Below are 144179 nucleotides of genomic sequence, written 5' to 3' on the forward strand. Positions count from 1 at the left end.
AGGGCTCTTTGACTCACCTCAGGTTCTGAGAAAGGTCTGGATGGACAGGGCCCAAGTCATCTTAATCGCCCCAGATTACCAAGCAACAGGGGGTCATAGTCCTTGGGGATTACATACTGCCCACATTGCGTTGTGAGCCTGGGGAAGGAGAAACCGCGGGAAGCCGGCACACTCTCATGAGGACAATTTAAGGAGAGTTTTGAGTTTTGACTGACCCAGCACTGCCGGTCCTCAGGGCCCTCAATACCCAAACCTCCCTTTTGTCACTGGTCTGGGCTTATTCACAGAAGATGGCACCCCTCCCTCTGAACTAGACTGAAACCAAAAGAATACTAACTTCTTTCAACACACAACCCTGCTAATGTGGTAGCCATCTTTGACTGCCTATAATTGTTAAGATACTAGTGAATGAAGGGGAGATGATTTAAGATAAAGGTAGGGTAGATAGTAATTTGGATGTGATTAGAAGAAAGGGAGAAATCAAGAAGAAAAAGTGATAGTAAGAGAAATAATAACAGATTATTTTTTTTAAAAGGTGTGAAGGCTTATCCTCCACTCCTATCTCGCCCTCCTCTCTTCACTCCCTCTCCTGTGAGCACCTATTTTCTCCCAGCGACACCTTCGCCATCCTCAGAATGGACATAAAACTAGATCCCTGAGGCCCCCAAGCCTCCACTACTACCCTCCTAATCTATCAAAAATGCTGCCAAAAAGCACAAACTTCAGCTACTCAAAACCCGCCCTGAAACACTTATCTCAGGTATATATTTCTGCGCCATTAAGGGTAAACTAAACAATGTCCATGCTTCATGTCACTGGCACCAGGAAAACTCTATATGGCCTCAAATTATCTGCCTCTCCTTTGCCCTTCTACAATGCGAACGCTACCATATCCCTTTACACAAAGGTGTCATCCTAATTCAAGCTTCGAATGACAATTTTAGCTAAAATGGATATATCTTCCCTAAACTCAAGAAAGCAGTGATTAATAAGAGCCCACAGCCCCTTCAACTCACCCTAATCGCCATGAGCTCACTCTCACACCTCAACTAACGTCTTGGGTGACTTTAACTTCTCCTAGCCCTACCATTACCTTAAGCGATCTCCACCCCATCCAGTCCCTTTGACCTAGCAATACCAGAGCCTTCATCCCCAACACAACGGTTGATTCAAATGGTTAGTTGCCCTACTTTATCACATACTCCCCTGGCCTCTATGCTGATACACTTCAGGTCCCTCACCGCTGTAACCTCTCCAGCTCATCTGCTTTATCCCTTTCCTGTGGATCTACCTGGCAAATCCATCCTAGGACGCCAACAGCCCTTACTAATGCCAGGAAATCTCTATCCCTTGAACCTATAACACTCAATTCATCCAACCTCTTATCGCCCACATCCTACCCCCTACCCAGTTGCCCTCCTACACTCCCCCCAATCGCGGCTCCCTTCTCCACACAGATTGGTCCTCCACAAGACCTCCCTGACTCACTCGCTCTTCTTGACTGTAATAATGCCGCCTCTGACTAACCAGATCTCTCACGAGGCCTCTCCCCCCTACCGGAACTCTCACCACAACCCTTAACCAACTCTAAACACACTGACTGGGCTGCCCGCCTTGATAAGATCTCTATCTGCCTGCGCAACCTAACGGATGAAATCCAAAATTTGACAACTATCACGATCGACCATCTATCCTTGCTCAGATAAATGAGTACCCTAGGGACCAGGGCTAACTCCCAACCTGGCGCATATCCAGCCCAAGACCCACACACCTCTCACCTTTTTCACTCACAACCAATTTTTAAATCTGTCCTTAGTCTAGGAAAGTTATTGTGAGACCTTAGCAAAGGCTGAAAAAAATTCAACATTGCACAAGGAGATCTAAGCAGAGAATTAGGAACTCCACAATTTCTGATGCTATATTGCACTTTGGTATAATAATAATTAAGAAGAATTACAGCGCACACTCTGGGATGATTGCGTTTGGCGAAACTGATATAGCAGAGTTCACCTGATACAGACGCTGACACAGCAGGACCTTGAGGGCGATCCAGCCTACTCCTCGCCGCACCCGCTATGCGGGTGCCGCTTCGTGCTGGTGTGAGCACCGTACCACTTACCGGGTCACAGGAGCAGCAAGGCGGAGGTAAGGGGTAGAGGCTCGGCGGGGCTGCGAGCGTGCGGGGACTCCAGCATCCAGGAGTCCCTTCGAGACCACGGAGACAGCATCCGGTCCGCTCTCCCCGCTGGCCCGCCCCCCGTCCGCCTGAGGCCGTTAAAGGCGATTCCCACCTTCACCTGTTGGGGCACTTACTTCATTTTACCGGCAGAGTTCACCTGATACAGACGCTGACACAGCAGGACCTTGAGGGCGATCCAGCCTACTCCTCGCCGCACCCGCTACGCGGGTGCCGCTTCGCGCTGGTGTGAGCACCGTACCACTTACCGGGTCACAGGAGCAGCAAGGCGGAGGTAAGGGGTAGAGGCTCGGCGGGGCTGCGAGCGTGCGGGGACTCCAGCATCCAGGAGTCCCTGCGAGACCACGGAGACAGCATCCGGTCCGCTCTCCCCGCTGGCCCGCCCCCCGTCCGCCTGAGGCCGTTAAAGGCGATTCCCACCTTCACCTGTTGGGGCACTTACTTCATTTTACCGGCAGAGTTCACCTGATACAGACGCTGACACAGCAGGACCTTGAGGGCGATCCAGCCTACTCCTCGCCGCACCCGCTACACGGGTGCCGCTTCGCGCTGGTGTGAGCACCGTACCACTTACCGGGTCACAGGAGCAGCAAGGCGGAGGTAAGGGGTAGAGGCTCGGCGGGGCTGCGAGCGTGCGGGGACTCCAGCATCCAGGAGTCCCTGCGAGACCACGGAGACAGCATCCGGTCCGCTCTCCCCGCTGGCCCGCCCCCCGTCCGCCTGAGGCCGTTAAAGGCGATTCCCACCTTCACCTGTTGGGGCACTTACTTCATTTTACCGGCAGAGTTCACCTGATACAGACGCTGACACAGCAGGACCTTGAGGGCGATCCAGCCTACTCCTCGCCGCACCCGCTATGCGGGTGCCGCTTCGCGCTGGTGTGAGCACCGTACCACTTACCGGGTCACAGGAGCAGCAAGGCGGAGGTAAGGGGTAGAGGCTCGGCGGGGCTGCGAGCGTGCGGGGACTCCAGCATCCAGGAGTCCCTGCGAGACCACGGAGACAGCATCCGGTCCGCTCTCCCCGCTGGCCCGCCCCCCGTCCGCCTGAGGCCGTTAAAGGCGATTCCCACCTTCACCTGTTGGGGCACTTACTTCATTTTACCGGCAGAGTTCACCTGATACAGACGCTGACACAGCAGGACCTTGAGGGCGATCCAGCCTACTCCTCGCCGCACCCGCTACGCGGGTGCCGCTTCGCGCTGGTGTGAGCACCGTACCACTTACCGGGTCACAGGAGCAGCAAGGCGGAGGTAAGGGGTAGAGGCTCGGCGGGGCTGCGAGCGTGCGGGGACTCCAGCATCCAGGAGTCCCTGCGAGACCACGGAGACAGCATCCGGTCCGCTCTCCCCGCTGGCCCGCCCCCCGTCCACCACGCCTCCTATATAACACAATTAGTCTCCCGCAGCGCGGGACGCTGCCCGGGACAAGACCGGGCTGAGAGCGGGCCGTTTGAGGCCGTTCGAGGTCTGAGAGGACTGGACTGGCCCACCCTCTTTCGCCCAGTTTTTATCATTGACTAACTGGGTTTTAATTTGTGATCTTTTGAATTTTTAGGAGGTCTAACCTGGTCCCTGTTCCTATCTAATTATGTGCACCAGGTTAACCCGTAGTAAGGCCGTTAAGGGAGGCCCATCAATCAGTGGTCCAATGGACGATTTCATCACTCGTACTAATCTTGCGATCGACCAAGAAATTTCCAAATTGCAGACTCGTGTCTCACTAGAATTGGCTGCCGCAAGAAGATTATCGGAGGTTATTGCAGTCTCAAAAAAATCCTCACTGGGCCACATAGCTACTGCTGTTACCCCGGAGCGACCCGCCACTTCCAGTTCTCTAGTCTTGCAGGCAGAAGTCCATCAGGTTCCGACTTCACAACCTCCTTCTCCAGCCCCAGGGCCAGTTGTCGACGCAGGTGTTCCGAATTCGCCTGTGTTGTCTTCCATGCAGACTGCCAGTTTTAATTTTTCTACCCCGTTAATTTTAAAATCACACAAGGACAAACAGGATGCCAGCTCTAACTTCCCCGCCCCAGTAATTTTTAACTCATCTAAGATCAATACCAGTAAGGGTAACCTACCCAAAAGGAAAAGGACTTCCCGGCATACTTACTATCGTAAGAAGGCAAGAGTTGCGGCGGTTCAGAAACAGAAATTGCCCAGTGTACTACTACCCAAAGCATCAGAAGGGACTATCCCCAGGGAACAGTCATATCGAGAGGGGGTCATCGTGGGGACAGATCCTGCTTCTACCACTAACACTGCACAGGATGGGGGCACGCATGATGAGGGTCGGGAAGGGAAGGATGGGGAATTCATAGGTATAGTATGGGAAACACTCAAGAAACTTCTTTCCCCCCTTGCTCTTAGACTCTCATGCATCGAAAACAGCTTGCTGGAGATGGAAAAAAGCATCATTGCTCTAGCCACTCTTGGCTTGAGAAGTCTTGAAAACCAGGGCTTCGGGGTAGAGGACCCCATTTCACAAACATCACATCTCCCTCCCCCTGTACCAGTGCCTGAACGCCCGGTTCCCAAGCCGCGAACCCTGGGTGTGAACCAAATAACTGCTGTTCCTAAACCTAAGGTCCCCACTCGTCCCTCCCCCCAACCACCCTTAAAGCCTATTATAGGCCCTCCTCTTAGACCTCTCCTTAGTGAAGCTCGCCACCATCACTTTCGGGGCCCTTCTGTTAAGAATAATTTTACATCGACCTTCCCCCGGAGGCCAACGATTATGTGGTTGTTTTGACGGGCGTTTCACAGATCGAAAACGGTCACTACGAGAACCACTGGTCCCTGAAGAACAAGATAATGCACTGGCTTAATGCGAACCGCCCAATCCCCAATGGTCGGAAGAGCAGAGTCCTGATGGTGCGTCGTGTCCCCTGGGTGGGCCCCACAAAGAAAACTGTGGTGGGGGACTGCATAGTGGTGACCTTCGAGGACCCACATACAGCACACCATATTTGCTCTTGCCCCACTGGCGAAGGTTCTCGTGTTATACCCAGGCTTTTGACTTTCTTCTATCCGCCACCCCCCAAAAACACACGGGAAGATGATTGGTCCCTGGTACAGCGCCACGCATGGAGGAGCCACCCCACTAACTATCAAGATCCTTTTGCGTGTTGGAATGGCCTTTCTACCTCGAATAGGTTTGGTGGCCTTGAGGAGGTAGACTGACTTGCAAGACAATCTACCATTGATGTAGTGGCAAAGGCCTCTTTGCCCCAGGCCCGAGGGCCCATTGATAGTCTCCCGGCATCGACTGAGCATAGTTTTACTACCTACCCAGTTCTGGAAGAAATTTATCACGCTTCATCTATAGAGGAGGGATTGCCCACTTCGACTTCCCCAGAATCCTATGTTGCAGTTCACTTGCTGGTCTCACCACCTATGACTCCCTTGTTACCCACTCAGAATCCTTTCTCAGATGAGAACTTAACTGGTGTTATAAGGGCTCCTAACCAACAGCAGACCAAGCTTCCGCAAAGGTTAAACAAAGCTGTTGTAGGACCGGCTACCCTTGCATGCATCCCGGACGGTGTTGCCAATTCGCCAAGGCTACTCACCCCAGGTGATCCTCTAATAAAAATTTTAAGTTGGAATGTGGCAGGACTTGCCCGTAATTTCGACATCCCTGAGTGGAATGTTTTTTTGGACTCCTATAACATCTGCCTTTTGCAAGAAACCTGGTGCCTTGAACCCAGGCACAGAGTGGGATTTACAACCTACTTTGTTCCAGCTTCCCAACCTTTGGGTTGCAAAGGTCGCCCGTCTGGCGGCCTTCTAATATGGGTTAGCATCGCACTTGGTCTTAGCCAAAAGCCCACTCATTCCCCAGACCTCCAGAGGATATCTATACGCTGCCAAGGGGGTAGGAAGCTAGAGGTTTTTAATCTCTATCTAAGGGGGGCTAGGGGTGGGGCATCATCGTTACCTGCCACAGGATTAAATGGTGAATTAAGTGCCTGTAGCACTGACTCCTACGTGCTCCTTGCAGGTGATTTTAACTGTTGTTTTGAGCCACTCGCGAGGGAGGACATTCTTGACTCATGGGATGAGGATACAAGGAGAGGCATCCCTATTCTGGCCCTTGACCCAATTCGCAAATGGACCCAGAGTGCGATAGATATCAACGCACTCTGCATGGAGCACGATCTGAGACCAACCAATGGTCGATCTAAATCCGACCCTATGGGTGTCCACACTTATAACAGAATGGGATACACCTCCAGAATAGACTACACCATGTTGAACTACAACTTGTGGCCATTTCTGCAAGACATGGAAGTCATAGCATCCTGTGACAGTGACCACAACCCCCTATTCCTAACCCTCACCCCGCCTTGGCATGTCAGGAATCCAGCTAAGTCTGCCCACTTGTGGAAAACATCCCACGAAGTTGTTCCCTCCAACTGTGGCAGGCGCTTGAAATGGGCTAAAGCAGCAATGGATGAGGAAAGGATGGCACAAGCAGGGTCCATAATATCAGCGGTGGGTCAACGCCTTGACGAACCGGGAACTAACATTGCAGCTGTTATAACGATGTTCACAGAAACTACTGCTGCTATAAGTGATTTGTTTTTTATTCCACATACCAGCGTGAGGCCCCCAGTGAAAGGTCTTTCTAAATCAAGAGACAAGTGGTATTCTACTGAATGTAGGGCTGCCAAGGGCGATCTCATTTCTGCTGTGAAGACCAAGGACACAGCCAACATTCGATCTGCGAGGCAATTATACAAGAAATCTGTGGCAAAGGCCAAGGAGGCACACGACTATAACTTTTGGAGGGAGCTATCGGAGGCTAGCTCTATGAAAGACTCCAAGAGGTTTTGGGATTTATTGAGAGCTAGGAACAAGCCCATCGATTTACAACTTACCTGTAACATTCCTGGTGACGTTTGGTTTGTTCATTTTTCTAAGCTTTACTCTGTCCCATCGGGTGAACCCCAATCAAGCAAGGGTCCCTTGATCAGTCCCCCTGCCACAGCCACCATCACAACTAATGACTGTCCCTTTAGTATTAAGGAAGTTGAATGGGCGATTAAGTGCATTGTCACCAATAAGGCGGCAGGCCCAGATGGAATCCCGGGTGATTTGTTGAAGTTATACCCACTACTGTGGAGTAGATTAATCGCTTCACTCCTGAATGCAGCTGTCCTGGGAGCCCCTCTCCCTGACTCCTGGCGGGGCGCAGAGGTCGTCCCTGTTTTTAAGAAAGGCTGTCGGGATGACCCAGCTAATTATCGCCCAATTAGCCTGCTTGATTCAACCCAAAAAGTAGGGGGCAAAGTGGTATTGGGTAGGATCTTGCAGTGAGTGGAGGAAAATCAGGTTCTGTCAGATTTTCAGGCGGGTTTTAGATCAGGGACAGGCACAATTGAGCAGACATTCCGCTTTCTAATGTTATATTGGAAAGTGGTGGTACTGGGAGGAGGCAGCTTGTATTTAGTCTTTATAGACCTGCGAACTGCTTTCGACCTGGTCCCGCGGGCCCAATTGTGGAAAGTTCTAGACGGGTTGGGTATACCCCCTTATTTATTGGCCCTGCTGATTAAGTTCCACAAACGCAACTTTGCCCAGATCAGATGGGGTCTCCAGGGGGAAAAAACATCTCGTATCCCTGTAGATAGGGGCGTCCGCCAGGGTTGTGTGCTGGCCCCCACTCTGTTCTCGCTTTATGTGAACGGAGTGGTGGAGCATCTTCTTCAGGAACCATCTGATGCACCTTCCCTGGCTGGTAGGAAGATACCAACACTCCTATTTGCTGATGACACCCTTCTGATCTCAAAATCTCCATCGGGCATTCAAAAGTTGCTCTCTAGATTTAAGGGCTTCTGCGACAACAGGGGCCTTTCTATAAATATAAGCAAGACCAAATTCCTTGTCATTAACCCCCCAAGGAAATCTGTCTTCCCCCCTGCTCTTGACTCTGTTCCACTCGAAAGAGTCAAAGAGTTTGACTACCTGGGTATACGACTCTGCGACACCATGAGTTGGAAGGCACACCATCAAAAGGTGTTTTTGACCCATAAGAGGGTTGCAGGGGCTCTGCTTAAAGAACAACGTGCCTCATCTCTTAAACCTATTGGGGCTCTTCTGGATATCTACAGGGCAAGGGTGGTGAGTGCAGCTTTGTATGGCGCGGAACTGTGGGGTGTACAGAGAGTTGACTGTCTAACATGCCTCGAAAATAACTTCCATAAGGATCTTATGAAGTTACCCCACAGTACCCCTACACTCACCCTCTTGCTTGATGCAGGCACATACCCTATAGGTGAGCAAGCTAGGCTTCGTCCCCTCTTATTGTGGGCAAGGATATGGAATGTTCCAGAATTGTGCAGTTATGCCGATGCCCTACGAGAACTTCTTTCTTCTCCGAGCTGGCATAAAGTAATTTGGCTCAAGGAGGTTAAGCGGCTCCTTTATGAATTGGGTCTAGGCGATGCTTGGGTTAACAAAACAGCTCCTCCTAAGCAGTCGTTGAAGAAGGTTTATTGGCTGTGGGTGGCAAACCTGAGAAGGCGGAATCTAAACCTTTGTAAATCTGCTACTCAGTTTCTCTTAATTAAGGAGTTCCCACTTAGAGAATCTTACCAGGACCTGATCCACAACCCTGGAGACAGATCATTGTATTTTAAATTCAGGGTGGGAGTCCTCCCTGTGGGGTTGTTTACCTCCACCTGGAAACCACCATTGCAAACCATACCATACTGCCCCTTCTGTGTCTCAAAGGTAGAGTCTATTGTCCATCTGCTGTTCGAGTGTTATGCGTATGCGGCCCCCAGGTCGAGATGGCTCAAGCCACTATGTAGGACCTTGGGTACCAGATCACACTTGGAAGCCCTACGCATTCTATGTTCTGATGCCCGACCCTTTTTTGCCTGTTGTATGGCAACATTTTTGGGTTGGGTTTGGCGAATAAGGTCTGCAAAGAAGTTATTAATTCAGTAGAGTCTTTTTCACTTGCTTGAGGTTTATGATCTGGCTAATAACCCATCCTTGCAAAGCTATGCCGATCTGCAGGTTTTTACTTTTGTATTGCTAAATTGATTCTGAAGCTCCTTCTTTTTTAATGTTTAATACCAAATGTTTTTATTAAATTGTTATACTGTAATGCAATGCTTTTATGATATGTTTTTATATCGAAATAAAGCAATACAACAATAATAATAATTTATTGGCCAATTAACAATTAGTCATTGTTCAGGGAATAAGGTAGTGACACTTCGTATAAATCAGTATGGTACTTTTTTAGATAATAAGATGAAGATGTTTCAGGATCGAACAATCAGTGTGGGGTCCATAAGATGTCACATATTTGACAGGACATAGGTAGGTCAAAACTGGTTGAGGGTTGACTTTGCTCCCATCTGGAGGGCACTTGGCCTGGTAGTTCAGTTTGGACTTCTCCTGGTGGAGCAGGTTTAAGACCTGCTCCAGCAGCTTGCACAGAATGCAATGGTGTGAGCTATCTTCGGGCTCCCCCGCTATTTTAATGCGTCTTGTCTTCTTAAAAATCTTCAATGGCTACTGGTGAGGAAGAGGATTATCGTTAAGACCCTGCTGGTGACCCAGAATGCTCTATACAGAACTGGCCCAGGCTGTCTTCAAGACAGAATTAAGTTCTATGCCCCCCGTGAAACCTTCGCTCTGCGAATCTCTGCCTTGCCAGAATTCCATGAGCCAGGAAGGCAAGGTTAGGGGGCAAAGACCTTTTTTGTTGGGCCCCTCCCTCTGGAATAATCTTCCACTGACCCTCAGATGTATCACGGCAACGCCTGTGTTTTGGAAAAAGCTCAAGATTTAGCTTTTTTCCAGTCCCTAGTTCCCTCGTCTCTTTGCCCCTGCTGACACCCTTTCAACAGTAGCGCCATGACACTCCTTGGAGTAACAGTCGCGGTTTATAAATAGCCCCACATAGACATAGACATAAGACCACTGTTTGGCTGGTTTCCCTCCATAGTGGCATAGTGGGTGAAAAACAGTGAACTGGGATGCAGCCCGATCGATGGCCAGTGGCACGATTAATTCAAGCATCCCATCCATCATTTTGTTGTTGATGCAGTGGATGCCCTAAGGGTAACGGATGTACCCAGACATGGGTTCCAGGCGTACTCTGCCACAGGATTCAAGCTACACACACCTTACTGATGAGTCCTAAGGAGGTTGAAACTGGTCTGGTGTTGCTTGTGTACCTGGGCTCAAAGGACATGGTCTGGCAGTTCGGGCTGAATTTCTCCTATTGGAGCAGGGTCAAGACTGATTTGCACATGACCGGCCTCCGTCTAGAGTGTCATTGTGGGTAAAAAATAGAGACCTGGGATGTGGCCATGTGTGATTTCCAAGACTGAGATTAATTGAAGCATTCCATCCATCACTTTGTTCTTGTTGCGGGCACCTGTATTCAGGCTGCAGTCAGCATGGCTCCATTTCCAAAGGGTGTGCTTTCTTATTCCCAGTTTAACTTCTAGTCGGGTAGACCTGTCCGATTTTATGCATTGATCAGAGGCCAGTGCCAAAGTGGTTGTAGTCGTTCCTGGACCACTGCCTTGTAGCAATCAACCTAGTTAGGACACCATGGAGGCTCAAAAGTAAATTACATGCAGGAAGACAGCCCATAACAGATCACGGGGATAAAGGGCCTGTTTTCTATTTAAACCTATTATAACATGTCCGCTGCATGGGAGCACATCATACAATTCATTCAACATTCATCCCTCATTCAAGCATCACTTTACAAAACATTCATAAATAGCTGTGATTGTGGAGTGGGTTTGAGTGCGCCGTGGCACTTATGAGCTATAAGACCTTTTAAAGAACATGATCCAGAATTTCATTATATTTCAATGAGGAAAATATATTTTTGCTATTTGTGTACAACTCAGTGGTATTCTTTAAGAACACAGACCATGCTATATTTCTTTTTTACTTCAAATTAGATACAAAATGTCCCCCAGGTGCTTCGTTTTCTGAAATGTATATATATATCATCTGGCTGAGGTGTTTCCAGTGCAATAATAAAGTACTTTATATCCTGGTTAGTCCGCGGAGAGGTGGGCGAATTTCTGCAGCATTGTCTCTGTAGTGGTTGATAAATAGTCTGGTTGTCTGGTGAATCGTTTCTTTCATTGCTGTAGAATAGCGGTATTCTCTGTGGGTTGTTTCTGTCTTGTTTGCTGTATAGTGGGGTTACTTAGGTTAAGATTTTCTCCCAGGCTGTGAAGGAGGGCCAGCGCTAGGCATGGGCAGCATGGGAAGCTGCCCAGGGCCACACTCAGCCCACCAGCATGGGTCCCCGCACCAGTACAACACACAACCAAAGCCCTTGTGCCCCTGCCGATCCCATTGAAGACATGTGTCTGTTTGCAACGGACTCACAGGAGGTGGCCCCCCTCCCCGGGACTCTCAGGGATGGTTTGGGGAGGGTGACACTTCATCTTGTGCCAGTTGCAAGGGGACACATTTTGTACTGCAATTAGGCCTCCTGCCTGGCCGCCCATTGAGAGACACCGCAGGACACCCATTGTCAGCACTTTACCGTCTACACAGTTTTAACTCCCAGCCCCCCTAGCTAGTCTCACACCTTCAGCCGGATATGAACTGTGAAAGAGGTGCTTGTAGGTGGCAGAGAGGGGAGCTGGCACCCAGGGGGAGTCTGCACAAAGTAGCTTCTGGAGCCCTGAAGGTATCACTTATGTGAATTAGAGGACCCGCACATTCCCCTTTGCCCGGGGCCCCAAGCATCCTAGAACTGGCCCTGCTGTGAAGCACCTGGATTATTTTAAATCTCGTTCCTTGATTCAGGAATATTTACCTATCCTGAGTTGCCATTCTCCACCATTCTCCACATCCTGAGTTTTTCAATTCAATTCAAAGATAGCTTTATTCGGTATTTGTTAAAAGACCATAAAAGCACATAAAAAAACGAGTTTAAAAAACATTTCATCCACAAAATCACATCCTGAGTTGATTGTACACAGTTGAGTTCTGGGGTTTTTTCATATCGACACCACGAATTCGGAAATGGCCTGCTGCAGTTGTGGGTTATTCCAAAGCTCCAAGTTGCTGGGGCTCCCACCCGTGCGGGTACATAGGTAGTAACCCGGATGCAACACAGACTCAAAGCTGCTCAGTTTGTTTTCTATACCGTGCCAGAAGATTAAGCGTTTCTCTGAATCATCCTCCACTTTGTCCGGAGCTTTTCCAAGCGTCTGATTAGGAGGGTGGAGAGCAAGAGAGAGAGAGAGAGATAGAGAGACTTAACAGCACAGAATTAGCATGCCTAAGACATATATCTCGCAAGAACATTAGTATATCAACCTTATTACCCAACCCCCATTGTACTCGCGTACCCTTAACTCCCATCTTCATCATCCCTGTACGAAGGAGCATAATGCATGTGAATGAGATATAGAGGAGCCATGTTGATGAATGTTCAAGCATTTTTTATCACTAGGCAGCTAAGTAGCTATAATTATAGTGAATTTAAATAGTGATGCCATGAATGTTTCTTTGTGTGTGAAAACACAGTCATTGCGGGCTTTGAGAATATAATTGATCGGCTGTTATGGTCACGAGGTCTTGTTGCTGTAGAAAACGTCAATTTTCAGTTACATGCATGTACATGTATGTATTTTTTATTTTTCTATATTGTGTAATGTGGTCCTGTGACAGTACCTTTACTTTTGAATTTTACGTCATTCTAAATTATGCAGCAGTCACTATTGACACCTAGGTTAGCCTGACCTTCTCGTTAACTTTCGATTATTCAGCGAATGTCATTGTTTTTTAGTGGCTCTTACACTTTTGAAGATCAGCATAAGAATGCAGACAACTACCTCGGCAGAACTGTGCCAGGGCAGCTGTGCGTGGTTCTGGACATCCTTCACCGTATATTTTTAAGTATGAAGGGGGCCTTGGAAGGCTAAAAGGTGGACCTGTGTCCATTTAGTAATTGCAGCTAGGGCACTGGGTCAGCTATCAGCAGTCCTGAAGAAGGCCTGGGGAGCTGAGAACTTCCTCCACATCAACTGTAACACAGAGAAAGTGACCTACTTTGTCACTTTGCCTTATGGCCTATGATATGTAGACAAGTCAACCGGAAAGATTAAAATCCGATGAAGCAACAACAAAAGTATAATACGCTGCCACAGCTCAACTATTGAAATGCATGGACGCTGTCTTGACATGGGACATAATGAGAATGACCCCAAATGGATCATACTATAAAAACCTCATCTCATTCCTGATCCAAGCTCCACGACCGTGAGATGATTCACCGGAGATTAACAATGGGTTTTCAAACTCAGATCACATCTTACTGGGTTGAAAGATGACATTCCATGGATTGAGTAAACATTCTTCTGAAGTAGGTCTGCCTCTATCCACACCTTAAATGAGCTGATTCCTCTTTATATGTATAAATCTTCACATGACTACAATAATATGCTATCTTTCCACACATTACTTAAAGTTATGATTTTATAGTTCAAGCATTCATATAGCATATACATTTATCTCAAAAGACAAGAGGTTGATAAATAATTTTATTCTGGTTCTTCAAACAAAATATTTTGTTTTTAGAAAAAGCCATCTGGATAATATTTAGCTGAGTGTGTGCTGCAATTATCATTTTTAAACTGACACTCAACTATACATGCTGTAAGGGCCCTGTTTTATTCACCCTCATAGTTTGGCAAACCTTCTTGTATTTTTTATAAGCACACTTCATGACACTTGCGAACAGGGTCAGACTCTATCATGTTCCTGCATTCATGTTACCCACATAAGCTCTCATTATTTGGTGGATTGTAAAGGCGCAAATTATGCCTTGGATGTGCAACGTCAATTGCTACTGTTGTTCGCAACTCAACCAAATGAGCATGCTTGCCTTTTTAGACAATGTACACATGAGGAGATTAAGAGCAGCAAGCGAAGATTCATTGATGCTTTGCCACAGAAGCCATGGAAACGTTAAAGAACTCTATGTCATAACAAGGAAACTCTCCAGCAGATATAGCAGGCAAGAAAGACCTGTTAAAGACAAAAGTGGGAAGACAATCAGCCCACCCCGCAGTCTCCACCAGACATACAACCAGCTGACAAGGACTTGCCAATCGATGCATATGACCAACCTTGGAAGAACTACGGAAAACCATCCAACATCTGAGAAAGGGGAAGGCAGCAGGACCTGACAACATTCCAGTAGAGGCAATGATGGTAGAAATTGAAACATCAGCACACATGCTCTACCCTATGTTTGGAAGGATCTGGGAAGAGGAAAAGGTGCCATCATGTTGGAAGGAGGGATATCGGAACAAGATCCCCAAGAAAGGCGACCTGAGTAACTGCGCAAACTACAGAGGGATGACTCCTCTTTCAACCCAAGGCAAAGTGTTCAACAGATTCATCATGAACAGAATGAAGGAACAAGTTGACGCTCAGTTACAAGACCAGTAAGCTGGCTTCTGCAAAGATAGATCCTTTACTGACTAGATTACAACACTGCGCATCATCGAGCAATACATTGAATAGAACTCCCCCCTCTATGTCATCTTCATCGACTGTGAGAAGGAATTCAACAGGGTGGACAGAGAAACCCTTTTGAAACTCCTTTGGCACTATGGTGTGCCAGATAAACTTGTATGAATCAGTAGGAACTCTTACGAGAGAATGACCTGCAAGATAGTCCATGGAGGACAACTCACAGAAGCCTTCGAAGTGAAGACCATGGTCTGCCAGGGTTGTTTGCTCCAGCCTTATCTCTTTCTGCTGGCCATAGACTGAATCATGAAGACATGTACAACAAGGAAAAGAAATGGGATCCTGTGGACACTTTGGATGCAGCTTGACAACCTGGACTTTGCAGATGACCTGACCCTACTCTCTTACCCATCTGCAGATGCAAGAGGAGACCGACAAAGTAGCAGCCACATCAGCACAACTTGGCCTCAACATTCACAGTGGAAAGCCCAAGATCCTGAAGACTAACACGCCAACACAACTGCAGTCACTTTTGCAGGCGATGCACTGAAAGAGGTTGAGGACTTCACCTACCTGGGCAGTATTATAAACAAGCAGGGCTGCATAGATGCCAACATCAAGGCAAGAATCATCAAAGCAAGGGATGCCTTCATTCTGGAGCTCCAAGGACCTTATGCTGCAAATGAAGGCTTTTTAACACCAATGTACAATTGGTCCTTCTGAATGGGGCAGACACTTTAAGGACAACAGTGACCACAACCAACAAAATCCAAACCTTCAACAAATCAGCAGGTTGAATACCATCAGCAACAACAACCTTTGGCAGCCGACTTTCCAACTGCCTACTCATGAAGAAATCATGAAAGTATGCAGGGGCTGCATAGGTCACACCTTCAGCAAGTCTGCATCAAACACCATCAGACTTCAGACAAGTCCTCAGAGGAAGGCCAAAAATCATCTGGTGTCAAGGTCTCGAGTCTTACACCTAGAGTCTGATTGAAAGAAATGCCCAGGACAGAGATGGCTGGAGAGTCATGGTTGATGGGAGGCATACGTATGTAAACACGCATGATGTTTGTCTGCGTGTGACGTCACCCACCTCCATGGTCCTGCAGTGATGTCACCTACATTGACCTCACTAACTGAGCACTATTTAAAATCCTTTTATCGTTCCTTTGTTACCTTGGAGGCTTGAGTAGTTATTACTAGGTAACTCCTCCGGGTTCAATATCACACCGGCAAGATGAAACTGTCATCTATTCTTTTCAATATACTTTGTGTTGATACTAAATGTTTATGCGCTCCCAACTTTTTTGAGGCCTCAATCTAATTAGCATCACATTGAATCACCTCTGGCCTTATTACGATGTCGGTCGGGGTTGCCTCTGACTGACACCATCTCAGAATCAGAACTGACCAACCTCCGTTCGACAGTTCCAACCGCCTGATTACGATGCGGCTAAACACTGTTCGGTCGTATACTCCTGTTTCTCTATGGGAAACCTTTACTACCACCTTAAAGCGGCCATAATCCATACTGCCATCGAGAAATGGGTGTGTGCGTGTGTAAAAACTTGCACCCTGGTTTAGGCACCAGATGCATGGATTTACAGGGGGGCACCCTAGGAACCGCTCGGCCACCAACCGTAGGCCGCTGAGTCAAGGGAACACTGCCAGGGGTTCCCAAAGTCGCTTTCCGACAGCCTTTCCATGTCAGAAAGGCACGCATGGAAAGGCTTTTGGAAACGGACATCTTAATCGCGATGTCCGAAATGACGTCCATAGAGGAGTACGATGCGGTTTCAACTGCTCGGCTGACTCCGAAAGCCAGCTAGAACCACGTCGGAAAGACCGGCCGGTTTCCACTCAAACCGTCGATATCGGAATTTGACGGTTGGAACGTAAACCGACTGTGTCTGTTGGACTGCCTTAGAACGCTCGTCAGATTCCTTCTGACCGACATCACAATCAGCCCCTAAATGTCACAACACCCAAAGGCCATCCACTACAGTAACATTGTAAAAACATGGCATCAGGCCTACCAGTGTCTGGGGCTGTTTAAACGCTGCAATTCAACCTGCCAAATAAACCCTTTTGACATGTCAAAAACTTCTTTTTAAATATTAATACGTCATCACTATGTAGAACTTGTCACCCACAAGGCAGGCTACATGGTATTTAACAGTAGCACATGTAGAAATTTAGAGCCACATGTATTAGAAAATGTTCAATTTGCAAATGGTGCAAATCGGTAATTTCGGCCGTTTGCGAATGGAAAATATCCTTCCAAGCTGTATGAAAGGCTGTGTAGTCACAATGTTAGGTAATCACAAAAATAGTGATTACCTAAAATTGCGACTACAAATAGAGAATTGCAATTTGTGATTCCCTTAGCACATATACCAAGCATTTTCTAAATGCAAACTGTGCATTTAGGAAAATTCTATAATCTGAAGTTGATGGTAACCATATGCACATTTTTTTAAAATACTCAAAAATGCATTTTTGAAAGTGCCATGTAGCACAAACATGCCCCTAGGGCATGTGTGCGCTTTACATGTGCACATTTTTTTTTGGGGGGGGGGTGCTTCATGGGGGCCTTAGGTCCCCAGGCACCCTTGGCTTTGCATTACCTAATTTGTGATTACCATTTGGGTAAGCGCAAATTAGCTAATGCATAACCATTCGCACCAATGGGCCTTTAGGCCCATAGGAACGAAAGGAGTAGTATTATCTAATAGCGATGACCTATTTAGAGAATCGAAATTTGGTAATAATAAGGAATTGCTAAATCTTTGGAGATTCCTTACAAACAGAGCATTTTCCGATTACCAAATAGCGATTCAGTGAAAATTGTTATGTGGTAATCACAAAATGCTTTTTTGATGCATGTGTCCCTTAATGTTAACATGTTCTAACAGTGAGTAGCACCCAAAAGCTATTTTATTCTGAGGCAGGCCTAGCTGTCATTTATAGAAAACCAGAGTATAGTTTAAAAATCTTAATACTGTATTTCGAGAAAGGAACTAGCAGGAAAAATAATAAAAGAACTATATTCAATAGTTGTTAAAAATCCAATTTAATGGCGAACAACGATTTGTATTAAAAATGTAGGCTAAGTAACTTTTAGAAAGTTACCTTTTTCCCATCTAAAGTTCCTGAAGGCTAGATTTGCATTTTCTCCATCACTTCTGCAAACCAGTAAATAGCATTTGAATATGTGTGAAAAAGGCGTGAAATTCTTCCCAGCAGCACACAATAGGCTGAGATGACTTCTCTGAACCTAACAGAACATGCAGGGTGGGGCTGAATGCATCCTTGTTTACAATACAGTGTCAAATCCTGCTTTACAGATTTGCTGGGTGTTTACATGTAACACCAGGGCGCACTTGTAAGGAAGAGAAGCAGGATGCTAAAGCAATTCTTGTCCATTCACTCTCTAGTTGCTAAAGGGCCTGCTTTGTCTCACCAGACTTCTGTCTCTGGATTTTTAATAAAACACTTCGGGTGCACTTGAAAGGCAGGGAAATAGAATTCCAAAACAATTATTGTGTACACACTGCCTGGTTACTAGAAAACTCAACATTGTTCTACCAGGTTTCTGTCCCAGGACTTATTTGGAGTACTATGACTACTTGACATTGGATTTTGGTGATGGAAATGGGAGGAAACTAGGACACACACACACACACCTCCAGCCCTCAGAGCCCAGGCTTAGTGTGGCCAAAGACTTCAGCTATCTTGAAAATGCCAAAAGTAGGTAGGATTGACCCCGGGAACTTTTACCTCATTGATTAGGACATGACCTGGAGTCATTCCCACCCACAAGCTCATGCTAGGCATACATGTGGGACCTTCAGGAACTCACTTCAGAGCACTCTTGGACCTGCGGAAGAATAGAAGAGGACTGGACCTGCTGTCTGTGACCTAAGAGGAGCCCTAAAGGACTGGACCGGCTCCCTCTTGTACCCAGGCAAAGACTTGGCCTCCAAGGGCCATGAGGTTGATGATATGTTCAAGTTACAAGGTAACAACAAGTAACAAGAGGCCTTTCCTGCAACTGCCCAGCTGATCAGTAGAAAACTAACATGGACTGGATGCTGCCTGACACCCTATGAGTATCTAATGCCTCCCTGGGGTTCTCAGGGCTTTAGCAGTGTACTCCTGGGGTGAAATGGAACTTAAAAGAATCTCATTGTCACCCCTTGCTTCTTGGTGGTATTCCTACTTAAAACGTAAATAAATCGTATCTCCAGCTCACTCCTAGGATTTTTGCCATTTTGGTGTCATTTTGTTGATAAAATGTTATTCTATTTTTCCAATTCAGTTTGAGATTTTTATTTTTTTGCATTTCAACTGTATAACTGTTTTGGTACTGCATAAATACTTTGCAAATTGTCTTAAGTTAGGCCTGTCTGCTATGTGCAATAGATACCAGGGGTTGAGCTTAGACCAATTTAGTGGCTTTGAGGGTTCACCCGTACCAGGGTTGTCATTGCTCCTTGAGTTGAGTAGTCATTGCCCCCACCACAAATACAAATCCATTTTTTACATTAATGATCATGGTCCACCATCTTCTACCAACCACTCTGCCTGTTGTGTTTACACTGTGTGTTATGAAATGGAAGTGTTTTTTACAAGAATTATTTATCTTAAAAAGTACAATTATCCTATATTGGTCAGATCATTCATTAATAAGTGAAGATTTTCTTCACAGTATTTTTTGCTAGCTGGAGTCCAGACATGAGTTGTTCTACAGTCAAAACTGTTTAGAGGTGCATATGTCACCAGATATTATACACAGGGCCGGACTGGCCATAGCAGGCACCAGGCGTTTCCCCGGTGGGCCGCCAAGGTGGGGGCCAGCTTTGGACCCCTGGGACCGTTTTTGTTACTGGGGGCCGGTTTTGCAGCATAGTTGCCATATTGACCTGCAGTAACAAAAACAGGTGTAATGTTAGCTGCTGCACTTTTTTTTTCTTTCAAGCACCCTTTTAATGCAACACTGTATAATACTTCTCTAAAAGAGAAATAGTGGGTAGTCTTTAAGGAAGCCTTTGGCCCATGACCGCACCATAAATAGTCTGAAACTTGTTGACTGATGAAGATAGGAGAGATATTCTCACAACCTTATTTTCCAGCTAATTGTTTAAATCTTACCATAGGGCCCGCATTGGATGAATGGAAGAGGGGGATAGATCTGTATATGACAGGAGAAAAGACCGCCTATGTGGCCAGGGGATGCCCAAAAAAGTTCCAGAAAATATGGAGTCCGTGGATACAATACTATGAGCTGGAGATGGATGTTTCGCAAATAGTCACCCAACCGTAGAATAGAAGGATGTTGGTGGTGGGGGTGGTGGGGGAGGTGGGAACGGAGACATGGGGGATTTGAGAAGTATAAAACTCTGACCTATGTATCACTGCTGGAATTGTCAATGATTCTACATGAACATGTCACTAAGAATTTGCTTCCATTACCTGCAAATGTTAATTGTATTAGTGTTGAATTAAAGAAAATGTTAATAAAGAAATGTATGTAAAAAAAAAAAATCCTACCATAGGGAGACACTGATAAAGTACAGTTATTCATCACTAGATAATTAAAATATTTCACACAGGGGCGCATTTTCCTTTTCATTTTAGGGTATTAAGGTCAGTACTTCTTGAACTCAGTAACAGGGTAGACAAGCATTTACAATGCAATGGTTTTGCCTTTTGAAAAGTTTGAGCTATTGGCATTGTAAATGACAAATTTTTTATTTATGTGTTGGTTTTGAAAATAAATAAATAAATGGCATTGTCATTTACAATGCCAATAGCTTAATCTGAACTTGAACTGAAAGGGTCAAAATAAACACCATTTTAAATAGTTACTTCAGAGACGAGCGCTTACACACGTTGACCTTCCAGGCACCCGGATCTCATATTTTACCATTGGCCACCACTGTGTACTTAATATATTTGATCCCATAGTTGGAAAAACATGTGATTGTGATAACTTTTGCAGTAAAACCCCACTGAGCTACATTACCAACTTAGAGAGCTAGGAGGCAAAGTTCGACTTGAGAGGCTCCGAGGCTGCGTGAACTCTGCTTGCACAACGACCCTTCCTATTAATTCGGCTCACGGAAAGGCAAGCCCTGAAATAATTATTAGGAGTTATTGTTTTTTTGTTTTTTTACCCCCAATAATAGAGGTCTTCATTGGCTATACAAAACAACTTCGTATCCCCCAAATCACGCATTAAAGTACTAGACATCGCATATGGGATCAGTGTGAGGGAGGAGTTAATGTGAGGGTACTGGCACTCTTTTAGGAGCAAACAGATATTACGGTAGTGCTTACCAGCACGTCTGTATTTCCATTTAAAAGCACCTCTGCATACAAAATGTATTATTTGTACGTATTTATTTCATGCGATCTACTTTCAATATTAACAATGACTCAATTCTTTTGACACCAACACCCATACTTGAGGGGAGAAGAGGGGAACTTTCTTTGTAAACTTACCCCTGCATAAGTTGTATGTTTGACATTAAACCGGCCCAAGAATACACCTTTCTGACTTTGCCAGCACCGATCATGCTGCGGTGCCGACCCTGAAAGGATGGCGGCTCGGCCCAGTCCTGCTAGAGGAGACCGAAGCCTGGCCAGAGGTGGATGGTTTAGACTGACCAACTCCTAAGTAGCACTGGTGCCCGTTTCAAGCCACAGTCGGCGTGCAGGGGGCTTGCAAGTTTTGAAAGAGCTGTTGTCCACCCTTGGCACAAGGCTTGTTCACAAGTCAGTGTGGCCTGGTGTGTGCTGCCCGCCTTACCACACTCCACTGCATGCAGCTGCGCCTGTGCCAGCTGTTAGAACTCCCGCAGTGCACAAGGAGCCTCTGTCCTTCGATACCCAGCTCGGGCAGCTGCTGACGATAACACTTGGCAGCAGCTGGCACCAAAAGCACTAAGAGCTGCAATATTTCCCTCTTCACTGCCTCCCGGGTCATATGAAATCAGGCAGCCCCCCCCTTCCCCCCCGAGGCACTTGGCAAAGCGCATCTGTTGAGGACGTAAGAAAGTCACCAGGTCAAAGTTTTAATCATGATGGCGCCTTCCTATATTCCCATCTTCAGAACCATTGGGTTGGGTGGCAACACCCATTATGTAAGTCTCAGGATGGAATACGGCAGTGGCACGCAGAGAGTAATAACCATAATGATAATAGTGCTTATAATAATAGTGCACTGCAAGCCTGGGGCACGGCTGGCTTTCGCTGGAATGAGACGCCATGTTCCGTCGCCAGTTGATTTACTTGAAAGAGTTGTGATTAAATGTGAGCGTCCGGCTGGTTGTGTGATATAATTGATGTATTCCCCACACCGCCCTCTGCCCCGTCCCTGTAGCTGCTGTGGGAGGAGGTAATGAATGCGAGGCAGAGGTGTGCGCATTAGCTAAGCCTCGCACTGCTGGGGAGGGTCATGGATGGGTGCGATGGTGGCCTGAGTGAGGCCTCGCACCAGGAGGAGGTGAGGAGTGTGAGGTGGGTATGTGTAGGAGGCTCTAGGCCTCGCACCGTAGGATGAGGTGACGTGAGCATGTGCAGGAGGCTCTAGGCCTTGCACTGCTAGAGGAGGTAGCTAGCGTGATGTCAGCGTGTGCACGGAAAGCTAGGGGTGCACTGCTAGAGGACAGGAGGAGCGTGATGCGATTTGGGGACGAGGAGCTGGGCCTCGCACTACTGCAAGCGGTGATACGTTTGAGGTTAATGTGCACAAAGAGCTAGGCCTCGCCTCCATGCAGGCGGTGAGGAGTGTGAGGTGAGCCTGTGAATGATGAGGTAGGCTTCGCAGCGCTAGAGGTGGTGACTAGTGTGACATGAACGAGGCCCAGCACCGCAGGAGGTGACTAAGTGTGAGGGGGTGTGCAGGAAGAGCTGGGCCCGCACCGCTGGAGGAGGTGTTGTGCACTTTGAGCTGTGTTTGAGCTTTTACGACCCCTAATCCAAAGCAGTGTGGTGCTTGAATTGTTTGCCATGGTAATGCACAAAGGGTACAGAAAGAGCTGCTAAACCCATGCAGCAGGGGCCCTGAATAACAGTAGCAACAAAGAGATGCAGCAGGGCAGGGCTCACTTTACATTACAGCAATCCAACTGAAAACAAGTCAGGTCCCGGGCCGGCAGCCAATCACAGCGTGGCCCGGGAAATGATGTTACGGGGGTGTCCCGGGCCGGCAGCCAATCACAGCGCGGCCCGGGGAATGACGCCACGGGGGTGTCCCGGGCCGGCAGCCAATCACAGCGCGGCCCGGGACACACAGCAACAAGGGGCGGGACTTAAAAAAAGAGTCAGAAACGCCCACGATTCGGGTTCTGACCGGGAGAAAGTGATTGACACTGATGTCTTCCAATGGCTAGCCTCCATTTATGGAGCTAGCCAATGGAAGAAGGGGCGGTTTCAAGTCCCCACTACTGAGATAACATTAGATTTCGCCCTGCGCAGTGCTACCGCCAGGGCGAAACCTAAAAAACTATTTTGCATGTGGGAGCTCCTATACTGGAGTCCATCCCGATTTTCTAGCAGACATCTGCCAGGGTAAGGAGGAGACCCTTTGATGAAGCATGCCACCTCGGAGGGTGAGAGTCTTGCGTCCTATTAAAGAATAGGATATGGTGTTCAGTGTGTACCACCCCTTTGATTCGAGGTCATCAGGGCTATCATACGTTTTGTTGGGGACATGAATATAAGATGTGATGTGTGATAGACCTTTCTTTTACTATCTCTCACTTCTTCGTTTGAAGGCCTTCCTCCGGTGCCATGTTTGCTATTCTTAACAGGATGTTGTGTTTGCTCTTACTTCTCCTACAACTTCTTCACAATCACTTTTTAGGGTTTAAAAGAGGCCGGGGACAGGTAACAGTAGTCCCTGTGCTTTATTCACTATTGTGAACCAGTTGCTGAGACATTTGCCAACTGTCTTTTCCTTCCTTTGACTACATTTCTTTTGCGAGTCAAGGAGGCCCGTGCCAGGAGCCAGAAGGACTGATGCCTTGTTTGCAGCTGTGAACATGGCTCCAGGGTTGTTGTCACTGGGACAGCAGCTTCTTGATTTCCAAATGGGTACAGTCCAAGGAGGACTTGGGCAACTAGCTTCCCCCGGCAGGGTGTCTGCTACTACGAACAACGTCCACGAGCCCTTGTCAGCTCTGCTTGTCTACTGTCACCATTATTTTTTATCATGGTGGAGTGGGCCTTGCTCAACTGACAGCCATCTCAGTGTCTGTTTGCACTTAAAAACAGGGCTCCAGGTCAGCTGTGACCATTCCCAGGCCTTGATGGGTTGTGAAATGTCTTCGGACATAGAGGACCGGCGTATCTGACACCCGCATTGACGCCTTGTTTGCTATTGCAACAAAGGTGCTGGTCATCAGTCATCACCTTTCTTTTTAGGGTGAAGAAGAGTTTGGTACAGTGTGGGGACATTAGAGACCTTAAGCAAACCTGTCTTGCTCAAAGGCAAATAATGTTATTGATGCCAGCCATCTACAGCTTAGTTTAGGGATCTTGAGCCCTCAAAAGCTTGCGTGAGGACTGAAAACGTGTTTGTTACCACTGTTCTTTTTATGCCGCTTTTTATGTGTTCAAAGCTTTCCATGTACCATTGCTTTGTGTTTTCCTGGTCCTCTCAAATGTCAGCGTTAGCGCCCTTCAAAGCTCAACCTAGAATTGTATACCCTGTCCATGTGTGGCAATCCGAGGCGTTTTGACTGATTTCATAATTTTACTGTGAAGTTGATGCACCAGTGATGCCTGATGCATGGTGTTAAACCTGTGTACAGTGTCTCTACTTTTAATATTCCTGTATATGGCTGTTTGCGTTGTTGGTGGTGAACTGTACTGTTTGTGCTGTAAACTTGGTGCTTTGCAGCATTAGGTAAATTAGTGCAGTAATGAATACAACCTCTACTTGTTTTGTATACTTGTAGTACTCCGATGACCACAAACCATGGCATGTTCACTGCAAACACTATGCAAAAAATAAATAAATGTAAGTCCTAATGTACACCTCACCCTCCGCAGGACATCTCTCAGTCTGGAGGGTTTACCATAAACCCAAGATCGCCTCACCAATTCTAGAACCTCTCCACATTTCTTCAAGACTGAGGCATCTTTAGCTCCGGACACCGCATGAGTTAAACATCAACCCTCGCCCTTCGTCCAAAGAGTTGGCATTATCCACATCTTCACAATAGCATTTGAGTGCCACATTGTCATACTCGAAGAGTCATATTGTTAACATATTCCACATGGGTGACATTTCTCTTCAATGTTAAATGGTCAGCGTAAATGAGATCACTGCCTTTTGGCTGTGGCTAATGCAAATGTACAGTCAGTTTGATAAAATGGCGGTACATGACATGGGATTAAGGAGGTGCATATGGACATGAGCTCATGAGCTGCAGGGTGACTACATATAGCAACGTTGAAGATACTGTGATGATCAGAGACAAACATAGTTTCAAGCATCAAAAAACCTAGAAATAACAGACAGCGTAGAGTTGTTCATGGTCACACCCTGTGGTCTCTGGACAGCTCATAGTACAGTGTTTTACGCGGTGGCTGGTGGGGCCACGGGGAGATGATGAGCCGGGCTTTCATCAGACTGTTTTTGAGTGTAACAAGGTGAGTTTTAAGGGCTCACTTGAGATCTAGAAGGTTGCTGTTGTCTCTAATTTGAATGAGATTATCAAGCCACAGGAGAGGACTGTGCAGTTTGAAGGACCTGAACCTTGTGAGGCCCATGGTGGTTTAGGCGCTGGTAGTAGGTTGGGGTTTGCATGGATTAAGGTGTGGGATGTGGTGTGGTTAGTAACCGGTTGGTCTGCTAAACATGACAGTGTTGTGCTAGGCCTCCCCGGGGCTCAAGAGTCACAAAGCTGAGGATTGCAGTACTTTGTGTCCTGAGGCAAAAGGCAGATGGTCACCTGCACCTAGGCCGGGCTCACATACCAAGGGAAGACACAGCAGGGCCTGCCGACCACGAAAGGCGAGGGCAGGAACAAGTGCAGGCAGCAGTGCCTAACAACCTTGCAATGTATCACTCCGATCCCTGCTTCCAAACTCTATCGTTCCTGCTGCTGGTGATCTACTAAATTAAATGGTGTACATCACCAATTTTTGGGTGGGAGCGTCTAATTTACTCCACAGAATAATTATTTTTCCCCACTCATGCTCTGTACTAGAAATAGAACCCCCATCACCATCACTCACCTCCAAAGTCAACGAGGGTGGGGTCTCACATGCCAGGTATCTGTTTGTCCCTGACAAATTCAGAGCAACTGGAATCCTGTTCGTGCTACCGAGTAACCGCATTGTTCTCATGATGTGTGCCTTTGGAGACAACCGTGAGGTGGGTGAAGAGGCAGCATTTTCCCAAAGTCTGTCAATATTGGGATGTGTTGCTGGGGCTTCTGGAAACTCCTCAATCCTGGAGAATGACTCTGAATCATGTACAAAGTTCTCCAGCTCAGAGAGTGACTCCGAGTCCCCAAGAAGGTCCTCCAGGACAGAGCGTAACATGTCGTCTTCTAGAAACTTCTCCAGGATGGAGGATGATTCTAAGGTGGGGCGAAGTTTCCGTGGAACGGTTCCAACAAATGAGTATGTGTGGATGTCCAGGGTATCTGTGAAAAAAGAGATTAACACAGAGAGTCACTACTCCAGCTCTTTGACGGCTGCAGGCTAGCATACAGGAACCCTCTTTTGGTGTGTGGATCTGGCCGATGGGATCTAGGGAAAAACAAATGACCTGTGGGGTAATATGAGTGACGGACTTTCAGACAAGCCTCTAATTGGGCCATTACACTTAAAACTATGGGGAACACCATGCCTTGGGACCCCCTGGGTCTACTGAGAGACCATTTCCATCACCAGGGAGGTGAAATTCCCTATCCTCCTGAAGGATGGCATCCCACGCCATTCAAACGAGCGGTGATGGAAGGAAGGGGCATTCATTTCACTGCATTAGCATGTCTCAGACATTATTTCCCAGTATGTTTATCACATTTAAATGTTCCCTGATACAGTATGACCCTAATGGTGACAAAAAGCATGTTTTAGGAAATATTATGCTTTTTTCTTTTTTCCCTTATCTGTGCGTGCTGAAAATAGCTGACGTCGTGTCAGTCTTGGCCCATGGAGAGTAAGCATTTTCGTGACAACTCTTCTAGGCGCCTAACTATTAAGACACAGGTATTTATATTTGGAACGGTTTGCACTGCACATTTTAACCTGGTCTTAACCTGGTCTTATTTTCAGCACTTTGAAATCTGAGACGTTTTTCTGGTTTACATATTAGGGAGATTGACCCAAACAATAATGCAAGTACCCACGTAAACCTCCTAGGAACTCAATAGGATCCTTTAGTCCTGAAGAAGCTCCCTGCACATTCAGACAGCGAAACATATCAACCCAACTTAAAAACAAAGGCCATACTTACCGCATTTTTAACATATGTTGGCGTACACATTATTAAAGTAGTATAGTATTTCCTGGACACGATATTAAGTGTTTACTCCTTACCTGATCTTTAACATTAGGGTCCTCTCAGAAACATTCATTGAGTGCACTGCCCACACAGAGCTGGCAGGCTCCCAGGACAGGCAGCGCAGACACACACACCACCGGCATGAACAGCTGGAACCATTCAAACTAGTTCCAAATTAATAGTATGTCAGGCCCTAATAAAACGGGAGTACACCGATGATGAGAAGCTGTGGCAACGTGCAACAGATCTGTGCACCCACCGGTCACTCCAGGATGCACCAGTTACCCTTACCACATACCTGAACCATGTATTTTGAAGCACACAACTAACTGCTATGACCTGGGTGACTGAAATGGGAAATCTTCCGGTTCACAAAGAAGAATAGCGGGAGACACAAACATTTTTTCTCGAAATATCCCCTGGGCAGTTGATATGCCGAAATGCATTGGGAGAGCTGAAATGTTTGTTGGGAAAAATTCAAATGTTCACTTATGAATGACAGTGAATAATTATGAATTCTACATTTATGTGATGAAAACATGAGGAAATAAAACGTTAATTTCAAACTGAACATAATTGTTGCATGAACTTATTAAACCTCCCGCAGAGGAGGGTCAATTGGAGCCCGAGGGACATACCCCATATCGATGGTGATGCAACCCTAAGAGTATCTCGTAAACACCTTCTATCAGAGAGTGATACCTCGGAGCACCATACAACTATAACAACTTCTACGAATCACGTAGTGCGCCCCTATTAACCCATTGCACACGTAGAATTTCCAAGGGGAGGTGTGCTGATCGGCGAGGCAAGGGTCAGCTGTCACACCAGGGCTCCCTTGGGCAACCCTGCCTCCTAAAGCTGGCCAGCTGCCTCAGCAGCAACTTCACAAAGAGACCTCCAGCAGTTGGCTCTAGAGATCACGGTGGAAGGATTTCCTCCTTCGGACCAGGGCACCAGTGTGATCGCTGGTCAGCATTGAACATCTGCATCTTTTTCAATGGCTTTCTCTACATCTGGCAGCCTTTACTTTGCAGTTGACACTGGCACATTAGACACAACGGTCCAGATTTAGTAAGGCTTTGCATAGGGTTTACATTACTTTCATAAAGAAAACCCCATGCAAAGTGTGAAGTCTGATAAAAATTTGGATTTACATTGGATAGTATCCGAGAGTAACGCAAAGTTGCGCAATGCACAGCTTCGAATCACTTATCATTTGGGCGTTCTATGGGTAGTACATGGGGTTTCTCATGCAACTACCAATAGGATTAATGCAAATTCCTTTCTAAAATGTATCGTAGACAGGGATTTGCGCCTTCGGGGGCAACAATAGTCACCATCCTTAAGCCATATGGGTCATAAGAAGAATGAGGGTGGTACAGACCTATTTCCTTGCTTACTGTTGAGAATAATTTGCTGGCAAAGATTCTAGTTATGAGACTGGTTTAGGTGATCCTTACGTTGGTATATGACAACCAAAAAAACTTCATGCCTGAGAGCCCGGCACTACCTGTGCAGGATTCAGGTGCTATTAACCAGGCTACCCCAACAGCAAGGTAAGGCAAACATGCTATTGGTAAACTATGAGAAGTTGCCTTCTCCCTCATGCCGACTTGCTATTCTATGAGATTATATGTCCTTGTGGCTGGAGGAAGTGGTATGCTTGACTGGGATTACTGGTGTGCTGGTTCCCCACGGAACAATGCATGCTGACGGAGGGGATCACCCAATAAGTGGGTGTCCAAATATCTGTTAATGCGCCAGCACAGAGTCAGCCTATTTCTCTACATCGGTTCTTCCTCTTCTAGGTCACCTAGGTAATGGTTGTTGTCTCTTTGCTGAAAGCTAGCTACTTCTGGCCTAGTCCAACTCCACAGGTATTGGGACCACTGCAGGGGCTAGGAATACGCAGACAAGCTCTGGTTCTTGGCAACACAAATCCAAGACCCGTTGGCTCGGTCTTCACCCAATAAACTCACATAGGCTGCTCACTGACAAACAGAACCCTTTGGGTAATCTCACTGGCTCCCTCCTGATGCTAAAGAATTGCATTGTTGGCCTGTTCCTGTAGTCTATGCCATACCATAGCACACACCAGGCACTCTTTCAATCTTTACCCACATCCATTCATCTATTCATTCACCTTTTAAAGGAAAACTTCCGCAATAGAATCCCACTTGATCATTTTGCATTTCAATAGTCCACTAATATTTTCCAGTCATGTCTTTTGTGAAACCTAACATGCAGCTGACACTGCTACACCCCACCACCTTTTAAATCAAATGTGCTGCTCCTCTCTGACTTACCTTACCAGCACTTGTCTATGTTTACAGATATAAACAAGTTTTCACTTAATTTTCAACTGCACCTTATGTTGATTTCTTAGGAAAAGTTTAAGGTTTTACCCTGACATAAATGGTGAAAATTACAACAGAGCACAGATTCCAGCTGGTGCTTCAAGGGGCACTGGCATTGCAGAAATGGGCTGTGTTCAATAGTGGTCCTCAGATACCAGACACACCAACTTGGATGACTCCAAAAGGTCAAGGAATGAGGGCGTTGTAGCATTGCCTGCATCCCTAAAACTTCAAGCTCTCATTTCCATTCTCCTGTGTACCACGGTTGCAGGCCCTCTCAAGGCAATGGAAAGAAAGGACTACTGTTTATTTTTTTCTAGCCCACCCTGTGATTTTTCACTCAGTGAACTTCACAATCCATAGCATTTTGGAGGAGTTCCATGTTCTGCTGGCATGACCTAACAAAGCACTAGGCTCTGCTATCTGATGATGTACCATAGGTATGCACTGCCCCCTCACATAAGGATACAAAGAAGTTGGTGGTTAGTGGAAGCTGATTCAAGGTTCAGGAGCAGCTGTAGCACTGGAGGAGAGAAGACCTGCTCCACTCAGTCCTAACTTGCCCCGGTGTGTGTACTATGTCTGTTTTTGTTTCTGTGTGTCTATGTGTAATGTTACACGTGTTCTGGGTGGATGGGAGGCCATGTGTAGTGTAAATTGTTCCCTACGAAGAATATTGCGATTGTTGCACAAAAACTGGTGGTTCCACTTCAGGTTGTCTTTACACCCAGAAACCTTATGATTTCCGGGTGGAATGGGTACCATACATCCACATCCTTTAAAGCTCATGAAGTTTGCCCAGCAACAGCACATGATCTGCATTTGCCTGGTGTGTTGTGCTGGGTGTCGCTTTGCAATAGTGGAAACGGCTCTTGAAAATGTAACTGAACTTGTGAATATCAGAAATGCTTTATCAGTTTAGCCTGCTCCCTCCCTTGACACTTTCATTCAAAGCACTGCATGGAACTGGCCCTGCCTTTTTGAAAAAGCCCTGTGCTTGTCACTTACCAACCTGTTCCCTGTGATCTGATTTAAGCCAAACTGGTGTCGGTTCCCAGATTCAATCTTGTTAACTGGGGAGGGAGAAACTTCATGTTAGGAGCCTCTGAGGTGTGGTATGATCTCCGTTTGCATATCAAAGCCCAACCTAACCTTTGGGCCTTTAAGAAGGCCCTCAAAACATGACTTTTTATTGCATTCTAACTGATTGATCTATTTGGTCTCCTTTCCTCAGCTAGCGCCAAGACCCATTGGGAGTGAGAGATCACTCTATTAAAATATCCTTTCCTCAGCTAGCGCCAAGACCCATTGGGAGCGAGAGATCACTCTATTAAAATATCTAACATAACATAACAATACAAAAGGATCAAATGCAAGAATTCAAAGATGCAGTCTGCCGGGATTGGGAAAGGGTTTCAATTTTAAAGTAAGCTTGTTTGGTTTGTCTTGGCTTCGAATCGGTGCCTCCAACTTAAAATAAATACTTTCTGAAATGAGCAAACAGTTATGACTTGTCTAGAACTCAAGGAGAAGCTCTGCCGAAGCAGTACAGGGGACATTTTTCAGGAACAGAGCTATCTATATTATGGTTTCCTTCAGGGCTAAGACAATGCTTAGGACTATGTCTTCTGATTGATCCATACAAGTAGAAGAAGAGAATGCTGTATTGCCCAAAGTGTGGAGATGATGCTGGCCTCTGGCAAAGATGACAAGAGTAAAGCCCACCAAACTGAATCATTCATGGAGATCATTTCATGGACATGAGAGGAACGAATATATGACGTTACAACGAATTCCGTTGCAACGCATGCCTTTACCACGCATGCGTTACAACGGAATTCGTTTACCACGCATTACATTTACCACAATTACTAGCGTGGTGACGTCATACGTCGTTAAGAGAAAGCGGAAGTTTATTTTCCGTTTTCTCTTAAACGACGCTGATACCCGACGTGACTTCAGGTGAGTTTCTTTTTTGGGGGGGAGACCCCCCCAAGCCCCCCTTTTTTTTCTTTTTACCTTTACCACATATACCTTTACTACAAACCTCGTAGTAAAGGTATGCGTGGTAAAGGCTTTCGTGTTAACCACGCATGCGTTGTACTGCATGCGTGGTTAACGATTTCGTTGTAAAGGCTTCGTTGTAATGGCCGTTTCCCGAGAGGAACATGAGGCTCGAGGATCTTGCAGATAATTTGATTAGGCCAAAGACACTGCATTTACTGCAAGAGGGTCGCAGACATTCCAGGACTTTGAGCGTGATTTGTATTGTGTGATTTTATGATTTATTTAAATCGAATGAAGCTTATTTGACTGACTGAGTGTGATGCACCGGCATTTGCCCCGACCTTGTGGAAGTTGGTATCATCTTATATCCAGTGGCAGAGGGACACAGGTATTCCTCTAGATATTAGAATAGAATCATGTTGACTGAGGCTGTTGGCCTTGATTCTTCAATGGTTCCTGCACTAAAACCTTTTTGTCTTTAATGATCCTGTGGTTCATGTGTGCAAATAGATCCCAACATTAAACGTCAGTATCCAAGCTCCGACTATGAACAAGCAGATCCAGTGGTGTTGCCACCACCAAAAAATCTCAACCAATGCTCGCCATTTTCTAGACCTAAGCCAGTGCATTTTGGTAATTCCTAGACAACTGCTTTGTCCGCTAATTCCAGTTTCAGCACTACCAAAGTATATTTTGAGGACACTATAACCTGTTAGGGTCTCCTATTAGTTTCTCACGACCTGCATTGGTACCTCTGAACGTCCTCAATGGACCCCCAGCCATCAAGATAATTGGGCACTTCAAGAACATCGACCCTGTGGCACATTGTAAGAAGTTCCCTTGCAAACCAGTAGCAAAATCCAAGTTAGTTGAGAGTCCCAGGTCACCTGGAGCAGGTGTTTGGGCATTTTTGATACATTCTGTGATGAAATCATCTTAATCATAGGGGCAAAGTGAGGGCCATTGAGAAAGTGGGGTAAAGGACGGGCCGACCAATTAAAACAACAGGGATGCTTTGTATCATTCCGTTATTCTCTTTCAGCCACTAACTTAGTACTGTAAACAAAGCAAATTGTAGAATGCCAGAGACCCCGAAAGTGTTTGAGACTTTCCAATATTTCACAAAAATCATAACCTCAGATGGTAACATAGGCAACCGGAATCCACTTTATTTTTAAAGCTGCACCGTGCTGTTCGACCACTCAATTTATATACGAGGGGTCTGATCTTGGGCCCAGAACACCAAAGGATCTTCTAGTTTTCTATTTGTAGCTGCTCTTATTTCCTGTGTATAATTGAAAGACCTATTCCTTTTTAAAAAACTTTACTCTTAATGGACGCCAAATTGTTGTGGCCCATCAACAGCATTACCCACTACGGATAGTGCACTCGGACCTTGATGGTCCAGAGAAAATGTCCCATAGTGCTGCAATGGTGTTGATGTCACCAATGTGGTAGCACTTACAGAGCTGGATTACCAAATAGGCAAAGTAGGTGCCAGCCTATAGCCCAACTCCTTTTAGGGGCCCGCAAGCTTTATAACCAAACATACTCATTTTTGAAAATATGGTTCAATCAACTTTCCCAAATTGTATGACAGTGTTAAGAATGTACAGGTGTCTCAGAGGGGCGTGGCCAGCTGGCCATAATGGCGTACGCGCTTTAACGAGGCTCTGCCCCGAGATCCGCACATTCAGCATTTCTCCTGCACGAAACAGCGCCATTGAACCTACTGAAGCTGCCCACCAACACAGAGGGGCTGTTGGAGAACTGTGCAGCAAGTCTGGAGCTCCCGGACGCGGTGCGCACCATGCAATGGTCGCCTGAACTGGAGCAACGCCATTGTCCGTGCTGGGAGCCGTGCGGTGGCAGTGAGTGTCGGAGCGTGGAGGCAAACTCGAATGACCACGGTGGCGAGGTCGGGGTGAAGCGGTCCCCAGGTACGACCTGAGGAGCGGAGTTCGGTCTCGAGCCCTGAGGTAGCGGATAGCTCCTGGCCCAGTCGCGCAATAATCAGGCCACACTTATGTTTAAGGTGTAAAAGGCCATTTATTTGGACCAGGCTGCACAAACATAACAATCAACCAAATACATAATAATCCACAACAAATCCCCCCAAATCAACTCAACCTTCATACACTCCGGACTCACTTTCCATTCCACTCAATGACCAATTCCCTTCTTCATCCCTTTCTTCTAATCACTCTTAGCATCCTGGCATTACCCTCATGCCTCCAGTCCCCCCCCATCATTCACTCTTCCCCCTCACAAGAGGTGGGTGCGCCCACTAGTGACTCCCCCACCCCTGCCAGGTGCGGCCAACCCTGCAGCCTGCCCTAAAATGGCACGCTCTGCCAACCCTACCCCTGAACCCTAATAACTGTAGGGTGGATGGGAGGCCTCAATTAAGTTTCCCCACCGACAATGCCAGAATGCAGGAAGAGGAAGTCGCCTTCCTCTCCTGCATTCTTATACCCACCCCCAAACCACACCCCCCAGCCACAACCTGGCCCCCCCGCGCGAACGACCCCAGGGAAGACTAGACTGTGTCTTCACTTCCCCCGGGGCCCTTCATCGCGCAATAATCGGGCCACACTAATGTTTAAGGCGTAAAAGGCCATTTATTAGGACCAGGCTGCACAAACATAACAATCAACCAAATACACAATTATCCACAACAAATCCCCCCCAACATCAGCTCAACCTTCATGCACTCCGGACTCACCTTCCATTCCACTCCATGACCCATTCCGTTCTTCATCCCTTTCTTCCGATCACTCTTACCATCCTGGCATTACCCTCGTGCTTCCAGTCCCCCTCATCATTCACTCTTCCCCCCCACGAGAGGTGGGTGCGCTCGCTAGTGACTCCCCCACCCCTCCCAAGTACTGCCAACCAGAGAACCCCCTTTAGGGCGGTTACCTCCCCCCCCCGGGACCTACTGTGCATCTTCCGCCCCCTTTCCTTCAAGCATTCCTGTGACACCAACTTGCTGACCACATCTCTCATCTCCATCATATAATAGGCGTTCCCCATTGTCGAAAGATGCACACCGTCATCCCTAAACAGTAGTCATTCTTCCAGTCATAGTCCAGGGTGCGCTATCACCTTAATGCCTTTATCCTCGCTAAAGACCCTCATAGCTCTGTTTAATTTCCTTCAAACTTTCTCAACTGCCCCGTGTTTGATCGCCCCTTTCCAGATCCACCTAGGGACAAACTCAGTCCATGCAATTCAAGTCCCAGACAATTTTTGCTTCATTACTTCCAAGTCTCTTTGCATCAACTGTAAGAGCACCAAACCCGACAGCTGAATCAAGTCGTTCTCCCCCAAATGGATCAAAAGATCAGGACATCCTTTCTGAGGGACCATCTTCGCAAGCCAGGGCAATAGTGCCCCTCATCGCATCCCCCCTTTCCCCCACCAGTGCACCTCATGTTGTTGTCCTCTGAGTCCCAGGTCATACCCGTACACCTGCTGCCCTGCATATTTGGAGGCCCAGTGTACGAACGAAAGCCCCACAATCCATGTGACCGTCTTGGCCCCCGGGTCACCCATGCAACCAGCGAGAAGAAAAAAGAATTTGTAAACATCCTGCAACACAGCTCTCCCAAATACCCCCATTCCCCCATTCCCCCCAAAACCCAGACCAGGACCCTACTTCCGGACATAACGCTCACAACACCAAGACTTCCACCTCCCAATCCGCCGGATCCTGTCCCATGACCAACTCAAATGCGCAGCTGCCGCCGCGGAAAGAATGCATCCCAAATCCTGCCGGGTTCAACCCCAACCTGTTCAAAGCCATGCGCAAGACCGCCAACAACTGTGCCGCTGTGACTCTAGCCCCAGACGCATGACAAAAGATCTCACCTAATGTAGCCCCCGCGGAACCCAGAAATGCCCTCCACTCAGCCACCGGGCACACTCCCCCACAGCCAGCCTCACACAAACCCACTTGCCCTGCCCCAACTGATCCATTTTAGACTGGCCCAACCAAATCCCCAGATGACCAGCATCCAGTCTGATTTCTTCATACCTCCTGCCGCCCCTGGCCCTTGTCCCCAGCAACTCAGAGACCCTGAACGCTCCAAAAAACATCCACACCATGCACAAACGGAAAATACGGACCTCAAAACTGTCATAACAAGACAACGGTAAAACCTCAACCAACCTGACCAACAAATCAAATGTGATAGCTTCCCTCAACTCCCCTCCCCCCTCTGCTCCCTACCCAAACCCCTGAGCACCCTACCAATGACCACATCTTTCGTAGGGTCAAAACCAAAAAACAAGCTACCATAAAAGGACAGCCCCGCCAACTTCCCCGCAATGGTGGCGGACGACAACCCCTTGTCAATGCAATGTAATACAAACTGCAACACCCCTTGCTCCACCACTGAACGCTCTCCACATGCCGCCTCCTGTCTCCATCCCATAAATGAGCTGAACTCCGCCCACGCCAGCCTGTAGGTCTACCTCGTAGAATCTGCTACAGAGTTCTCCACCAGGCCTAACACCTTCACTCCCCCAAGGCCCAGACGCCGGCGGGCAGTCTGTTCTTGCACTGATCCGCTCCAGGTGCCAGTCTCCGGAACCGCTGCCTCTGCGAACGAGACAGAGCATCCACCATGTAATTATTCGCCCCAGGGACATGCTTGGCTCAAAAAATCACATTCAACCTCAAACATTTCAACATAAAACTCCTCAACAAATGTAGCACTCTCAGATCTCTCGCCCTCTGCCAGTTGACCAACTCGACCACAGTCATATTGTCCACATGGAACAACACTGATCTGGTCTGAAATTCCGACCCGCACACTTCCAATGCCACCAACAAGGGGAAAAACTCCAAAAACGCAATGCTCCTCCCCTGCTTCACCCAATGGGCCGGCCACTCCTCAGTGAACCATCTGCCATCCCAAAAGGTGCCAAAACCTGCTGCCCCGGCTGCGTCAGAGTAAATTTGGATCTGCCAAACCACCCTTTCCTCCACAAAGTCGAGTGACACCCCGTTGAAATCAGTGCGGAACATCAACCATGTACGTAAGTCAGCCTTCACTCCCATGGAAACCCGGACCCTGTGGTGTGGAAAAACTGCCCCCGAAATGACCATGCCAAGCCACCTGCAGATCATCCATCCAGCCCTTACTACCCGACATGCAAAGTTCAGGAAGCCCAACAGTTGTTGCACTGCCCTCAAGGTAAACCTCCTTTCTCCGATCGCCTGTATCTCAGCCATCTTTGTCTGCGGGAGGCGAGCCATCCAGTGAATGGAATTCAGCTCAATTCCCAAGAACGTAAAACAGCAGCTGGACCCAACCGTTTCTCAGGCACCAAAGGGACTCCAAACCTCTGCGCCATCTCCTGAAACTGTGACAGGGCCCTTCCACAGTCCCCTGATTGAGCTGTCCCAAGAAAAAGAAAGTCGTCCAGCTAGTGAGTCACGTCCCAATGCATGCTAATCTGTGTGAAAGCACATTGTAGAAATGTGCTAAACATCTCGAAAAGCACACAGGGAAAGGCACATCTCAAGGGCAACACCTTGTCCACATAGCTGGCCCTCGCAAACTGCATCCCCAGCGGAGAGAAATCCGCAGGGTGTATCGGCAAAAGGCGGAAAGCAGATTTGATATGGATGGATGGATGGATGGGTTTTTATATAGCGCAATATCACCGCCAGGTCTCAAAGCGCTTTGCATTGGGAACCCGTCCTGGTTTTTCCCTGTGAGATAGCCCCTACTGGGTATCCCCAAGGTGAAAGCCAGGCATCCCGCCGCGGGGGGCCGTAGTGGAGATTAAGCAAGCTATTGCCCAGAGTTGCAGAGTGTGAACCTGTGATTCGAGTAGGCACCGAAGCGAGAATTACCGAGTCCGTGGACATTTTGGGCTCAAGACCCTGCCGCGTCGGGAATTGAACCCTGGTCCCGGGTCTGATCTCAGCGTCCGGATCTGCCTCCTCTAACCAGTGAGCCACACTTCTCCACTTTGCCAATTCCGCCTTTGGCCCACACACCCGCACAAGGCGGATTGCATCATCCACTGACGCATAGAGCACCGGGGAGTCTACCTCTGTGATGAAATCGTTCACTGACTGTCACTCTGGCCATGAGAAGTGATGGATCATGCAAAACTCACCTTCCTCCTTCTTCGGCATGACTACCAATGGGGAGACGATCAAATGATCGAGGAGCCACTCCACAAATGGCCCCGCCACCCTGCCTTCCACTACCTCCTTCTGCAGTTTGGCAGCCACTACTCTGGCAATTCTTTAGCCAATTTAAGATTGGCCGCCCATCTTCGCACCCTCGGTCCCTGATAGCCCACTCGAAAACCCTCTGTGAAACTCCAATGCAACTTCAAAGCCGCCTCCCTGTCCGGGTAACCCGATAGCCACAGGGCCATCGCCTCCACCTTAACCAGAGTAGGCGCCCTTCTGTCCATGCTGACCCCACCCTTCACATTTGCATTTCGCTACTGCTCCGAAGGCGTGACCAAGGTGAAACACTGAGTGACGGCATGCCGGCCTCCACATTTGGAGCACTCATGTTTGAACTTGCAAGGGTACCGCAAGCAATATCCCTTGTTGTAGCTCCAGCATGCACCTGTAGTGCTGGTCCCTGGCTTAGCTGTTTGACTGGTAAGTTCGGCGGGTGCAGCAGCCCCTCCCGCCCCAGACTGGGCGGGCCACGGCGGAAAGGACCGGTACGGGACAGGCAAGCCACTGGCCATGTGCGTGGAAGCCGACGAGTGCTTCGATGCCATCCACTGCATCCACAGCTCCCGATCGATTTCCCCCCAAGGCTTGTCAGGGTTCACGCTAACCCGGGCCCGAAACTCATCATCATAACTCAACCAGGCAAACCCCCTGAACTGCAACTGGGCTTTTCTTATGATATCCATGTACATCAACAGGGGGATCGCTCTGTCTAAATGCTTTTCGCAATATATACTTGCGTAAATGAGAAAAGCGGACGTCCAGTTTTCCATGCTAACCGGCACCCTGGGACGCCTTGTCAGTTCCCATTCCTCCTCTTTAGAGCCCTCCTTCGCCTGCACCTCCCTGTGCAATAGCTTGAACACAACTACGTACTCATGCTTCCAGATCTTACTCTAAATCTTATCCGATAAGTGGGACCCCAGTGGCATGGCCAGACCATATACAGCAGTTTCTTCTGATGCTTGTCCTCCCGCTTCCCATCTTTGTCCTCCTTCCCCTCAGGTTTGTCCTCTTTCCCGTCAGGTTTGTCAGTCTGGACTCCGGCCGTCACCACCGCCTAACCTGCCCCCGTCTTGGACGTCACCCCTGGACACACCGGCTGCAGACCCCCCGTGTCCCGCACAGACCCATCCACAACATCTACCGACCTACAGGCCTTCTTCCGGCCCCCCTTCGGGCCCTCCTCTCAAGCTGACCACTAAGCCCCCTCACCTGCCAAAGATGTCTGTGTCGCTCCTGACCATCCTTTCGAGCTGCTGGCTTTGGTGGTGTCTGCTTTCGCCTTGCCCTTCTTCATCTGTGAGGTCTGCAAAACACCAAGACCACTGTTGCTCTGCACCCCCCTGTCCTGTCAACGTCATCCCTCACCTCCCCGTCCTCCAGTTCATCTCTCTCAGAACCATAGTCCAACTCCAAAACAGGCTTATCCACCACAGGCTGCCACATAACCACACATACCGCTCTCTTCACTCCTTTCTGCACTTTCACACCACCCTCACTCTCGTGCTCCATTCACACCACCGTAGCCCAGTCCCGGGCTGGAGGGAAGGTGGCCGCAGACCCCCCTGCTTCTTCAAGGCGGCGTCCAGAGGCCGTCTTGCGCCCCGCCGAACCTGCCACCCCTCTGCTGACCTCCGGCAGCTAGGATCCAGGCCTACCTCCCAGGTCGCTCCAACCCGGGCGGGCTCTGGCATTGCCGGGCCTCGTCGCCGTCCTGGCCATCCCTGACTGCCCTTGCTGAGTTCCACTACCACCCACTCTCTCACACTTGGCCCTGGCCGCCCTGTCCCTGTCCTCCTGCTCCGCTCACATTTCCTCTTCCGAGGTGGGCGTGGGGGGCCCCTCCGCCTCCTCTTCCCACACCGCCCCTGACCTGGCCACCTCCAATTCTGCAATGACCCTGAGGCCCCACACCCTGCATATGTACCCACAGCACTCCAACTCTGACCTGGGGGGTGCCTCCAAGTTTGCCTTGTGGCCTCTCCGCACACCCCCCACCTGAGTAGTGGTGCAGGGGCGAGACCCCCTCAAAAGGTCCATTGGCGCCTCCTCCCAGTACCTGGAGGACTCTTCGCAGGCCACTTCCCCCCATCACTAGCCTCCCCCTGCTCTTCCTCCCCTTGCAGCAACCGGCCCTGCAGCACGGCACCCTTGGCCCCACCCAGCTGCCTCACTTGACCTACAGGCTCCAGGCTACCCACATGACCACTCGCCTCCCCCCCAGCACCCACTGCAGCGTCCCAATCCCTTTCAGGCAGTGCGGGGGCACAAGGCCCCGCCCCCGCCATTCCAGGCCCACCAGACACACTCTCGGCCCTCACCAGATGTGGAGGCAGGCTCTTCCGCCGGCCTCCGCGCCGCAACCAGCTGTCTCGCGCCCCTACCCGCTGCACTTCTATCCGGCGGTGGTGGCTCCTCCATACACGCCACTCCTGCCGCGAAAACCCCAGCAGAGGCCGCCCGCAGTGTGCGGGCGAGCCCCACCCACGCTTCACCAAGCACACCTGGCCTGAGGAGATCCTCCCGCCCGGCCCACCCCAGCACCCTCAAGGCCTCCCTCACCTGATCTGCCGTCACGTCGGACATGCCACTCCAAACACCGCAACCGGGAGGACCCGACGCCGCAAGCTCCACCCCACCAACCAGTGGTCCGCGATGCACTGCCCAGAAAGCTCCTAACCCCGAGGCCTACAACTACCTGACCTCAACTTCCTCAATTAACTTTCCCCACCCGACAATGCCAGAATGCAGGAAGAGGAAGTCGCCTTCCTCTCCAGCATTCTTATACCCACCTCCCAAACCACACCCCCCAAACCCAGCCTGGCCCTCCCCGCGCGAACCACCCCGGGGGAAGACTAGACTGCGTCTTCACTTCCCCCGGGGCCCTGCATTGAGAGCCGCCGAGAGGCCCCAGGTCACAGGGAGAGACCCTTGTGAGGCGCGGAGGGCCGGGTGCAGCGCTGCTGTCTGACGGCGGCCCTCCGAGCATAAGCAGTGGTCTGCACACATTGGGAGGGGGCCGGGCCCTGAAATGAGGAGTGAGGTGTGCTGTTGATGCCCGAGACAGTGAGCTGAGAAGCGTGTGAAGCGCCATTCGTTGGAAACTGGCTGAGAGCTGCCCCTAGAGCAGGTTGAGCGCTATCTGCCTTGGCCTTCACTGTGGGAGGTGGCGCGGGTTCCTGTTGCAGCGGAGGCAGCAGACTGGAGTGGGTCTTACCCTCCTGTTGGGAACAGAAAGAGGGGAGGCGCTGCGGCGAGCCTGTAAGTTTGGCATCAGACTGCTGGATCATGGCCATACTGCGCACCATACTGTAAGGAGCATTCCAACCCAAAGCTGAGGTGAATCAGCTGTTGAGCTGTGTGCCCCTGGGCAGGAAGATAGGAGTATGCCATGAGGCTACTGACTGCTGAGGCACGCTGGGTGCCCTCCCTGCTGTCCAGGGCACCGGCATCAGTGTGAAGCTGGGTGCTTGCCGGACAGAGCAACGGTGGACCACATGTGGACAGCTGTAGAAAACGTACTTGCCTCCATGCGCGCTATGCAGCGGGCTTGGGGGCGGCCCGTGGGCAGAGGACGGCACCCCTGAACTGGATCGGCGAGGTGGGTGTGTGAGCCTGACTGCGTAGGCAGGTAGGATAACGCAGGATATGCATCTGCCCACCGGACCTCATGGCCGAACTTCTTCTGCAGTGGGCCCGGGTGCAGGAGGTCATGTGGCACTGGCTTGCTCCCCGCACAAAGGACATTACATTCTCAGAGCGATGGGCAGGCAGCGCATAGGAGAGGGGGTGGCACCCATGCACCCAGCGTGGAATCCAAGATAGACTCTGTGCTGCAGGCGGTGACATAGATCAGAGAGGCATTGACGCAAATCTGCACATCCCTTGAAGACCGCATTGATAAGGTAAAGTTGGACTTCACGCTCTTGCATGCGGACCACAGGAAGCTGACTGGAAGAGTTCACAAATTGGAGAAGGAGGTGCAAGAGGTGGCCCCGACAGCAGTGAAGGTTTCCGTGGAGGTTCGTGCCTTCACGGCCAGGCTCTGCTCTCTGGAGCGCAGAATGGATGACGCAGAAGGCCGATCGCAATGTAACAATGTGCACGTGGTGGGTCTGCCGGAGGGCACAGAAGGTGGTGACGCAGTGGTGCATGCCGAAGTCTGGCTGAAATCCCTGATGCCTGAGGGAGTGCTCTCTCATTTCTTCGTGGTGGAAAGGGCGCACAGGGTGCCATCGGGCTACCCTTGACCGGCCGCTGGGCCGAGACATTTTCTGATTCGCCTCATGAATTTCAAAGACAGAGACACAGTGCTCCGGGAAGTCAGACAACAGGAAATTATCAAAGTGGGCAACTTGCAGGTCTTCTTTTTTCCAGACTACGCCCTTGGTGTGCAACGGCAGCGGAGTACAATTCTGACAGTCAAGAGACGAATGCGTGACTTACACTTGAAATACTCACTCATATTCCTGGCTCGGCTGTGGGTGGTTGCAGAAGGATCCACGCACTTCTTTAGCACAGCTGAGGACGCATGGGAATGGCTGGAATCTAAAGGACATCACACTTCACTGAGCCAGAGGTAGGGCAGCGCAAACCTGACGGCAGGTACACGAAGAGGCCATCGAACTAGGCGCAGATCACATGTAGAGGGATCCCTTGTGCAGTCGGTGGCCGCTCCGGACAGCGAACAGGTACTTTGGGAAAGGAGAAACACAATGCAGGCGGTGGTGGACCTGGGTGACAGGCGGAGCAGCAGAGATGCCGACGCCTCTTCCGAGCAGTCACTAAGTGAAGACAGTACACAACCTATATGGCCAACTCCCGAGGACTCGCAGACACTTTCAGATGTAACGCCTCAGAATGCTGATGATCTAATGTAACAGCACAATGCAATTTGTGATCACGCAAGTATTGTATTGATGCACACATAGCGAAGGGTCACTTGCATTACATGCACGGGTCCTACCAGAGCTGCCCTATTATGCTGCATGGAATAACGCAGTTGGGTGGACCTCTTTAGAGGTGGGTGCATGCTAATCGCGCACACGTACTATACACGCTGCATAGTGCACACACACACGGGTATACGAAGGATCCAATGTCATGCACCCATTCCATGACAGCTTAGCCCACCCCACCCTCTAGTTAGACTACAGCGGCGTGTGTTGCCATGGTTTGCCTTTGGGCAGTCTTGATAGTTTGGGCAGACACATGTTGTGCTTCTGCCCTACCCTAGTTGAACCGGTTAAGGGTTCCCCCACATCCCCTGTCCGAGTTATCGAACTCATACCCGCCTGGACGCTGCAGCTATACCTTGTATTTACTAGCAATGCCCCATGTCGTGTGTGTGCCCTTGGCGCTGATGGCAGCCTGCCAGACACGTTACTTATTCAATATGTCCTATGCAACCCACGAACGTAATCACTTTGAATGTTAGGGGGCTCCACACACCAGCCCGCAGATATGGTGCATACGGTATCTTAAGCAGCAGTGCGCGCGTGTGGCACTTTTGCAAGAGACGCACATCTTCCAACCAGAAGTCAGTAAATTACAACAGAGGTGGAGGGGTTAAATAGTAGCCAAAGGCAACTCGGCTTACGCCAGAGGAGCTCTGATTTGGGTGCGGCCTGGCACTCTGAATCAGAAGAGTCGATGTAGATCCCTATGGTAGATACGTACTTGTCAGAGGCCGTCTAAATGGGATACATTTGGTGTTGGGATCAATATACACTCCTAACATAGATCAGGGGGATTTTTGGCAGACACTGATGGGTCTACTTTCTCGCTGGTGTCATATTCCTTGGTTACTAGGCGCAGACTTTAATACGGTCTTCGACATGACACTGGACAGGTCAGTCCCACCCTTACCGCAGACGGCTGCGTCAGCCAACGCTAGGAACCTAAGGGAGTGGCTATGAAGGTGGGATCTATTAGATGTGTGAAGAGCACTTAACCCATGGGTACAATGGTATTCGCACTTCTCACACCCACACAGGCTGCATGTACGCATAGACCGTTTTGTTGCAAGCGCACCGTTATCAGCGAGTTGCCTCCCTGCGGACTATCATTGCAAAACGCTTTCTGACCATAGCCCACACGCGATGACACTGGTGGGTGAGGATAGGGGACCGGACGCTCCTTTCTGGAGGCACCAGCCTCTGGCACAAGAAGACCCGCTGTTTAGAACAGCTGTATTGGTTTAGAACAGCGGTACACACATCAATAGACACGTACTTCGACCATAATGAGGGGTCAGTCACAGATGAAGGCATTCTATGGGACGGACGCATGCAAGATGGTGGTCAGGGGGTGTTGTATGGGGCTGAGTTGCAACATCAGGAAGCAGCTAGAGGAAGAGGTGAAGAGAATTGAAAATTCACTGACCCAGCTTGAGGCTGCCTTAGCGCAGGGTGCTGATGTGCAACCCGGAATTGATGTACAAAGGGCTAAACATACTGAGGTGATGTAGCGTTTACGTTGTCAAAATTACGCGTCACACACCGCACGCACTCATGATGGCTGATAGAGCAGGCAGGCTATTAGCATGTATGATCCAGCAGGAACATGCGCAGACACCTATACTACGGATACCCTCAGTGGCAAGAGCACTGCTCACCACACAGCATGAAATTCATGGTGTGTTCACTGTGCATTGCAACAGAGAATTTCAAACGGTGAGTCGCGTAACGCTTGACAACATAGAATCCTTTCTTGCCCCTTCACCACTCCGTCAGGTCACGGCAGACCAAAGAAACGAGCTAAGCGAGCAGCTCACGCTACTGGAGGCTCACAGTGCTCTCAGTTCCCTAGCTACAGGCAAAGCACCAGGTCCAGACGGATACGCGGCAAAATACTATCAGGCTTATCGGCAGTTCCTGGTGCCGCGCCTACTCGCAGTCTATAACAACACACAGGAGATGGGTGTACTCCCGGGTACGCTCCGTGATTCCCTGCTGGTGTCCCTTCCCAAGCCTCACAGAGATGCGGAGCTGATTGGATCTCACCACCCTTTGGTGCTACTCAACACCGACTATAAAGTGTTGGCAAAAATACTAGCAAATAGGTTGCCCCCCCTGGTGCCGCAGCTAGTGCACTCAGACTAAAATGGCTTTGTGTTTGCTCGCAGCACATCGTTAAACTTGCGAGGCTTCTTTAGGGTTTCTCTCTATGCTGGGGTTCATTGGGCGTATGCCGGATGCCTCGTGCTTGACCTGCAGAAGGAGTTTGACACCTTATAGTGGGCGTTCCTGTTCGCTGCACTGCGCAGGTATGGCCTGGAAGAGGGCTTCTTGGGCCTGGTTAAACTGCTTTACACGCCTCCCACATCCAGGGTGAAGACAGGCCCAATTGTATCACCAGCGGTCCCCATAGAGCAGGGTACAAGACAGGGCTGTCCACTTTCCTCACTGTTATTTGCACTTGCCATTGAGCCACTGGCTGAGGCGCTCCGTCTCACGCAATTTGACTGGGGAATCCCGCAGGGGGATGGCATACATGCGGTCTCCCTATATGCGGATGACCTGTTAATATACCTCAGGTACGTGATCCAGCCGCGTGGAACAATTGAAGCCACTCTTCTTTTGTTCGCCTCGTGTCAGGGTTAAAGGTGAACTGGGAAAAGTAATGTCTCTACCGGTTCTTAGAGTCTACTCCTGATCCACAGTTGGTGGTCGGTGACAGGGCTGTGCATTGGCAGACTGAAGCATTCTGGTTTTTGGGGATGCTTATTTACAGAGACCCACGGAACCTCCTAGAGGAAAATTTAGTTTGCGCTGTCAAGGCGGTGTGGGCTCAGATGTCCTTCTGGGCCACCTTGCCATTCGCGGTCATGGGTAGGGTCATATTGTTAAAAATGGTGGTTCTGCCGCGTCGCCTTTATTATTTCACAAACTTGCTGCTACACTTTAGGCCGCCCTTTTTAAAAAAATTGGAAGCTGACATGAGACATTTTATATGGCACGCGTCGCGTAGCAGAGTATCCTTAGCTAAGATGTATTCGCTGACCGTGCAGGGCGGACTTTCTCTACCCAACATGGAGCAATATAACCTAGCTGCACAGCTCCAATGGGTGGCGCGCTGGCTCAGCGCTCACCACCTTGAGGACACAGCAGAGCAGGTGCCCGGGTTCACCCATCCCCAAATTGTCGCATTGTTTCATCCGGATCGAGCAGGAGGCGTGCCTACATAGTTGCTGGTCAAAGTGGCATATCATTGTCATCGGCGCAGCCTACGCATTACGCGCCATATAGGGCCATATGCACCGTCGCTCCCTATATTAGGTACGCCCAGGAGGCTTACGGCTGTAACGAGTGTGGAGGTGGTGCACTGGGATGAGGCTGGTATACACACATTAGGCGATCTGTATAATGACGGTAAGCTCATTCCGTTCGTGGATCTCGCCGAGAGCTTGGACTTACCACAGTGTCAGTTCATATTACACGCCACAGTGACGCATGCACTAACCGTGCTGTGGGGCAACGTGGCGCAGGAGCATCCTACTCACCTAACTATTCAATACTTGCATGAGCTGGGCACCGGCCGTCACCTGACTAGGTGGTTTGCGGAGTCCCTCAGGATCAACACGTCACCACATCTGCTGCCCCTTCGAACCCACTGGGACGCAGACCTTGAACGACCCACCACTGACAAAGAGTGGGAGAAGATACTCAAGAGTCCCATTAGAATCCCTTGCAACATCAGATTTCACCTTATTCAGTATTACGTTGTTCAAAGTGCCTACTTGACGCCAGACTGTATAAACTGACACCGTGTGTGCACGATTAGAGGAGGTGGATGTGAATCTACTACACATGCTCTGGTCATGTCCTACCATTCAAACCTATTAGGGTACCGTTACCGACTATCTAGCCCGGTGCACGGAACGCACTCTGGACTGGTCGTGGGAGGTGTATATTCCGTGGCTATTCCGAATGTCCAAAGGGCACAAAGTGAATTTTAGGTTCAAAGATTTGGGCTTTATAGTTGCCAACCGTCTACTCATGCGACGCTGGAAATCTGTCCCCCCACTAGCAATAGCTTGTTACCAATCCTTAATATGTTGGTTGCAAGCGGAAGGTGTGGCTTTTCGTCGTAAAGACCCCACAGGTTTGCATAAACAGCCAATAGCAGAGGCGTGGGACACAATATTGACTGACTTCCATGCGGCCTGGCGTGAAAGGAAAGGCGGGGACGTCATCGGCCCCGCCGCAGGTATGGCGGGGCGCAATTGCCCCCAACCGCTACCCGCAATGGCTGTTGCGGCGCGCCCCCATCGCGTCACCATGACGCGGTGGGCTCGCCGCAGCCGAGATTGGATCCCGGGTCCCGGAGTGACCCGGAAGTGATTGAATCACTTCCGGGTCACTATGGAACAAAAGCCAGGCCGGTTAGATCCGGCCTGACCAAAGAGGGGTTAAAAGGCAGTGGAGCGAGGGAGTCTGCCTCTTTGACTCTGCGCGCCACGGCCTGCCCCACCAGCCTCTAGGAGGCTGTTATTCTTTTTCTTTTTTCGTCTTCTCTCCTCTGCAGGGTATTCGACATCGGAGCTGTTAAGCGAGGGGGTGCCATGAACAACAATCCCTGTGGGGCGAATCTTTGTGTTTTCTCTCCTCTGCAGGGTATGTGGCATCGGAGCTGTTAAGCGAGGGGGCGCCACGAACAACAAGGACCGCTGACCACTTCGGGAGCCGGCAGCTGCAGTGTTGCAAATGAGGCGATCGGCATGCGTGTTTAGCAAGGGGTCAGCGGTGTGCGGAGTGAGCCAAGAAACCCACCATCAAGAGCAGCACAGGAGTTTACAAGGAGCCCGGATATGAGCAAATACGGCGGGCCATCGAAGTGAGCGGGGGAGCTACGTGGACTCCTCCATAAAGTCTAAGGGCAAGGTGAGCGCGTGCTGTGTTCCCCTGTAATAGGTGCGGTAGGGATAGGGGGAGGCAAGGTGTTTGCTGAAGCAAACCCCGCCCTTATTACTTGGCCCCCTCTGCTAACTAGGCCTGTCGAGGCTTGGCGTGATCGGCTGTGCGTGGGGTGATTGGTGCGTTTTGTAGCACTCCAATTTCTTTCGTGTTTGGCGAGTCGGAAGAGGTATTCTAGTCGGTGCTCATTCAGCCCCTGCACCTCTTTTTCCTTGGCCCCCTATGCGTGCTGGACCGGTCGAGTTTGTGGTGCTGCGACGGTCACTTGGTCGCCCTGTGCCGGAATGTTTGGTGTGGATGTGGTGCTTCGGTGCGGCGCTCCAGTGCCTTCGGCTCGAGTTCGCGCTATATAAATATGCAAATAATTTTGAAGTTAGAGAGCATTCTGGGAATCAAGATTATTTAATTTGTCTTAGGCCTTATAAATAAGGGGACAGCTAGGGCCACTAGAGATCAAAGATGGTGCAGTCGGTAAAGCATGAGCGTTTTTCAATTCAAGGTGGTGGGTTCGGGCCCCATGTCGTGCGCAGCAGTCTGCGTTAAAAGAATCACATACACAAACATGGCAGTAAAACCTTTTGTACCTTTCCATCAGGCCTTGATCACTTTTTTCCTTTAACCCCTCCTAGCAGCTGTACAAGGCGCTGGACTACATGGCTTCACCGGCTGCTCTCCTGCACCGGGAGCCTTTTTGTACATTAGTGGACACTTTAGCCAGTGTGCTTCGAGGCGATATGTGGCAGTGCGCCTGGGCATGGTGTAAATTGTGGGCTGTTGGTACACACCAGTGTCTAGACTCTAGATGCAGCCCGTAGCCTACAGGGACCGCGAAGGAATGAACGGGGAAATATTTGAAACAGGATTGTTTAATTATGTTTCCTTTTGTAATATCTGTTTAAATAACACCAGATGCCAGTGTACTTGTGTTTCTGCCATATAGGGCAGTCTTGTGGGTTTGTTCTTCGTGCCAAATAGACTGGCAGTGTTTCTTCCCTCAGTTGCACTTCCACTAATTGCGGTGATGTCGGGGTCGCATAACCAGTTGTGCTACCGCCGTAACGTAACATATTTTACCATGCGTCCCTCTGCTACAAGCTAGTGCTGTGTGCAGGGGCGTAGCTAGAGCTTGTGGCGCCCGGGGCTATCCCTCAGATTGCCGCCCCTGGGGAGAGGGGTGAGGGGGGGGGGGTGCTGGGGAAAAACGACAGAGACACGTAGTATCGCCGCTAATAGTTACCTCGATCATGCAAGTTACATGCACAATACATGCCGCGGTCCAAGGCTACACAGTTTAATACACCGGTGACCGGCAGTACAAAGAAGAACACACTGACTGCCACCCTGCAGGATTTCAGGAAGGGCCTAAAAACATGGTTATTCAATTAACGTCCCTCATCAGCAGCACCACCCCCACCCCCCAGTGCCTAGATACCCACACAGGTGATAAGTAGCACTATGCAAATCCTGTTTCTTTGATTGATTGACACCCGATTTCCACACATCGCTTGTGCACTATATTAGTTTTATCTGTAAAACTGGATGTCTTTGCAAGTTAAGTGACCCCTTCAATGGAGATTGTGCTGTCTATAAATGACAATGCGCGAACACACCATGCTTTAATGATATATGTACAACATTGTGAGTTCAGTGATGAAGCATTGATGGCAGCGACACCACTCTGAAAATTATTCGAGCACCACTGGGTGTTCCCAATCCTTGGTTATTTCTCTTGGTTATTACCTTTGCTGAAAATGCTCTGACGTCATCCTGAACATTTCTTTGTAAATATGTATGATTATTACTTGAAATCATTTCTCACATTTTTTTTGTAAAAAAAAACCTGTAGAGTACTTTGTCATCTGCGTATAGTATAAAATTTTAAATAAAGAAATAAAAACGTAGAAATGACCAGCATTTGCAGGGTTCTATACTTTATGGAATGTTCTCCGACACCCCACTATACAACCGGCGACCATGTCTAAGTTTCTGCAATTGTAGGGTAATGCCTGCAATGTTCAGCTTATGGTTTGTGCACGTGGAGGGGCGCAGCTGGCACCGGATGTACAGCTAACAGCAGGCCGGGCATAAAGGAAGGAAGAGTTAGTCACATCTGAACTAGGGAATGGTGGAGTGAAAAAGGTGGGAGTGGCACACCCCCGCCCCCACCTTCCCGCCAGTCTTCTGCCGCGGTTGGGAAGGCTTTGACTGCTTGATCTGCCATCTGTCCCTCTTCTCTCTCTGCTGTACTCTCACACAGGATGAAGAGCCCACTAGTCTCCCTTATGCTACCGATCCTCGACCTCATCCATCAGTCAGGTTGCTCAGGCCTAGTCCAAAAATACTCCCCCTCACCACCATAGCTGCCAAGGTTTCAGAATGCTATGTGTGACACTTTCATAATGTCAGTGTGATTATGAGTGGCATTTCCACAAATATGAGTGACACTTTATAGCAAGCAAATCAAGCAATGAAGACAAGGGAAACATATAAATATTAGACATTACACCCATTTAAGCACAGCTGCTAATGTTTCAAATTGCTTGTGTGTGAAATGTTTATAGATTCAGTGGATTTGTGAGAGATATTCAGTGAATAAATGTATGACACTTAAAGTGACTCTTTCTTGCAACCAAAATTATGCAATGAAGTCCATGGAAACAGACAAAAAACGGAAATCACACTCATTTGTGCAACAAGAAAGTTAAACTCTGCAGCAGATGCTTTCAAAGCTATTATTTATTTTTTAAATAATCAACAACCTCCACCCCGACCTCAGCTCCAGGTGCGGCTGAACCACAAGTAAGAAAGGGATCTCTGTCACAAAAGCAGAAACCCACTGAGCTATCCACATACAATACAGTTCTGTAATGGTGGCAGACTTTTTTTACATCAGGCATATTAACCCTTGGCAATATAAGATATAGTGGGCCAACGACGCACAGTTCTACTTTAGCTGCATACTGAACAAACCTCGTAGGCAGGTCAGGGGAACAGTGTGGCACTATGGTCGGTCTCCCCCCCCCCACCCCCGCCCCGCACTGTCTGATGGTCCGGGCAGCGCCCACGGTGCAGGACCCCCTTGTGACTCTCGTGGCATTGATTGATTGTGGTAGTGGAGCCCTACTGTTGCAGGTAATCAACAAACACGCTCATACCAGAATGCTTTATTTTTTACCTCTCTGCAGTTGTGATGCACCATGGGAAAGGATTTGGGTCTGGACATTACACTGCTTTTTGCTACAATCCTGAAGGACGATTCTGGGTCGGTTCACTGCAACGATTCTAAACAGGGCAGCGCAGCCAAGCCGCCTGCTGAGGCCGAACCACCACTCTCTACTGCAGCAGCTTGGTCCGGACTGGCCATGGGTCACCAATGTACGTCGGGCGGCGCGCTCCCAAAAACCACTTGAACTATGTCACGGGCAGCAGGGCTGACCCACCTAGAGATGTGTGTGTCACGGAGTCAGTGTACGCCCTGGCTCTTTCAAACAGTTAAAAAAAACATATGATTACATCTGACGGGTAAAAGAAAAGATAACAGGCTGGCTCACCGGAATCTGAACTTTTCTGCAGTACATCGGTGTTCTGCAGGCGGCACGCACGCACCTCACGTTTGCAGTTGCCTGCAACGGTCTTGTGCATTTCGGCCTGGTGACGTCAGGCGTAGCCGTAGGGAGACCCGGTCGCGACTCGCATGCGGGCAGCAATTGCAAGCAGCTTGCTTTCACTTCAAATGGGGGCGTTGCGGCGGCCTTTATAATTTATTTGGGGACACTCACTGAGTGTACCCAAATAAATTATAAAGGCCGCCGCACGCGCGCCGCCCCCGAAACAGTGCCGCCTGGGGCGGTCCGCCCCCCTCGCCCCCCCCCCCCCTAGCTACGCGGGTGGCTGTGTGCCAACACTTTCGCCAGTATGGTGGTATTTTTTGCATGTGATAGTGTTGCTCGTAATAAGGGTCTCACTTTGTATTAGCCTGCCACCGTGTATCATCAAGCAGACATTTATCGGGTGTAATGTCAGTTTTGCGATGCTTCGTGAGCTGTTTGAAATTTCACTGACAGTGTTATTCGTTGGGGTTTTCACTCTTTAATAGCCTGTCTCTGTGTAATTACTGACGCACTGTATGCATACATGGGCCAGGCCCCTTGACCATAGACTTTGTCATGTGGTTTTATGACTCGGAATTATAAATGGGTAGCGGCAGAGCTGTGAAAAGTTTGTTTTTTGAGTGCTAATTTCGTTACACATGAAGCTGTACTAGGATAAAATGATGGCAGGCTGGAACTGGCTTGCCAGCAAAAGCCATTTTGGATATGGACACTAGATAAAAAAGTCACAACTGTTGGCATGCTTGCCTGTGCTACAAGCCAGTGCTGTGGGTCCAACACGGCCTCCATTTTGTGGTAATTTGCTTGTGGGAGTGTGCCCATGTAGGCCATCGGGAGCCAGTTGTCGGGTGCGACAGCAGTTTTTTGGGATCTCTTCATGGGCTGCTTAGAAACGTCACAGTACGTGTAATTTCAAAAGGGTTCAGTTTGTTGATCGCCTGCCTCTGTAATTACTGACGCCCATTGATTGGGTGTAACATCGGTGTTGCGATCACCGCAATAGCCGCATAGAAACTTCACAGAAAGTTTATCTTAAAAAGGGGTTTCACTTGTTTGAGAGCCCGTCTCTGAGCAATTACTGATGCGCTGTAGGTTTACGTGGGCCAGGCCCTCAAGCTAAGATTTGTCATGTGGCCAGGTGGTGTCTACACCTGGTTTGAAGGATTAAGGCAGGAGGTCACGTATTCTACCGGTGCTTAACAAATATGAATGTGTCATCATATAATGGGAGAAGGCTATGCCAGGTGCTCCCAACGCCATGTTTTATTTCAGTTATACTATGGGTCAAATAGTGGTGATGTATAGTGGTGTGGTATAGGGCGGAAATACAAGTACCTCAGTGTAGGAGTTTCAGATGTGTTAGGCTATGGATACCTGAGCGCAAATACTAGTGTACTGTGAATTGTAATCGACAGATAGGATCTAGCCAATTTTCATTGCTGGTTTGGTTTGCAAGTCAAAGGCGCTATGCACGTTGCTCATACCTTCAGGCCTTTGTGCTGTAATTGTAATCAACAGATAGGATGCAGCCATTTTTCATGGCTGGCTTGGTTTGCAAGTCAAAGGTGCTATGCACGTTGCTCATACCTTCAGGCCTTTTTAAAGCTCAGGAGCTGCAGGATGTTGACGCCATGACACCTCTCCGGAGGTAGCTACGTAATTTACAAATACCAGGGATTATGATAAAAGACACTGTGCGCATTATATCATTTATACATGAACATTTCCAAGTCCTTATGCGCAGGATGTAACAAACTATAGACGGAGATAATATTGCGGGAAATTAGGAAATAATTAAATTATATTGTATACTGCATTGAAGAATCGTGTACGCAAAAGGGGAAACATTGAAGGATTGGACATCTAAATCAGGACTCGGCGCCGGTTAGATGCAGCGTATGCATTTGACCCGCAGGGGTAGCCCCGTAAATGTATTTCAGACCTATCACGGCAGGGTCAGCTCCGCAGTGGGTGAATTGATGGGATGGTCCAAACCTTCTTTTCATTACATATAAGTTACCTCTGGGGTAAACTCCAGGTTTCCACATTAGGGACATTACTTACTGAGGGAGGTATGCTTGGCATAGTACAGCGATTTCATGACGTGGTGGGGAGGCCAGGCTTAATTGGCAATGGTATACTCACAACACCCGGGCCCTGGTTGTCACACCGTCAAGAGCATCCCTGCACGCGTGGGGGATGGTAAATGGTAATTTACCAACTGTGAAAAAAAGCCCTAGGCACCCAGTGCAGGTACAAGTAAGCTTTATGAGGGCGTTATGTCACTCAGTGCCTCCGCACCATGCCGCTGATACACGTATGCATTGTATGCCGGTCTCTGCTTACTTGGCAACGGCCTCAGGGAGGGTCACTCAGTTACACTCTCAGCACTAATAACGTCTAAACAGTACACTCCAGGCCCTGTTGTCATACCTTCAAGGGTATCCTTGCACGCAGTTGCAGTGGTACATAGGAAGTTGGGGCATGTGTCTAAAGCCCTAGGCACCATGTGCTGGTACACGTGAGCTTGTAGGGGGGTGTCATGTCACACAGATACGCTCATACACGTATGTGTTGACGTACTTCAGGAATACCAATAGCATCAGCCTGGCAAGAAATGTGCTTGGCTGCAGCATACCGTTTAGTAACCATGAATGTGCTATTTCACTGCACTTCACACTTTGTACTGTCATTAAGTAATTATGAAGGTGCTATTGCATTCACTGTAGCAGCCAGGTCTATTCTTTAATGAAGGTCATACTGTCGTGTATTTCTATAGGTTCTGATTCGATCCCCCTATTCCTGACCCTATTCTGGTTAAACTTACTAGCTAGTTAACTAACAGTCAGCCCATGAGGCAAGAAATCCCCCATGATGCAGATATCGTTATCTGACGCAGTCACACTACGGCACAGGAACGTGTTATCTGATTAGGTCATAACGCTTGAGATCTAATTAGACAAGCGACATTCCTCCAGCCCCTGATAAGGCATACGACGTTCTCATAACAAATCAAACCTATGACAACCTGGATAATCCGTGCGGCCATTGTTTTGATTTCACAGAGAACTTTAGTAAAGAATGTGCTAACGAGCAAGTCGTATGACATCTTTATTGACGTACCTATGTCCATCCTTACGTCAATCCCGGCACCTTTAAGGTATAAATATTGCCGACCTTGCCCTATGCAAACACACGCGTGGTGACAAGACGGAGCAGCCATACTTGCCGAAGCCGAGAGCAGAAGCAGACCCCGCAGGCAGCAGCCCCGCCTTCCTGACGCGCTGAGAGACGCGCTGCTATCTCAAGCCGAGAGACCCAGCACCGGCGCTTCTGGGCAGCCCTCGCAGGCAGCCTGGAATATCGAGAGCAGAGAAAGAGATACCATTCCTCATTCATCCTAAATTCCAGGTACAGAACTGAATAACCCCTCCTAGAGAATTCTTTAGTTATTCACTTGGCAAAAACAAACTTAAACTAAACTGTAACTTTCTATTCCCGCCCACGCATTAGACTTAGGTCAGGTACACGGGGTAGGCGTATTTAGAAACACCAGTTGAGTACGTTTAGTCAAATGTATATGTGTATGTAAATATATTTTAATCATTTTAAACATCATATGGCTCAGAAACCATATCAATGTTTTTACAGTATTATTTTATACTATTGCTTCTAATGTATGCACTTTACTTAACTATAAGTATTGCAATAATATCGATCCATTTCTCTTGTACGAGAAAAGAGACTGATCAATAAATAACATCTTTTATTGAACACGCCCGTCTCTTCCTTTTCTCTACATTCTGATGAGACTAAGAATGCACGTACTGACTGAGTAAAATAATTGCCTTGTGCTCACACGACTCTTGAGATTGACTCTTGATTAGGGGAGAGCAAAGTTGTCATGTTCTATGGTTGTCAGAAACTAAATCCCTTCTTGTCTAATCAGGGGAGGTAATTCTTTCCTGAACATTCGAGAAAGTTTCTAGCGAACTCTGAGCTTAGCTGGCAAACCCAAAAATTAAGTCTAGTATCGACAGTAGTAGACCTAGTTAACGTCTGGCCTAGGCCTTTACTGCTGTAGGCACTATTCCAATGCGCAGAGCCTATTGGGAAAATAGGAGCTACACTACATGGCGCCCAACGCGTTTGGAAAGGGCGATAAAACTAACGTAAGACATTTAGAGTAACTCAGTCGTGCTTTCTCACTCAGACCCCTTTTCCCAAATACTCCAAAGACGTCTGGAGTGGGTGAAAGGTTATAATATCCTCCAAAACCTCGCAGGAGGGAACTCCTATGTATGGTTCTTGGTCTAGTCAACGTTGAAGGATAAAACAGTTCCAAAATATTGTGCACCTAATCTCTGTTTCCATAAAGAAACCTGATCTGCAAACAAACATAATACCATTCTGTCAGTAAAATGGAGAGTGATGAAGAAAGAGAAGCAATTAGATTAGCTACTGAAATAGCAGCAGCTGATACTACAGCACTCGATGCAGACCCGGATATAATACTCATCCAGGTCGCCAAAAGAAGAGCTATAACTCTAAAACTTATAGAAAATGGACTGACACCTAGAGGTGGCACAGTCATATTCGTAATCGAGGCACACGAATATCGGCAGACAGAGGTATACTATACATGGATAAATTTTCCAGCAGCAAATGCTGTAACAAAGTACTTCCACTATTACAAAGTAGAGGAACCTCCTAATGAGTACACTCCTTTCGAGGAGGTGGAAGTACCACTCAAATTCCAAGAGCATTTGCTCTTATTTGATGGCGCCCTAATACATAACAATCACATTACAAGGCTCGGTCCTTTAGGAAGACCAGGAGCAACGTGGCCGGTCTTAGCCGGATACACACCACATCCAGACATCGATAGGATGCCTGCAGCTGAACTATTAACACAGCTGAAACAATTACTAAAAATTCATAGACAATTAGTTCAGTATGTAATGCGGACTTCAACAATTCAGCCAGCGATTAAAATTCCACAGCTGACCCCTCACCAGGGGAACACAAATAAAATCACACCACAGAACATCCAATCCTGCCTAGGTAAAGTTCCAGCTAAACGGGAACAAATACCATTCTGGTTGGCACAGAAAATTACCCAAATAGAGGCGGTGTTTCCTGACACCACCCCATTAGAAAAACACAGGATTCTGACTATATGTCTCCCAATGGGAATCGCACCACACATTGAGGACTGTGACACTTGGGGTACAGTCTTTGCTTCCATCTATACAAAAACGCACGGTGTTCCATCCATTTCGGTGATACCAGATGTGCTAAAACAAATTCAAGATGAATACGGTCCAGAACCTGCTTTAACTCTTGGTATGAAATTACTGAAAGACTTCAAGCAGGTCTCGGCTATATTACTAGCCAACATAAAGGGTGAAGCAGCAAACGTGGCGATCCGCCAGAGGTTAAAAGAGACAGATATAGCAGACCAACCAGCTGAAATTGCCAGAATCATAGAAAAATCCTATGAAGAACTAGGCAGAGATAGTCTAGGTGGAATACCAGTAAAACCGCAACTGACTACAAGTCCAGAAAAAATATTTTTTTATAATAATTCACCAAAAAAGAACTGGGATGGAAATAAACAATCCAATCCTAAAGAAAAGAAATTCCAGTCCAGAGGAAGGTCTCCTAGGCGAAGAGAGAAATCTCCAAACCCGAGACAAAGGTCACCTCAGAGTGAACCCTCTGGGAATAGATATAACCTTAGAAATAGGGATAATATTAAAAAACCTGATAGATATCAAGACATTGATACACGTCCGTCTCAATCTTTTCAGAATTCCTCGCAGAAATCGGAAAGAAGAGGACGATCAGAAGAGCACGCCAAGTCCAAAGACAAGGAACCTGCTCAACTGAAAAAGAAATCACAATTTCCAAAAAAGAAGGTAGCCAGTATCAAGGTAGTTAACAATGCCGAGAATACTGAGGACACAACTGAAAAACGGAGAATGGGCTCAGACAATGCTAGACAGCGCAGCAGAGGTGAGCATAGCTCGCAAAGTCCTTATGAATCATCTGGAGACAGTGGACACGAATGAATACCTTCAAGTGGAAACTGCAGATACCAGAGTTAGCAAGCCCCACAAAATATACGAGATAACATTACGTATAGAGGGAGATAAGACTAGGAAAATAAGGGGACTATTTTGGGATAACCTATCCAAGGGCTATGACATCCTTCTAGCTGAAAAAGACTGGCCACCGGAGTTTGTCAGGGAGTGCCCTCATGGCGAAGAAGTAATTATGCCTGCCTTCTCGAATCAAATACCGATTCATAAAAAATATACACTTGCTAGAAAGTGGGCAGTGGCCTTAGCACCTGCTTTATATAAAAATCATGTAGGATGGGATGAGGATTCTCCTCCTCACAAAGTCCAGTTAAAATCACAACCTACTGCACAAAGGCAGTACCCAATTAAGCAAGAAGCTAAAAAACAAGTAAATGAAATACTAGATCAGCTAGAATACCAAGGGGTGATTGAAACTTGCACCTCACAAATGAACAATCCTTTGTTTCCGGTCTCCAAACCAGACAATTCGTACCGTCTAGTTTTGGATTACCGACACCTTAACACATGTTGCAAAACTTTTGCAGTGCAAAACTCACACAGTGCTGCACTAATGAATAACATAGTGCGCAAAAAATACAAAACAACCTTGGACATCTCCAACGGATTCTTTTGTCAAAACATAGCACCAGAGAGCAGATATTTAACTGCATTCTCAGTAAATGGCACTCAAAAACAATTCTGTCGGTTAGCCCAGGGGTACAAGAACAGCCCGGGGGTATTCTCAGCGAGAGTAACAGAATTACTACAACTATATGATGATGAAGCATTATCTTATGTCGATGACATTTACTTAACAGATGATGACTTGGAGACTCACTTGAAAAGAGTGAACACCATAATACTTGGTTTCGCTGCAGAGGGTTACAAATTCAACTTCAAAAAGTCCAGAATTGCCCATCTGACGGTCCTATTCTTAGGATATGAGTTATCAAGTGAAGGCAAAAGCCTGGCAGACAATTTCCTAGAGAAATGTGCCGTAATCCAAGCTCCTAAAACACTAAAAAACCTACAGTCAATTCTAGGCTTCCTAAATTTCGGAAGAACTTACATTGCAAATTACGCAGAAAGGGTCAAACCCCTTTACGATCTAATTAAACCAGACTTTAAAAGATCCAGTTGGACTCAAGCACACACAGAAATTTTGAGATCCTTACAAACAGACATGCTAATTAAAACAAAATTAGAAACCCGTGATAATACACGCAACCTTGTGATCCGAGTCATCCCAGGGAGATACGGATTCACATACCTAACCTCTAATGAGGGAGATAAGGTACCAATTGCATTCAAATCACATTTGTACACAAAAGCTGAAGAGAGATTCAACAACAAAGGAAAAATTGTTCAAGCAGTTCAAACCGCAATAGCTAGAGAAAAAGACATAGCTGACGGTAGACATATCACAGTCAGAACAGCAGAATCAGCTTTTGAGGCATTAACAACACCGTGTAATTTACCAACAACAACATTGGATCCAGAATGGTTACAATGGGTAAATTCAATCACAACGGTAAGTATATTACTTCTTTGATCCAGAACTAGAAGAATTAAAAAATCTAAAATATGAAAAAACGTATCCTCTGCCAATCGACATTCTGCCTCTACGACATTACGCCTGTGTAATCTATACAGACGGACATGCTCAACCCTCCGTTTGGGGAGAACATGCATACAATCCCACATGTGAGATTACAAAAGAAGTGTGGCACGGAGGTAAACTAAGACCTCTATTAACAAAATCACACTCAGTAGAAACTAATTCAGAACTACAAACTGAAATATTAGCTTTGAAAATGGCGCTAGATAATGCGGATCGCGAATTCCCGACACTTATAGTGTCAGATTCATATTTCTGCGTCAAAGCATATAATAAGGATTTGCAGACATGGATTCAGAACGGTTACAAAGATGACACAGGTGCACCAATAAAGCAGAGACTTCTCTGGGAACAAGTAGCTCTTTTGAAAAAAGAACTACCAAAGACTCACGTGACACACTCACTGAGTCACCAGCGTGATGGCGTTCACGTTGTAGGGAATTCATTGGCTGAAACAGCCGCAGCGGCAGCCAGTAAACCGGCTCCCGTAGATCGAAAAAAGCGTACATTAAAATACATTGACGGCGAAACATTGCTGGCAGTAAAAACGTCATCAAAAGGCGACTGCTCGGCGTTACCGATCAACTATCCACTCAATTACACATACATCATAGATGCAAACTCCATTCCTTTTGCTCGAATCCCTGGAGTGGGGGATAGAGTGATTCCAAACATGGACAGGAGAAACTTGTTAATCGCAGACGCACACATGGGCGAGGGTCTCAGACACCTTAAATTAAAGGATTCTCTGGAAGAATTACAATCACGGTACTGGTGGCCAGGCATGAGCCTGCACTACACCATGTTTGTAAAAAACTGCCCAAACTGCAACAGAGATCGCAGTGGGGAGAGAAGCAGTTTAATACCTCGTCGTATCAAGGCAGATAACATCACCACTAAAAAGAATGGCTTGCGATTAACATATACAGGCTAGTTCCCACTTATAATGTAGATCCACAACACTCGGCTGACGTCCGGACTGTTATACAAGATTTGCGAGTCTAAATGGCATATACGCTAAGAGCATGCTACGTTCGACCATTTTTTTTTACTTTTCTCAGGCAATCCAGCCTGGGGGGGGAAAGAATGGCCAAATGAGCACAGCCCAGCGGGAATCTTCTCACTTCCTTCCTGAGGGTATGGGATGGTGTAAAGAAAAAACCAAGACAGAAAGCAATCTATAATAGAAAGGATATTAGGTTCGGGAGCTGGGTGGGTCAAACATCTAATAAGTGTCCAACGTAGTCTTAATAACTTGCCAAGAAATTCTCTGAAGGGATTCAGTCCGTACGAATTATTATTCGGAACTAGGATGTTGATCTCTGACCTTGATAGTCAGACTTCAGTGGTAAAAGAAAAAAGCTTTGATGTCAAAGACCGTTTGGCTATTTTGCAGGACTTAAACAAAACAAGAAAAGACCTGAGCAACATACAGTTGAAAGAACAGCCAACGACCACTGAAGAATCACCACCTGTCCCAGCAAGACCTGTCTGGATTCCAAAAGTCGGGGATCTAGTCAGGGAGAAGATCGCGGTAAAGAAGGAATTTGGGCCTTCTTACAGAAAAGCAGTTCCTGTATTGTCTGTCAACGGGACAAGATCAGTTGTACTACCGCCACTTGCTGGAAAAAAGGAGAACCGAGTTGTATCCATCGACCTGGTAAAACCACAACATGTGGCCGATAACCAACAGTAGGCCAAGTGGACTCCCAATAAGTAGCAGAACACCAAGGTTTGCTACCAGTACAGAGGTCCTATCAAAGAGGCTCATCACATTCGAAACGCCTACAGAAGAACAACAAGGACTATGCAACAATGCAATAGAACTTAGACCTCTGAAAACCCAAATAAAGACATTTAGCAGAGACACACCAATCTATACAGAAGTACCAAGTGAAAATGCAAGGAACAAAAATCCTGAACCAATTGGAACAATTGACAGAACTGCATCCGGTTACTTCATCAACTTCGATGATTCCTCTGACGGCTTCAGCGAACAAAAGACACAGCCATCATCAAAATCCTTTAAAGACAAAGCTAAGGAACTTTTGAAACAACTAAAAGAAACATATCTGATTTCTCCATGGATTGAATTTTGGGTGGGTTTTGGTGCATTTATCCTCACACTTTGGCTCATCATGGTATTTACCTTGGGACGCTTCATTGAGGGAAAATATGCTAAAATGGACACAGCAAGTCAGAACATCAACTTGGTCCTCAAACCACACACATCTTCACACGTCGAGAAAAGAGAACTTTCTTCAGAACTTTCTTCAGCCAACTTCACAGCAATTCCAATACCTGGTGGGGTAGCCTGGGACAACACTGACTATGAAATTTATGGTCCGGTCGAGATCCTGAAATATCCACACCAAATCAAGATCTCCTTGAGTGACTTTGCAAAACCAAACTCATTTGCTGATGATTGGGACTTTGAAAGTATAAACAATATGATGTCTGACTTAGTAATGTCTGCTAAATTTACAAAACATGATTATTTGCAGGGTTCTACAAATTATGACAGCATGTACTGCTATAACCATTATGGTAACCATTTCTTGCATAAATCTGCACAACCTAGAAATGTTTTAAATTTTAATCAATGCGAACATTGTGCTACACCTCCAAAAGGGAGCTCTAGAACCGTGTATGGCAAATATTCATATTTTTCAGGTTTTAACATAACTAATGCTGAAACATTTTATTACAAATTGTCAAACAAGACAGGGATGAAAACCATGATAACCAACACAAAATTGATATATTCAGATTCTTTCTTTGAAAAAATGAATACTTTTGGATTTGATTATTGGGACAAACATGTTGATTTGAAAAGTGTTTGGGGTACAAAAGAATGGCAAGTACAGGGTATAGAAGCTTTGTTTAGAGCCTGCATGATCCCAGAACAAATGATATTTTTAAATGACACCGTTCAACAAACCACCTGTCTTGGCTTAGCCAAAATCAAAGATTCAAATAACCTGTCTATTCCAAAGCCAACAATGTTTAGCAATAACTCTGAAACAGATGAAGAAATAGACATAAACCATATACTTAACCAAAACAGAACACATCCTGATTGGAAACAATGGTTGATCTGGCCCACAGATACAAATAACTGTCAAGATAGATTCCTGAATAAAACACAGGGTTTCAAAATGAACAGGCCAGACCCTAGATATCCCCAAAGACATCACCCAGGGATAATAACAACCTACAGTGTGGGCAAATTATGCCTTCAATGGCTACAAACTTCCACACTGCCTGAAATTAAGCAACACCTAACTTTACTTACTGATGGTGCTGACTTGCGTGATTTCATAATGGGACCACGCAAACAGCGTCAAAAGCGTTTCATAGCAGCCTCTGTATATGCAGCATACAATGAGGCCTGGAAGGTTACTCAAATTGAGACAGCAGAAAGAATACGGGAAATTGACCGTATTAATTTGGAAAAATCACTTTCTGTAGTGGACAATGGGTTAATGACTCTGTCCTCCAGAATTTTTTCATTGGACAGCATTGTGTCTTCAGCAATCGATATATTATCGCAAGACTTACTGTTATTACAACATGGTCAGTCACAATTGCGTTCTATTGTACAGCTTGGCTGGACGTTACAAAATCTGCGTTCAGGCTATGTGCCTTGGCGTTTAATCAACACAACGTCACTATTCCAAATCTTTAACCTTACTGATAGACAAATCGGTATGGCTCAGAAGGGTGCTGATTATACAATCTTGAGCATTGAAAAACTAGAAAGATTACCGTTGACAATGTCAGAACGACCTGTCAGTGAATGGATAATCCACGGAATCATAAATATTCCAATCTCAACCTTCAGGTTTCAATACTGCCAAAAATATATACAGGCTGGCATGTACGAGAAATTGGGAAAGGGGTACCTTAAAACAACATGGAACCTGCCCTATTCACATGCATGTGTCAGTAACAAAGGACAGAAAGTGTTTCTTAGTGGCAACAATTGTGCTATGTCACTAAGCGGCACGCTTCTGTGTAACGGTATTAGTTTGCACGGAGCCTGTGAAGGGAATTCATACAACCTTTCATGTCACCAGCAAGGCGCACCTGCAACTGAAATAGAACCATTCTTTCAAAGACTCTATAATGGGAGTTACATTCTTATTGTAGACCGCAGATGCTGTAGTCTTATGCCCGGGACTCCTTATCTCGTCACTACGACGGCGAAGGTCAAGTGCTGTGGACGTTCTTTGTTTCCCAGCTCCTTTCCAGACAGGGAGGCAAGGGCATGGCCCGGTTTGAAAATTACTTCTATTCGAATAGACACTTTAAGCAGAATGAAAACAGTGCTTCTTCAGACGCCTACAAGGCTCACGTCATCGAAAGAAACGTATGATCTACAAGTCGCAAGGACGACTGCAGAGATACATACATTATTATCAACCAATTCCCCCGTACATTTCGCGGAAATCCTGAGCGAAATCTTAAATATTTCTGATACCACTGGGGTCTCAAAGGTATTTAAGACAGTATTTTCAATGGCATTAACACCATTCAAAGCCATACTGGGTATTTTTCCAGACTTCGTCCATTCGATTTTTGGCGGACTTCCCCTGATCCTAGGACTAATTGCAGGAATCCTATTCCTAGTCCTTATTTTTCGTTATGGCAACCCATGTCACAGATCAAAATCTCACGACAATGGAAGATACGATCCTAGCCATTGGATACCGGGACCGGATATCAAAAATCCTGGGACTCTCCCGGCTTAGAGACCTAAACATGACTTGGTTTCTATCATTTCGACCAATGTGGCAAAGGTGTGTTTTACCTGTACTAAGGTGTCTGCTATGCGGAGAAGAATGCGTGTTAGACACCTGTCTGACGCTACAATCGGATGCGCCGGTGGATGCAGATACACTGTTGGTTCCTACCAAGGTTCACGCACTGTGCTGCCCTCAAAGGCTGCCAATTCTGATGACGGCATTCCTGGAATCTTCACCACTGCGATTGAAGAGTAGTGAAGTTCAAGATGAAAGCAGCATCGAACAGGTACGACCTTCTGTCAGCAATGCAAATCAGAATGTCAATGGAGACAATCATGCGCATGAATGCATGGTTACCCCTATTTCCGACTTAGAGGAACTTTCCCATGAAGCTGTTGACAGTTTTTTCGAAAGCCTGAATGATATGATGTTCTCTCCGGAACAGAAATAGAGACTTTTGAGTAAACTCGCACACGGCGTTCCCTGAATTCGGCCTTCAACTTTAAAAATAAAGTCACATGAACAATTACAATCCAGTTCACGGACAGCAACTTTTTTCAGCAAGCCCCTAAAATATTTTTCTATATATTTTTTCCCGGGACACTGATTTTCTGCTTAAAGTAAGAGACTATTCCTAGAGAACTAAGATTTCTATTTTAGATACTTTATAGACTTTATAGACTTTAGCTGCCCGCTGGTATGTTCGCAATAGATTTTATGTGATGAAATGGTTTCGACTTTTTTTCTGTATAGCCATATTAAGAGCCATTTCATGTGTATTTCTCATATACCAACAAGCAATAATGCATAACAATGCGTGTTTACTTTTGCATTTAATTCATAGCTTAAGTGCATACAATATATATGACTGCAATTTTTCAGTATATTTGAAAATTTCGAAATGCATTTATGTATTTTGGGGTGGTAATGTATACACTATACTCTATAGTATGTTGTACTATGTTATACTATGCATAGATTAGTAGATATGACCATAGTTAGCGTGGAGTGGGTGTCGTGTATTTCTATAGGTTCTGATTCGATCCCCCTATTCCTGACCCTATTCTGGTTAAACTTACTAGCTAGTTAACTAACAGTCAGCCCATGAGGCAAGAAATCCCCCATGATGCAGATACCGTTATCTGACGCAGTCACACTACGGCACAGGAACGTGTTATCTGATTAGGTCATAACGCTTGAGATCTAATTAGACAAGCGACATTCCTCCAGCCCCTGATAAGGCATACGACGTTCTCATAACAAATCAAACCTATGACAACCTGGATAATCCGTGCGGCCATTGTTTTGATTTCACAGAGAACTTTAGTAAAGAATGTGCTAACGAGCAAGTCGTATGACATCTTTATTGACGTACCTATGTCCATCCTTACGTCAATCCCGGCACCTTTAAGGTATAAATATTGCCGACCTTGCCCTATGCAAACACACGCGTGGTGACAAGACGGAGCAGCCATACTTGCCGAAGCCGAGAGCAGAAGCAGACCCCGCAGGCAGCAGCCCCGCCTTCCTGACGCGCTGAGAGACGCGCTGCTATCTCAAGCCGAGAGACCCAGCACCGGCGCTTCTGGGCAGCCCTCGCAGGCAGCCTGGAATATCGAGAGCAGAGAAAGAGATACCATTCCTCATTCATCCTAAATTCCAGGTACAGAACTGAATAACCCCTCCTAGAGAATTCTTTAGTTATTCACTTGGCAAAAACAAACTTAAACTAAACTGTAACTTTCTATTCCCGCCCACGCATTAGACTTAGGTCAGGTACACGGGGTAGGCGTATTTAGAAACACCAGTTGAGTACGTTTAGTCAAATGTATATGTGTATGTAAATATATTTTAATCATTTTAAACATCATATGGCTCAGAAACCATATCAATGTTTTTACAGTATTATTTTATACTATTGCTTCTAATGTATGCACTTTACTTAACTATAAGTATTGCAATAATATCGATCCATTTCTCTTGTACGAGAAAAGAGACTGATCAATAAATAACATCTTTTATTGAACACGCCCGTCTCTTCCTTTTCTCTACATTCTGATGAGACTAAGAATGCACGTACTGACTGAGTAAAATAATTGCCTTGTGCTCACACGACTCTTGAGATTGACTCTTGATTAGGGGAGAGCAAAGTTGTCATGTTCTATGGTTGTCAGAAACTAAATCCCTTCTTGTCTAATCAGGGGAGGTAATTCTTTCCTGAACATTCGAGAAAGTTTCTAGCGAACTCTGAGCTTAGCTCGCAAACCCAAAAATTAAGTCTAGTATCGACAGTAGTAGACCTAGTTAACGTCTGGCCTAGGCCTTTACTGCTGTAGGCACTATTCCAATGCGCAGAGCCTATTGGGAAAATAGGAGCTACACTACAATACTACCAGGTACCCTCACTGTAACCCTAATGTAAATGCTCAGCATGTGACACAAACTGATGGTAGGCTTCACACTTGCAGTTGCGAGTTTGATGGGAATACATCTGGTGCTAATCTTAGCTAAGTCTTAGCATGTGACAGCAATGTAATGCGGGCATGTGTGCTGCATCTTTCGTCAGGAAGCCAGAAACACTAATAGTTTGTGTTCGTTTTTTCATTTATGTGTGACCGGATCCATGGCGGATACCTGGAAAGTGCTCCACACCGCAACAACTGCAAGAGGTGGGCAGTCAAGGGGGACCTGTGCATCCGGAACGGGAGTGGCAAGCAACAGCATCAAGTGTGATGGGCGATCAATCAAGGGCTCAAGAGGTGCCAACACAGGGTTGATTGTTTACCGATGTGTTAACCATAGGTTGTGCTAGCCGCAGTAATGTAGCAGTATGTTGCTTCACGTAATATGGCAGTTTGTTCCTTATCGGGAAACAGTATCTCCCCCGTACCGGCGCCTGTGCTCGCAGGTGCCACCGTGGTCATGGTAGTATATCGGTAGGTTACCAATTGGTGGGGCCAGCCATAGTAATGTGGCAGTACACAGGGGTGTGCCTTGCCAGCTTGCCCAAACCCAGGAGTAATAGGCGTATGCAACACCTCAGCATCCCTTGTCGGGAAGAGGTACTCTGCCTTCACGGCGCCCGAGCTCCCAGTTGCAAGCATAGCAGACACAGCGTGGTGGGGATATTCCATAGTAAAGAGGTAGGCATACACATAGCATTTCCCAGAGCGTAGTAGTTAGGTGTTGATGGTTCACGAACTTCACGATATGCCAGTGGGAGATTTTGGGGCCTGGGGTTCCTTGGGTAGCATTTCAATTTCACCAACAAGGAGTGTCAGCGTCTGGGGTGCCGTGTCTTATCGGGCACAGCGGGATGCCATCAATTGGGCCCATCTGGTGGCCCCATGGCGGCAAGTCTAATTTCCCTGATTCAGACAGCCCTAGCATATCTATCCCGCACTTGGGAGGGGGCGTGAAAGGACCGGGTACACCAGGACGCCTGGGTAGAAGGGTTGGGTCGGCATGTCTGTGCCCGGGGTACCCCCTGGCGCAGACATTCCAGCGCTTCCAATAAGAGGAAGCGAGTCTGTGAGACCAATGGGCCTCTGGAAACAAATACCTAGTAACAAAGATGGTGAGGCTAGCTAGGGCTGGATACTTACAGACTATAGCCCAGGGGTGCATCTGGGGGGAGTCGTGCTTCTTCAAAGACTGGCGTCCATTAGTCCACAATGGGGGATGAAACCATCGCAGAGAATCTTCTTGCCTAGTTGGTGGCGTATAGGAACAAGGCATGACCTTGCAGTGGATTGGTAGGTCCTGATAGTTGGGCTACAAAAAATATGACGGCTAGGTTTATGAATTTTCAGTGTAGGAGGGTAGGGGGGCCAAACAGTCAGTCAACTACACTGGCCTGTGGCGGTAAGGTCATGATTGGTGAGCAGTAATATAAGGTCCTTAGGGGGCGACGCCATTCTTGAATGGGGTCGCCCAAACGGAGGGACAAGTGATCTCTCCTAGAACTCCAGAGGCAGTTACAGCCTGTTGGCTACATGGGTGCGGGAAGGGGAGAGTCACGCTTTCTCTAGGCTGGTTAGCTACCCCGCATGTGCACAATGACGCCAGTAAATGGCGCAGAGATGCAAGGGCCCCCTTTAATGCAGTTAATAGGGCATAGGGGGTTACCAGGGGGAGAAGTACCCTCACGGTAAACGGGCCCTCTACCCATGCGCACTCCAACAGGAGGGCGTGGCTTAGTGATAAGGATCTGAAACCAGCTAGTGACCTTGCCATAAGCCCAAATAGGATACGCAGAAAAGAAATTGTATAATGTGATTGATATGTTAATTTCGTATAGGAAATACCTTGTACTAGAAGTATGTTAAGGTTAGCCATCTGATATCTGTAAATATCAATTGTAACATTTTCTGCGTAATTGTGTAAATATTGTTTATTTCAATTTTTTTATTTATTTGTATATTTTAGGTATGATAACTTCTGCGTATGGAGTTCAGACATGCTGCTTCCTTCTCACCCCTCCCCCCCCCCCGCTCCCACCCCCTCCTTTCTCCCCCTCCTTCCCCCCTTCCATCTAGCAAACAGCTTGCTCGCTTTGCCTGGATATATATTCAGCCCCTGAGCATCAACACACTCCACCTGCGCGGTGGTCATAATATACTGGTGAGCGCAGGACATTAGAGTATACGCTGAGAATAGTAGTCATAGTTGGGCGGGCTGCTATGGTGCGGACGGTGGGCCATAGATGTAGGACATACAACGGCGCAGGAATTAATTGTAAGTGTTCCAGGCGGTGGGATACACTGTTTAGAGTTGTATATCTGTTTTTATTTACTTGCTCATAGTTTAAATCTGTAAACAAAGATATCATGCTAAGGACCCGCAATTGGTGCCTGCTGTAAAAGTTGATGATGTTTGAAATGTAAAACATCACAAATGTATTAGTTGTTTACACATAGATTCAGTCAGTACTTTGACACGTCAGCGTGTAAATGTACTATATACAGTGATTACAGTAACAATAATAATAAAACCAAAGTTAAACAAAACAAAAAAAAAGACTGTACAGATGACTCATGATCACGAATGCTACTGGAGAACGAACCTTTTTGAAGTTAAAACTACTGAAAAATTGTCATCGATCTTCAATAACACAAGAACGACAGAATTCACTTGCCATTATGGCCACTGAATACGACGTCTTGTATAAGGGATACTTCCAAGATATCCTGAAAGATTTCACCACAAACAAATTGATGAAAGTGAATATTTCAAGTTTTGTTAGTTTATTAAAATTTGTAAAAAAAAAAGAATTTGTTCAACAACATTAATAATTGTTTATGCTCAGTTTAGTGTAATAAAACTGGTTCGTTCAAATTGTTGGTTGGCAAAATTAAAAATGTTTTGGGAGATAATTTCCGAGGGGGCCTCGAAATTTCAACAGCTTAGAGGCCTGCACAGGGTTTAATACGGCATTGAGCACTTACATTGATTGCTAACTGGTCTCACAAGAGGCATTTTCATCCGTACTGCAATTTGAGGATTTGGGGTAGGAACCTGACATTCTTCTTACCTTTGTTAGAATTCAGTGGCTTAGCTATAATCGCAGAGTCTCCCTTGCAGAGCTGTTTGCCTATTGTGTCGGTCACTTTGGCTTTATACTCCTTAAAATGGCGGAATTTCAGTGTAGTTCCTTCACGGTTAGATGACTCCTCCTCATTGTCTTCTGTATTTCTCACACGCTCTGCAAAAATGCGGGAGAGAACACGTTGCTGTGAGTGAGGATAGGTTGCACAAACAATAAGCTATGATGGAGGTCCTGTCATTGTTTAGTGAGGGAATAATGGCATGGAACTGGGCAAAAGGAGGTGTGGAGGGAGCCAGAGTCAAACCGAGCTTCAGCAACCCAGGCAGAGCTGAGCAAGGGCACAAAGGGAAGAGACAGGTGAGTGTACAGAACGGTCGGAAGGGAATGAGTTGTCACAGATCACATGGAGAGTCTGTGCAGGAGTAGTGGTCTAAGCCTACAGGCCTATCATTTCAAGGCTGTCCCAGAAGTACAAGGTTCTTACTTCCACAATTGTGTTACACATTACACATAGCCTGACAATTTGCAGTCAGTCCTCTGTTTGCTCAGGAAGAAAAAGACATTCATTTTCACTAAATGGAGATTGGGGAGAGTTTTGAGAAACCGACGATTTCTGCTAGATATACATGGGTGACATGGGCCCTAATCCAAGCAGGGAAAATTGACTGTGGCACACCCAGTGGGGTTGTAAACAAGCTCTGGCAAAGCCATTAGGCCTCCGCAATACGAGAGCTATTGGCTTTGGCAATGTCTTTTTGCCATATTGTATAGCATGTCTATAAGTCATGGGAAAAAGCACTATGACACGGCCTGTGCTGCTGCATCATAGCGCTTTATTATTGTTGCAGGAGGGGCAGGATAGGCAACACATGTGGGAGACAAGCAACACAACATGGGTAGGGTGAAGGGCGATTGAGGAGAAGGTAGAAAAGTGTTATGATGTGGCCAGCAGTGTCCTCATCATAGCGCTCTGTTTTGTGATGATGGTTGGGGCAATGGGAGTGAGGGTCAACACATGGAACAGGTGGCAGGGAAGAACCTGACAAGACAACCAGGGAGGGAGCAGACAGACAGGGCAAAGGTCAAACCAGCAGCGGCTCCTCTGCTATGGCAGAGGAGCATCGCCCCCTACCCTTACCAGCAACGTATAAAAAAGGAAAACAATAATAAACTGTGGTTTATTATCATTTTATTTTGTTTCCCAAAGTCTTTGGATGGACCGAGGAGGATAACAGGCCCTCACGGGGAGTGGTATGTACTGTTATCACTTTGCATGAGGGTATGGCCAGCTGTCTCAGGCTAGCCAAACCATCATGGGCACTGAGGTTCTCTCCCACCCAGCTGCATTGCACTTTGGATAGCAAGCACAGGCTTTCAGTCTTACAAGGAGCACAAATCATTGGCACTCAGGCCATGTATGTGAGCAACTTCAGGATTGGCCCCAGAGGAGCCTGGGAGCCTGTACCTTCAATGGAGCCTCGAGAGGAGCAAAAGACCGGCAATAAGGCGAGCTGCAGGTAAGGTTTAAACAAAAAAAAATTGTTGTCATGTCCCCCCTCCACCTGCCCTGCTACTCTCCTCTGACACCAGCCCCTACTGGTGGGTGTGGGGAGATGGTAGAAAAAACCCAGAAAGGGGCAGGCTGGTGGGAGTGAAAAGAATCAACACAGGTGGGGGGTGAGTGGAAGGCAAAAGAAGCAACACGGATAGGGGAGCGGGTAGGAACAAAAAGAAGCAACATGGATGGGTAAATGGGAGACACCTTGAAATCACAAGCAGTCATATGAAGTGCTTGAATCCAAAAAAAGATGAGGACATGACACATGCATGCCATGATGAATGGGAACGCTGCAAATGAGAGTCACACTGAACCTAACCAATTGTAAGTTACGGAGGGGCTATAAGTGCACTGATGAGCTGTAAAGAAGGGAATGGAATGCTTTCCAGAGGACTTCCCAGTGTTTAAGAAGTGTTAGAGAAAGTATTTCTATCCATCATTGTTAGGTCACTCACCAAAGGCTTGGTGCAAACTGCGACCCCGAGAAGTTATAGGTGGGACCAGAAGGAGCAAGGGCGAGGAGCAGAGGGGCAAATTATGGAGAATATGTGAAAACAAAAAACATAATTTTCATTTGCAGCAGAATTTCACTGTTTCTTAATATAATAGTTGTGGGCAAAGTTGCTGCCTCGCAACAGGGCTAATTTCTGTCAACTATGGACCTCATTAGTTACAAATCGACCTGCAGCCATGCAGGAGCAGTGGAACACAAGCATCGGAAAAGCCAACAGGTCTCACTTTAGAGACTATTGCCGCTGTCTTTGCCTTTTGTTCCAACTGTCAAGCATAGGCATTGTCGACTTTGTCAACAATTTGTAGCCATGCTGTATAGCAACATGACTAAAAATAATAATAACAAGCATTTGCAATGCAATAGGTCTAGCATTAGGAAAGTTTGAGCTATTGGTATTGTAAATGACAATTTTTTTATTTATGTGTTTGGTTTTGAAAATAGCGAAATTAATAGCTTTGTCATTTAAAATGCCAATAGTTTTAACTTTCGCAAATGTGACACCTATAGCATTTGTACTGCAATATGTGTTGTATTTACGTGACTTAGATGTATTGATATTGCAAATAACAATGGCTTTTGATTTTTTTAAATAATTAATACTTAAATAAAAGTTATTGTAATTTATAATAGCAATAGCTTAAACTTTTGTAAATGACTTTTGTGAAGATTATGTTCAGTGTATTTTATTGTGATGAAAATCCAAGAACAGATGTGAAATATTAACTTTTTTTGTGACATTAGTAATAAAGTTTAAAACATTGAGAGAAGGTATTTGAACCAGTTGTTGAATGGTTGCACAGATTGATGCTGTGGTGGGGCAGAGTGATGCTGTGGTGATGCGATAGATCGATAGATAGAGTGAGTGCGATAGATAGATAGAGGGAGGGCGATAGATAGAGGGAGGGCGATAGATAGATAGAGTGAGGGCGATATATAGATAGAGTGAGGGCGATAGATAGATAGATAGATAGATAGAGTGAGGGCGATAGATAGATAGAGTGAGGGAGATAGATAGATAGATAGATAGATAGATAGATAGATAGATAGATAGATAGATAGATAGATAGATAGACAGATAGATAGAGTTAGGGCGACCGATAGATAGAGTGATGGCGATAGAGTGAGTGATGGCGATAGAGTGAGTGATGGCGATAGATAGATAGAGTGAGGGCGATAGATAGATAGAGTGAGGGCGATAGATAGAGTGAGGGCGAAATATAGATAGAGTGAGGGCGATAGACAGACAGATAGATAGATAGATAGATAGATAGAGTGAGGATGATAGATAGATAGAGTGAGGGCAATAGATAGATAGATAGAGTGAGGGCGATAGATAGATAGATAGATAGATAGATAGATAGATAGATAGATAGAGTGAGGGTGATAGATAGATAGAGTGAGGTTGATAGATAGAGTGAGGGCAATAGATAGATAGATAGACAGATAGGCAGATAGACAGACAGATATACAGACAGATAGACAGACAGACAGATAAGACAGACAGATAAGACAGATAAGACAGATAAGATAGATAGATAGATAGATAGATAGATAGATAGATAGACAGATAGATAGAGTGAGGGCGATAGATAGACAGATAGATAGAGTGAGGGTGATAGGTAGAATGAGGGCCATAGATATATAGATAGATAGATGGTTGTGTTTGTGTGTGGGTGTTGTGTGCGTGTGGGGTTGTGGGTGTGGGCGGTTGTGTGTGGGGGGTTGTGTGTGGGGGGATGTGTGTGTGTGTGTGTGTGTGGGGTGTGTGTGGGGGGTGCGTGTGGAGGGGTGCGTGTGGAGGGTTGTGTGTGTGTTGGGGTGTGGGGGGTTGTATGTGTGTGGGGTTGTGGGTGAAGTTGTGTGTGTGGGGTTGTGTGTGTGGGGTTGCGTGTGAGGTGTGTGTGGGGGGTTGTGTGTGTGGGGGTTTGGGTGTGTGTGGGGGGTTGTGTGTGTGGTTTTGTGGTTGAGTGGGGTTGTGTGTGCTTGTGGGTGTGGTTGTCGGTGTGTGTGGGTGGTTGTGTGTGGGTGTGGGGCATGTTTGGGGGGGTTTGTGTGTGGGGGGTTGTGTGTGGGGTGTGTGTGTGAGTGTGTGGGGGGGTTGTGTGTGGGGGGGTTGTGTATGTGGGGAGTTGTGTGTGTGGGGATGTGTGTGTGGGGTTGTGTGTGTTTGGGGTTGTACGTGTGTGGGGTTGTATGTGTGTGGGGTTGGGTGTGTGTGGGGGGTTGTGTGTGTGTGGGGGTTATGTGTGTGTGGAAGGTTGTGTGTGCGGGGGGTTGTGGGTGTGAGAGTGTGTGTGTGGGGGGGTTGTGTGTGTGGGGGTTTTGTGGGTGGGTGTGTGTGTGGGGGTTTTGTGGGTGGGTGTGTGTGTGAGGGGCAGTGAAAAACAAGCTCTCTGCATTGCCTGAGGTGGGGGTTGGGGAAGCGGAGCGGATTCCTTTGAAGTTTGATGAGGGGGTGGGGGAGCGGATTCCTTTGAAGTCTGATGCCGAGGCTCAGACAAATGGTGCGCGATGTGTATTGGCGATGTGCACGTGCCTGGCTCACATGAACTGTACCCGATCCGCAGTTTGAGTAGACTTTTGAAAGCCTTACTATAATCTCGACAAACAAGCATTGCTAAAGCAATGCTGTAGTTGAGACCTAAAAACGAACTAAGATGCATCCAGCACTAATGCCCTTAACATTTTGGAGTGAAGAGGCAATGTTTGTAGAGAGTAGTGTGACAGTGTGGCATAGAATGGAGTGGAAATATGTGGCGAAGTGTGGAATTATGTGGCCTAAAGTGGAAAAATGGGGCTTGGATACGAATCATGTGGTGTGGAATTCTGTTGTGTGGAATAGTGTATATAACCATAGAGGGCACTTGTTCCTTTGTGGTAAAGGGAGGAAGAGTGGTTGGAATAGGTAGCTCTGAGGAGTATCTTCCTTATTTGGAAGTATTGTCCTCACACCCTCATGCTTCATCATCAGGCTTTTTGCTCTTCGCTTGCTCCTCGTGGGGCTGTTGCTGTAAGGCCCAACGAGCCCCACAAGAGGGCTCTTTAGTGGAGATCTTTTATAGATGTCAGCTGTGATGGTTTTGGTGGGTGTGAGAAGCTAATGAGTGATAGTATAAGTGATCTAAAACTACCTAAAGAGGATCCAGATAAATTATATTCAGTGTTTCTTTGGTAGGGTTAAAAACAAGTGTGGATGGTTAGCACAAAGTTAGGGAGCGCCGCTATCTGGTATATGCAGTGTAAAAGTTTCATAATTCAGGTCAACATGTTACACGCCCTATTGGTCCAGGAGGGACCCATGGCGTTTCTTCAGGAGCGGGTGTCAAACTATAGTTCTATGTGATAATCCATAGTGGTGGCGCATTAGATCAGTAAGCATTTAGAATATGCTCACCTTAGTAGGTATCCATAAACCAACCCCCTATATCAGGCCAAAGTGTGCCTTAGGTCAAGGCAGAGGACCGCGTGGTTACTGTCGTTTTGGTAGTCTCATGCGTGGTGTGTCGCGTACTACCTACCCCTCTCCCTGGAATTGTGTAGCATTGAATGGAGTGGAATTATGTGGTGTGGAGTGGATTAGAAATATGTAGAGTTGAATTATGTGGCATGGGGTTATGTGATGTGGAATTATGTGTCATAGAGTTGAATAATGTTGCATTGAATTGTGTTGAAAGTTCTGGAATTGTGTAGCATGGGTAAAAAAGCCTTCAGATAAGCCACAAACTATCCTTTTTTTTAGGTGGTATCCTGGGCTTATTTAAAAACCCTACGTTGATTTCAGAGGGTGTATATGGTTACTATGAGTGCTACTGACTGAATTGTCCCACGCACTAGTAAGGGGAGTCACATCAGTTTTGGTGTTTGTGTGGAATCGTGCCTCACAGAATTAAATGATGTGCCATGGAATTGTGCTCCATGGCATGAAATTGTGTAGTGTAGAGTGCAATTGTTTGATATGGAGTGCAATTGTGTAATGTAGAGTGCCATTTTGTGGAGTGGAATTATGAGATATGGAGTGGAGTCATGTGACATGTAATTATGTGGTGAGGAGTGGAACTATGTGCATGGAATTGGGTGGCCTGGTGTGAAACGGTTTAGCATGGAGTGAAACTGTTGCAATGAGTGGAGTGGAATTTTGTGGCCTGGAGTGTAATTATGTGGCATTGAATTATGTGGAATGGAATTATGTGGCATAAAGTGTATTTAAGTGGCATGGAGTGGAGTGAAATTCTGTGCCGTGGACATAATTGTGTGGTGAGGGATTGTGAAACGTGGAATTGTGAGATGTGGCAAGTAGTGTAATTATGTGATGTGGTGTGGAATTGAGTGGAGTGAAAATATGTGCAGTGGAATTGTGTTCAGTGGAATTTTGGGGCATGGAATTGTGTGCCGTGGAGTGGAATGATGTGGATTAGAATAGTGTGCAGATAGAACAGCAGAAAGCAAAGCACACCAGCATGCTTTTAGAAACACTCAAGAAGCAAGGACTAAGGCAATAAATATAAGTAGTCAAATTAAACCTCACATGGTAAAAAGAAGCGTGTCTATAAAGAAAACATGTTTGTGGAAACTTGCTCAGACTTGTGTCATGGGCATAGGACTTCTGAAATGTGCAACCATTGCTAATGATCTGAAGTCAATGTGTCTGCTTGGAATGTGGCTTCGGCATCTTGGAAACACAGGCAGTGGCAGGTGATGTGTAAAATATGCTTGTGTGTGTTAAGTAAATTAAAGAAGGCATTAAATAAGGCATTCTGGCTATCACAAATGAGAAGAGATGAATATAAACATATTTGCGCTTTCAAAATACATGCATTGTAAATAGCCGTGGAAGTACATTGTTTTTAAAATAGGGCAACATGTTGAATGTTTAACCGCATGCGCACTAGCGGTTTTCCCGCTGCGCGCTGCGTTTAAAAAAAACCCGCGTTACGTGACGAGCTCAGCTCGTCATCCGCGTAGCGCAGGTTACGCCCATGACGAGCTGAGCTCGTCATCAGCCCCGAAGGGGTTAAGCCAAAGTGGCAGCGTAAGTACCTTTCTTACAATTGTGTAACAGTTAGAGAAATGAGTCACATAGCCAGGTGAAGGTGTGTAAGCTAATGTTTAAAGTAAAGACTGAGAGGGGTGGAGAGGATGTATGGGGGCAGAAACACAGAAAATGGTGGGTGGGGGCAGAGGGAATAAATAGTACCTGCGTAGCACGAGCGACGGACGCACTGTAATTAAAATGAATCAAACTGTGTTAGATGTCAGGGCCGGCTTGTGGGCAGTGCGAATGGTGCGCCTGCACTGGACGCTGACCTTGGGAGGGGGCGCTGACCTCAGGGAGGGGCGGGGGGTGGGAGGGGGCGCAGTGCTTAGCAACAACTTACAATTTCAAAACACCTTCTGTTCCTTGTGTGCCCAGCTTTCTGGCAGCAATAAAAAATGTCAATACAACTCTTGTGATTAACTATACTGTTAGAGAGGGTTGCATGACGTTACTACGCATTACGTTGCAACGCATGCCTTTACCACGCATGCGTTACAACATGAATACCTTCTCCAAGCATATCCTTTACCACAAAAATGCCTTTAACATGCACACTTTTACAATGATTTTCGTTGTTAAACTATGCATGTTTATGGCATTTTCATGTTAAAGGACATCTCCGATCACTACTAATTAACCCTAAAAATTAACCCTTGTAATTTACCCCTGTGCGACACCACCCACTCAGTCCCCTTTACCTCTCCACGTCCACTCCACTCCTCCAAGCACTTCCGAATTGCATTTAACGTCGTAAAGAGGAAGCAGAAGTGTCTTTCCGTTTCCTCTAACGACGCTGATTGCCTCCACATTTTTTTTCTTCAGATTCAGATAACGACGGAATCAGGTGCGCTTCTTTTTTTTGGGGCGCGGGGGGGAACCCCCAAGCCCCCCTTTTTTATTTTTACCTTTGGCACACATGCCTTTACTACGTATCCCATAGTAAAGGTATGCGTGGTAAAGGCTATTTGTTGTAACCACGCATGCGTTGTAATGTATGCGTGGTTATAGTTATGCGTGGAAATAGCCGCGTAGTAGTGGCCGTTTCCCGTTAGAAAGAGAGAGCAGAGTTTTGTCCAGTGGCATGAAGTAGCAAAGAGGGGTAATATGCCTTCTGCAAAGAACACGTACTGTGCAGATCCCAAATCTGTATTGTGTATTGAGAGCTGAGTTGATTCTTGCTTTTGTCACAGAGATCCATGTGTTACCACAGTACATAAGATAAATCACTAATATAGAACAGTGACTGTTACAGTCATCAAAGAGCTGCATGCAAATTGCATAAAATACTTTGGACATTATGGGTTTTTCCAGTGTTTCATTGATTACTCCTAATGTTGCTAAAAAGGGTTAATTTGGGTAGACATACATTCTTATTAGTACAGTCAGCCATTACCAGTGGTTTCAAATAAATGCAATGTATGTGAGAGAGGGGTTATGGAGAGATAAGGGGCACTTTTGCCTAGTGGTAGTCAGGAAATCTGTGGAGGAGATCATGGTGGTGGGCACCAAAACTGACTGTTGCACCACGCGCCCCCAGCGCTAAAGCCGGCCTAAAAGGAAATGATGACTGGTGCGTGCTGGCCAACTATGACGCAACAAAAAAGAGTGGCAATAAAGTCAGTGAATGGTATGCAATGGGCGGGCTGGAAGCCCTTTGCTGTACACAATAATCATGAAGAGACAGCGCATGCGCTATGGAGCACAGACCTAAATATAGCCATAACTGACTGAAGTGGCCCCCTCACATCCCTAGGCCCCAGACCTACTGCAGCTGCGGAATTCAATGACAATTAAATCCCTGAATGCAGAAAGTATTCCAAGACTGCCAGAGTGGTGCCCCTACATCGGCCATCAGCAACTGCTTGATGTTTTCCCTCTGAGGCGGAAGCCGGAGGTTTGCTTTGCTCACTTGCACTTTGTGGCACAAAAACGATTGTAAACGATTGAATTGCTAATCTGTTTATTTTAAAAACTGTAAAATATTTTAACCAGGTGCTATTTTAGATCTCCGCCCCCCCCACCTCAAGGCGAGATTAATTCGCCGAGGCTTTTGCACGTTCTCTTCCCACAGCGCCGCTGTACTCAGGCGCTGGGAAGCTTTCAGCATTACTTTGGGCGCCATCTTTAATTGGGAAGGCTGGCCGGTTTGCTCTGCGCCCCTCCCGCCCTCCAGGGGTATTTAAAGGCGTTACCCTCAATCCCCAGCAACTGCTTGATGTTTTCCCTGTGAGGCGGAAGCCGGAGGTTTGCTTTGCTCACTTGCACTTTGTGGCACAAAAACGATTGTAAACGATTGAATTGCTAATCTGTTTATTTTAAAAACTGTAAAATATTTTAACCAGGTGCTATTTTAGATCTCCGCCCCCCCACCTCAAGGCGAGATTAATTCGCCGAGGCTTTTGCACGTTCTCTTCCCACAGCGCCGCTGTACTCAGGCGCTGGGAAGCTTTCAGCATTACTTTGGGCGCCATCTTTAATTGGGAAGGCTGGCCGGTTTGCTCTGCGCCCCTCCCACCCTCCTCCCGCCCCGCCCAACTATGTATATTAACAACCGTTTCGCCCGACCGCGCAGCGGGCGCGACGGCGGCGCGCCAAAGGCAAGCCCGTCTGCGCCCGTCCGCGCCTGGCCCGGGCCTAGGGCCACCCCCCCTGGGGCGCCTCCTCTGCCCCCACGTATCCATTACTCTGCCGCCCAGCTCCAGCATCTTCGCCCTACGATCAGTCAGACATGTCTAATATCCCACCCAAATTCTCTCCTTACAAGCCCAGTTACATACTGCCCAGGCTGCCACGCCATGATACCTTCCACCCGCAAACCTTCCCCTGGTGGTCAGCATCACTCTACGGAAACCCATACCATTGCGCTCACGAGCGTCCGCTCGCTTGGCAAACACAGCCAAGACATTCATGAGCTGATCCTTGATCATAAAATAGATCTTCTGTTTATGACAGAAACATGGATGGGCCAAGCGTCCGATCCGGATCTAGTCATAGCCGTTCCTGCGGGGTTTACCACCCACAGACTGGATAGGCAAACAAAGAAAAAAGGTGGTGGTATTGCCATCATTGCTCGTGACACCTACACAGTAAGGTTCTCAATGATTCCACAGACCTCCTGTGAAGCCTTAGAATTTGCAATCAAACTATCCCCTTCTTATACCTTTAAAGGGATTCTCCTTTATCGACCTCCGGGGCCCAGGAACAATTTCTTTGGTGCTCTTAGGTCCTTTTTGGAAACATCTGCGCTTGACAATTCCCTCACTATTTTAGGTGATTTTAATTTTCATTTTGACGTTCCTGACAACCCCGATACTGCTACGCTCTTAGTCGACATGTCCACCTTTGGCCTTCTTCCCCTGGTTCACGCCCCTACGCATGAAGGAGGTCACACGTTAGATGGCATTTTTTCCAATGCCATGGGCCTCCAAGTCACACAAATACTCCCTTTAACTTGGTCTGATCACCATCTCATCCTGGCATCGCTACAAGTACACGACTCCTTGGTCGACAAATCAAACCCCAATCCCCGCCAACCCTACCTGGCTTGGGATGACATAGATGAATGCAGGCTGGAAACCCTGCTTAAAGACACCTTCCCCACCCTATCTCCCGACCCTAACACTGCTACTTCCCAATTCCACAACTGGGTTAGCTCAGCAGCCAAAGACTTGGTTCAAGTCAAACAACGGTCACGTAACAGATCTACCCCGTCGGCCCCGTGGTACACGGAGGAATTACGTACTCAAAAGCAAGTGTCGTAACAGAGAGAGACACTGGCGGAAGGATTACACTCTCGAAGCCAAATCTCTGTACAAAGAGTCAGTAGCAAAATACAAAAATCTCATTTTTGACGCTAAGAAAAAGTATTACTGCAACAAAATAGAAACTGCACAAAACTCGAACAAATCTCTATATGAGACCACTAAACAATTAGCAGGTCTCTCTGTTGATCTCACACCTCCCCCGTCCCAAGCTCTCTGTGATGCTTTGTCCAAGTTTTTCTTCAGCAAAGTTGACGATATCTATCGGGTCTTCGCCAACAACGCAACCCCTTCCCACAGGCCTTCAATTCACCTTGACGGACCTATCTTTCCTCAGTTCAGAGAGGTGACCTGTTCTCAGGTGCTAAACATCGTATCCTCCATTAAATCAGGCTCGGCCCTAGACCCTTGTCCCCTGAAGGTTCTGCGGCCAATCATGGACGCAGTTCTCCCGGCCATAACCGATATCTGCAACTCCATGTTTGGCACAGGTACTTACCCTGAGACATTAAAGAAAACTCTTATTAAACCGCTCCTCAAAAAACCCACCCTTGATAAGGAAGAACTCAAAAGTTATCGCCCCATCGCCAGTCTTCCACTACTAGCGAAAATAGTGGAAAAAATTATGAATGCCCAACTCTCTTTATTTATTGAGGAAAACAAATGCCTGGACGAATCGCAGTTTGGCTTCCGCCGATTCCATGGAACGGAGACCGCCTTGGTCAAAGCGGCGGACGATATCAGATCCATTTGGGATGCGGGAGGCACAGCTGTCCTGATACTATTGGATCTATCGGCGGCCTTCGACACGGTCGACCATATCACCTTAGTCGACCGTGTCGAGAGCATAGGCATCCGAGGCAACGCCAAAAATCTCCTTGCCTCCTTCCTGGCTAATAGGACCCAGGTCGTCACTGTTGGACCTTTTGAATCCTCCCCCCTGTCACTGCCATGTGGAGTTCCCCAAGGCTCATCCCTCAGTCCGACATTATTCAACATTTATGTGTCGGACCTTGCCAAAGTCATCAGGGCACATGGGATGAGCCTCACGTCCTATGCAGATGACACTCAATTGGTCCTCGCCGTCAAGAATGACGGGCCTCAAAAAGCCAACATGTTCAATCAGGGCATGCTGGCAATTGGGAACTGGATGGCCCACAACTGCCTGAAATTAAACTCCGATAAATCGGAAGTTGTAATTTTTGGCAATCTTTCCCCGGAGTGGTCCCCCCTTTGGTGGCCTTCACCCATGGGCCTGCCCCCAGACCCGGTTAACAAGGTGAGGAACCTGGGAGTCTTGTTCGACAATAGTCTGAACTTTTTACCACATGCTAACCAGATTTCCTCCTCAGCCTTTTATAAATTAAGGCTCATTAAGAAAATTCTGCCCTTTCTACCCGAAAATGCCGCCAAAACATTGGTGAGCTCCCTGGTACTCTCCACCCTAGACTACTGTAACGCTTTGTTTCTAGGTGCCCAGGAGAGAGTGCTATTGAAAATGCAGGCTATTCAGAACGCGGCCGCCAGGCTCCTAGGGCGAATTCCCAAATACCAACCGTTGTCACCCACCATAAGACAACTTCACTGGCTACCGGTGAAGATGAGGATTAAGTTCAAGTCCCTGTGTTTGGTATACAAGGCTTTACACAATGCCGGACCAGTGTTCTTCACTCAGAACCTTACCCCCTACTGCCCTTCTAGAACACTGCGCTCCTCCAGTTCCTTTGAACTGGTGGTCCCCCGAACCAAATCTGTCAACTGGGGTGACCGCAGATTTCTCGTAGCTGCCCCGAAGCTGTGGAACACACTGCCTCACTCAATCAAGACCAGCACTTCCCTCTGGTCTTTCCGCAAGAACCTCAAAACATGGCTTTTTAATCAATGAACTTCAGCTCCCCTTGTTGGCTAAACATTGCAGTTACTTAGCGCCGAGATGCCCAAGGGCCTTCGTTCGCGCTTTATAAATGCTGTTATAAATAAATAAATAAATCCCCAACCGTTACCAACATCATCTTTATGGGAGGCGGCTCAAGGAGGCTTTCCATCTGTATCTGAGACTCAGTGTGTTATTCTCTTGGCTGTACAAAAGGGGGTGGTGATGGACGGAGCATCTGAACCAATCAAACACTCACACCCAGTCAAAAGATCTGGGTTTGATCCATCACCGTTCTTTAGCCCACTCTGCCACCCCAGTTCAGACATGGCTATATTCTCTTGGCTGTAGCAGGTTTCAGTCAATTTCAGCCTCTATCTACAGATCCCCCGGACCCTGGGCTCAGTTCAGCGACTCCATCGCCGACCTCGCCAGCACCCATGCACTCGCCTCCACGGACTACATCCTCCTCGGGGACCTGAACTTCCACCTCGAGAACAACAATGACGCCAACTCCGCCACCCTGATCGACAACCTCGCCAACCTCAGCCTCAGACAACTCGTCACCGCACCCACCCACGCCGCCGGCCACACGCTGGACCCCATCTTTTCCACAGGCCCCCACGTCACCTTCAACCACTCCACCGAACTCCACTGGACCAACCACCACTGCATCCATGTCACCTTCACGAAACAAACCACGCACCACCGCACCTAACAGCTGCCTCACCACTGCTGGAGTAAAGTCACAGAAGACCAGCTGATCACCTCCCTCGCCCAGAACCCACCCACCGACCCCACCAACCCAGACGCCGCAGCCCACAACCTCAGACAGTGGATTGACAACTGCGCCAACACCCTCGCCCCGCTCAAGAAACCCCCAAACAGCCACGCCATCAAGAGAACCACCTGGTTCACCGTCAAGCTCCAGACCTCCAAACGCGCATACCAGAAACTGGAAAAGATATGGCTCCACGAACGCACACCGGACAACCATTCAGCCCACAAGGACGCCACCCGCAGACATCACCACCTCATCAGATTAGCCAAGAGATCCTCCTTCAAAGACCGCTTGGATAACAACGCACACGACAGCAAAGAGCTCTTCAGCATCGTAACGGAACTCTCCAACCCCAGCGCCAACACCAACGCCATCCCGCCCTCACAAGAACTGTGCGACTCACAAGCCATCTTCTTCCACCGCATAATCGCGGACATCCACGACAACTTCAACACCACGACTGCCCCGACTACGCCAGACTCCACCTCCCCTGTGAACACCACAAGCGCCAACCGCCTGACCTCCTTGTCCAACGTCAATGACGACGAGACATGCAAGGTCATGACCTCCATCCACTCAGGAACTCCATCAGACCTGTGCCCACACCACGTATTCAAGAAAGCAGACGCAGCCATCGCACCCCAACTACGGGAGGTCATCAACATCTCCTTCGGAACAGCGACATTCCCGGAAAGCTGGAAGCACGCCAAAATCAACGCCCTACTCAAGAAGCCCAAAGCAGACCCCAAGGACCTCAAGAACTTGCAGCCCATCTCCCTGCTCCTGTTCCTGGCAAAGGTAATCGAGAAAATCGTCAACTTGCAATTGGCCCGCCACCTGGAAGACAACAATATCTTGGACCCATCTTAGTCTGGATTCAGACATTACCACAGCACTGAGACAGCCCTCATCACCGCCACAGACGACATCAGGCGCCAACTTGACAACGGCAAAATATCAGCCCTCATCCTCCTGGACCTGTCTGCCCCCTTCGACACGGTCTGCCATCGCACTCTAAAGACACGCCTCCTAGAAGCCGAAATCCAAGAGAAGGCCCTTGACTGGACCACGTCTTTCCTCTCCTGCAGAACCCAGAGCGTCCTCCTCCCACCCTTCCGATTGGAAGCCACCGACATCATCTGCGGCGTCCCCCAGGGCTCATCCCTCAGCCCGACGCTGTTCAATGTCTACATGGCCCCCCTCGCACAAGTGGCCCGCCACCACAGCCTCAACATCATCTCCTACGCCGACGACACCCAGCTCATCCTCTCCCTCACCAAGGGCCCACACACCGCCAAAACCAACCTCCATGAAGGAATGAAAGCCGTCGCCAACTGGATGAGTAGCAGCCATCTGAAGCTGAACTCGGACAAGACAGAGGTTCTCCTCGGACCCACCCCCTCAGCCTGGGACGACTCCTGGTGGTCGACCACACTGGGAATAGCACCAACACCCACTGACCATGCACGCATCCTAGGATTCATCCTCAACTCCTCCCTCTCCATGTCTAAACAGGTCAATGTCGTCTCCCCCTCCTGCTACAACACCCTCCACATGCTCCGCAGGATCTACAAGTGGATCCCGACCGAAACAAGAAAAAACGGTGACACAGGCCCTTGTCAGGAGCAGACTGGATTACGGCAACGCTCTCTACACAGGAATCCCAGTCAAACACCTAAGACGACTACAACGCATCCAAAACTCCTCCGCCCGACTGATCATCAACATTCCCCACCGCAGCCACATCACCCCTCACCTGAGAGACCTACACTGGCTCCCCGTCGACAAGAGGATCACCTTCAAGCTCCTCACCCACGCACACAGAGCACTCCACAACGCTGGACCAGCCTACCTGAACAGCAGACTCAGCTTCCACACCCCCACCCGCCAGCTCCGCTCCGCCAGCCTCGCCCTTGCCGCCGTCCCCCGCATCCAACGAACGACCTCCGGCGGCAGATCCTTCTCCTAACTCGCCGCCAAGACCTGGAACACCCTCCCTACCTACATACAGCAGACCCAAGACCTACTCGCCTTCAGAAGACTCCTCAAGACCTGGCTCTTCGAACAGTAGCAGCACCCCCTCCCCTCAGCGCCTTGAGACCCTCACAGGTAAGTAGCGCGCTTTACAAGTTCTCTGAATTATTGATTGGTTGTGTTCATATCGCAGACTCAAGGAGGCGTATTTACAAGCCCCTTGCGCCACTGGGGCATCACTTTTAATATGGGAAAACCCGATGTACCGGTATCGCAAGGGGCTTGTAAATAAGCCCCAAAGTGTTGTTTGCTGAAAGAGTCTTCTGGAAACTTACCTTCCTCTCCATTACCATGTTTTAAATGCCACTTGTGAGCATCCTCAGAAGACTTTCGTTTTTCACTGGACAACATGACGTTCTGGTTCCATCCAGGCGAATGTGCAACTGTTATATTATTTTGGGTCGCGGGCCTTGAAGAGCTTATATACGAAGTACGCTTTGCAACAAGATCTGAAAATGAGGATATGGTATGATATTTAGGGTATTAAATGTACAGAACAGACACGTTATAAAGGGTGATATTAACGTTTATTCTTTTTAGTTCATGGGTGAATGGTGGTGCAAAACCAAGGCGTGAGGACCCAATATGCATGAAAATCACTAGAAGAAACTCACCTCTCAACTCGAACCTCTTCAGCATGTCTATGAGGGTCCTCGCCCTCGGCGTGAAGACTATCGCCTTCCTCACAATCATCCTCAGGTACATGTAGGGTGGCACTGGGTAGGAGAAGATGAGATGGGTTCTGCTCACTTGGGTAGAGCTGCCTCCACTCTGGTGGTACATGCACGACCACTGCTGCAAAGGTTCCTATAGAGGGTGAAGAGAAGAGATTACCAGCTAGAGTCTGTTAGTGTAATGAAATGAGGAGGATATTCCAACTGAGTAATAAGGTAATATTGCTTTTATTGAACAGACTGGTAAAGATATGTCCGTAAGATGAGCCTGGGTCTTAACGGTCATCGCTGGAATCCCGAACACAGCAGTGTTCTTGATTCCAGAAATGACAGCACAACACCACACATTCCCCTTCTTAAAAATATTTAAATAAACAAATAACAGTAAAATACAGAAAATTCAAATAATAATTAAATACTGAGTTTAACAAGAAAACATCTTTCATATATATAACATTAAGCTAAAAAGAATTACAAAGAAAGCAGAATAACACCTAACATGCCAGTATAAACAAATCATTAATATTTAAATCATACTACTAGTCAAATGTATAATCCTTATACCATACAGGATTTTGTCGTTTTCTTTGTACACGTTGGTTATGAGAATTTTCACCAAATGAAGTGGTGAACTTTCTCCAATTTTTTGCATTATTGGCAGATTTAGAATATCCTGAGATACATGAATCATTAAACTTTTCTCTTGGCCATAACCACAGAGGTATCTTAATTATCTTAGGCATACTCCACACATTGCCATCAGATAACTCTACCACCTATCTTCCAACACGTATTACCTTTAATGGACCGGAGTACCGTGACACTCCTGATTTGACTAATCTGCCTTTCTTAACACGTACCCAATCATTGACATTTACTTGTGTAGAAATATCTTGGCAATAATCTTTAGTTTTGTCCTTGTCAACAAATAAATATCTCATCCAAGATTGATTCATGTTAGAAATGCTCTTCCTTCCTCTTATTTTTTCAAAAGGAAATAAATCTCCCATACTCCTAGGAGTGTTCCTATAACACCACAAAATGTCACTTATAGTTTGTTTGCAATGTTTTCCATTTTGCAACGCTAATTGTAATCCTTCTTTAAATACTCTTATCCACCTTTCAACAATTCCATTACTCTGTGGATAACAGACAGAAGCACGTTTATGTCTTATTCCATGACATTTCATAAAACCTTTCATCTCAATAGATACAAATTGCACCCCGTTATCAGTTGTAATAGACACAAGAAAGCTTTCTCTTTCAAATATCTCATTTAAAAACTTTATCACCACACTAGAGGTAACATTAGAAGCAATTTTCACTTCTGCCCACTGTGACATTTGATCTATCAAAATAATGGAATACACTGCATTCTTATTATAACTCAAAGGCCAAGCAATATCTAATGAAACACATTCCCAAGCACGACTAGGTCTAGATATTGGTAAATGTTTATACGGAATGTGTTTTTGAGACCTATCACTTAAACAGCATTCTATGCAATCTCGGACTTTTCGTTCAATGGCTTTATCCATAGCTGGCCACCAAATTTCGCTCCTAATCCTTCTTTTCATGCTTGTCATGCCAGGATGACCTTCATGAGCCATGTCTAAAATATTTTGTTGTAACTCACAGGGCACAACCAATTGTAAACCTCTTAATAACACATCATCTTTTAGAGACAACTCACGAGCAATGAAAGAAAGGAAGAAGATTTTCAGACAAATCAGCTTTTCAACGCCATGATGATTTTACATATGTAATAACATCCCTCAGTATTGTGTCCTTTTCACATGCTAATCTCTTTCTCTTGAATACAACCTTTTGACACTTCACAAATGGAGACAACATTTTCCAAGTCATTATATTCCTCCACCATATTGTCATCAGGTGCAGGCAATCTCGATAGACAATCAGCCAAAATATTTCTTACCCCTGGAATGTATTCCACCTTAAAATGAAAGTCTTGCAACTTATATTGCGATCTTGCAATTCTTGAAGTTGCTTTTCCGCATCCTTTTGTAGTGAACAAATCAACTAAGGGTCGATGATCAGACCTAACTTTGAAAACAGTTCCATAAACATATTTTCGAAAATATTCAATTCCCCACCAACAAGCAAGGGTTTCTTTTTCCAAAGTAGAGTATTTACATTCCGCACCCCTTAATGGTCTAGATGCAAAACCAATGGTGATGGATTGACCTTTCTGATTCTGCATCAAAACCGCTCCAATGGCAACATTACTTGCATCGGTTATGATAATTGAATAATATGCTGTGTCAAATGTTGCCAAAGCAGGTGCAGATGCAATACTTTTCTTTAACTCTTTAAATTCCTTTATACAATTGTCATCCCACAAAAATGATACTTTTTTTTTCATTAAGAATCTCATGCTCATGGTCTTATCTGAAAATAATGGAATACACTTCGCATCATATTCGGCAAGTCCCAAAAAAGATCTGAGTTGGTCCTTATTCTCAGGATCAGGAGCTAATTCAATGGCCTTGATCAAATTTTGTTTTGGAGAAATGCCCTTCTTACTTATTGAATGACCTAAATAATCCACTGATTACACACCAAATTTAAATTTTTCTTTTGTAAGTGTAAGCCCATTGTCTTGCAAAATGCACAGAACTTTATGTAGAATGTCAGTATGTTCCGATGAGTTGGATGCAAAAATCAAAATATCGTCCTGAAAATATAGGACCTTTTCAATGTCCTTAAACAAATTATGCATTACTCTCTGGAAAACAGAAGATGCTGATATTAAACCAAATGGCATTCTTTTGTATCTGAACGCACCTTCTGAGGTGATAAATGAAGTGAGATGTTTACTATTCTCGTGTAGTGCTATCTGGTGGTATGCATTAGATAAATCAAGGATAGAAAATATGGATGCCCCTTTCAATTTCGTGAACATCTAGTTAGTATTTGGCAATGGATGTCTGTCAACCCATAAACTGTTATTGAGCTCTCTTAAATCAACACATAATCTCACCTTACCATTAGGTTTGTGTGCAACAACTACCGGAGATATCCACTCCGAAGATTCTATTTCTTTAATGACATCCAATTCGCACAGTCTTTGGAGTTCTCTTTTTACAGCTTGTCTTAGATGCAAAGGGACATTTCTAACCTTATGAACTCTGGGTACAGCATCTTGTTTAAGAATGATCTTATGTACAAATTTCTTCAAAAGACCTAATTTAGAAGTAGAGATAACACTAGGAAATCTCCTTTCCCATTCTGATGCTGGATCAGATTTAACATTTAAAATCAAATCTGAATATCCACATACCTGATCCGGGTGATTAGGATCTAAGGTTATCATTAAATCTCTCTGTTGGGGCCAACCCAAAAGGCAAGAACCATCTTTTGCTACATAAACTTTAGATGAAATAGTTTTATCTTTGAAACTTATGGTGGTCGTAAAAAATCCTAGCACGTCGATGGGTTTCCTACCATTCCCAACTAACCTTATGTCTGGAGAAAATAAACTCAAATTTGGAAATTCTTTTATCCATTCTTCACCAATGAGAGTGTGTCTTGCGCCAGAATCAACCATAATACCTACATCTTTTCCACCAATGACTACAGTACAATAAGGAGCATCTTTGACATAAGTATTAACTTATAAACCGCTAAAAGAAATTCATCATCATCAATATCATTTTTAACTTCTTTTACACTTTCATCATTTTGACCTTTGCAATCAAAACTTTTACTCTTGAATTTATTCTTGTTCCTGCACATTTTTGTAAAGAGTCCTTTTAACTTACAATACCTACATACTTGACCTATAGCTGGGCACTTCCTGTCATTTGCCAAATGACCAGAAATACCACATTTAAAACAAACATATTCTTTTTTGTCTTGATACTGTTGACTTTTGTTTTTCTTCTTGTTAGAGACCTTTTCTTCATAGTTAGTTTTTTTTACAGCATTAACTTCAGATATCTTTTGCTCAGCAAGTTCCTTTAAACCAATTTTCATATCCTCAAAGTGATGAGCGATGTCTAAAGATTTGTCTAAAATTAGATCTTCCGTATCAAGCAGTTTTCCTTGAAGCTTGACACCGCAACTTTATGCACCATTTGATCGCGCAACATCTGATCATGAAATGTTTAATAGTTACACTTTGACGCTAGAATCCTTAAATCACTCATAAAAGAATCTATAGATTCATTAGCCAATTGTCCTCTACTAAGACATTGGTGACGAGAGACCACTTCATTAACTTTAATTATGTATTGTTTGTCCAATTGTTTAATGGCCTCTTCATAAACATCAACCTCATCTTCAGATGATGATACTCTACTGTTACTAGGAGGTAGATGGCTTAGAACGTGTCTTCCTTCTGCACCTAGACAATGTTTTAAAATTGCTAATTTGCGTTTATCCGTATAGATATCGCCACCAATTGCCTCAATATAGGCTTGAAAACCTTCTTTCCAGCGTTTCCACTCCAAAATGGGTTCACCAAATGAAGCCAAGAAAGGTGCAGGAGTTGAACATTTTTCCATTGAAAGTGGTGTCCATAAACAATATTAAAGTATCAAAAAAAAGGTATGTGTTTTATAACTTATTAATATTCAATTGAGATATGAAGAATATTTTTTTCTTTAAATGTACACATAAATATTCTCCAAATTGAAAATGTGCAGTTTTTCTTAACTTATTTTAATATGTGCACAAAGTAGTTAAGTAATAGATATACAGTTGTTGTTATAGTTAATGTCTTTAAAATTCATTTCTCCATCGTGTACTCGACATTTATATGACAAAAAGAAATGTCCGCCGCGTTGCGCATCCTTTTTCTAATGCATGCCAGATCTAAAATGGCTAACACGTTGTTTCTTGTATCCCAAAGTATGGCCGCCGTACGTATCAACGTTCTGATGTCATGCATAAGCTATGCATCAGCTGAGGCCTTGAAATCAGTTCCCAAAGTTTGACCGCAGCACGCTATGACGTTCATATGTCATGTATCACAGCTGGAGCATGCCCAGTTTGACGACAGCACGATTGCCGAGAAATCCTTAAAAAATGGGTAAAACACTCACCGAGTGTCTTCGATGGACGCAATTTTCACAGGATGTTACCGGGTATGGACATCTACCTTCCGGAAAATTACCCGACATCCACGTAGTAATTTCTATCCGACAGCAACCTGATCTGCAGATAGCAGGACTCCAGGCTCCACAGTTCTTCTCCGATCGTCGCCAGTGAAATGAGGAGGATACTCCAACCGAGTAATAAGGTAATATTGCTTTTATTGAACAGACAGGTAAAGATATGTCTGTAAGATGAGCCTGGGTCTTAACTGTCATCCCTGGAATCCCGAACACAGCAGTGTTCTTGATTCCAGAAATGACAGCACAACAACACATGTAACCAATGGTTGAGTGGCCTTTTACTACAGATTTTGACTCTCATAAACTGATAGTGCTCGGGCTGAACCAGTCACAATGCAATCATGTTATCATATGTGAAAGTATGAAAAGCTGAGTTGAAGCTTCCAGAATTCCAAATTGTGGTCTGCAGATTGTATCTACCATCATGGTAGCAGATGCAATAACCAACTGAAATATCCTATTGACCTGAAAAGGGTTCTACACCATTCACAAATCATTGGAAGCAGGATTGCTTTTTTACTTTTCTGCACTCAAAAGGTGCACAAAACTCAAAGTAATTTGTTTGTGAAATTAAATTCATTATTACAAAACAAAATAAAAGGACTGGATAAATTATTTTACATATTTTACACACACACACCACATGCACGCATCACACCGTAGCAGTAGCCACTATGCAGTTCTTACATGTATTTAGCTATGCAGCACATTAGCCTGGGTGCTGAAACATCGACTGTTCTTTAACAGGGAGGGAAAGTAAGCACCAAACGGCGTGACAAACTAGGAATGGGAACACATGGAGAGAAATATTGCCTTTCAGTGGGAAATGGTATAGTTCAAAGCTCAGTTTTTAAAATAAAATCTGGGCCCTCGGTGGTCATATCACCGAAAATACAAGATTTGAAAAAATATTACTGTCTACGGGTGCTGGTGGAAGACAATTTCTATGGACTGGAATCTAGAGAATGCTAAAGTGATTCTGGTATTTTACTAACCTCAGCTGGTCGTTTTCTATCAAGAAAGTTTAATAGAGGCAGTTGCCAGAAAAATAAAGAAAAGAAAGTCCCTCAGCAGAAAGCAATTCTTATATTTTACTGACCTCTACTGGTCATTTTCTATCAAGACAGTTAAATAGAGGCAGTTGAACAGAACAAAAGTCCCTAAGAGGAAGCAGACAAATCCTAGGGCTGATCTCCAGAGCCCCCAAAGTACATACACATATAAGTATATACTTAAGTATATACAAGAGGTCTTGAATACTCAACCTAAATAAAAAAAGGGGGGGGGGGGTCCTAAAACACTTTTTCCCTTGCATGTTTCCATGGAAAAAATTAGACAATGATACAAGAACAACAGATGAATAGAATTACACAAATTTGGAAGAAAGCTAAATATTTACCCAGAAACTATGTTTTTTGTGATTTGGGCAAAAATCTGTCCAGCCATTTTAGCGAAATTAAGGCTCAAAATGTAGAGATACCTGTCCCACAGGACCGACATCTGAAGTAATTGAAGTAACTATAACTTGCGCCCCCACTATGCACAGTGTTGACATTAATTATGCCAATTATGTTTATTTTTATTTGGCCCAGCCACCCCAGAAAGTCCAGAAGGTCAGGGTACCTCTCATCCTATACCTTATTTTCTTTTCATTTTCAGCACATGGGGACCGACTCCCAGTGTCCTGTAGTGGCGGTTGCAATATTTCTTCTCATGTTGCACTAGGCAACCAGAGCACAAGCTCCAGTGGGACTCGCAGGAGCTTCTCACTCCTGCTGGAGCTAGGCGGTTGATGGGGGAAAAAAAACCTCTGCCAATCATATCACTTGACTATTGGACTCTGCATGCCCCTTGGACACCTGCCAGAGTCCTGTGAACCCAACTGTCCAGGTATTTATAAACTTTGAACCTCAATTTCTTAAAAACTACTCAAAGGATTTACACCAAATCACAAACAGCACACTTTCTGGGTAAAGATTCAGAGCCATATTACGAGTTTGGCAGTCCTCCGGTTGGCCTGCCACCACAGTGCCGACAGGAGGACCGCCAAGTCCATACTACGTCCGACAGCCGGATTACAACTGTAATCCATGGCGGGTGGGTGGTGCTGCGGTGGTGTCAGCGGACACTGTCTAAGACTCATAGGAGAGCCTCAAGACAAACCTCCACCGTGAGGACACCACAGCACATACCTGCACGGTATGGAATACACTATGTCATGCATTTCATACCATGCAGGAAATGGGGTGCAATATGAGGGGGGCACAGCATGTTCCCCTGCAGGCACCCCTAGGCCCAGAGGTGGCAGGGAGCCCTGTTAGGGTTCTGTTAGTTGCCTCACCACAACCCTTTTCATGGCTGGCTCACCACCATGGGAAGGGTGGTGGTTTGGAAACTCATAATATGCTCGGCGGTGCTGCAGCAACACTGCCAGCATATTACTACGCCTGGTTGCCACCAGTATGGCGCAGGATCCTAGATCGTGACAGAGGCGACGGTCCTGTGGTGGTCCGACCACCACACTCCTAATGGGGTGCATGATCCCTCAGTGGTCAAACTGGCACCGCAAGTACGGAGTACTCATAATAAGGCCCTTAGTTTCTGCAAAATTTGACGTCATTCCTTGCAGCCATTTTGTCTGTATCCTGTTCTTCAAAAGGTCAGTCCATCAAGTGTGGGCCGGGTAAAAGGAGGTTGTCCCAAAAAGCTTTTTTCCACATGCAATTTCCATAGGAATTTTTGAACAGAGATACAGAGAAAACGATTAAACAGAATTACACTAAATTTGGCAGAAAATAAGATTTTTACCCAGGACTCATGCTTTTGTGGTTTGGTGTAATCTGTTCTGCTGTTCTAGAGAAATTAAGATTAAATAAATAGCGATATCTAGGAGGTTGAACCCTCTAGACCGCAAATTTACAAAAAATTGAACTTTTTGATTGGCCGTGAGGACTTTTCTTCCAGTTGGCTGCTTCGGTGCCGGGGGACCGAACAACTTCATTGGCTGACGGCAACATGAAAGAAAATGTTGCATCCAGGAACTGTAAAAACGCATAAGGGGCAGAGTAGGGGGTACTCTGACTCTTGATCATTGTGAACAGGTCCCAGCAGAGCTTTCAATGGCCTCAAAATTACCTATTTTCTATTATGGCAGGCAAGTTCTGTAGTATTTCACAACTCTCACAGGAGTTCTGTGGGACACCGTGCGTTCATCTGTGTAGTTCCGTGGGCCTCTGGTAGGAGGCATTGTGGACCTCTTTGCTCCTGCGGGAGTCCCGGGGAATAAAAAAATAAATGGAAATGGAGGTCCAGGTGAGGTGGGGGTTCACAGCCGGTTGGCCGTTAATGGGTTGTTGGCCACTGATAGGGTTTGGGCAGAGGCCCTGTAGACAACCCCATGTCGCACACATCCAACGGCCAAAGGCCATGTGCAAGAAGGGGTTGACCGCAGGCATATTGTAATAAGATCTTACTTTACCATATCAAAAAACCCACAGAAATACACAGAAAAAAATCTAAGGTAAAAGTGGCGTTATATATTGATCTTCTAATAATAAAAAATAATGTCTTAAAACCAAAAAGCACTGAAATTCACTAGTAAGTTACCTAAGTATAACTTGAACTGCTATGATGCAAACATTATGACCTCACATATCACATCACTGATGACATCTGAAATCTATGGAGGTATAAGTTATACTTAGGTGACTTACATCATGATTTTATGGTTCTGTTAGGTTTTTTTGTGGTGTTGACTGAATATTATTACTTAAAATGGTTTGAATGGAGATGTATTTATGAAGCCAGCAAACAATGTGCTGTGGGTTTCTGAAGGATGTTCTCTTTAAAGAAGGTTTTCCCTCCATCATCATTAGTGACAATGACATGCAGTTTACGTCACATGAAATGACTGACAAGTTTTTTGGAAGCTGTGAATATTAAACATAGATGCACTGTATTGCATCACCTGTAAGCCACTGGTTTACATGAAAGACGTAATCAAATTTCAAAGGAATGCCCACAGTGGGTGGTTGCTTTAAATTGTGATATACTTGTTGAGTCCATGACGTAGGTACATTGAACTGCATCGCCACCGGTCTTAAATAAAGTGTTGTTTTATTTGTTGGGTGAGAGACATGTTGTATGTGTTTTGTGTCCAGAATGATTACATTCCTTACACAAGCGCATAAATAAGAGTAGCGATACCAGATAGAGGGTGTGTGATACTATAGATGACAGAATTACCAAAAATCCTGTCACATACAAGCAGTACTGTGATGCAAGACGTATTGTGCAACCGAAGGTGAAATATTGGGATACTTTCAGAATTAGGAAACTGTTGGATTCTGGAGTGCTCAGCTTGTGGGTTCTCTGAACTCACTGCGTGGAACGTGGAATGTGGGGGAATCAGCAGTTGCTGCCAGGAGCTGGGGAGATCCAACTGACTAAAGCGAGTTGGCAACTTACGTGTGTGGCACTTCTTTTCAGTAGCGACGAGGAAGAGATCACCGACGAGGAAGGGATCACCACTGAAAAGAAGACTTGTGCATTGTCTCTACCGATACTAGCAACATTGGTTTGAGAGCTGTCCTCATGCAGACTCATGTGACTGGCTTTAGGAGACCATAGTGTTTGCCTCCAGAACACTTTGGGGGAGGAAACACTTATTCTACAATTGAGAAAGAGGCCCAGGCTTTGTGGTGGGGTGTGAGGTACTTCTGGAATATCTTGTGGTGCAATGAATTTGTTCTTAGAATGGATCATAAGCCCTTAGTAGTCATTTTTTCTACTAAAGGTGGCGGTAGGGCCACTCCACGAATAGCTAAGGGCAATACAGACTGCAAGAATTTAATTATTGTCTGGAGTAGTTGGCAGGTGTGAAGAATCATGTAGCAGATTGTTTTCCAGGTTCACTCTCACTGAGAGTGTTGGCAACACACCTACGGATGATCTAGATATAGTGCGTGCAGTTGGTGCTGTGGTTGATACTGTTAAGGGTGCCTTTTCTGAGCTAGAATGGTTGCAGGCTGTGTTTGAAGACAACACAATCAAAATGATGGCATATTTTGTGGCACCTGGTTGGCCCAAAAACAAGGATTTAGCTCCTGAATTGATTCCATTCACAAGAGTTGGCAGAGAGATGTCCATCGTCGATGGAATCTTGCGCAGGGGGGCTTATTGGTCGTTCCTGTGTGCATGCACAGGAAGATTTTAGATTTGGCCCACGAAGGCCATTTTGGTATTTGCTCCCTGAAACGCAGGGTTAGGGAAGACTTCTGGTGGCCGGGCCTGGAGAGGTCCATTGAACATTACGTTCGGGACTGCTGTCCATGCGTCCTGAGCGACAAAACTCAGGTGAAATATCCCTCTCCCATCAATCCCATTACTGTGAAGAACTTGTCTTGGTGAAAATTGGCTTTTGATGTAGGTGAACCTTTTGGGGTCACTGGGAATTCTCCTATGTATGCGTTGGTTTTGGTAGACTACATGTCCAAATTGCCTGAGGAGAAGTTTGTGGACAACGTCAATGCCACAAACATCATCAATTTTTTCAAGAGGTGTTTCTTTGTGAGGGGTTTCCTGAGGAACTAGTGACTGATAATTTCACTCAGTTGGAGTCCATGGAAATGCAGAATTTTCTCAGGGAACATGGCATCAAGAACAGTCTCACTCCTCTCTAGTACCCCCGCAGCAATGGTCTCGTTGAGTTAATGAACTGGGTCATCAAGTTAAAGTTAGCCTGGGTTAATGGTTTGCACTGGAGGTTGGCGATTCCTGACATGTTATGGGGGTAAGGACCCCTCCTCACATCCGTAGTGGCATGCCTCCTTTCACCCTACTCAAGGGAACAGTTGCTGATTCCAAGTTAAGCAAGGACTGGATACCAGGAAGGAGGTTGATTAGTGTAAGTTGGGCAGAGTGGCTGATGTCAGAGCAGTGGTACAATCAAAGTATGGAACCAATTGTGTTAAAGCTTCCCCTGTTTGAGTTGGAGATTGGGTGAGGACCAAGAAACCCAGATTTCTTCATAAGGGGGCTTCTCGGTTCTCAGCACCTGTAAGAGTGAAGGAGGTGAAAGACCATGTGGTGGTGTTGGAGAATGGGAAGACGTGGAATAACTGTGCTTTCTCTGTAGTACCGGGGTCCAAGGCTCTGTATGTTAGTGAGAAGATGGGTGTGCATTCGGATCACACTTCTTGCAGGGACATTCCTCCTGGAACGAGTGTCCGTTCAGATTGCACTCCCTGCAGGGAAATTCCTTCCAGGATGAGAGTCACCCCTGCCAGGTTCCAAGATTACGTTATGTATTAGATTCTGTATTGTTTTCTTCCATTTTGCGGTATGTCATTGTTTTTATTTCAGTTTTCTCCATCTATTTTGTTCATCATTGTTATACTTTTTGTTGCCTTGTGAAGGGGGGGGGTTGGGTTCTGGAGTGCTCTGCTAGTGGGTTCTCTGAGTCCCCTGCGTGGAACACGGAATGTGGGGGAATCGGCAGTTTCTGCCGGGAGCTGTGGTGATCGGACTGAATAAAGCAAGTTGGCAACTTACGCTTGTTGCACTTCTTTTCAGAAATCCACCAAACCGGAAAAGAAGGAGCCTATTTATTTTAAATCAGGTGTAAGGGAAGTTTTGGTTTGCTAGAGAAGTAGGAAGTGTGGGAACATCAGCAGAGTTTGGAAATTAACTTTTCTGTGAATGTGGTGATGGGAAAAGGAATCAGTCTGTGATTACTTGAAGGCTTACTGGATGGACGTGTGCTACAAAGTGTCAGTTTGACAAGTCAAGTAATCAATCAGTCATTTGTGAAGTGCAGCACTGCCACCCTGGGGGTATCTGGGTGCTGTCTTCCAGCCGAAGAGCCACGTCTTGAGTTTCTTTCTGAAGTCTGCTAGCGAGCAAGTGAACTTCAGGGACTCAAGACATCTCTTCATAGTGAATTGACCAACGTTGCTGAAGTTTATGTAGGTCCTGATGTGTCAACTGTGAGTAGTAAGGTGTAGTTCCCCCCTCGCATGATCATAGCACGGGCCATTTGAATGTGTCAAAGAAAGAGGCTAGTGTAGGCTGTAGTGGGGAATGCAACTGATGTTGTGATGGGCCTACTCTCGCCGGTGTACTCAGAGGACGATCAAGCATGGAGATTATGTTTTACATAGTTTCCTATTATGTATTAGAATATTCCCTCTGCGTTTTATGTTTTGCAGTGGCTGCAATGTTCATTTGTTTGTATTTTTACTCTTTGTCTTTGTAATAAGGAAGGATTGTTATGGAGACATTACTTGGAACGTGGTGGTTTCAGTTCCTCCCTCACAAAAGGCATCTTTGTTCACAGTGCACAAGAAGAGAAACGCTCAAATGTATGTGGTGGTTGGGGCAGTTGTTGTGGGTCTCCTCCGATCATGCTTGACTCTACCCACCGACATGAATAAATGTCACTTTATCAATCTATGTGTGTCACAACCCGTCATTACCAGCAGGGGCGTAACAAAGGCCCCCACAGACCCCGCAGTGCGGGGGGCCCGAGCTCCAGGGCGCTGAGCTCCAGGGGGCCCCCTCAGCAAAGTATGCTGGCTTGAGAGCTCCTGAGTGAGCCGGAAGGGTGGCCCTCTCTGTACTTTGCAGGGGGCCCCCTCAAGTTTTGTTACAACATTGATTACCAGCCCTTATTTTGCCAAAGAGCCCTTGGTTCTGTCCCCCTACTAGGTGGAAGAGCCCTTTGTTCTGTGTCACTGTCTTGAAGAAGAGCCCTTTGGTTCTGGCTCAGTGTAATCCACCCACCCAAAGTACTCAGAGTAAGTATCAAATCTGTAATGCTGCAAATGTAGGGGTCCCTCAGGAATCTGCAAAGGCCATCTTACCTTTCCTTTTGTTCGTCGCATTTCATATCCTGTCATGGTGATTTCACTGTTGGTAAAAACAAAAACACAAAAGTAAATGGTTACTCTATCCAAATGAAGCATTCTCTGTGATCTAAACTGTAAATCATAAGAAAATGAGTTCATCATACCTGGTTGTGTGGGACTCTTGTGCTCTGTGTGTGCTAAATCACATGGTTTTGAACCCAACCCCCTTACTAATATTAAGATGCAATATACACTCAAGTGTGGGTAACAAGTACATTTCTTTAACATAAGTCCAGGTGATGTTGCTTGATCGAATCTAGAACTCTGGTCTGAGAGTTGGAAGTAGTTACCAATGGAGGAGTCCTATGCCAAGGGGCATTTTGTGTATGGGGCAAACCTCAGCCCAAGAAGGCTGCTTTGAAGAGCTTAGAGAATTAGCTGTCTGCTGTCCATATCTTCGGGGGTTTGCATCTCATGATAATTACTTAAAAAATGCATTACCATTAAATTTATAATAATGTTTTCATGTCCTCTCTGTACCTTTTGGCTTTGGGCGGAATCTGGTGCAAGCTTACAGTTGTTCTATATGTTTTTTATCGCAGTATAAACAAGACAGACTGAAAGAACTCATCAATAGAATGCCCTTCGTGTAGTGTGCAGTAAAGAATGCAATAGATATTGTAGGTGGATTCAAAAAATCACACAGCACTTCTGCATTCTTAGGCAACTGGCAAGCTGAACGGCGAGAAAGGCTCTGTGATCAGGTCCTTTAGCCCAGTGCAAATAAGACTTTGATGCATTAATTTTGTCAGACTGAATTCCTGTTTCAATGCTTTTAGAATTCTAGAGTTTTATTCAGAATCTTTTATACCATATACTTAAATTGTGCTATTATAAGCTTAACGAAGCACCCTAAATGAATTGGTCCGAAATTTCCGCTTTTCACTCCATGGTCTGCTCATGATATCCTTACTTTGGGAAAGCTATGGCAGAATACACCCACCAATTACAACAGAATCCCCAAGGAGGAAAGCATATCCCGCTGGGGTCTCAACATGTGGGGAATTCTTTCAGCCTTTTTTCTTACTTATTAGAACATTGGAATGTTGGGAGCTCCACTGAAGACAATGAATTGGCCCGGAGCTTACCATGGCCGGCATAAGCCTTCTGCTTCTACATTCCAATGTTAGCCTTTCTGTTTCTCCCTTTTAAATTTTAGTACAGTCTGCCATCAGTGGGTGGAATGTTCTAATAGCCTTACAGCTCTTCTGCGTCGGGCTACATCGGTTGTTAAATGCCCTCTTCCCTGTTATAGGCCCTCGGTTTTGGCTCAAGCCTATAACTTGCTTAAGGACATTTAACAACCAGTATAGCCCTCGGCAGTGGGCTTAAAGGCCATATTGACACGGAGTTACCAGAAATTCTATAAATTGCTTTCAGTGTTTCCCCCAATACAGCAATATTTCTTGCCAAACCTCTACCTGATTCTGTAACTGAAACACGTTTAACTTGGGGCAGGTACCAGATAAAACAAAAAAGAGGCCAGTGTAAATGATAAACACCACTAATTGAGCATATTAAAATGTGTTTACAACCACTGATATCTTTTTATTACGATATGTATTTTTATGTGGTAACTACATTTTATCACTTCCCTCCTTTTCCTGCAATATATATCCAGGGCCACTGAAATTATGAATATTGTGGCTGTAGTGTTTTCCGCATAATGATAGATTTGCCACACTCGTCACATAACCCATCATCTAAGGCATAACCTGCAGATTTTAACAAAAAATAGTTTCTACCTCAAACAGATCAAACGTTATGGGAAACTCAGTGACACATGTTGCCAGTGCAGTGAAAGGCCCTTGACTCCCAAAGGCTGACTGGTCGCGTTTCTGTTTATTGCTATATTCGTGTGTTAAACTGGTACTAATGACGTGAAACCTTTGGTCACAAAGTGTTAACCAGGGTAAAAATGAGAAAATAAGGAAATAATACTATTGCAAACTGTGCAGCATTATGCTGCATAAGTTGGATTTTCCTTCCCCATAATTTAGTCAACCCTGTCACATAATTTGATCCTCCCTTGCAACATAATTCCAATGGTCCTAACTAAAGTCCTCTTGCTTTTCCTGTGCCAAAGTCTTCCAGGCAGCCAGATTTATTGTGTTAATACTAGAGCTATAAACCCGGATATCTCTCGCTTTCTGTCATCCGACAATCCCCCAAATCGTTGTGCTGAATGAAAACCTGACACCTTTCTTAAGTGAATGAGGTACAAAAAGAGATATTTCGTGGTAACACAGCATGAACCGATCGGCTGGAGGTGGGAAAGGGGCAATGGCGCAGGAGTAAAACTTACCTTTCTTCCCTTCCTCCTGAGAGGAGAGAGAGACCCGCACAACATGGGCAGAGCAGAGACATGGCTGAGACGGGCACATTCCGCCTCGGTACCTATACACCTGTATCTATGCACCGCACCTCTGCCACAAAGGTTTTGGAGTTGTAATGTTCTCATTAAAAATGATATTGAAATCCCAAATACACTCACCCTGCCTTGCACGAGATAATTAACGTTCGACTGTCATCACAAGCAGCAGCCTCCGTAGTGCTCACCTCTGATGCCTCTGGAACCGAACCCTGAGTGCGTCACTTCCCTCCCTCTCTTTATAAGAAGCTGAGCCTCTCACGCAAGAGATGGAATCCTTCCAAGTGCGGAATTTCCGCGACGATTTGGGAGGTGCCACTAAACTGACAGGTAAGCAAGACAAGTATATGTAGGAATTTTGATTGAATATCTGGGTGGGGCTTCTTGGCTTACAAGTCTTGAGCAATTCGTCGACAGGTTTTTTAGAAAGTAATGGCGTCACCGAAAAGTGACGTTGTCCTTCCAATGTTGGCACTGCCCTTCCACGCCCTTAGTCTTTCCGACAGGTGTCCCGTGCAAGTGGTGAACAGCAAGGATTGTGTATACATGCAGTGTTAACCACACGTCAAACTTGATAGGTAAGTATTTTTGTCCGAGATGTTTTGATGGGAGCAGACACGTCACTGGCTCTTCCCCTGCCCTACCAGCCTTTTAAAGGCAAGCCTTAAACATGGCTGACTCTTACCTGGCCCTATTGGCTTTTCAGAGAATCAGTGGCCTGACATGTGACTGACTTTGCACCATCTTTGCTAGCCTTTTAGAAGTACTTGACATTCTCAAAATCTATCTCTGGGCAACCCGCTTCTGATGCACTAGTCAATCAATCAATCAATTCACTTTATTCGGTTTTTGCATAAAACCATAAAAGTCAGATAAAACAGTATGTACAAAAAAGTCTCTCGACAAACGAGTCTACTAAATAACATCAAATACTATGCATAAAAACAATATATAGATACAATTATTACATAATGTATCTTTAAAAGGAGATTAAAAGTCCCTTCAAGTACTAAGTACAGCGTAACAATACATTCAAGGTCACGTCTCGACCATACCTTGTATACCTTTGATAGTTAATCACAACTAGCTCAGAGCCTGACAGCTGATTAAAAAAGTTAAGGACATAAAAATGGTTTTGCCAGATAACATTTGTAAAAAAGTAAAGGCAGGGCACACCTACCTCAACTAGAGCTTTTTCAAAATGGGGATAATTAATCTCTTCCGGGGTACCTCATATTAACTACAGAACATTACGAAATGAAGCATGTCCTGTGGAGACTTACCGTCGCAGCCACAGGACGTTAGGCACTGACCCCTACTACCCGAGTGGCTGAGCCAGTAGGAGATGAAAGAGATCAAAACGAAACCTAGTCAGTGAAAAGCGATCGCAAACACTTAAAGGCCCCAAAAGATATGGGTCAGTGGTTTGCACATTTTTCAGGATGGCAAATCTACGTACGCTAGGCTTCATTAGCTCCCAACTTTTCCTGTCTAACGTCCACTGTCTGACTCCGATGCCCACCCTGGGTCTTTCTTGTTCACCGATTCTGGGTTGGAAAATAGGTCAGTTCTTCCCAAACTCCAGAAGCATCACTTTATATAATTAAGTCAGGGGATGTGGTGGGCATGGTCAAGGGCCATACAATCCTTCAGGATCAATTTATTTAGAGTTGTTCCCCGACTCACCCACGTGTTTAACCACAAGAACAGAGGGCGAAAGGCCAGCAGGTCAGAGAGGTAAGACACACCCAGCTCTTCATGTACCTCTAGGATTGAGGTTCCTTGGGGCACACATAGAAGACGTCTCAGAAAGCTATTTCCAACCACTTGTAATTCCTCATGGGCACTATATCTTCAGATTTCACTACCAAATGAAACTTTGGCAATACACTTTGCCCAGTATATCTGCGAGAGAGTCCTGAATGGTCTCCGACCTAATTACGAGGCAAAGTTAAAAGTGGCAGTATTGGCATACACTAAATCTCCTTTCTTTCTCTGTTTTGATCGCCCCCATTTCATCTTATCACCTAACAGGACCCCCAGATAGGAAAAGAGATCTGTACGTGGGACCTGAACAAACCCAACCTGGAAGCAATAGTGCTTTTGTGTGCAAGATCCCACCTATATCACATAGGATTTTGAATTGTTTATCAGCAGGTGCTGTTCCTCCATAAATGAGGCAAATGCATTAAGTAGTGTTTGCAAACCGCTTGAGGTCCAGGCCATAATGACCGCGACGTCCGCGTACATTAAAACGCGCAGACCCCGCCAACTCACCTGGAGATAATCTACCTTAGACTCCACTAAAACCTTCTTCGGGCTATTGATATACACAGGTGTTAGATCTGGGGGTCTCTAGTTGGCAATGGTATTCACCTTTGTCCAAATAGGGACCCTTACTTCTAAGTCAGGATAAGGGGGTTACACTCCTTAATAACCCCTGCTCACCCCCTTGGTAGCTTGGCACGGGCAGACAGGCTTATCTCAGAGGCAGTGTGTTAAGCATTTGTGAATATACACAGTAATACAGTGAAAACACTACAGATGGACACAACACAGGTTTTATAAAAAATAAGTATTCTTTATATAGACTTAAACACAAGACCATAAACGACAAAAATCCACAATACTACACTTAAGATTACTTAAAAGATGATTCAAGTTACATAGTTCAAGTTGATGATCAATGCAACAAAGTTCTCAACAAAGTACCTGGATGCGTAAACAAAAGGCTCGCAAAAGGGGAGATGCATCGGTTCCGTGATCCGGGGGAACGGTTGCATCCTTCCTCAATGCTTGAGCAGAGTAGGGGACTCATCGTGAGCCTTACCGGTGCGGAGGTGATGCGTAGATTCTCGGCTTGCGGGCCCGTAGCGGTGCGCAAGATGGCACCTTGATGCGATGCGATGATCCGGTTGTGATGCGAGAAGATGGCGCCCTTGATGCGGCGATGCGATGACGATGCGATGGCGCCCTGGCAGCCTTGCGACTACTACTCTGTACTTTGGAGCGCGACAGGCCCTGCGACACGCTTCTCCGGTGATGCGATGGTGACTCTCTCGATGGCGTCACTCTTCTCCGGTGATGCGACAGCAGGCAGCTTCGATGAACACATGCTTCCAGGGGGATGCAGCGAAGGCTCGCTTCTCCAGCGTCGCAATGATTTCACCTGCGGCGGCGACACGCTTCTCCTCAATACGTCGCGCTTCCAGCTCCCAGTGGCACGAAAGTGACTGGAGTCAGAATTCCCAGCAAGGAAAATCAGGAGGGAGCTGGAGGTGAAGTCTTTTGGCCCTGAGACTTCAGCAGGAGGCAAGTACAGTTCAAGCCCTTGGAGAATATTCCTTAGATAAATGAAAGTCCTTAAAAGTTCCTTCTCTTTTCCCTTGGCAATGAAGCAACCACTACAGGCCAACCAAGCAAACAGCACACTGGCAGAGGGGCAGTCCAAACTCCTGCAGCTTCCTTGGTTCTTCTCCTCGGCAGAAAGGTTTCTTGTTCCAGAAGTGATCTAAAGTCTGTGGGACTGGGTCCCAATATTTATACCGCAAAATCCTTTGTTCTCGGAAGGCAGAGAGGCCTCTGCCTAGTTCAAACCAGTTCCTGAGCACTGTGTTTACATGACTCTCTTCTTCCTTTCACTGTGCAGGGCAGAGACATCAGCCGCCCCACAGGAGGTGGGGCCAGCACAGGGGAGGGAAGATACAGCTCTGGAGCACTCTGTGGACATGATTCCTCCTCTCCTTTCACAGTGCATGGCAGAGACATCAGACAAGCCACAGGGGGTGGATCCAGCATTGAAGAGGGAAGGCCCACCCCTATTCAGGTCCCAGGTGCACTCCTCCCTCCCATCTGGATGCTGATCTCTCTATTCAGCACTGGACTGCCCCAGCCTGCCTCCTGGAATTCCCCAGCCCTGTCACTCACAAATCCAGACAAGGAATACACAACTCAGCAGAGGCAGGCTCAGATGGTTAGGCAAGCAAATACCTACTTTCTAAAAGTGGTATTTGCAAACACAGAATATTAAAATAAACTTTACTAAAACATGTATTTTATTATTCTGAGTTCAGGCATACTAAATTCAAATTTCTACCATGTTCCCTGAGTCAGTTAGCATTATAAGATTGTAATAATCTAACTGCCCATTCTGGCCTATGAGAACAGGTAGCCTTCAATAGTGAAAAACGAAAATGGCTGTAATTCACTATTAGAACATGCTACACACATCAGAGCATGTCCTACCTTATACTTACAATGCACCCTGCCCATGGGCCTACCATAGGGGTGTCTAATATGAAGCAAAGAGAAGGTTTAGGGACTGGCAAGTGGGTGCACTTGCCAAGTCGACATGGCAGTGCTATACTGCACATAGGCCTTGCAATGGCAGGCCTGAGACACATTTTACAAGCTGCTTCTGTGGGTGGCACAAGCAGTGCTGCAAGCCCACTAGCAGCATTTGATTTACAAGCCCTGGGCACACATGCTGCACTGTACTAGGGACTGACAGATAAATCAAATAACCCAATCATGGAATAACCAATTAGTACATTAATTTAACATAGGGAGCACTTGCACTGTGGCACTGATTAGCAGTGGCACAGTGCCCAAAACATATAACCAGCAAAAACATATCAAAACAGAGGAGGCAATCCGTCAAAAATGGAAGGGAGACTCACGCCAATGATGTCAGGTCGAACACGTGTTCCCTCCAGCTGAAATGTGGGGAGAACTACCCTTCCCCTTGGGAGTTCTCTTCACTAAGGCGGGAAAATCTGCACAGACCATCAGTGTTGGTGTGTTCTGTACCAGGGCGGTGTTCCACCGTAAAGTGTATACCCTGTAGGGCAATGGACCACATCAAGAACTTTGGGTTCTCACCCCTCATCTGCATTAGCCATCCGAGGGGCCTCTGGTTGGTCTGAACCCAGAAGTGAGTCCCAAACAAGTATGGTCTCAACTTCTTCCGTGCCCAGACCACAGCAAATGCCTCACGCTCAATTGCACTCCACCTCTGTTTCCGTGGAAGTAACCTCCTACTGATGAAGGCAAAGCCCTCTTCAGTAATCTGTGATAGAACAGCCCCCACACCATGCTCTGAAGCGTCTGTCTGTACAATGAATTCTTTTGAGAAGTTGGGTGCCTGAAGCACGGGTGCTGTGCACATGGCAGTCTTCAGGACATCAAAGGCTTTCTGACAGGTGTCAGTCCAGTTCACTTTCTTGGGCTGCTTCCTGGAAGTCGCTACAAAAGGGGGTGGTGATGGATGGAGCGTCTGAACCAATCAAACACTCACACCCAGTCAAAAGATCTGGGTTTAATCCATCACAGTTCTTTAGCCCACTCTGCCACCCCAGTTCAGACATGGCCATTTGCAAATCAGTCTGACCCTGTGCATCATGGGAACAGTCCAGCCCAAACTGCCAAGCCATGCCTTCCCTGGACTGAAAACAAGCTTCCGAGGACCGGTTTCTGGCATTACAGCCGTCTTCAGCCCGGCTTGCTTGAATCCAGTGGCAAAGTGAGCAAGGGACTCACGTCTGAGCATACCCTGCCACACTTATGGCGAACAAAGCGGTACAAAAGGGGGTGGTGATGGACGGAGCATCTGAACCAATCAAACACTCACACCCAGTCAAAAGATCTGGGTTTAATCCATCACCGTTCTTTAGCCCACTCTGCCACCCCAGTTCAGACATGGCCATATGCAAATCAGTCTGACCCTGTGCATCATGGGAACAGTCCAGCCCGAACTGGCAAGCCATGCCTTCCCTGGACCGGAAACAAGCTTCCGAGGACCGAAGTCAGCTCAGTCAAGAGTCCAACAATGTTGCCATACCTCTTGACAAACCTCCTGTGGCACCCCGCAAGTCCTAAAAGGCTCTCACCTGTGTCTGAGTCTTTGTGGGTTCCCATGCCAGGATGGTATCAATCTTGGGTTGTAGGGGCGCCACCAGGCCGCTTCCTACCTGGTGACCCAAGTACACCACCGAACCCTGCCCGATCTGGCACTTACTCGCCTTGATCGTGAGGCCTGCCTTGCGCAGTGCCGTCAACACTTCCCAGAGGTGCTGCAAGTGTTCTTCCCAACTGGCGCTGAACACTGCAATGTCATCCAGGTAGGCGGCGCTGAAATCCTCCAGTCCAGCCAACACCTGGTTGACCAACCTCTGAAAGGTTGCAGGGGCATTCTTCATCCCACAGGGCATAACCCGGAATTGGTAGTGTCCATCTGGTGTGGAGAATGCTGACCTCTCCTTAGCCCCATCAGTCAAGGCGATATGCCAGTACCCAAACACCAAATCAAACGTGCTGAGGTACCGGGCAGCCCCTAACCGATCAATGAGCTCATCAGCTCTGGGGATGGGATGTGTGTCAGTCCTGGTGACTGAATTGAGCCCTCTGTAGTCCACACAGAACCGGAGTGCAGGTGTGGCGCCCGGCGAGGCAGCCTTTGGGACGAAGACCACTGGGCTGGCCCAAGGACTGTCGGAGGACTGAAGGACCCCTAAAGCAAACATCTTGGAGATTCCATCCTTAATGTAAGCCCTAACCTTGTCAGTCACTCTGTAAGCCTTGTGCTTCTCAAGAGGACTGTCACCAGTGTCCACATCATGGACGCACCATTCTGTGACACCAGGAACCAAGGAAAATAGATCAGAGAATTGCCCCAACAGTCGGCGGCAATCCTGCTGCTGATCAGGGTTCAGTGTGGCAGAGAGGCTGACACCATCCACTGACCCATCTTGCTCTGTTGCAGACAGGAGGTCAGGAAGAGGCTCTGTCTCCTCCTCCATTCCATCATCTGTCGCTAGGAGCATGCCCACTTCGGACCTTTCTAAGTGGGGCTTCAGGCGGTTAACATGCAGGACCCTCAAAGGGTTCCTTGAAGACCGCAAGTTCACCAGATAGGTGACATCACTCTTGCGCTCCACCACCTCATATGGACCAGTCCACCTATCTTGGAGTGCACAAGGCTCTGCAGGGGCCATGACCCAAACTTTCTGTCCAGGCTGAAGCTCAATCAGAGTGGCATTCTGATCGTACCACCGCTTCATCTCTTCCTGGCTGGCTTCCAGATTCGCCTGAGCGAGATCCCTGAAACACCGAGTCTGGTTCCTGAAGGCCAGCATGTAGCTATATATATCCTGGGGAGGTTTCCTGGGAGAATGCTCCCAGTTTTCCTTGACCACACTTAAAGGTCCTCTTACCGGGTGACCATACAAAAGCTCAAAGGGGCTGAACCCTAGAGACTTTTGTGGCACCTCACGGTAGGCAAACAGAAGGCATGGCAAGAGGACGTCCCACTTAGGCCTCATTGGTTCTTCAAGACCCATGATCATGCCCTTAAGGGTCCGGTTAAATCTTTCAACCAGCCCAGAACCTTGTGGGTGGTAAGGAGTGGTGAACTTGTAGGTAACACCACACTCCTTCCACAGAGACTTCATATATTTAGAAATTAAGTTTGTACCTCGGTCAGACATAACCTCTCTGGGGACCCCCACACGGGAGAAGATGCACGTCCCACCACGGGGGGGCGTCACTGTCCTGAGTGGAATGGCTTCCGGGTACCGGGTAGCATGATCCACCAAGACCAGGATAAACCTGTTGCCCATGGCTGTCTTGGGGTCCAGTGGCCCCACAATGTCAATGCCCACCCATTCAAAGGGGGTACTGACTACAGGGAAAGGTTGGAGAGGGGCCTTGTGCCTCTTTCCACTTTTCCCACTTGCCTGGCAAGTTTGACAGGTCCTACAATGAGTATCTGAACTCTTCCGCATCTGGGGCCAATAAAAGTGGGAGACAAGCCTTTCAAAGGTCTTGTTCTGCCCCAGATGACCAGCTAAAGGAACATCATGAACCAAACCCAGTAGGAAGGCTCTGAAGCGCTGGGGTACCACCAGCACACGAGCAGACCCAGGCTCAGCAACCTTAGGCTCGCTATACAGGAGACCGTTCTCCCAGTAGATCCAATGTGATCCAGACTGATCACCTGCTGCCTGGTTTGTGGCCTGTTGCCTCAAACCCACAAGAGAAGGGCACTTCTTCTGCTCTTCACAAAATTCCTCCCTGGAGGGCCCCCCCTCTTGCTGCCAATATGTCAGCTCAGGTAGATTCCCCAGTTCAGAAACTTGCTCCCCTGTAGGTTCCATGGCATCCCCCTCAAGGTCTTCCTCCTCTGGGACCGTGGGAACAATGGGAGCTGGTTTCCCACGCCCCTACCTCTTCTCTTTAAGGCACGTCCCTAGGCCATACTTTCAGGCTCCAGGGTCTCTTGAAGACCCTTAGCTGCCATTGACCGAATGGTCACACATGCCCTTTCAAGCAGACCCAACATCTCTAAATGCGCCTTCCTCTCCACCTTAGCCCAAGGGGAGCTTTCTAAATCATTGCCTAACAGACAATCAACAGGCATGGATGGCCTCACAGCTACTTGAAGAGTACCAGAGACCCCCCCCCCATTCAAAGGGAACTTGAGCTACCTTGCAATGGCTCTCTGTGTTGTCAGCGGCAACAACTGGGAAGAATGCATTGGGGACCACCTGCTCTTCAGAGACCAAGTGACACTTGACAGCTGTCACACTTGCTCCTGTGTCTCTGAGAGCCTCCACTCTATGGCCATTGATGGTCACCCACTGCCTGTATTTATAGATTTATAGAGTTCTCAGGCAGCTGAGCTTTAGGGACCATCTCAAAGTCTCCTAATGAGACAAGGGACATTTCTACGGGACCCCACCCACCTTGGGCACCCATCTCCTCCCCACCCAGGGCTACACTGGCCATCTGACGGCGTGGTGCACGTGGTGGCACATACTGTCCCTTCTGGGGACACTGGGGATCATACCAACGGTGTCCCACCTGCTTACACTGATAGCAGGTAACAGGCCCCACTTGCTATCAATAAGGTGCTGGCGTAGCTCTGGAAAACAATTAGCAGATAAGTGCTCCCTGGCAATCAAATCATAGAGAGCTTGAAAATTATCCACATTGCTACCCCTCACCCAACCATCCATAACTCTGCAAAAGAAAGACAGATATTCTACCCAAGTGGTTCCCTCCAATTTCTTACAATTCCTGAAACTCTGTCTATAGAGCTCTGGAGTTAACCCATACCTGGTCATCAGTGCTTCCTTCATGTGGTGATAAGACATCCTATGAGCGCTGGGAAAGTCTAACAAAGTATCCCTACCTTCAGTTAAAAAGCGGCCCCACAACCCCGCTCCCCAATCCTTCTCAGGGACCCGGTGGGCCAACATTGCTATCTCATAGGCTGCAAACCACTGCCCAATATCTTCATTCTTGTGAAAATCTTTGATGACATCCTTGGGAATATGTACCCTGCCTTCTGAAGGCACAGATGGTGTGCTGCTATCAGAGGAATTGATCTCTAAGCCCTTGGCCTTGATCCCTAACTCCTTCAACATTCTCTCATGCTCCATTCTCATTCTCTCTCTTTCCAAAGACAACCTGATATTCTCTGTTTCCCTCTGACACACCATCTTAAGTTTAGCCAACTCCAGCTTCAGTGCCCTATTTCTTTCCCTGTCTTCCAGCTGTCTGGGGGACAGGTCTTTGGAAGAGATGCTGCTGCCAGGTGGGGACGGCACCCCTCCCCTGTCTGGAAATTCTGGCCCATCGATTTGCCCATCTGTATCCCCAACAGGCTCCACAACAAGATCAGGGACATTTCTGGCTTCTACCCAGGCCCTCAGCGCCTTTTGGTAGTCTTCCTTTTTAGAAATGCCTGGTGTAGCAACTTTCAATTTCCTGCAGAGATACTTGAGCTGTTTCACTGAGTAGGTTTCCAACCTCTCTTCCTCAAAATCAAGATCCATAGGTGCAACAGATGCTGGTTTACTCATGGTAGTAAGAATTGGGAGTTTTTAGAAAAAATAACAGTTCCGAGGAAAAAGATTCTGCAAAAAAAAGTATGTGGTCGCGTTTGGTCTGCACTCACTAGTAGTGTACACCAATCACTCTATATGAAACACAAATGCAAAGTCCAAATCCTCACCGCTGACCACCAATGTTAGATCTGGGGGTCTCTAGTTGGTAATGGAATTCACCTTTGTCCAAATAGGGACCCGTACTTCTAAGTCAGGATAAGGGGATTACACTACTTAATAACCCCTGCTCACCACCTTGGTAGCTTGGCACGAGCAGACAGGCTTATCTCAGAGGCAGTGTGTTAAAGATTTGTGAATATACACAGTAGTACAGTGAAAACACTACAGATGGACACAACACAGGTTTTATAAAAATAAGTATTCTTTATATAGACTTAAACACAAAACCATAAACGACAAAAATCCACAATACTACACTTAAGATTACTTAAAAGATGATTCAAGTTGCTTAGTTTAAGTTGCGATGATTTCAGCTGTGGCGGCAGCACGCTTCTTCTCGATGCGTCGCGCTTCCAGCTCCCAGCGGCACGCAAGTGACTGGAGTCAGAATTCCCAGCAAGGAAATTCAGGAGGGAGCTGGAGGTGAAGTCCTTTGGCCCTGAGACTTCAGCAGGAGGCAAGCACAGTTCAAGCCCTTGGAGAATATTCTGTAGATAAATGAAAGTCCTTAAAAGTTCCTTCTCCTTTCCCTTGGCAATGAAGCAACCACTGCAGGCCAAGGGTAAAACAGGTGGCCCTCGTCTGTAAACACGACTGAGCAAACTCAGAAGTTAAGCATTTATTACACGCATTTCCGTTCCTGTAGCGCTAACAAGGCAGCTCCTGAGCGCTTGAACTCGAACAAAAAGGCGCTGATGAAAGTAGCAAGAGTGTAGAAAAATAGTAACTGCAGGTCCGCCACCCTCCTAAAAGCTAAGCAGCCCTTCATCCTTGCTGTACTGTCAGAACTGCACGTGGAACCCGAAAGAAGCGAAGCTGTACCGTACTTCCGTATCACTTCAGCTTTGGGGGGGGGAGTTGTCATGAGCCAGCCTGTGCAAACCATATCCCCGGCGCTCCTTTCCCCCACCAAACTAGAACGAGGGCCGGCAGATCCAGTGTGCAGGAGAATCAGTTTTGGCTTTATTTTTTTAAAGCAATCGGCTTTCTCCAGCCACGTTCTGAAGCAAAGCTGAGGCAGAGTGACGCTGACTGGGAACCGAGGATGTAATCAGAGAAGTGCGCGGGCACCACAGAGGTGGGAGTGGGCGGAGCAAAGGCGGGACATTGTCCCGCCTTTGCCCAATTGCGTGCTGTATTTAGTGAAAAAAAGCACCCGAAAGCCAATTACAGCAGTCAAAGGCAAAACCACACGCAGGAGCGTGTGGTTAGCTTTCTAAAGCTCTTTCAAGAGGTCTCGCGCTGCGCGAGCAGTGCTGCGTACTGCAACGCTAGGCTCGAGACCTAAAAAGGGATTTTAGGCAGGGTATTTATTTTAACCCCTTGCGTGCTAATGACGGCTCCTGTCCGTCATTCGTCACAGTGCTTGTGTGCTGATGACGGCCGGGAGCCGTCATGACCACGCCCACGATTGGAATGTCCAGCACAGGACTGGAATTCCAGCCGAGGGCGAGGGGTTAAAGACAAGTGCATGGGCCATATGGGGTGCACAATTAGTGATTGGTTTCCCTAATGGGTTAGGATTAAAAAGGAAGCAGTTATTGCCTTTAGAAGTAACAGATTTTTTGACCAACGGGGGAGAAGCAGTTATTGCCCTCAAGCTTCGAATACTAACTAGAAGCAGGTGAAAGGGGAGACTTGTGGGATGAAATGGTTCTTCGGCCATGAAGGTATTATCAGGAAAGAAGATCTAGGGAAGACGTGGGTAAGAATTATCCGTAGAGTATAAAAGCACTAGGCAGAAACATTTAGACATAGGGACACAAAGAGTGTCAAAAGTATGGAATATACATGTTGTCTTCCTGCTAAAACATTGGGTTGCGCACATGATGAGGCTATCTCCAAGTTTGGAGGAACCAGACCGGAAAGGACCAGTGAGTCAGGGCCTTGAGCATATAGGACAAAAATTACATCCCGCTAGTTCTTTGACATCACAACTTATAGTATTGAGACAAGTTGCAAATTCGAATGTCTGAGTGAGTCACACTTTTTCAAAGGGTTAGAGTAAGATTGTCCTAGAGCCAATGGTGTCACTTGTTTTCTTTGTTCAGCACGTCTTCCCCAGTTTCAAGACGGATGATTAGGGCACTTTCTTGTTAGCGTAGTCTGTGCTCAAGGTTGCCTCAAAAGGTACTAAAGGTAAAAGTGTGATGATGTGGATAATTTGTCTCAAAGTGTTCAACCAATTGCTTTTGTACGTCTGTTTTGTGGACATTTCGATAGTGTTCTTGGATCCGGATTTTTAGCGGCCGAGTTGTACTGCCTATAAAGTGTTTTTCACAGGGATAGGAGATTAGGTAGATTATATTTGAACTTTCACAGTTTATGAAGTCTCTCATTTGAAATGAGAGACCATTTGCATTAACATCCTTAGTTTTAGATCTTCCTAGTTTGCAGATTAAACATTTGGAACAAATGTAAAAGCTGTTCAGCTGATGCAGAAAGGTTGGATGGTCTTGTTTGTTTTGGAAGAAAGATAGACATAGGGTGTCTCTGAAGTTTTTACTCTGTAAGAAACTGAGTTGTGATGAATCTTTGAGGACATCTGAAAGGGTGGGATTTTGTATTAGAAGATTCCAGTATTTTTTTAGGGTCTTGCATACAAATTGTTGTCCATTATTGTTTTGGGTTAGGAAGCAGATGACTGGTTTATGATCTTTAGAATGCTTGTTTTGTAGAGGGAGTTACGATCTATTTGGGCAAAAACATGCCGTGTTTTCTTGAGGCATTGCTGGTCATATTCTCTTTTTTTCAATCTTTCTGTAATCTCCATGGATTTTTTGTCATATTCTTCATTTGAGCTACAGTTGATGCGTGCTCGGCGGTATTCTCCTGATGGACTACAAGCAATTGTATGATGGGGATAGCTGCTAAAAAACATGAAGAATAGAATTTGCAGCTGTGGTCTTCCTGTGGATTTTGGTATGCAGAATGTTGTGTGCAATGTAATTGGTAAGGTTCAAAAATTCAATTAATCTTTTTGAAAAAGTGTATGTCTATCCCCCACTTGTTTGGGGTTAGAGAGAATGGATGAAGTCTTTCAGGAGGGCTTCCGATCCTTGCCATATAAGATATATATAATCGATATATTGGCCTCAAAATACTATGTTGCTGGAGAGGTTTTCTGTCTGATCATTCCATATCCATTGATGCTTCACTTCCCCCATGAGAAGGCAGGTGGAGGGGGGGGGGGCAAATTTTGACCCCATAGCTGTCCCCCGGAGTTGTAGGTAGAATTTGCCATTGAAAAGGAAGTAGTTGTTATGTAAGCAGAATTCAAGCATTTTCCAGGATCATTCTAATTCTGGCCCTGTAGTGTACTGATCTTGTTTGAAGACATTTCCTCAGTGCTGCTAATCAATCCGGATGTTTAATGGATGTATGGAGGCTGACCACACCTATGGATATTAAGAGGAAGTCTGGTTGCCATGAGATGTTCTGTAGTTTCTGTAAGACGTCCTTTGTATAAGATGGAAGGGTGTAGTTCGGTGTCTATAAAGGTTCCCACATTGGAGCAAATGGACTCGATCCCCTCGATAATGGGTCTGCTTTTGGTGGTCTACCTGGTTTATGAACTTTTGGTAGCGGGTATGGAGTGGGGTTGACCGGTTTATCAATAAAAAGTAGTTGTTTCATCTGCGAGCCCCCAGTGACACCTAGGGTTGACGATCCACTCGAAATACAGCATAATTGATGTAATCCTGCTCACTGTAAAGTTTGTATCTGTTGTTGCATGCGCTGAGCCCTGCTTTGATCTGGTACGAAAATGCGAAAACTGCTTACACTGTGATGTACACCATTGTTTAGTCTATGGAGTTAATAAAAATTTATTTAAAAAAAATAAAATTAAAAAAAGTTGTTGTTTCTCTTCAAATGTGAGCAATTCCTTGTCTTGCTAGGTATTCAGCAGTTGGTAAAGTTTTTCTTGTATCTCCTTTGTGGGGTTGTAACTTAGTTTTGTGTGGCAGGTGACATCCCCCAGTTGGTGATATGTTTCTAGGAGATAGTCTGAGAAGTTTAGAAGAACTACGTTTCCTCCTTTGTCTGCTTCCTGAATGATCAGGTTAGGGTCATTCCTCAATTACATCAGTGCCTTGTCCTCACTATTGGTGATATTGGTAGGTGCAAACTTTTGCTTAGACAGGTATTTTTGATATTCAGTATCGAGATCCTTGCTTACGGCTAAAAAGAATATGTCAGTTGAATTGCCTGATAGTAAGGCTGGTGTGAAGTTAGATTTCTTCTTTAAGGATGTTGGTCTAGAGTGGAAAAATATCCATTCCTACTTCTTCAGCAGTTGTATTCCAGGATTCTAGTTGATCTGAGGCATCATCTGTTGATAGGTGGGTAAGTAGGTTGATGGTTTCCAGATCTTGTGCAGAGACATCACTTGTTAGTTGTGGATTGCCTCTTGATGTTGGTCTTGGTGCTTTGTCAGAGAAAAAAGAATGCAGTTTCAGTTTTCTTGTTAATTTGAAAAAGTCAATTTTGGTCTGTACTATGTCCCAGCATGTTGTTGGGCAGAAAGAAAACCCTTTGTTCAAGATTTGGTGATGGGTGTCCCTCAAAGTTGTATTAGAAAGGTTGATCACAAGTTCATTGGGAGCTATTTTTGTATGCGGGGCAGTGTCTTGGTCAGTTTCTTGCTCCTGGCTCTTGTTCGTACTCCTGTGGTACTTTGTTTCGATGTGTTTATATTTGGAGGTCTGGTCCGGTTGTCTTGTGCATTGCCCAGATGATGTCTGCACACTTCCTCGTGAAAATTCACTGTCGGTTTGGAACTACTCGTAGCTTCTAGATCGCCTACAGATTCTGCTTCTGAGGATGGAATAGTTTCAGTTGAGATTTTTAGTTGTACGGACGGGGTTGTGGTTGTAAAGTTGTCATACTTTTTAGCACATTTGTAGACTCTGCCAAACTGGTATTCCATCAGGTCACGTCTGAAATTTCGATTCTTCCTTTGAATAATATCTTCCTCATAATCGTCAAGAACTTTGTTCAGGATTTCGTAGTTTTTCATAGTGATGTCTCCCCAATTTGCCTATTTTTTGACGGGGAGTCTCCTTCCATTCTATTTTTTTCTAATTCATCTTGAGCTATGTCAATTAGTTGGCATAGCCTGTTGTTGAAAGCTGTTCGCAAGTTATCCTCTCATTGCTGTAGTCTTTCCGGGGCCGTTGTTTCAATTAGGGGAAAGATGAGAATCCTAAGGCCCCTTGAGATGAGGTTATGTTCAAAGTATTTCCTGAGTGAGGCCCTTTCCCACCATTTTGATGTCTCCTTTTTAACAGCTTTTTCCAGTGCTTGGAATGTGCTTTTTGCAGAGAGGGGATTAGTGATGTTCGGTCGTCTTGAGGTGCCAGCACCTGAAGGATCACATATCTCTTCTAGTCTAGTGTTTCTTAATTCTCTTCAGTTATCATAATTCGCCATGTACTGTAGAGGTCAGAAAGTAGTTAAAGAAGTCTTGCTGTGGAAGATTATCCAGTATCTCCACACCTATTTCAGTCGCATTGATGGGAGATTCTCCAATATGTGTTTATTTGTTTTTAATTACTATATCTGCGGCACTCTAGGGAGCAGGGTCCTTTATTTTCAATGTTCCCAATTTCACAATAGGTCCAGGGATCCTGGTCCCGGATGGTATTGCTCTCATATGGTTTAATGGGTGGAGGAGGTTGGCTCGAGGCACTGGACCTATCCAGCTGATTTCGTCACACGGAATGTCCATTGTTGATGTTCAGACCAGGAGCCATAGTCAGGTGTTGATGTTTATGGAGAAATATTTAAACACTGATGTAAGGTGACAAAGAGTGGAGTACTCATCGGGTTTATGGAGTGGAGACAGCGGAGTTTCCAGGTAAGGGTCAGTTCGTTGAGTGTTTTGAATTTCAGTTGAAGGACAGCGAACTTTGCCAGTTTAACAGCCACTCGTTCTTTTACACAGAGAATGAAGTAAGAGCAGAGGGGACAGAGTCTTAAACTAGTAGGGTAACCGTGGGTGAATTGGGTATGACTACTGCACTAAGGTGATTGCACAAGCATTGAGTTGGTTTCTCATTTTTTAGAGAGCAGATTTGAAAACAGAAGATATTTTTTGTCATCAGTGGTAGATTCATCGTCATGTCTTCGGAGATGTTCATGACAACTTGAGTAGTTGTGGAGTTCTCTTTTAAACACAGACATTATTTCATCTTTGGGATCACATTTTCAGGGATCAGTTAACAGTCACGTAGTTGGTTGGATTATTTGAAAATCAAAGCGATACACTAGATTCCTATCAGTTATGATCCATGTTGGTACGTCGAAGGTTTACATTGATGGAACAGTTTTTACAGTTCATTTAGATCAATTTGACAATTTCACTGGTCCCTGATGAAGGGACATGTGGTTCCAAAATGTATAGGGCAAACAAAGACAGTCATCAAAATAATTTACATGCTAAAGATTGAATAATGAATATTATGTGTATATATGTTAATATGAAATTTTAAAAAAAATTGTTATAATGTTCATCATGCAATGACAAAAATTGCTTGAAAAGGTATGTATTTCAGGGAAAAAATTATGATATAAACAAATGAAAAGTTTCATGATTAGATATCATTTATTTAGATAACTCAAACGATTAAAAATTTTGAAGGAAGTAGAAAAAGTTGTGTGGTTGGGTATCATCACACACCCTAAAAAGCAGTGCATGTTGGTAGTTTCAGGTCTCAGGTTCCTGAACCCTTACCCAGGTACTACACTGGGCATCTAGTATAAGCGGTTCGAAGTGTGACTATATACAACACCACGGCTGACAAAAATTCAATCCTTGGGAGCACATCAAGAAAGCGTGTGCGTACTATAATTGTTGAACAAAAGAGTGAGGGATTTAGGCCAAGATCTCTGTACTGACATTGTCCAGCATTCCGTCCATCAATTGTTCTTTTTGCATTTGTCACCCCAAGTGGGATGACGATGCCAAGACTTGGGTCCCATGCTCAACATGCCACTGGATTCAAGCCATCCCGGCTGATAAGGGGAGACTCTTGACTGGGGTGAATGTCTCATTTGTTCCACATTCCGTCCATCATTTGTTTGACTTTTGCTTTCTCGCCCTAAGTGCGCCGGGAATGCCCAGACCTGGGTCCCGGGCTCACTGTGCCACTGAATTTAATCTAGCCTGGTTGATGAGAGCTGACACCTCTAAACCGGTTCCTGGATGCTTGTTTCTGGTCCAGAGATAACCTAGCTTGTCAGTTTGGGCTAGACTGTTCCCATGAGGAGCAGGATTAAGACTGGTTTTCATATGGCTCGGTGTAAACTGGGGTGGCATGGTGAGCAAAAGAACAATGGATTTAACCCAGATCTCTTTACTGGGGGGTGAATGTTTGATTTGTTCCTCAGTCCTTCTATCCTTTGTGTGTCTTTTACTTCTAGTGTGCACCATTAATCTATAGATTTAAGGATTCAGAGGGTGCATATCCTGGCATACAGTTGAAATATTTCCAGTGCTTAGCTCAAGCAGTCATTTGATACAATGAAGGGTAGTATAATTAAACAATGCACGAGGTGCACAACTACTGCTGGATACCATTCATCTGATAGGGTGCTTGAGTAGTAGTTTACACAAAATCACACAAAGGTGGAATTAGGGGCATCACTATGGGAAGATTTCTCTAATGAACAATAAGTCTAAGGTACAAATAAAGCATCTGGAACCTGAACAGGTGTTCTAGCTTCCAGCATTGTGTGTTCTCCTAACCTGTATGACTGAGCTGGTGCCTGCGATACTGATAGTGAACTATGTCATAGAAGGTTGCTTATTTATTCATATGTGTATTTATAGTATTTACAGAGGGCACTGTCCCGGACTGATATCCTAGTGTTAAGAGCAGAATTTGTCCTCAGGGGACAAGAGAGACAGAGAACAGTACATTATCAGGAGTATCCATAGTTTGGCAACAACCAGGCATTTAAGGCTTTCCTGAATTTCAGCAAGTCTGTCAAAGCTCCCAGATCAGACGACAACCTGTTCCAAAGCTAGGCAGCTTTCACTGTGAAGATTTGTCTCCCTTGTAGAAACTTCCAAAATTTGTGTTCCTGAATAAGATTAGCAGTTGCTGATCGAAGAGCCCTCCCTGGAGCATATCTTTTCAGTCTACGCTGCAGCAGTACAGGTCCTTGTTCTGAAGAGCCTTAAACACAATGCACATAGACTTAAACTAAGTCCTCCAGAGCACAGGGAGCCAATGAAGATCCCTAAGGGCATTGGATGCCAAGGATCTCCATGGTCAGTTTAATGTCAATTTAGCTGCAGCTACGTGGACTCTGAGCCATCTCTTAATTTAGTAAACAGGAGCTCCTAAAAGGAGAGCATTACAATAGTACAATCTACTGAATATAATACTTTGCGCAATTAAGGCTTTAGCATGAACAGGTAGGACAAGTAATAGCTTTCTAAGGCCGCAAAGCAGTGCAAAACAAACACTAGCCACGTAGTTAACATGCTTCTCTAAAGAAAGACAATCATCCAAAATGACTCCAAGATTGCGCACTGCCTCTGAGGAGCACAACTCAGTCTCTGTAGAAAGTGGCCAGACATCTGAGGGTAGTGGCATCGTGATCTTATTTGCCAAGCAGCATGAAAATTCTGTTTCATCCCCGTTTAGTCTAAAGAAGTTTGCACTCATCCATTGTACAATGTCCACTAATCAGGTCCGAAAAGTTGTTACAGCATCCAGCATGATTATTGTTTAGAAATCAGCTGCGTATCATTTGCATAGTTAACTAAGGAAATGTGCTTTTTTTTTTAAAGAAATTAGTGGCTGCATATGAATGTAGAACAGTACCAGGCTGAGTGCCAAACCTTGTATCATCCCATGTTTGATATAACTAAAATCCAATTGATAAGGGGTAAAGTCAAAGCCTGAGAGCAACTTTGCAGATAAGATTGTATCCACTTCCATTACCGACACTGAAGGCTGCCAGCCTTGCCAGCAGGATGTGGTGATTGACTGTATCGAAAGTGGGCAACATATCAAGCGGGACAAGGACCGTAGACTGTCCACTTTCTACCATCATACGGATCTCATCCATAGCATTCAGGAGAGCTGTCTCTTTACCTTGGCCAGGTCTAAACTAAATTGGTCCTCCTCAAGCAAGGAGTGAGACTCCAGGAAAGAAGATAGAATCCTACTAACGTGACACTCCAGAATTTTTACCAGAAAGAGAAGGAGGGAAAAAGGCTTATAATTACACAGGACCACTGGGTCGGCTGATGGCTTCTTTAGCAGAGGCGTGACTACAGTCTTCTTCCAGCAGTGTGGTACTAAGCCTGATTTTAGGGATTGATTGTAGAGTAATAACAATGGCGGCATCAGCTCATCTGCCCATTTTTCCCACTGTTTAGGTGGAAGAGTCTCTAATGGGGATCCATACATCGTGGAGAAAGCAATTGTTAGAACATTTTCCTTTTTAAAATTTTTTTTTTTTTATTGAGAGTTCATACCAGTAAATACATATTCATACATAAATGCGTACATAAATACATAAATAGATGCGTAGAATTATACCATCAATAAAAGAACAGAAAGAATAGTAAACAATAAACAATAGACAGGTTAAATAACTACAATACCAGTAAATCATTCATTTGCACTTTTGCTGTCCTCCAAGTAGCTACTGGGGCCCAAAGTCGCTTACCCATATCCCTTATCATAGCTCCCTTTAAGTCATATAGTGCTTCCTCAATGTTATGTATACCCAACATTCTGCACATCCACATTTGAAAAGTAGGAGCTTCTGTATCCTTCCAGGCTGCACTAATTAAAATCCTAAGGACTGCTACAGAGATGAAAACTAAAGATTCGGCCTCAGTACGCATATTTAATTTCACATCACATCCAATTATTATCAGGGTTGGGGATAGGTTAATTTGGACGTCAAGTAGCCCCTCTAAAAACCGCACTATTTCAGTTTTAATACTTTTTAGTTTTTCACACCCATAGAACATATTTATAAGATCAGCTGGACCATTTCCACATCTGGGGCAGTTACTATCTGCCGCTTTCCCCCAAGAGAATAATTTTTCCGGAGTATAGTATAGATTGAATAGCGTTTTGTAGTGTTGGGCCCTGAGATTCGAAGAGCGCAGAAACCTCTTATCCATAGCTAGTGCCTTATCAAGATCTACTTCGGGATCCCCCAGTTTTTTGGACCAGGCGGTTTCCATTTTTCCCATATCATCCATCGATGCATCTGTTAGAACATTTTCCTCTGTGATTGATTCAAATAATTCAGTCTGCAATTAATGTTCTCAGAGTGATCCGTTTTATCACCAGTACAAAGTTTAAACAAAGCCTAAGGCATCTGTGTTAGGGAAGAAAGCAACTTTCATGACAGTGCTACCAATGGAAGGTGCTGGATTCACATCTGAAAAAATAACCTCTAAGATCTTGCAAATCCTCTTTTCAAAGAAAACCGAAAGATCATCACACAACTTCTGCGTAGGGATAATATATTGTTTTAGGCAGTGCGTTTTAGATAGATCATGGACATTTTCAAAAACCTTCTTTGCGATATTAGCGGCAGCTAAAATAGAATCTTATAGAAGACAGGTTTTGCTCGAACCTCCTTTTTGTGCTTATTTAATGCTGACTTTAGATGTTGTTTATATTCTTCTCTATACTACTGACGCCATTTCCTTTCCAGTTGCCTACACGCTAGTTTGTCGCTTTTAATGACTCATTGTACAATTGGGGTAGGCAGTCGGTTGTTAGTAAGGGGGATTATTTTGTCCAGAGTTGCTATTATCTATTCATCAAACTAAAATCAATTAGTTTCAATTGAACCATTGAAGTCAATTGTATTAGAAAATTCAAAGACAGACCCACAAGAATGTTTAACAGGTTTGTGCCAAGCTCTCCCCTTTCTCCCAGAGATTTCAGCTTTCTTAGTGGCAAGGCATTCCTGAACATCTAAATGAAAATATATTAGCACATGTCCAGTACAACAGAGGGCGAAAACTTATTTTACCAAGATCAGGCCATCTGGGGCAAAGATAAAATCTAATGTATGCCACCCTTGGTGAGTAGGACCTTGCAGCAGTTGTTGGAGACCAATAATTTCACAAAAACTCAGCAATTCCTTAAAGGTGAGAGACGGGTCTCCTCTGCCCATAAATTGAAATCCCCTAAAATAAAAAAGGTGGAGTGCACAAGAGCTATGTTCGATAGCAGTTCTATAAATGGCTGAAGCTGTGAATTTAGGGATCCAGGTGGCCTATAACATAGGGCCCCAGAGAAGACATAACCATAGCACTTCCCATCCTTCAGACTCATCAAAGCAGAAACATTAAAATGGTCATAATATATAATGCCCACTCCCTCCTCTTCTTGTTTTGTGAAGGCCTTATATCCCACAGGACAGACCCTACCAAGATATACTGCTGAACCAATAGTAAACCAGGTTTCTGAAATAAATAGATTCCTGATTCATGAAGCAGGTTGATTTCTTCTGAGTGCTATACTAGGCACCTAGCATTAGGTAATCCACAATTCAAACCGGAGGGCGTTCTAACCTCTGAAGAGTCAGCATCAGACATCGACTCAGTTTTTGCCCTTGTAGCAGGTTGGGGTAACGGGGACTGCTTACCAATTGATAAGAGTTGCTCTCCTAAATATATTATCCTGGTTCTGCTGGGAATGTATCGTCTCCCTGGGCCTCCAGAAGGCAACTGGCAGCATGCCTGGAGCGGTGGGTGTGCGGACATACATAAGCAGTCTTGCCTTAGGCGCGCCTTTGATGCACCAACCAAAGAACAATGAAGGGTTTTGGTTCCAATCAATAAGGCTGAGCCCTATTCAAACAAAAAATATCACAATGCCAGTACTGATACTCATTTCCCTATTTCTTATGGCACATGGAGGTAAATCAATGTCACCTTGAACAATTAGTTTCAAAAGGATTTGATCAAAATGAATTCAAATGTTCACATTTTAATCAAGTGAAGAAGATTTGATCAATTTAAAATTTTCAAACACACACCAAAAAGTGAACACCCTTATTTTTACAAAACAAAAATCTATTGTATATTTACCACACGCTTGCACCCAGACTTCAACCTCTCTTTCAATCCCAGTCAAACATGTCACATATACCATTCATCCAAACCACTAAGATTCCAGCATACCGACACACAAACTCTTTTCAATATTTATTATTTGTATACATCATACAATTACAAATGAAAGCCAAACAAGAGAAAAATTCAAGATTTCAAAATTTCCTCCCAAGTGCAACCCTAACAGGGTATACAATTCATCATTATAAACAAGCAGCTACAGCTGCATCATTGAGGCATTAATGTATACACTTGTTTGGCTAAAAAACAGGTCAACGCTTTTCGAACCCTGAGCTTTCTGCTTTGGGGTTCTGCTCGGGACCACAAAGCTGGAAAGAAGAAAAGACAACAATGTTTTACTAGTTACCATCTCATATTTTCAACCACACTCCTTAGTCTTAGCCTCCTCTTTCTGAGCCTGCTTACCTTATTTAATGAAGCGAGATCAGCCGATCCCTGCTTGTCTTTACGCCATAGGAAATAGGGAAATTAGTATCAGTACTGGCATTGTGATGTTTTTTGTCTGATGCACCAAAGGCACACCTACTGTCCTCATCCGCAGCACAGTTGCTCCAGCCTTCTGTTTTTGTAGCCTTCTCCCAGTATCAACTAGACCTGCAACAACTGGACCGGACTATTGCTATAAATGGCAGTCCTGTTCTAGTGGGCAGGAACTGGCAGAAGTACAAAAGTGCAAAATACACAAAGGAAAAGGAAAGGCTTGACAATTAAAAGAGTTTCTATAAAAAAACACAGCCCCCAACTTACTATATGCTTGTTATTTTTCACACCCACACAGTCATGGTGCACGGGTGCCCGCCTTCTGTTTATGCAGCCTCCTCAGAGCATCAACTAGACTGGCAATAACTAGTCTGTACTAGTGGTAAAAATGGTGGTCCCATTCTGACAGGCGGAAACAGTCAGAAGTGCAAAATATGCAACAAAAAAAAAGTTATTGGTTTGACAATAATTAGTTTCTGTAAAAAACACAACCCCTAAAACACTGTAGGCCTGAGTAGAGTGTCGGGCCGAAAGCCTCCGACCAGCGGTTGGAGGCTTTCCTCCCACATGGCAGGTTTAAAGTCTGACCGCCATATTAGGCTGACGGGGGCCAGAGTTTAAACCTGCAGGGGATTCCGACGTGGTTCCGACAGGCTCAAGGAGCCTGTCAGTCATTCAGAAACACTTCATAATCCTTAATGGACGGCCTTTCCGCCATCGGGATTATGATGGCACCTCCGACAGCAGTTCCATGTTGGGCGTGCCAACATTGAATTGCTATTGTAAAGTGTGTGCCTGCCCCATGGTGCAGGGATGTTTACTAACTTTCATTTTTCAATGGGAGCTTATACTATGGGCGTTTTCAACCCACCCACACAAGCACTATGTGCGGTCACCTCCTAATTGGGTTGCAGGAACCGCTGACCTATGGCCGGGCGGTTCCCTCACCAAAAGAGTATGTCCACCCGACATCGTAATCAGGCCCCATATGCTTGTTATTTTTCTCATCTACACACAGTCGTGCTACGGGGTCACGCCAGCCTTCTGTTTTTGTAACCTTCCCCAAGCATCAACTAGATGCAACAACTGGACTGGACTATTGGTAAATATTACGGTCCCGTCCTAACAGGCGGGAACTGCCAGAAGTGCAAAAGTGAAAAATACGCAAAGGAAAAGTTCAGGTTTTGACAATTAAAAGACACAGCACCCAACACTCACACACAGTCACATTGTGTGGTATGGAATGGAATTTTGGGAGAGGGGGAGTGTTGGAGGAAGGATAAAGCTCTCGCAGGAGCTACCTGCTGTTGCTATGGTGCCCTCCTGTTGATCCTTGCACCCAGTGGCAGGCTCCTGACATGCGGTGCAGGTGAACACAACCTCCCATTTTGCTATTCGAGATTGTGCTACTGCAGGTCTACGGCCTTAGCACGTGCTCCCTTAGGGAAATGTAAGTGTACAACCACACCATGTATGGTCGCATCGTAATTAGTCAGTCGGTTCCGATTCCGCGATGATTTCAGCTCTGATCAACATCATAATTTGGAAATTGTATTACTAAATAAAAAATAATTTATGTTTTTAATTTCTTTTTCTATGTAAATAATATTAGTTTAAATAAATGTGTCATAATACAACATTTTAGAAAAATAAAAAATTTGCTTAAGTGCGATAACGTCTAGTATTAATTGTGTCTTTTGTATTTGTAAAATATTAGGTAAAAAGTTTTATTTGGAATTGGATTTAATTATTTTGCATATTTAAGTTTTTTACTCTTTCACTGAGTTTATTTAGATTAGAGTGGGAATAGTATATTTCACCCCTTTAGTGTCCAACAACTTGCCCAAATTGGTTTAGATTGGACTGGGGATCGTAAATGTCACCCCTTTAGTGTCCAAAACCTTCACCAAGGTTGATGTAGATTGTAGTGAGAATAGTTAATGTCACCCCTTGAGTGTCCAACACCTTTCCCAAGTTTGTTTAGATTTGAGTGGGATTAATAAATGTTACCCCTTTAGTGTCCAACATCTTCACTTAGTTGGTTTATATTTGTGTGTGAATAGTAAGTTTCAATCCTTTAGTGTCCATCACCTTCCCTAAATTGGTTTAGATTAGAGTGAGAATAGTAAATGTAACCCATTTAGTGTCCAGCACCTTCTCCAAATTGGTTCAGATTAGATTGGGAGTAGTACATTTCACCCCTTTAATGTCTAACACCTTTCCTGAGTTGGTTCAGATTGAAGTGAGAATAGTGAAGTTCAACCCTTTAGTGTCCAACACCTTCCCCAAGTTTGTTTAGATTAGAGTGGAAAAAGATGATGTCACCCCTTTAGTGTAAAACACATACTCTGAGTTGGTTTATATTGGAGTGGGAATAGTATGTTTCACCAGTCTAGTTTCCAAAACCTTCCTAAATTGGTTTAGATTGGAATGGGATAGTAAATGTCACCCCTTTAGTATCCAACGCCTTCCCTAGGTTGGTTTAGATTGGAATGGGAATAGTTACTTTCAACCCTTTAGTGTCCAACACCTTTCTGAAGTTGGTTTACATTGGAATGGGAATAGTAACTGTCACCCTGTTAGTGTTTAAGATTTTCCCCATATTTAGTATAATAAAAAGATGTCAAACATTTTTTTATTTTATGTTTGGACAATTTTATTGTCAACTATGTTTTTAAAATTAAAATAATAGCAATCCTAAAGTGAAGTACAAAAGAATAATTAATTTTGTTAATTGTAAGAAACAGAAAGAAATCAGATTTTATACGTGGGAATAGTATGTTTCACCAGTCTAGTTTCCAAAACCTTCCTAAATTGGTTTAGATTGGAATGGGATAGTAAATGTCACCCCTTTAGTATCCAACACCTTCCCTAGGTTGGTTTAGATTGGAGTGGGAATAGTTACTTTCAACCCTTTAGTGTCCAACACCTTCCCGAAGTTGGTTTATATTGGAATGGGAATAGTAACTGTCACCCCGTTAGTGTTTAAGATTTTCCCCATATTTAGTATAATAAAAAGATTTCAAACATTTTTTTATTTTATGTTTGGATAATTTTAATTTATTGCATACTTTTACATTTTGTCAACTATGTTTTTAAAATTAAAATAATAGCAATTCTAAAGTGAAGTACAAAAGAATTGTTAATTTTGTTAATTGTAAGAAACAGAAAGAAATCAGATTTTATAAGTATTTGTATAATGTACATTTTCAGATATGTTACATGCAATATGATTTTAACACATTTTTAAAACTTTTTTCATACATTTTTTAAACATTGTTTAACATATTTATTATTAGAATATACTAAATAATAATATTTTACGTGTATTTATTGTATATTTTGTAGGTGCACTAGTTTTATGAAATACATGTTTAATTTTTTGGTGAAGTAATGCAGTTCAATTTAATTATGGGTGTTTATTATAAATTTAGTATTTATTTTTAGTAATTGGTTTATGTAAAAATAGGGTGCGTCGGACTGCCACGACGGTCTGTCGATGACGGTCCGACTGACATCGTAATCAGGCCCTTAAGCCCTGATTACAATGCTGGTCAGAAAAGCCGTCCGACCGGAGTGGTAGCTGGAAAAATCTGACTGCTGGGGCCGGGGACTATCCGATGGCTCCATTACGATACATGCACTGGTAAACTCCGATCGCAGCGGTCGAAAAGACATCAATTCCGACCGATGAGGCCGGGAAGCTTTCAGCTTTGACCGGTCAGAAAACCAGTGATTTCATATACAGCAGGAGCGGTGGAGTCCGTGGCGGCATCAGATTCTGTAGTAATGGAGAAGGTAGAGCAGCGGCTGGGATTGTAAAGCAGGATCCATGGCGTACCAGGACCTTGAGAGATGCGTGGAGTTGAGATGGACTGATAGGCGCATCATAATAGGGTGTGCAGTCGAAGTGGCTTTTCACCCGGCTTTCTGTCTCCATTGATCCCTTCCAATACTGGTGCGGTCAGACATTCCTGTCGGAGTCGGAAGGACCACACCAGTCGGAAAATGGCCTATCAGAGCCCATTGTAATACGGCGGTCGGGAGGATCGCTTCCAACACGATCGCATTGGTCTTTTCTGACTTCGATGGGACCGCAGAGGTCCTTCACACCACCATCGTAATCAGGCTCTTAGTTCTCACATGATATTCCAGACCTTCCCTAACATTTTAAACTAGCCATGGGCAGTAGCGAATCCCAGTGGCAATCCTGAACCCTTCTGCCCACTTATGTCAATACCTCACCAGCTACTTGTATAACAATTTCTTTTAATATTTTACCATTTCCACGTATTAAATATATAATAAACAGGAGCAAGCAATCCCCATGTAAAATCTGGTCTCAAATATCATTGTTACAAGTGGCTTGTGACCTCCCTAGTCACCTGTAGTCATGAAATAATGTAGCCACTCAACTGTAATAACTAATTATAGTTGAGTTCTAACATTATAAAGTCACATGACATACCTGGCTTTTCCTTCTTCTGCTCTATTTTTCACAATGTACGACATGATACACATTTTTCCAAATGTAACTTGTATTAATCTGATTCTAATATCTTTTTGGAACATACATCTAACTGCTTTTTAATATGTGTTAATTTTGCCGTAGACATTCAAATTGTATTCTTCATCTAAAAAACATCTTATCTCTTGCATATGAGAGAGCACCATACCATGGATATATGTGGTTTGTCAAAATATTAATGATGCAACCATGTATAGGAAGGAATAAAGTACCCCCTGCTCCACAATATTAAGATTTTGCAAGTGACCTTAGAGTTCCAAGGCCATATGAAGGTACACAGATTGCCTCATTACTCTTTAAGGTCACGGAAGACCTTAAATCCCTCATCAACGCATCAACCCTTTAATTATGAGGGCCCGTAAATTATTATGGGCCAAGTAACATCCTGTGACTTCAGTGGTCAGGGACGTACCTTGGTCAGTAAGACTGAGGGGGATGTGAACTTTCTGATTTTCTGACATTCACGCTGGTAGCACATGAGGGGGACTTAAAAGACAGAGAAAAGGAATATGAGTTATGAGGGGTACTTATAACACAGTATTTTGTAGAATAACCATGTTTTAAGACCCTCAAAACTGACAACAGTGTGTGTGTGCGCGCGTGTGTGTTTTTGTCTGAGTGAATGTTTAAAAATCCCAAGTGATAGTTAGTTTAGTTGTTTTTGTCTGAGTAAATGTTTAAAAATCCCAAGTGATAGTTAGTTTAGTTGTTTTTGTCTGAGTAAATGTTTAAAAATCCCAAGTGATAGTTAGTTTCCACTGAATACCAACACTAACTTCTATTATGTCACCAACTGTCAGCATTCCAGACATCATCTCAGAAATACAGGAAATGATAACACACAGATACTAAAGACCTCCCTTTCTGAGAAACAACAAAACAAATAACAGCCACTTACTTTTATATAAAGTACAGGACCAATCATGCCATTCAATAAAGTATTTGCCCAATTAAAATGGAGCGAAGTGCAACTGTCTCAGTACACAAACACCAAGGGGTACACAGGAACCTCCCGAGGCAAAGACAGGCTTGTGTCACAGTCACTTTAATTGGGACCCAGTAATACGCACTCACCAATGCTCCTCCTTATGTGAACATCACTGTTGAATGTGTAACTGCCTGATGTTCTATGGTAAATATAGAGTTGTGTTTACTGTAAACAAGATTTCCCACTCAACAGCATCATCTTCACTGCACAGTCTCTTCAGTGCTGTACTTATTGCATTGTCTCCATAGCATTGCCCTAAAGCTTATTAGTATACACCAGGACACATCACCTCAATTTATAAGTCCCCTCAACTGATAGACATTGCCCACCTTCATCACTGGGCTTCTCCTCTACAGGAGCTCGAGTTGACACTACTTGCCAATGGATGTGAGAGGAGACGGTCTCAAACTAGTCCTCCAGCATCACAAGGCCTTAACCCTTCTCACCACAGACCTCATCCTCTGCCAGAAATGGCTGCCAACTTCCACCAGAGCCTTCTTGTATTTTTATACAGGTCCTTACCAACTCATCCCCAAAATGTTGAAGTTAGAGGGCAGGGTTTTTATTTAAGAGTCTGGATCCATAATATCTGAATTTCATGTAAGGACCTTTGGTTACAGCAACAGCAGGAAGTCTTGTCATGTCTCCATCCTCACTCCAATTGTCTCTATCTGCTAGCTTCCACTGCAGATCATACACCAACATTCTGTTACATCATTCATTCCCAGCATTCCATTCTCCGCTCAGACATACAGGGAGTAGTAACACACAGGATATCACAGACACTTGTGCCCAAGTGTTTTTAGATGCACGTCCAACCCCAGCGCCTATTTTCAGGATTCATGTGGCTGCCTGTGCTGTCTCATGTGATTATGTGAGAACCATAATCCCATTTTTTCAGAGACATATGTGGGCACTGAACCCAAAAAAGCAAATAAACCCCAATCATTTAGTCACCCCAATTTTATCTTAATAGTTTGGCTCCCCTATTCTGTTGCTCTAACAGCTAGAAACACCACCCTCTCCCTTGGGCTCATAAAATTAGCAGAGTATTAATCAATGTAGTCAAAGGTAACTGGGATCACGCAATAACTGAGTTCTAGATTGGGAAAATACATTTTAAGGATTTGTCACAGGAAATCTCTTCTAGATATTAGAGAGAAATGCATCAATGTCACCAAGACTCAAGCAAAGAATACAGATTCAAAATCAGAATAGTAATAATCCTTTTTAAGGCGTTTAGATCTCTACAGAAATTAAGGGGTCTATTATGATGTCGGGCGTTCCCCACCGCCCGCATGGCGGTGGCGATCCGCCCGACATCAACTCCAGCCCGCCTCCCATTTCCCCCACCTTATTATGATGGTGGGGGGGGGGGGGGGGGACCGCAGCAGACTGGAAGACCGTCTGCTGCTTTTCCGCCCGGTCGATGAGTCGACCGGGCAGAAAAGGGTTGAATATGGGGGCGGTGTCTGCTAGACACCGCCATCCATATTACTTGCATGTGGGATTCCCCCTTTTAGTGGGGGCGTTGCCACCACAGAAAGGCATATAGATTTTGCATTTGGGGGCCGGATGCTGGAGAGGGTGGGGGGCACAAGGGGGGTATTTGCATGCAGAACGCAGCTGTGTGCACCGCCCGCCAAAATGATGTGGATACGGGATGCCACCGCCACAGTGACGTGGCATCCTAATTGCCAGTGCTGGACCGCCGCACCCCTGGCGGCCGGTCGCCTGCCATCCTAATAGGCCCCAAAGTATTTGATCCATAAAGTGTCTGAACAGCATTTCTAAGTAAGGAAATAAGTCTCAATCATATCGGGCAGAGTCTCAGAAGGAAAATAGGAAGTCTACCTCAATCCTCCAATAATTATAATAGTAATAATAAGTAATTTATAAAGTGCATTGTTACTTCAATTGAAGTGCCCCTGTGCTAGAAATGTCACTATCCGATACAGAAACCTATGTACCATGCTCAGAGTTGGCCTTTAAGTTTTTCTAAATAGCCAGGTTTTAGGTTTCTTTCAAAAGGCTAGTTCAGAGCTTTCCTAAGTGCCAGGGGCATGCTCTTCCACATTTTGGAGGCTAAGAAGCTAAAACAGCATCCTCACAACCATGCTCTTTTCACAGTGGGAATCACGACTAAAGGGGCCCCTACCGACTCATGAACTCTGTTAGGTAGATAAGGCTTCACCAGAGAGTGCAAATACCAAGATCTGTGATAAAAGCACATAGCTTTGATGGACACTATATTACTCAAAGGCAGCCAGTTTCATTTGGTGCGAGCTGGCCCCATAGGCAAGTGTCTCAGGAGGTACGCAGCAGGTGTGCAGCCACATTCTGCACCTTCTGGAGTCTCATCCATCTAAATTGTGAAGCTTCTAGATATCACATTGCAATAGTCCAGACTGGATGTTACCAGAGCCTGGACTATTGACTTTCTAGCAACTTCTGGAAGAAAACCATCTTCAAGGTTTTGAGTATTCCAAAACATTTCCCCGCTAGACTGGAGCTCTGACCATCAAATGACAGACTTGCACCAAACCAAATGCCGAGATTCTTAACTTTCGGCTTCGGGTCAGGTGGTGGCCAAGTAAATCTTGCCGTCAGGCAGTGGATCAGATTGATGGTTGCTTCCCTAAGATAAGAACCTCAGTTTTTCCTGCATTTAGTTTAAGGCAGTTACAGTGCATCCACTCAGCCAGTTCAGACAGACAGGATCTTAACCGCACTGCAGTGTCTCCTTCATTCTGGGATAGGGCGATAATAAGCTGGGTGTCATCAGCGTATGGCACAATGCTAAAGTCGCAACACTCGATGACATCAGATTTGGGCTGCATATATAGATTGAATAGGGTGGGGCTCAATGCAGAACCCTGAGGCACCACATGTCGCAGCAAAATGACCTCAGATGAAAATGGCCTTTAAACCACCTGAAAGGTACTATTCTGTAAGGAGGAGGCTAGCCAACTCAAGGCCATATCACAGATTATGTAGTTCCACAGCTGTTCAAAGGAAGGCCATGGGACACGGTATCAAAGGCTGTACTTAGATCCAACATTATTAGTGCAGCAGTCTTGCCCCCATTAGCAATCAGCCTGAGGGATTCAGAGGCTAGCAGAACCACAGATTCTGTGCTGAACTGTGAGCAAAAGCCCAACTGCGTCTCATGAAGCAGTTCCCCAGCCTCCATGTAGCTCAGCAGCTGTTTATTTACATGCTTCTCAGCCACTTTGGAAAAGAAAGGGAGCAGGGAAATGGGCATAAAGTAATCCGGCTTCGTTGGGTCTGATAGAGATTTTCTTAAGAGTGGTACTATAGTAGCATGTTTCCAACTCATAGGTACTTGATCTTGCTCAAAGGAATTATTAAGCAGGGCATGCAGCCCGGGAAGAATTGCTCCATCCCTTGTTCCAAGAATATGAGTGATGCAGGGTGGTGTGTTGAGCCTGATTTGGCTTGTCAAAAGAGGGAGCAATTCCTCAGTGGTTAGGGAGTTAAAACCAGAGAGTCCTACCTTGACAATATATGGTTTAAAGCAGATGTCAAGACACAGAGCATCTCTAACTTAAATTATATCAGGATCCCCAACCGATCTCCTGCCCGCTAAAATGATAGCTTCTCTGGGAAGCCTGCTCTCCCCAGGTTTTCGAACATTAATCAACCTCTCTCTTAAGGAAGGACAAGTGCCCAGTGTCTGGAAAAGGGCAATTGTGAACCCTATTCGTAAAAACGCGGCGTTGCCATGGTCAGACTTGAACAACCTCCGCCCGATCTCCCTCTTGCCCCATCTGAGTAAGATGACTGAGAAACATATCAATACACATGTGTCTAAATACATCGAGGCAGCGGACGGTCTGGGCCCTTCTCAATCTGGGTTCAGACCTAATCACAGCACCGAATCAGCTCTCCTCTCCGTGACCGATACCATCCGGATGGCACAGGATAGAGGAGGATCCATGATTCTGGTGCTGTTGGATTTGTCCGCTGCCTTTGACACGGTGTCACATGACATTCTTATCAGTCGTCTGAAGAGGGTAGGGATAGGCGGAACTGCTCTGGCATGGCTAGAAACTTTCATTACTAGCCGCTCACAAAGTGTTCGACTGGGCTCCCATTTTTCCATCTCTAGGGAGCTCACCAAGGGGGTTCCACAGGGCTCATGCCTAAGCCCCACATTGTTCAATGTGTATGTGGCCCCCTTGGCTGAAATTGTGAGAGAATATGGGTTCACACCGATATCATACGCAGATGACACCCAGCTGCTGTTCCCTTTTCAGACAATGACGCCAGTAGTCAAAAACTCCTTCGCTGCAGGAATGAGAGCTGTATCCCATTGGATGACCTCCAATTGCCTGCAATGTAATGTTGGGAAGACGGAGGTCATGCTTTTCGGAGAGGCCCCGCTCCTATGGTGACCTGAGTGGTGGCCTCCCGACCTAGGCTATGCCCCTTGTCCCAAAGAGATAGTAAAAAACTTGGGGGTTCGACTTGATCAATCTTTGACACTCAAAGATCAGGTTAATCAGGTAACGGGATCTTGTCTTAGGGTCAGTGGACTCCTTAGAAGGGTGTTCCCCTATCTAGCGGATAGCCATTGGAAGACCTTAGTCCAGGCATTGGTAATCAGTAGACTAGACTACAGTAATGGGTTGCTTATTTCTGCCAATGAGGAGCAACTTGGCAGGCTACAGGTAGCCCAAAATGCAGCTGCTAGACTGATCTTGAACGTTCCATCTAGAATTACATTGGCTGCCTATTCGCAAGAGGGTGAAATTCTGTCTGGCATTGGTCCTAAGTACCTATCAGAAATATTTAGACCTTATGAGCCAGGTCGTTCTCTGCGCTCTCAGACCCAATCTTTGCTCCAGGTACCACGGATCAAAAAGGAAAGACAGGGAGGCCGAGCTCTCTCTTATAGAGGCCCCACCCTTTGGAACTCACTGCCCCTCACCCTTAGGCAAAATCCCAATTTTGCCACTTTTAGGAAATGCTTAAAGACTCATTTGTTCTTGACCATGTAGATATTTTGTCTTCCTGCCCTGATTGTCTTTATTTGGATATAGCTTTGGTAAGAACACAAGCGCGGAGATACCCCTTCGGGGGCCGAGTTCCTGCGCTATACGAGCGAATAAATAAATAAATAAATAACTGCCTATGGAAAAGTAGCATGGGTAGGCGAGACATTTCCAGAGAAAAATTGAGCCATCAAATTACAGCCATCCACTGAGGAAGTAATAGACGCTAAAATGTGATCCAAGGAGGATAGCGATTCCATAATAGAAAAAAGCTCCCTAGAGGAGTTTTGACCTTGCTCAATTTTTCCAGCATACAAGTGGCAGCGCATGGCCGTGATCTGTTTGTAATATTCCTTCAGGGCTTTACGATAGTTATCTTTGTCATTAGAACTTACATTTCTGTGCCTGACATGAGCTAGGCATTGGCAGGTCTTTTTCAGCAGAAGTAGCTCCTCATTAAACCATTCTGCTGAGGCTTTAGAGCGAATGACTGTAATGGGTGTAATTTGAACAAGCACACCTGTTATCCAGTCCTCCAGTTTTACATTAGCCATGTCTACACAGTCACTTAAGATTGGGGGATTCGCTATTAGTGCCTCAGTAAAGGTGGTAGGGGGTGCCCTTAGCCCATTTCCATGACTTAATCTGTTTACCTAACATTGGGGTTTGTGTTAGGGTGGCAAAAGAGATCTGAAAAGGTATGACACAGTGATCAGACCATATCAGAGGGATAGGTGGGTCCACTATCAGTCTCAATGAATTAGAAAAAATGGGGTCCAGCTTGTAGCCGAAGGTATGCATAGGGACAAACACAAACTGGGTGAACTGAAGGGCTGCCAGATCCGCAACTAGTACCGCAGCCGGTCGATACAACACTTCCTCTAGTTGGGGATTCAGATCACCTATAACTGACCGGATGAAGCTGACCAGAAGAGCTCGCACGTAATACCGGAAGCACAGAGGAGCTGAAAGAGAGGAGCAGAGAGCGGCTGTGTGGCTGTTTTCCAGTGAATATCTGCGATCACGATAATCCTGCAAAACATCAGCCGAAATACCTCATCAGCGGGAGTCAACGGGAGCATCAGGAGCTTCAGTAAGCCACGGCGGCAGCTGTAGTAGTAGCACAGTGTAAACGTCAGCCAGGAGTAAGCGCGAAGGCGGGGAGCGCGGCCGCCATTAGCAGTGACCGCAGAGTGCATGTCTGGTGAGTCTACGGAAGTGGTCCAACTAGGTTGGGTGCAGTCTGCGGCTCACCACAGTGCCTTGCTCCTGGCTGCTTGCCGCCCTCAACCATCCCCCGCTGCAGTTCTGGTTCACAGCAGGCAGAGAAACAGAGCAGAGCAGAGTGGGTTGCGAGGTCTGCGTGATGGAGTCATGTTGGAGCAGCATTGGAGCAGGCGTCCTCCGTGTGCCCTTTGTGTGTCCTTCGTGTGTTGGTGTCATGCCGCTCTTATTGTGCATTCAAGCGAAGCCCTGCAAACTAAGCAGACTGCCATGGCCACAGCCATGGTAGATGGTGGCACGAGGTCACAATGGTGCAACAGGGCAGAACCACAGGAGCAGTGGTGAGGTAGGGGAGCCATGCAGCCTTTCACCTGAGAGAGAAAGTGGTGTGAGGTGAGAGCAAGGCAGGTCACCGGTCAAAAGCGAATCTGTGCTGGGCATCTGTGGAGAGGCTTTGTTGACACTGAGGGAGAGGCTGAGAGTTCTGGGCCTCAGACTTCAGCTTTCAGCTCAACTTGGCCTCAAACTTGGCTCACAACGAAAACCAACTTGCAAATCGATGTATGACAATACAACGCATACTTTTACAACGCATACCTTTACAACGCATTTTTTACAACGCAACATCCTTTACAACGCATTCCATTAGAACGCATGCCATCACAACGATTTATTTAAAACTACCTTTACAACGCATTCCATTACAACACATACTACCTTTACAACTCATACCATTACAACTCATACCATTACATTGCATGTATGGTACGTATTGGATAGTGTAGGGGTAAAAATTACTATTCTAACTCCAGGGGGTGCAACAGTAGGGTAAGTGGTGGATAGTGTAGGGGTAAAAATTTGTATTCTAACTCCAGGGGGGGGCAACAGTAGGGTAAGTGTTGGATAGTGTAGGGGTAAAAATTACTATTCTAACTCCAGGGGGTGCAACAGTAGGGTAAGTGTTGGATAGTGTAGGGGTAAAAATTACTATTCTAACTCCAGGGGGTGCAACAGTAGGGTAAGTGTTGGATAGTGTAAGGGTACTATGCATTGTAATGGTATGCGTTGTAATGGTATGCGTTGTAATGACTGCGTTGTAATGACATGAGTTGTAAGTGAATGCATTGTAGTGTCATGCGTGGTAATAGTTACGTTGTAATGGCATGCGTTGTAAGGGATGTTGCGTTGTAATGACTGCGTTGTAATGGTAGTGCATTGTAAAAGTTGTGTTGTAAAGGTTGTTTCCCCTTGCAAATACAACAAATACTACAAATTTGCCTAGGGAAAGCATATCGACGCTCCTGCCAACAGCAATAGCAGCTCTGCCTTATTAGCAGCCACTAGTGCACCATAGAGCACTACAGTGCAAATCGAACTATCAACCCATCAGGAAAGGCTTGACTAACAAAGGGCAGGATACAGGAAAACAAGAAAGCGCATAAAAACACAGACCTCTAGGGGGCGTGGTTTGGACGCCGGAGATCCCTTTTCTCCTCCCGTGGCGCCGAGTCTGTGTAAATTTCCAGTGCTTCCCTGCTATTGCTGGCTATTCCTGATGGCGAGGTGAAGCGGCGTAATTCGTCAGGAGATTAACGGCGATATTCTGGTTATTAGGGAGCGTGTCTACCCGCTGATCTGGAGATCAACTGCCACGGCCGCATTTGAGCCTTCGTGGGTCCCTGCCCGTCTCGTCAATGCACCGGACAATGGTACTCACCTTCCCGAAGGACCACTCGGCTTCCGATGCTCATCGCACCGGCCCGCTCAATTCGACCAGCTTAGACTGCCGATGACTGCAGTCCAGAAGTGCGCCACAAACCTGGTCTGACCGGCTTCTTCTTTAAGGTACCGCGTGCAGCAGCACGCAAAATGGCGGCTGCCCGATCCTTTACCAGCCCGTCCCCGCGAGCCGATTATCTCTGTTGCCCGGGGCGGATTAACAGGCTTGCGCAACAGTAAGGTAGCCGACTCTCCACTTCTCCAGGCACCTGGTTGCTACTTTATCGGTGCATCTACCCCATTATGCCTCGATGATGTCTGCCATGCTATGGGCTCAGCGTATAAGGGTCTCTTCAGGCTTCATATCTCTTCGCTACTGAACACGACCACATATGCCTTAAGTTTGTGCCACACCTAATGCTGCCTTATCTACTTGGTGCCCATTATGTGTTCTGTTACCTGGCTTCCATAGTGAAAAGAAGAAGGTTCCACTCCATTTTTGGCCTTGCCTGACTCTAAAATGGCCGACGTCTGGGACATTCTCAATGAAAATTGACTGCTGCTGGATTTGAGGCTGTTTTAAGTCGAGCTTTTGTACGGATGGGCAAAACTCAAGCTCCCGCTGTGTACCTCAACGTCGACCTTGCTTCACCCTCTAATCATTTAATCTTTTAATTTATGGACAATTCACAGTCTGTACAGACTTCTAGGTAATGGAGTCCAACCAGCCAATTGTCGAACCAAGGCCTACCACTGTGCTACCGCTGCTTTGCGCCACGACTGGATACAGATAGCTAGTGCTGATTTCAACTCCTATCCATGGGGGAAAAGGAAGCCAGGAATCTTAAATGGCTGAAGGCTGAACCGCCGAACCCAGTTTCACCGACCAAAAGCACGCGTGATATTAATGCGACGCTGGACACGATACTACTCAAACTTGCTGAAGTTCACAAGATCACGAAGTCCACCAGAGAAGAGATTGCTGCGGTACGGCAAGACATTAAAGATACAAATGTCAGGCTCTCAGAAACAGAATGCTGGATCAGTCAACTTGAAGATTCAGAGGTGAAGGTGAACAAATCCCTTAAAGAACTCTCCCTATCTACAACCTCCATGTCACGGCGCCTCTCTGAATTGGAACATAGAAATCGCAGGGGGAACCTGCGTATTTTTGGTATCCCAGAGGGGGCAGAGGATAAAGACGGTTCGTGCATACCTTTCCTGGAATCCTAGTTTTCGCAGGCCACCAACCTCTCCTTCAGCACTCCGCTGGAGTTTGATCCAGCTCACAGGGTTCCTGCCCGTATCACGCCTGGACAAAGGGGCCCTAGACCGATTGTCTGTAAACCTCTCAGGTACCAGTACGTGGAGCAAATGTTGTCGTTCATGCGCAAGCATAATCACATCTTATGGAAGACCAACAAAGTATACATTTCCCAGGATTATTGCAAAGAGACTGTCAGCTTGAGAAAAAACGGCCTGGCCCTCCGCCCACGGCTCCGCACGCTCGACTTCCAATATGGCTTTGTAGGCCCTGCACGTTTCCGAGTACTGATTCAAGGGGTGCCACAAATATTCACTGACCCATCACATCTGAAGAAATTTCTTGACGGTCCAGATGAATCATCAATGGACACTGTAGCGTTGAATGTTCCTGGTGATGGCACCTAGTCCGTGTGGCCCATGTTGCGCCTATAATGACCCACCTGCAATCACACTGACATTCCTTCTTGACTGTTGATCATCACACAGTGCTAGTTTGCTCCTATGTCTTGATCCACGACGGAATTGGTGATCGCCGTCTTGCTCATGGCTCAGGGCGTCTGTTCATCTTCATTGTCTTATGTTACAGGAAATGGTTGGCGGTGTGGTAGGACACACTTTTCTTTATTATATATCAACGTTTCTGTGATGCTACCCTACACTGCATCACTTTTTAACAACAAGGGACCCCAATTCAGTCAGGCAGGGACCTCGGGGAACAATTCTTTGGAAACAACAGTGGTCCCATGCATAAATGATAAAACACAACCATTAAATACAGACGAAATCAATTCTATATTTTTAGAAGGACATGTCCAGCCGGACAGAGGTCATTCAGGTTTACTTAATAAACAAGATTCTCAGAATAGAAAATAGGAATACCTTCCACAATGCCCCTATGTGGTACACAAGCCTGTGCCCAACACTTACGGGGTGATTACAGTTGGACATGTCCTTCTAAAAATATAGAATTGATTTCGTCTGTATTTATTGGTTGTGTTTTATCATTTATGCATGGGACCACTGTTGTTTCCAAAGAATTGTTCCCCGAGGTCCCTGCCTGACTGAATTGGGGTCCCTTGTTGTTAAAAAGTGAATCGTGCGCAATCGACTGATTGCAAGGGTTTTCTCCCTTCCTCCCACTTCTCCTAGGTGGTCATTTGCTTCCCTACCTGTGCACGAACGGATTAGACTGTTCTACACTCCCCTTTCCATTTCGTTGTGATGTCTGACACAGCTCCTCTATATTCACTGGAATACATTAACAAAATCTGTGCAGGACCCTCTTTGTTTTCCGATCAGGAAGAAAACAACACTACAAGTAGTACTAACGTTTCTGCTGAACTAGAGAAGCAAAGGAAAAAGTATGTTAGGTTAGAGTTGATGACTTTGATGTTGACTCAATATCTCAAATCTAATACTATCCTGCTCGGCCTCCAAGTCAGAAATATCCCAGGAGTTTTCACTGACAACCCTAAGTATATATCAGGCTTTAGCAGTATAGGAACCACCTGCTCCAAGCATTGGTTGGTTTTGGGTATAGAAACTGCAGGCGAGGAACTCAAGAAGCTAGAGGTTATCATCAAAGATTTGGAGAAGCAAATAGTTGATGATAAAGAAATCAAGGATACTAAGGCTTTGCTTGAGAAAATTGAGAAGACAGTCTCTGAATTTCATCGTATAGAGCAAAATAAGAAAACTAATAAAGTTAAAAAAGACATTAAACTCTTTACCCCTGAACGAGCATACCCGTATTTGCATAAAGATTTTTATACAAATCGTAATTTTCAACACCATCAGCAAACACCCAGACCCTGGGGACGTTTCAATAATAGAAACACTGTGGTTGGTTTTACTGACTCCTCAGCTGACTCATCTGATAGTTCGGATCCAGGTGAGGGTGGCAGTGGACCTGCACGCAATCAGACTCCTTTTTTATCCAGGGGCAACCCAGAACCCCAGAAGAGAGGGAGAGTCAAACAACAGAAACGATGGCACAATCCCCCAGGAGAGCACCAGACCAGACAAAAGTTTTACCAGTGGTAACGGACAGTACCAATTTTAATACTGTCCCTATCTTTAACATTTCTAACCACACTCTAACCACCCATGAACTATCCATTCTTAGTAAGGGGCTTTCCTTTGTTCCAACTACCTACCCAAACTTTTTGAACCTTCAGTCTGAATTATTTGGCTTTTTCAGGAAATTGTGACTACGCTCATATTTTGAGCTTAATCCATCTGAAACCAAGAGTGTTACAACCCCATTTCGACCGCCCTCTACCTTCTCCCCCATTTCAAACATGATCCCGAAAGAAATCATAACTTTTGAAAAGGTAATTTTGAAAGAAATATCTAATATAGAGAAGTCCCATGTCTTTATACCTTACAATATTTCCCTGGAAGAAAAATCAGCGATCAATTCCCTCAGGAATAATGACAGCTTGATTATTAAGTCGGCAGATAAAGGGGGTGGGATAGTTCTCCAGGACATTAGTAACTATAGGAATGAACTTCACAGGCAGATATCTAACACTGATCGTTACACTAGACTGCCTTGCAACCCCACTAAGGACATTCAAAAGCTTATTAAAGCCATTACCATGGAAGGTTTGGAGAATGGTATTATAAGCAAGCATGAGTATAGTTTCCTCAACATCTCTAATCCTAGAACCCCTGTTCTTTACACACTCCCCAAAATCCACAAAAGGATTGATAACCCTCCAGGGAGACCAATACTTTCTGGATGCGGTTCAATTCTGGAACCTTTGGGCCACTATGTAAATTACTTTCTGAGGGATTTTGTGCCCACAACTGCTTGCTATATCAGGGATAGCATGCATGTGATCAACTTAATTGAGAACCATCCCTTTGATCCTATACACAAGACTCTATGTACATTGGACGTAGAGTCTCTGTATACGAATATCCCCCAAAAAGACTCACTACTTGTAATGAAGAACATTCTAGATACCAGGGCACGTCCACATAGGGTTCCCACCCTATTTATTATACAACTTCTGGAGATTTGTCTGACCCAAAATTTCTTTCTTTATGATTCAGAATTTTACCAGCAGGTACGTGGCTGCTCCATGGGAGCCATTTTTGCACCTACCCTGGCGATTCTATATATGGATTGGTTGGAAACTCACATTATTCTGTCAAGCAGTAACCCATTCCATCAAGGGTTACGCCTCTGGAAACGTTATATAGACGACATCTTTTTAATTTGGGGTGGCTCTATTGAAGATTTTTCAGGACTGACACATTGGCTGAATAACAATTGCAATGGGCTGACATTTACTTTGACCTATGACAAAGATTGTATCCCTTTCTTAGATTTGAACATTCAACATCAGGAAGGGACTTTATACACATCCCTATTTCGTAAGCCCACAGAGAGGAATACCCTGCTTAGTTATAGGAGCTGTCACCCGAGAGCACTAAGGGATAGCCTTCCCTACTCACAGTTTCTAAGGCTCAGAAGGAACTGCTATAAGAAAGAGGACTATTTCTTAGAGGCAAATACCCTGTCAGAGAAACTCAGGTTCAGAGGTTACCCTAAACGCCTGGTCAAGAACTCTATGAAAAGAGCCTGGTACTGTCCCCGTGACACTTTGCTAGAGCCTAAACCTAAAGAAACTGATGTAAAAACAGTATGTGTGACCACTTTCTCTGCCATATCTCATCGGGTAACGCAATGCATAAGAAAAAACTGGCATATTCTGAATTCGGGCCCCCTTAATTGGGAGGTTCCTCTCTTTGCTTTCAAGAAAAACAAAAGTCTGAAAGATCAATTAGTAAGGGCAGCTTTACCATCTGCACCGGGGAGGAATGTTACACTGCATGACCATTGGTCATTACCACCCCTACGAGGTCATTCTAAATGTGGCTCATGTGTAGTCTGTGATTTTACAATAGAGGGAAAAGAATTTGTGTACAGAGATGTGAAAAATGATTTGCGTACCTTTACTAACTGTAACAGTTGTAATCTTATTTATGCGATCTTATGCCCTTGTAATTGCATTTATGTTGGACAGACAAAACAAAAAATTAAACTACGGATATCCCAGCACCGCAGTCGCATTAGGTGCAAAACCCCCAACGCTCCCTTGGTTGAACATTTTTTGGACAAGGGACATACTGAAAATGAGATCCGTTGGACTGTCATTACACAGATCATTATACCACCCAGAGGTGGTGACCTGAGTCGGATGCTCAACAGAGAGGAGTTAAAGTGGATACTGAAGACGGATAGCTTGAATTCCGGCTTGAACCTGCAAGAGGAGTGGACATCACTAATCTAAATTGCCTTTAGTAAATTTCTGACTCTGTTTAAAACGATTATTCAACCAACAATGTGTCTTTAAATGAAACTGTAATTTTTAAGTCACTATGCATGGTAATCACGCTAGGCATCACCTCAAGATGGCCCCTGTACTTTAGTCCTTCTTTTATTCTTATGCCCTCGGTTTCACGCGCACTGCCCAATCACAACGCACCAACCCCCTTTTTACTTCCTGCTCTCAGCACACGAGCACGCCAGGGAATATCTCCATGACCGAAGAAATCGGTAAGTGTACTAGCATGACTAAGAATTAATTCTGTATATTAGCCTATCGATCCTTTTTTAAAACGGATCCTTGTTTTACTTAGGCTTGTCCTGGCGTCGTCCGGTTACGATCGTGTAATTTGGTCAACCTGACGCCCCACCTTGGTAAGATTGCTTGCATGGCTGTCCTTACCGGCACCCGGTATTATTCGAGCCCTCTTGTTTTAACATACGGTATCCTTTTACAGGGCTGTCGGTCCGGGCCACACGAAGTATCGACCTTACTGTGCCCGAATGCGCACTGCCTCGGTAAGCAGTGCGGTTCCTTCACTGTCTCCAAATAGCCCCACTATTCGGCGAGTGTTAAGTACACTTCTACCACATTACTAGTTCACTGACACTCCGGTCAATTGCCTGCGCAACCACTAAGGCCCCTTAGACACGTTATAGCAACTCTGGACGCATGCCTATAGTTAAGATTATGGTCACTGCCTCTACATTCTTGTTAAAAGTAGGACCTCACCTCTTGACGAATGAGCATGTGCACGGTGCACAAAAGAGTCACTTTTCGTATTTCCTTATATGTATTCTGTTCCTAAAGTACACCTTATTTTATCTCTTCTTATAGGCAAAATTGAGGTTTAGTGAAAAGGCAAAATTATTTATTTGTCCTGATGATGGTTCCTATGATTCCTTAGTGGAACCGAAACGCCGTCGACTTGCTCATGCACCCGATACAAATCTGATTGATTGATTTTCTGTAATGGTGCAGCTTGATATTTTCTGTGCAATGTGTATGTAAACAGAAAAACGTTTGTATTGCCTTGAACCTTTCCTGTTTTCTCCAACTGTAATCACCCCGTAAGTGTTGGGCACAGGCTTGTGTACCACATAGGGGCATTGTGGAAGGTATTCCTATTTTCTATTCTGACAATCTTGTTTATTAAGTAAACCTGAATGACCTCTGTCCGGCTGGACATGTCCTTCTAAAAATATAGAATTGATTTCGTCTGTATTTATTGGTTGTGTTTTATCATTTATGCATGGGACCACTGTTGTTTCCAAAGACCCTACACTGCATGCTAACGCGAGACTTGGATGCCTGCCATGTTATCCACTTGAGTTTTGTGTGTTTATTCAACAAGGTGGAGGCTTAGAGTCTATGGGGGTTTGTAACGTAGCGGTGCATTATTCGTCAAAGTGATCCACAATGCCGCATGTCATGCTTTT

At 45.9% G+C, this 144179-nt stretch overlaps 1 protein-coding gene across 1 annotated transcript; it reads right to left on the reverse strand.

Moving 5' to 3' along the window:
• Positions 1 to 12065: 12065 nt before the first annotated feature.
• Positions 12066 to 101272, reverse strand: LOC144791972 (uncharacterized). The gene is made up of 7 exons (XM_078666833.1): positions 101169 to 101272; positions 98565 to 98610; positions 85505 to 85697; positions 85166 to 85339; positions 69320 to 69490; positions 25944 to 26356; positions 12066 to 12412 (listed from the first exon to the last, which is right to left on the reverse strand). Exons 2-7 carry the CDS (start codon positions 98598 to 98600, stop codon positions 12200 to 12202), a joined length of 1200 nt encoding a protein of 399 aa, XP_078522959.1. The 5' UTR covers positions 98601 to 98610; positions 101169 to 101272; the 3' UTR covers positions 12066 to 12199.
• Between the last annotated feature and the right edge of the window lie 42907 nt (positions 101273 to 144179).

Source organism: Lissotriton helveticus, chromosome 11, assembly GCF_964261635.1.
Source record: "Lissotriton helveticus chromosome 11, aLisHel1.1, whole genome shotgun sequence".
Taxonomy (NCBI): domain Eukaryota; kingdom Metazoa; phylum Chordata; class Amphibia; order Caudata; family Salamandridae; genus Lissotriton; species Lissotriton helveticus.

Bases quoted from the DNA above. Each gene is read 5' to 3' on its own strand.
- LOC144791972 (XM_078666833.1), bottom strand. From the start codon at position 98,600: ATGACAGGATATGAAATGCGACGAACAAAAGGAAAG. The intron at 85,698-98,564 runs GTAAGATGGCCT...CACCCTCTATAG, and splicing joins TGCGACGAACAAAAGGAAAG to GAACCTTTGCAGCAGTGGTC. The intron at 12,413-25,943 runs GTGAGTGATGGT...CCTCCTAATCAG, and splicing joins CACCCTCGTTGACTTTGGAG to ACGCTTGGAAAAGCTCCGGA.